At 33.5% G+C, this 144,179-nt stretch overlaps 3 protein-coding genes and 2 long non-coding RNA genes across 13 annotated transcripts; 3 read left to right on the plus strand and 2 right to left on the minus strand.

Moving 5' to 3' along the window:
- Window positions 1–3,526: 3,526 nt before the first annotated feature.
- Window positions 3,527–25,354, plus strand: LOC143238142 (uncharacterized). 3 transcript variants are annotated; one of them, XR_013020427.1, is made up of 5 exons: window positions 3,527–4,866; window positions 16,548–16,637; window positions 20,453–20,544; window positions 22,436–22,535; window positions 25,216–25,354. It is a non-coding gene; the product is annotated as an uncharacterized LOC143238142 (long non-coding RNA). The 3 variants fall into 3 exon arrangements; XR_013020426.1 differs by having other exon boundaries at window positions 25,167–25,297; XR_013020428.1 differs by lacking the exon at window positions 3,527–4,866 and adding an exon at window positions 4,884–7,054 and having other exon boundaries at window positions 25,167–25,297.
- LOC143238141 (uncharacterized) lies at window positions 14,310–81,238 on the minus strand. 3 transcript variants are annotated; one of them, XM_076478110.1, is made up of 19 exons: window positions 80,576–80,714; window positions 79,180–79,298; window positions 62,147–62,253; window positions 61,255–61,328; window positions 54,729–54,851; window positions 46,606–46,756; window positions 44,321–44,413; window positions 38,872–38,930; window positions 36,442–37,185; window positions 28,373–28,692; window positions 25,205–25,353; window positions 24,919–25,030; window positions 22,009–22,049; window positions 19,682–20,493; window positions 18,834–18,921; window positions 17,661–17,760; window positions 17,441–17,564; window positions 17,121–17,250; window positions 14,310–16,631 (listed from the first exon to the last, which is right to left on the minus strand). In XM_076478110.1, the coding sequence occupies exons 2-10, from the start codon at window positions 79,242–79,244 to the stop codon at window positions 28,570–28,572; spliced, it is 1,539 nt and encodes a 512-aa protein (XP_076334225.1). In that variant the 5' UTR covers window positions 79,245–79,298; window positions 80,576–80,714; the 3' UTR covers window positions 14,310–16,631; window positions 17,121–17,250; window positions 17,441–17,564; window positions 17,661–17,760; window positions 18,834–18,921; window positions 19,682–20,493; window positions 22,009–22,049; window positions 24,919–25,030; window positions 25,205–25,353; window positions 28,373–28,569. The 3 variants fall into 3 exon arrangements, with proteins under 3 accessions (XP_076334225.1, XP_076334223.1, XP_076334224.1); XM_076478108.1 differs by lacking the exon at window positions 79,180–79,298 and having other exon boundaries at window positions 80,576–81,237; XM_076478109.1 differs by lacking the exons at window positions 14,310–16,631; window positions 17,121–17,250; window positions 17,441–17,564; ... (4 more) ...; window positions 24,919–25,030; window positions 79,180–79,298 and having other exon boundaries at window positions 25,219–25,353; window positions 28,373–28,668; window positions 80,576–81,238.
- Window positions 81,239–92,082: 10,844 nt separating this feature from the next.
- LOC143238144 (glyoxylate reductase/hydroxypyruvate reductase-like) lies at window positions 92,083–95,049 on the plus strand. The gene has a single exon (XM_076478117.1). It carries the CDS (start codon window positions 92,228–92,230, stop codon window positions 93,206–93,208), a length of 981 nt encoding a protein of 326 aa, XP_076334232.1. The 5' UTR covers window positions 92,083–92,227; the 3' UTR covers window positions 93,209–95,049.
- Window positions 95,050–96,985: 1,936 nt separating this feature from the next.
- LOC143238143 (hydroxyproline dehydrogenase-like) lies at window positions 96,986–140,523 on the plus strand. 5 transcript variants are annotated; one of them, XM_076478114.1, is made up of 11 exons: window positions 97,007–97,141; window positions 112,410–112,462; window positions 118,324–118,514; window positions 129,697–129,820; window positions 133,997–134,092; window positions 135,050–135,130; window positions 136,092–136,238; window positions 137,877–138,052; window positions 138,471–138,572; window positions 139,395–139,483; window positions 139,932–140,523. In XM_076478114.1, the coding sequence occupies exons 2-11, from the start codon at window positions 112,454–112,456 to the stop codon at window positions 140,138–140,140; spliced, it is 1,224 nt and encodes a 407-aa protein (XP_076334229.1). In that variant the 5' UTR covers window positions 97,007–97,141; window positions 112,410–112,453; the 3' UTR covers window positions 140,141–140,523. The 5 variants fall into 5 exon arrangements, with proteins under 5 accessions (XP_076334230.1, XP_076334229.1, XP_076334228.1 ...); XM_076478115.1 differs by lacking the exon at window positions 112,410–112,462 and having other exon boundaries at window positions 96,986–97,141; XM_076478113.1 differs by lacking the exons at window positions 97,007–97,141; window positions 112,410–112,462 and adding an exon at window positions 117,159–117,352.
- On the minus strand, window positions 102,097–111,531 carry LOC143238145 (uncharacterized). The gene is made up of 2 exons (XR_013020429.1): window positions 111,320–111,531; window positions 102,097–104,010 (listed from the first exon to the last, which is right to left on the minus strand). It is a non-coding gene; the product is annotated as an uncharacterized LOC143238145 (long non-coding RNA).
- Window positions 140,524–144,179: the final 3,656 nt, after the last annotated feature.

Here is a 144,179-nt window from a genome sequence, read left to right on the forward strand (position 1 = left end):
TACCGATAGTAAGTACAGACTAGTTATTCATGTATTCAGTAAAAATACATTTTTCAACGTTTTAGAGAAGTTGATTGGATAACTGTTATCACCACACGAAGCTGAATAATTTAAGTTTGTGAGTCACCGTTTCTTTCCTTCGTACTTTTGATGTTTTCAGTGAGTCCAATTGTAGAACCAATAACAAACAGTGTTGTCATTAACTCTATGAATTCCAACAACTGCAGCTGGAAATTGTTCAGACGCGAAAATCGAGTGATTAATTTAAATGGAAAAAAAAGTTAAACGAAGCTTGATAGATTTTATTTGTTCGATTAACGTCATCGCATGTGAATATATTTTTGTACACACAATCCACAAAAGTTCAGTACAGATTTCGTTACTGTTATTGCATCTTCTAAACTAGAGTTTTTCGGCTACTTCGGTAACAGGGGGGAAGCTAGCTGCTTCTCTTAAACGGTGATGGACCACTAAAATGGGAATACAACAAAAAAACAAAACAATGATTTTCATATAAATATTCTGTCAATATTTGCTTGTTTGTTTAAATCCCACGGACCAGGAGGAGTGGTTGTAATGGACCAATTTGTCTGCAAACCGGTAGTTGTGAAACTTCTAAATAAACAGGATGTGTTCAGTTTTGAATTGTTTAATTCTTCACGTATGTTGAGGGAAACTACTACACGTTTCTTTCCTTATGTGTCACCACCATATTCGTTAAGTTTATTACTTTTAAGATCGTTCTGGCTTTGTGATCAGACATGAAATTACAGATACTGGAAGCTTTAAGTTTTCTTGTTATGAATGGAAAGTTGGATAACAATGACAATATGGTATGCTGAAAAACTACACAAGAGAGCTAGAACTTGTCTACTGAATAGATACGAACACAAATGGTTCTTTGCTGGAAAAAACTTGCCATTAGAAATATCTCTTGTGTTAATAAACTAACCTATGAAACATATTTTCTAAAATAAATAAGCAAGGAAAGTTGTTAACCGTGGTAGTTCCTATCATGACTGAAATGCTCAACAATTATTTTTCGCAGTAGGAGATATAAGTAGCTCAGAGCTTTGACTCTTTGAAATCAGCAGTGAAATATATTAACCTTTTTAAAGACCAGGAAATAATTTAAATTGGTAGACTACTTTAAATGTTTCTCTTCACTGAAAACGGGTACTTTTGCTTGTGTATTTTGAATTTGGTTTTATGCTTATTGCCATGTTTTTTATTTATTTCATTTCTCCCTGTTATATCTGTAGTTTCTATTTCCAATTTCAATTTGAGGAATTTTCTAAGTTGATTAGCTAGATGTGACCTAGTGCCTAGAGTGCTCGTTCTATGAAACTTTGTAATTAGTAAAAAAACAATTAAATATGCGTGTGACGTATTCATGACGTCATATTGTAAACAAATAGTACCGCTTCGAGAACATTTTACCAAGTTTTCTCAATTTCTGGCCACAAATGACAGGTTTTTGCTTGAATACTCGATAGATAGTTAAAGCTGATAATACAAAACTGTTTCTGACACTATTCATATATTTATAACACCTTAAACGTCGAATCGGTTTGTGACCACTTCACCTTCGTGTTACTTCATTATGCGCAGCAAATTCAGCTACCTAATGTCTTCTGCACATTCAAATGAAGAAAAATAAAGTTCTACATGATGGGAAACTGAGGCAAGAAGGGTAAATCGTGAACCCTATTGCGAATCTACATGGATTTGTAACTGAACGTACAGTTCAGCGTTGGTTCCAAAGGTTTCGATATTGAGATGAAAGTTTTGAAGACCACGAAGGTCATGGAAGGAAGACATCCTTGGATGAAAACACATTAAGGAAAGTATTTGAGACAGACTCTCGCACAACAGTATGTAAGCTTGTAGAAAAGCTAAGCACAAGCAAATCAAGCATTGACAACCATATGAGTGCGATTGGAAAGATAAAAAGTCGATAAGTGAGTTCCGCGTGAGTTTATTAAAGATCAACAAAATCAGCGTTATGAGACCTGTCAAGGATGACGCTCCAAAAATTGAACAAATTTGGAATAGAGGTGCTACCTCATTCACCTTGTTCCCCAGATCATTCCCCTACAGGTTTTAATTTTTACAAGTACTTTGACAACGTTTTGAACAATAAACGTTTTTAAAACCAGACAGCTGCAGAATAAATGTTTAGGGAATCCACTGACCATAGAAACTCTGATTTCTACACCAGGGGTATAAACAGCATCGTTACGCGTTAGCAAAAGTGTGTTGAAGCAAATGGTGCTTGCTTCGATTAAAGTATGTTTTACAACACTGGTTTATACTTTTTGAAACTTCGCAGTTCAAAAATGACATTTATTTCTGAACAAGCTAATAAATATGAAACAGTTTCTAGTCTCAAAACTAAAATTGTGTATATAAATACTCACTGTTGAAAAAAAATCAACAACTGACAGATTTTAAACATTATACAAGTGTCAAGGAATTTTTCAATTGTTGAAAAACTATTTGTATTTCAGTTATAGCAGTATTATGAATTACAGGACCAATTAGGTGCCATTATTCATGTTCATAACATAATTGCTAGTTTTGCTCTGCATACAAATGACGAGATGTTTTAACTTTAGCGTTTCTATTTCTTCTACCACAAGTTTTGTATGGCTATCAAGTAAGAAACACAACTCAAAAATATAACTAAACACTTCTACACTTCCTTCCGTATGTCTAACGCAAAACTCAAAACCGGCTGACTAATACACCTACTGATTTCGTAATGGATTAAAATTATTTTAATAGACTCATTAATTAACAATCTCGCTCATTACTTCACTGACAAACTTATCACCAAAGCTCTTTCTCATGTTTTCATATTGCTACATTATCTCCACTCTAAGTCTTTAGGAATGTTTAGACGTAATATGTACGTCACTTCAAATTCAGACACTCCTAAAAATTCGAGGCATCACACATCATCAATAGTCATGCCACAAACAATACAGAACGTCCAAGATGAAATAATAGAAATATAGAGTACAACATTGGTGTAACAAATAATTTTCATCTTACCTATCTTCCAGAGAAATCCGTTACAAACATTTTAATACAAATTCGCTTATTTTTTGTACTGCTGATCCTTTATTGGTCGGATTTTAAGTGTATAAAGCAGAATATAATTGTCTGTCATGAGACCTCAGATACCAGGCTTTTCAGTTAACCACCTCACCAAATTTTTAATATTATAGGTTCGTTTACTATATTTAATACTCGCATTGAAGGGCTATTATAGGTGAGTCAGTTACAATCAACCTAATCTTACCTTATCTAAGAAGGATATTAGCGATGAATATAACATATCGATTTCAAGCTATTAATCCATGGTTTCTGTCAAAAATAATTTAATGGATAACTAAATTATTCTGTTTTTTTGTCATATGAACTACAGAAAGCGTTATGTGTAGTGCATTATATCCAGTGGTTGTCAGTAATCACGTGATTATGCACAAGGACTGTCACTTGGGTATTAGTCACACCCACATGACCCTAACGATACTTTGCAATCTGTCGAGGGAACTAAAACTCGTCTTAATTGCTTGTATTGATAGTGACAGTTTGTTGACCCGTCATACCCGCTTGTCGTCTATAAATACGAAACTTTTGAAACTTAATCCACGTAAATGTTTTCGCTCCTCCAAGATTTGCATTTGTTTATAATTGTGGCGAGGACTTCGCCTGACACATTTAAAGACAATGAACCTAGGTAACAGGATACTCGTGGCCGAGAGACAGGGGCGTTGATTGGCCGCAGTACAGTTGGGATTTCGGGATATGGCTGGCTGATCCGTTAATGACAGAAGAAAACTTGTTTAAACGGCTTCTAGACTTCATAATGCGAAGAAAGAGCAACGTCAGTGCGACTTTCTATGACAGTTTTAACAGTCTCAAGGAAACAAAACGACGTTCTCCGAAGGCAGTCTGTCGTTATCCTGTGAAATCAGTGTGTTTCTTTTTATACATGTCTGATAGGTTTGGCAAACGTCAAGAATGAGTTCTCTTTGATAATCTCATTATAAAAGCGTCGTTTCTCTATTCTAAAATCCTAATGTTGGCTTTCGTATTTTTCTTACACAGCGTTTTTATTTCTCTGTTACATATCTCTAACATTGAAAATTTATCTTTTCTAGTGTGTTTATCACATGATCCTGTGTTGGTCATCATGTTCATAATCCTTTTCAACATGATGTGTGTTTGTATGTTCATTTCTTGAAATCCATTTTTCGGTCTTTACATTTTTAAACTTCATTTTACACTTTTCGTTATGTGTTTTTAATTTGTCTTTCCTTAGAAGTCATAGATTGTTTGATTTTTGTTCCACTGTTAATTTATGAATTTTTCAAGCTGAAGTGTCCAAGAGTGTTCTAACAGTAACTGTGCCGCGACTGTTGGACAGCGGGTTATGATCAACTCCCACTACTTGGTCAATAAATAGTTGACGGTGGGTTCCATTTGTCTGCTGCATTTCTTCTAGTCTCTCGTGTCAAAATTAGGGATGGTTATGTTTTGATAGCCATTCGTATTTCTCTGTGCAAAACATTTCAAACAAACAAAGAATAAGCTCAGTTAACAAGTGCAAATTTGCTGTTGTGTTATGGTAGATGAAACATCTGTTTTCTTATCATTCAATGACATAGATAATCAGTAGTTCCTCTTGTTTTCCTATAAAACTCTTCCTTAAAATGAGATGTTGTCCTCATCTGTCTTTCTATTAACTAGATGTCAAATCTGTGACAAAAGGGACGATCTTGTTGAAAAAGAATGCGTTAAAGGAGTGACTGGCCGATCAATGCTGAGACGTTCCTATTATTTCATTAGTTAAAAGTAAGTGCGTATATTAAAATAGCTTAGTTTAGTAAAAGTATATGTTGAAGTACTGTTGGTAATTTCTTTACCTCACTAAAAGTTAAGTTAACTTACTTCTGTGAACCAGATGATGGACTGTAAAATAAGTCCATATCTTTTGTTCAGTTTCTTTTTGTAACTATTGCTTGATATGTGAATTTTCCGTGCTGTTATTGCAGGATGAGTTTTTACTTAAAAGCTAATAATTTCCTTAAACCCTTGTAATTTAGTCACCTGCCTAACACTAGTATTATTATTTTAGTAACAAAGCTAGATTAATGGTTAGTTTATATAGTTTAATTGCTTTTTTTATTCAATGGCTAATTAGATAAACCAATAGATTTTGTTGTTTATATACAAAACTGATTTGGACATCTTAAAGCAGTCGAAGTTATATGGTGTCCCAGTTGATGTCAGTGATAAGTTTATATCCATTTCAATTTATAGCAGTAGTGTTCATTTTAGTAACTCAATTGGCAGTTTTGTTGTTATATAAAAATATAGTTTTGCACTGTAATGGAGTGGATGTTACCATTACTTCCGATAATATTATTTTGAAATCTGTAGTAGTGATATTTTGACATTTTCTTTTGTAATCTATCTGAAGTCAATGGCTTTTATGGTTTCATTTACCAGTAATAATACAAAAATATTAACCTTATGCCCCACGTTATCATAAAAATTTCTAATTTTATTAGCCTCTATGCAGCTAATAAAAATAGTTGATACCTTTATCACAATACTTATTCAAAGTGAATATTTAATATTATTCATATAATTATCATATTTGAAGTGGGTGTAGGTGCAGTTAGTAATAAAGTTTATGGATTAATGTATTTCTAAAGCATTTCTATTGTTATTTATATTAATCGAGTATTTGAGTGCTTGTTTTTGTAAAAGGTTTAGTTAAAACAAAGTTTTTAAATATTTTAACCAAAGTTTCGTCTTTGCGGCTTTTTAGGGTTAATATACACAACTAGTTTTTCTAACAGTATTACTTGAAGATTTTTCATATTGTTACATGACCAGCTGTTGGTGTAAGAAGATATAAAGTTTGTGTTTGACTAATAACAGCTAAAGTAGCCTTCAAGTATAAATAATCATGTTGTATTTCATACCTTTAAGTATAAATAACCACGTTGTATTTCATACCAAGATACCTATATCACTCTTTGTTTTTTTCTTTTTGTAAATTGGCATTGCCATGGTGTAAAACTACTTGACTAATGACAAAGTTAGACTGAATTAATATAGTTTTTGTATTGATAATATTAAAAAATAGAATTCAACTATATATGCTGATAAGTTGTGTTGATATAGTTTTTCGTATTGAGATTGAGTTAATATCATTGTTGATATAAAACTATACTATTAACATCAGTTTAGTGTTAATTGATATTCGACGTATTGGCAATTTTTTATAAAACTGAGTTTTATTGTTGTTATCAATGTTAGGTTTATTACATATAGTATTTAGCATTTGTTTGTTTGTACTTAAGCACAAAATTACACAATGGGCCATCTGTGCTCAGCCCACCACGAGTATCGAAACACGGTTTCTCGCGTTACAAGTGCGCAGACTTATTACCGTTATGCCACTGGGGGTCTAGTAGTTAGTACTGTGAGTTTATGGCAAAATGGTTGATATCGTTGTTAGCTATATTAATAACACGATGAGTATTGATGTTATTTGACGATACGATACGACTTGATTATTAAGATGTAATAACATATTTGATATTTTCTCTCGAAAAAATGAAAATTGATTATACTACTTTTTCAGTTACAAAAAGTAAATAAAAGTGTGGCTATTACGTTATATGTGTTTATTGGTTAAAGTAAGACACGGGTCGTTTGGAGCGCATGACAACGAAGGAAAAGTGAGAACAGATGGTCTTATGACGCCGCATTTGGGTTTCTCATTAATCCGGAGAGAAAACACGGGCTACCAGGGGATGCCCAATAAACAACGCTCCCTCCACACTCCTACCCTCATACTTAGCTTTTCGGACCAGCGAACACAAGTTTACTGAAAACTCTTCGACAAGAAACCAGAGTTAGAACTTTCTGAATTCTTTAAAACTGTATCGTATTTGAGGACCAAACTGTAAGGTCGGCGCTGAAGCCTGTCATACATGTCACCTTGAACTTGAATTACGCCATTCTTGTGAGTAACTAATTTTAGTATAATTTGGGGAAATTGGAAATCTCATTTAATCCTTGTAATGAATGGTCTTATAAACTAGATACTGGAGAGCTCCAAAATCAGACAACTAGTGAAGTATTAAGGTAGTCCTAGATACAGTATGTTGGTGCTTTCACTCTGCACCAAGTAGCTTCGGAATGTAAAGTCGATGAATAATCCCGACATACAGTTCAAGTAAATTAAAATAATGTACTAATTTCTCGTCACCCGCTAGTACAGCGGTAAGGGTACTGATTTACAACGCCAAACTCAGGTATTCGACTCCCCTTGGTAGGCTCAGAAGATAACCCGATGTGGCTTTGCTACAAGAAAACAAGCAATTAATTTCTCCTTCAGAAATCGGCGATTTTTTTTAGTTTATTGCTCAAGAAGTGGACGATGCTTTTACTCCATCACTTTATAGTTTCAACCCACACTTGCCACCCTCTCTCAACTTGGCTGTGGTGTGGGACTTACCCACTCCATCACAACCTCCTTGAGTGAGTGAGGCGAGGTTGGACATTCTTCAGAATGCCTCTTCAATCCCCTTGGAATTAAGAACTAGTATGAAAAACTATAAAGAATGATTCCTGCTTATAACAGAATGGATTAGTGGTTAGGGTACGCGACGCGCTATCCGCCGGTCGTGTAATCAAATCCCATCATCAAAAATGCTTGCTCTTTCATTTTTTGAGGCATTTTAATGTTACGATTAATTGCACTATTTGTTGATAAAAGAGCAGCAGACAAACTGTTGTGCCAGTGTGTGCATGTGGGGGGGGGCATTTTTAGAGTTATTATTTTGTTATTGAAGTTTGTTTCAAGTGTATTATACATATTATTTATAGGTATTTCAGCTTCTTTTGTGTTGTTGGATTATTAGTGTCTTTTGTATAAAAGGTTGTGTTTCATTTAATTTTTTTCTGCTCTTCAATATTTTTATTTTGTACTTCATGATTAGAGGGTTTAAATGACTTTTATTGTTATAGTTAAATGAGTTTCGTTTTTATGTACTTATGCACAGCATATTAGACTATCTCCTAATGAAGTAGTGTATCTTCGTTGAAAGGTTTCGTTTCGTACATTTCATTTGTGTGGTTTATTAAACTGTTCCCTTGCAAGTCGTAAAATATCTTCATTAAAAGGTTTTATTTATTTTTTGTGTGTGTTTTATCTTATTCTATTTAAAGTACATGATCTGTTAACCTACTCCTTCTAGAATTTCGGTTTGTTTTGAATTTCGCGCAAAGCTACACGAGGGCTATCTGCGCTGGCCGTTCCTAATTTAGCAGTGTAAAAGTAGAGAGAAGGCAGCTAGTCATCACTACCCACCGCCTACTCTCTTTTCAATGAATAATGGGATTGACCATCACATATAATGCTGGAAGAGCGAGTATTTTTGGTGTGACGGGGATTCAAACCCGTGAACCTCCCGATTACGAGTCGAACGTCCTAACCATTTGGCCATGCCGGGTAGGGGTGACAAGTACAAGAAGAACCCATCTAAAATACATTTTCAGTAGAGGGGAAATTATAATTTCCTATACGGTACTTCTCCCCCTTACTCATAAAATTAGCAAGAATCATACACTGAATAGGAGATGGTATTAGTAAAAGGGGATGACAGAAGTAACTCCAAAAAGCATCCAACGGATACCCCTAGAAACAAGAGAGTCAGATCCAAAGATCTGATGAAGTGAATTGCACCATTAATGAGACTGGTATAGTCTTTGCCCAACGCGAAATGTGCAGTAGATAAGGGTGGGAAAAGAGAGAAGCACCTCCAAATGGGAGAGAACTGTGTCGGGATAATAGTCCCAATAATGAAATGTGTAGGTAACTCCATCCCACAAAGTATAAAAGTGGGTAAATCAGAAGATGTGCCCCCACGTGAAGAGTGCCTAAAGCGTATTGGACTGTACCCAGTAAATCCGCTACATAAAAAAAAAAAAACAATGCCGCCAGGAATCCTACATTCACTCTGGTAGTTGAATGAGGATCATACTGTCTTCTCCTCAAGTTTAATAGATCAGAGGTAGTCTAGAATCACTCCGATTCCTGAGCATGTGATATCCTTGATTCATCCATCCAGGGGCCTGATATATGGTATTTATAGTGTCTATTTATATTTTATAAACTTCCCCAACACCAAAATTTACTAAGCAATAACATCTTGGGCATAAGATATAATTGAGGGATAACAAAAAGGACAGAATCAGAACAATCCACCTTACCTCCAACTGTAACCCCCAATACAGGAGTACGACTGAGGGAGATATAGACAACCATAAACATCCGTGAGGGCTTTTGTCGGTTGGTTATACTCCGTGGTGACGAGAAAACCCACTTGTTTAAATATATAAGGTTGGCTATACTGAAAATCCAAAACCCAGCCACGAGGTACAGACATATGTGGGAGGAGGATGTAAGATGAGAGCTTCCAATCAAAAGGTGTAAACTGAAACTTGATGTCTCAGTCCCTTGTGATTGTATAATGTATATTGGAGGCTACCACGTCATCTACACCACATCCATTCAGGATGGTACCAATAAACTTTGATAAATACAGTGGCGTAGCTAGGGTTTTCAGCGCCCGGGGACAGTCAGTTTTCGCGCTCCCTCGTGACAAAATGTAAGCCATAAGGGAATCCGTCATGCTTTTCCAAAAATTTATGAGTTTTAGAACATGAAAACCTGCATTTCGTGGCATATTTTTAGGGTATGAAGGAGATGAGAAAAGTGAAATAATTGACGCAACAATGGTACTTTGAAGATATAATTGAATAACAGAGAAGGACAGAATCAGAAACAAAAATTAATGCAGAATTATTTTATAGTAAAATAATAGTCAAATATAACATTGCAAAAACTTAAAACATTACTTTGGATATAGTAACCTGGAAAGTTAACATAAAGTAAAATAAATAGTTTGATATAATGCTTTGGATGTAATTATGTAACTTCAAAGAGAAACTCTTCTTGCCTTTGCTGCTGCAAATTTATCGATTAGTTCCTCAAAATGTATGCTGTCAGTAACCTCTCTCTCCACACTCAGCAAAGCCAAGGCTGACAATCTTTCCTGTCCCATGGATGATCTCAGGTAAGACAGGATAAGTTTTAAGTTACTAAAAGGCCTTTCACAACTGGCAATAGATGTTGAAACAGTCAGTATGATCTGCAGACCAACTCTCAGATTAGGAAACACATCATCCCCATACTGCACAATGAAGCAAAGCAGATCCTCTGGTGTCGAAAGCTTAACATCAGCCCTTGTCTTCAGTAGCATTTGGCAGTCCATTATTTCACTGAACATCTCCAAGCCATCCAAGTCTGCATCATAAGAGTTTCCCATAAAAATGCATCTCTGTTTCAAGCTATTCTCATTAGTTGTGGATATCAGTTCCTTTATGTCTAAAAGAAAGCAAAAACCAGAGTCCAGTTTCTTCAAGCTGATGAATTTGTCTCCCATTTCTGTGTGCATTTTGTCAATCATACTTTTCATCAGTTGTAGCATTTCATTTTCTGCTGTGAGTCCTACATCCTCTGCTGTTTCTCCGGGCATTTTTTCTTCTTCCTTTGCCTTCTTTCAATTTGGACATCACAAGAACTGCACAGTTCCTTTGCTTCTTTAAGAGAATTCTTGCATATGACATCACTTTTTTCTCGGAAATTTCCCTGTAAAGCTTGAATATCTTTAGCAGCATTATGGAAATTCATGGTGTGGTCCTCAAACCTTTTCTGAACCCAGTCAATCTTGGCAGAACCAAAAAAGAACCAAAAACTCAAATGTTAGAATCCAATGTAACAACTGAACTATATCACTTCTCGTATCTGAATTTTCTTCCTGATCATCCTCAATATTTTCCAGTAGTTCTACCAATTGTTCTAGTTGATCATGCATCAGTTTAACAGCATATACTCTGGCACTCCAATGAGTTTCTGACTCTGACTTCACCGATACACCAAGAGCAGTTTTCAGTCTCTCCCATCAAAGAGTTGACCGCGAAAAATAAACGTAGATAGTTTGCACAGTACTGAAAAATGTCACGCCTGCAACCTCATTACTAACAGCATGAACCCCAACTAAATTAAGTATGTGGTTATCACAGTTAACAAATGTAGTCTTTGAGTTGAGTGCAGCAAGTCTTTGTTGCACCCCTGATTTGTGGCCAGACATTAGAGATGCATTGTCGTAACACTGTGATCGACAGTCTTTGAAAGGTAATTTATCCTTCTCCAGTTGTTGCAATATTATGTCTGCAACACTTGCTGCATCTTTTTTATGGGCTTGAATGAATCCTAAGAAAGACTCCTTCACAAGTACAGTTTTTTCCTCGAAGTTTATATCTGCATATCTAATGGTCTCCGACATTTGTTCTTGGTGATCAGCATCAGGAGTTAAATCAAACATTATTCCATAGTATTGGCTCTCTGGATGTCACACGCAAGCTTTTCTATAACTGTAGATGCTGAAAGCTGGATGAACTCATTCTGTATTTCTGGTGAAAGGTACGTCATTGATCCTGAATTTTGCTGCACATACAAAAGGTGGCCCTTCATGACCGGATCGAACTCTGTAATTAGCTTCAGAAGTTCTATAAAATTTCCAGCATTTCTGTGACTCTCCCCTTTTTCAGTTTCAGTGGTGCTTTCTCTGTGGCTTCTTAGGGCGAAATTTTGTTCAGCTAAATATTTTTATGCAGCATAACTCCCTCTTAAGAACTTGTCGCCATTTTTCCTTCTCTTTAGCAATTTGATTTTGAAGCTGTGCATCTATTAAACCTCTTTTTTTTTTTTTATCAGCTTCCTTTCCATTTCCTTCCATGTTGTGAAAGAATCTGATGCCTTTGGGAATTCTCATGTGCAGTGATTTTTTCTGGTTTTTTCCAACTATTTAAACCATTTTTTAGTTTTCAAAGAACAGTTAGTGACTGCATCTTTCGGTGGGAAAAGCAGATGGGAAAATAGATTAAATCTATTTGAAACCAAATCCCCATTACATTTATCCTTAATAGCGAAGTCGTTATGAGTATTTTTGAAATGATATGACCGATACATGAACATTGCAACGAATAAACGAATTATAGATTTAGTAGCAATAATTTTCACCTTGGGCACATAACGGTGCAACCAAAAATCTTATCATAAAATCTGATAAAGGCCTTGCTTGAGCAATTTTGGTCTCCTCTAAATCATTCTTGTCACAAAAGTAGCTACGCACCTGAGATGCACCTATCCACGAATTTCTCATAAAAATTATTCCAAACGAGCGCCACTCATCCACCACCTCGGATGCGACCTGGTCTCTTGATAAGTCAGATTCCAAATCAGCCGTTGGTTCGGTTGCGCGCTCACCCGTTTCAATTTTAAGATCAATTCCGAAAAGGCGCGAAAGGTTTGGACTCATATCTGCTATTCACAATCTAGTCCAGTGTTAGATTTTCTTGGCTTTGCTTAGATACTTCAGTCAGATTTCCTCGGCTTCGTTTCCAGCTTTACCAGACTTGCGTGGGTCTGGTAAAGTCATTTAAACTCCAAATTCAATTATGTGTTATAGCCGTTCGGTTACTCCCGAAGGACAGGGTGCTGAGGCCATGGTGGCATTCCGAAAACTGGATCAAGTAATAGACAATTTACCGACTTTGTTCGGTGAAGAATCCGAGTAATGTGCGTTCTGATTACTGATTTACAGCATATGTTGTTACATTTCACAACGTTCACATAATGTTACATGACAACGTTGATTATTCGCTATGAAGTGACTGCATTTTGACGTTTTCATAACGTTTAGACAACTTAATAGAAAAATGTGACCAATTACGGCGTTGTGGCAACACATGACGTTGCAACTCCCATATATGGGACACTGGGCATTAATTGATTAAGAGGGGAAAACATTTCATTCTGAAATTCATTCCTAATTATGTAACATCAATTTGTTGCCCCCCCATCCCCACCCCCAATGCTGCGCCCCGGGACAGATGCACCCCCTAGCTACGACACTGGATAAATACTCTGCCGGGTTGCCCGCACCTGAGGCCTGTGACACAGCGCTAGTCGTAGGCGTGACTTCTGAAGTGGTAACGTTAACTTCAGAATTCGTAAGTAAGGAGGCAACCAAAAATCGAAAGTATAAATAACAACAACAAATTGGGTTTAAATTAAAGTGAAGAAACATGGAAATACTAGAAATGAAAATTTTTTCACGTAGGTATTAAAGAAAACGTGAAAATTGAAAGAAACAATAAAAATGTCCTAGAACAAGCGCTGCCACACGAGAAGTAACAGTCTCGTAGAGACATAAAGCGGAAGTCACATGTGTTACATTCCTATTGGTGGAAAAGTGATGCATAATAATTTTCATGAGATACGTTGGAATCATTGAGCATACGTAAAGAAAAATTCGCATACAAAGGGCAGTAGTGAACCATATCGCAATTTTACATTTTATATAAAACGAAATACCCTAATAACTTTAGCAGTATTAGTAATTGGAAAGTCAACACAAAGATGAAAATGCTTATATTACACACTAAAAAAGAGAAGGGATAGTGACATTACTCCTATGTAAGTGTTCTCGCACAAACTTCTCATGTGCGTTTATATTCGTATCAGTATTTGAAAAAATAAAAATCTTAATCTTCAATTTTGAGCCTTTGATGTCACTAACAAAAAAACAAAATTATTATGAAATTATTCCATCCATGCTTAATATACAAATTCCTACTTAAAAAATAATATTTCAGAACAACGTCAAGAAAAGTCATATATAAAGTTTTATACGTATATATACAAGTAATGAAACATTTTTGGTTTTGGTTTGAATTTCGTGCAAAACTAGCCGTCCCTAATTTTGCAGTGTAAGACTAGAGGGAAGGCAGAGAGTCATCACTACCCACCGCCAATTCTTGGGCTGCTCTTTTACCAACGAATAGTGGGATTTATCATAATTTCATAAAGCCCCCACGGCTGAAAGGGCTATGCCAGGCCGTTATGAAACAAAACTGTCTAACGAAGAAAAATATTGTTAAATGCCAAAGTGACTATTATATTCCATTCTTCTCGTTTGTTTCCTTTATGAAAGAATATAGCCCAGTTTTGTTAAAATGTTCATAAAGTACTTTGTACAACCTTATATATGCTCTACGCTTATAGAAAACGAAAATTTTAATTTGGTCATACAGTATCAAAGTTTACTTTATATGTTGTGTATTTTATACAGAAATTTAAGATACTGTTGGAAAACATGAATAAAACTTTATTCAAACACAATGAAAATATAACTCAAAATAGCACAAGTTTTAATCATACACTATAATTAAAATGGAAAAAAAAATATTTTATTGTATTTTCTTTTATTATTGACTAAAGAAGTATGGTCAATTTTTAATTTCAAAATGGTATAAAAACACAAATCAATGCAATATGTTTTACCCAGTAGTATAGTTAGTTAAAAAATAAACTTAAAATTATTGTTGCAATAGCAAGAATAAAAAAGGAGAGGAATATTTAAAGATTTACTGATTTAGGGATAACATTAACATGTGTTAATATAAAAGAAAGTTAGACACACAACAATAACTGATATTGAAAGCTTATATAATTTACATATTAGAATACATATTTTAAAGCCTGGCCATTGCATATTTGGAAATTGTTTTTCTCTCTTACACTTCTAGTTGCAAAATCTCTATTACACTGCTATAAAATAAGTGTTGGATACTAGTTTATAAATATATCAGAGCACAAAATAATGCCAACAGAGGCTGACCTGAGACAACAAGATGTACTACTGACTTTTCAGTCATGCTTATTCCTTACATCATACACCTGTAACATAGTATATCATAGTTAACTAATTTATTTATCTTTTAAAGTTGTAGAATACACTCTATAAAAGACCACACATAATGTGTAAATCAAAAGTTTATACTAATGAATATTTAAAGTAAAGTAAATTACTACACTTTAGGCTTTAATTACTTTGTTGGATAAAACATTTACCACTGACCTAGTTGCACTAATAATAATTAGTTCTTTAAAGGATCATTGTCAGATATCTGTAAGCATTTTGAACATATTAGGTCCTTTTAAAAGCTATCTAACTGTAGTAATTTTGAATGTATTTTAACTGAAATTCAAATTAACAACATGATTTTAAAGAAAACTGAAAATCCTGATAAGGTTATGGTATTTATCATTATTCGTTAAAATCCAAAAAGTTTCAAACTTTTAACATCAATGTTTAATGTTATGGACCCATTCACAAAATATAACATATTAACTTTTAGAATATATAATATTATATATTTTTTTGTCTTAGGTAGAAGAAAAATACCTCAGATACAAGAGCTCAGATACAAAAGCATTTAACTGTAGTTTGTAACTAAATGAGAAATGATAATAATACCGTACAAAACCAGACAGTAAAGAAAATGCAACAGGTGAAATAGGGCAGATTCAAGCTTTTTCAAACTATGCAGCATAAAATATTTGATTTTTTAAATAAAATATAGCACATTTTGTTTTTTAATATTACAAATATCCCCTCAATGTGACATTTCATTATCATTAAAACTAGAATTTTAAATTTGATAAGTCAAATAACATCTGATATTATCACAATTAGATTTTCCTAGTTTAAAATAATAAAAACAAAGTCTATAAAAATATAACAGAATTCTAACAAGTCATCAGTTTACAGTAAGTTGTTGATGCTATTATTGCAAAAGTAATATGAAAAATATATGTACACAATATCCCTAATTAAAATAGTAATATTAACATGTACTGTTAACCCAGTTTCATTTTCACTTTTTGAATTTTAATACTCAACTAACATTACCACATTTTTAGTCATATTACAAATATTTTATGTCATAGTTTAAGTTCACACAAGTATGTTAAATGCTATAAAGATCTTTTAGTAGCTACCATATAGATTCATTATATGCAAACATTATCCTATTTTGAATATTTCAACAGATTTACACATCGTTTGATAACACATTTGAAGCTGTTCTAGCAAAGGTTCTTGTGAAGATCATTATGTTAAACAAACAAAAATACATGAGTGAAATGGCTTTTTAGTTGAGCACAATAATATGACTAGAAGGGTCTTAACATTTTATATTTCATCTGCTTTTACGTGATAAATAAATGCTGATAAACATGTATTCAAATTGAAGAACTAATAAACAATTTAATGAAAGTATGTGTCACTAGCTGAAAAATTCTAAATTTGTACTCCAGTTTGTCTTTAAGTAATTCCAATATATATCCACTAAAAACGAATTCAGTTATCTTCTAACTCTGTCAACATTTTATATACATATATTTATATTTTTTTGATGAAGAGCAAGAAATTTAAAACAGTGTTTTATAAATAAAACACTTAAATTGTGCAAACCTTGATAAAAGGTTTTGATGTCACTATATGTAATGAATTATACTTCATTTTCTTTTCTAATAACAGCTCTTGTGGCTTCACCTGGAACTTTAGAGGGATCTGACAAGATGTTGGTAGACACACTGAGCTGGCATAAGGAACTCAGGACACCTAGTGGTAATAAACTTTAACATTAATTCATCATTAAATTGAGTGTGCTTCTGAGATGAACTATGAATACAATCAAATTTAGCAATTTACCCTCAGCTAGAATGAAAATTGTTAACTATTCAACAAACAAATTCAATAAAAAACTAGCATGTAAAGTTTTAAACTACAACAGTTTTACTAATTCATCACTTTAACAGTACTAATACAAAAACAAGAAATTATTCCATGGAATATTAATTCAACATTTTTGTAAGGCTAGAAAACAAAGCTTTACAGTAATTTATCAATCATTTCTTTATTGGAGACACAAACACTACCAATTATTTCAAAATTTACATGGGCCCATTGCGTAAAACACATTAAGTTAAACAGTGAATCCCTGAATTCACAGTTCTAGCATATTAACCAAAATTATTATTGGATTGTTCTTATGAATACCATACAACTACAAAAAGGATAATTACACAAAGTACATAAAATATCACATACTCGGTCTTAAAGCAGAAAGAGAACAGTGTTGTTCTAACCAAACCAAAACAGTTTGACAGAATTCATCCACACTGGCAGTAGAAACCATACTGTTGTAAGTTTCAAGGAGACGTTCCATTATTAAACTAAACTATAAGCTGGTTAAGGTTACTTTCTGCATTAGAAGAAAGAAATTAAAAAAAGAATATCAAACAATATAAATTTTGTTTAACACCACATAGTACAATATACTATTGACTAGATGACCTGAAATACCCAAGAGCAAATCCAATAACGCAATAATTCCAAGATTAATATAAAAAAAAAAAGAAAAAGGATACAATCCAAAACTTCCAGTTTTGAAGTGTACGTTGCCGAACATATTCTTGAAAGAATCCTTTCAATTTGTTTCTTTGAGAGCAGGTTACTGGAGCTCCAGTGTCTGGCAACTGTCTCTGGAATAAACTGAATAAGGAAAACCATTTACATTCAGAAATACAACAGAGCACTAACTTGTAATATTAGAATAACTAATATTGTTGGTTTAAGCAATGTTATTACCTTATGTCGGAATTTAAGCTTTTGATTTCTTTCTGAAGAACATTGATCTCTTTCTGTTGTTTTTGCTTTTGAAATTTTAAAAATCTGATGTAATCAGCACCTATAAAAAAAAAATAAAATTGGTAAAAACCAAAAATGATAAGTCAACTGAAGGGGAAGCTTTCAGTAAGAAATTAAAATTTAATAAACAGAGAATCAAAAAGGAATCTTTGGTTACTAAAGACAACTTTTTAGATTATCACAACACCAAAGGCTAGTAGTTACTTACAAAAACAATAATATAGAATCTGGTTGATTCTGTAAAGTATAGGTTTGTTCTAAATAATAGGGCTGTAATCCTAAAGCTAATATTGGTTACTATCAAGTGTCACTTTCTTATTTGCAGTTTGTTGGTGTGTACTGACGAAAAAGTCATGATACCTAATAAAACACCTTAGGTGTGAAAAAAAAAGTGTGGCAAAAAAAGATCGAGCACACCACTTAAAGGAATGAAATCAAAATTGCTGCATTCATTTATTAGTTAGATAGGCCATGTACTTTGTTTTACCCACAATAATGTCTCATGTTGAACAAAAAATGCAGCCTTGATATTTATTGTAAGAATATTTGCTGTAAAAAGTTTTGTTAGTGCTATAAGAGTAGCTGCAAGTTTTGATTTCATTCCTACAAGTTGCACACTCAATCCATTTTTGTTGCACCTTTTTTTACACTGCAGGTGTTTTGGATTAGATTAGTGTTAGTAAAAAAGACCAAGAAAGAAATCTAGCTAAAAAAACCCATCAAAAGCTCTAAGTAAAATATACTATAATGATGAAAACGTCCCTAAGTTTTAATTTTTTATTAACATATTAAAGTTAAATATACAATAAATCCTCAAGGGTGACACTTATATTTTTTAAAACATATCGCAAAATATATCTTGTTTCAACAATAAAATACTTATGTTGAAGTACTGTATTTTATATGCAAATGAAAACCCATGCACTAAAAGTATGAAATTTTTATCTTATAAACACACAAAGATTAATATAAGAGTAGTTCTGCAAATATAGTAGAATTAGCCCTTACCTATAAATTTAGCATCAAAAAAAATTTTAAATTGCAATTTTTTAAAGAAAACAATAGCTGAAACTAACACTATTAGAAAATTTTCATAAAATTACTTTCCATTACCCTTCTGTAGCATGGTAGCCTTACTAAACTTGATTTGGGAATGATGATTAAGAGATGGAATGAGTTCATGAAGGGTATCAAAACCATACTGAAAAAAATCAATATTTCTATAAACCTGATGATTTAAAATTGATATATTTGAATTTTTCTTTTAGAATAATATAAAATTACCATAGAATAGATACATGACTTCAATTTTAAAATATTTAGAGTGAAGAAAAAAAGATTTATGTAAAGAGGGAAAATCAAAACTTTAAGAACTACATATTTTAAATTAATCTCTAAATCAATATGATCTATTTGAGTTGGTGAATAATAAAAAAAACAATGCAGGATTTCTCCATTTAAAAACTCAGTAAAGAGAGCTTTGGGTTGACTGCAGTAATTATCACCTGGCTAGTAGTATTACTTAAACTTTCAAATTTTCCTTTTAAAATATGGAATTGACATAAAATTTGGACTATAATCAGCACTATATATTTTCTCAACCCAAACGAGCCATTTTTGCATATATATTTTTCTACAAGTGGGTTTGTTCGACATCACTGATTATAATCAACACTGTTATTCCTGAAAATTGTTACTTTAACACAGTAAATAAATTATTGTATTAAAAGCTCTAAGAGCAGGAAGTCCTGTGTTATTCTTTTTATTTTGTTTTTTATATGAAAAAGTAATAGAAATAGATGTGAACAGTCATTAAATTTTTGCTAATTTTATATTTTTCATTCTCTCCTAGAAATAATATGCTACATCTTTCACTAAAAGTGATAATGTTTCTTGAAATTTCCTAAGTCAAATCCAGTACATGATTTGAACTTTTCTGCATACGTAAATAGGTTGCTTACCTTGATATCATATCTCCTTTTTTGTTCTGCATTAATATGGTTAACTTGTCTGTGTTCTCTAGATTTGACTCTGTGGCCCATTAAGTTGGTCCTTGTTTGTAATGACTTGAAACAGAAAAGAGATGAAGCATTATGTTTCATACAGATTTTTTTGCACTGAATATTATGATTCTCTCCCCCTTATCTTTATTAAGCTTAAGAACATGAGAAAGGCTATTTGAACACTGATCTGTACTACATTCTGGGCACACTAATATCCAGGTTAAAGATTATGTCTTGTATATTTCTGCACCAGTCATTAATGTAATGTTTTTGTACTTTTAAGTTTCATAAATAAAACCAGCTTTGAATGGGCAAACATATTCCCTCACAGGATAAGAAGTTTAATGTAGTTTTCAATATTAACTAACTTCTAATTTATTCTGCTCACTTATAAATCACCATCTGCTCAGGGACTCATTCCTTTACTATATGTATTTTCACAAAATTAAGCAAGCCTTAAGTAAACATTACAAGGTGGTTGCATACAAAATACAAGATTTTTTAATAAAGAATATTTTTATTAATATTTGACTATGAATTTCTAAAGTCTTTACTAAGTCAGTCCAAATGAAAGGTGATTTTCACTCTAATAATTAAATAATTCTTTTTATCTTATAGTTGAAAAGTATGAAAAAACATGAACATTAGCTTTTAACTTTGTACCAACTGCAGTGTTGATTAGAAAGTTCCAATTTACTTATCTTAACAGCTTGAACTTTTCCTTTTCAGACCTGCTTCATTTTTAGTCTTATTGCTGCTCTTTATACCTACTGGAGCAGTGATATTTATGTCAAAATCAGAAGCTAACTTGACTGTGAGAGGTAATGTTATAAACAAGTTCTGCTTGTGAAGTTTAGTTTTACTTTATTGAAATTTTATTAGGCTAAGATAGGAAGTTTCTAAATTTTATATATTAGGTACTTTTGTTAAAAAATATTTAATAATGAATAAAATGTACCTATAGAAATGTGGTTTTGTAGTAATTACTGGGTACTTAAGTTTGTATGCATTCAAGCAAAAATTGGAAGACATTCTTCCATAAAGCTTGTCGACTCTCACAAGTTTGGATGTATGAAAAATATTCATGTATTTAAGTATGCATTTTAAGATATTAAAAAAAACCAAAAAACTAATAAATCACTCAACCAGGATGTCTAAAGAGTACTATAATTTATTTGGTTTTAAAGTAAGCTATAAATATGTTAAACAACTCCTTTGTCATTCACAGCAGAAAAATATGATCACTGCAAACCAAACAATTCTGGTAACCAAAGATATACAGAATGAAAACTAAACAATAACTTGCAAGATTTATGAAAAGCAAAATATGTTTTTATATTGTTTATAAGCATGCCCATCAGCCTTATAAATTTGATTAGCAAACAATATCAAAAGTCAGATAGCAAGAGAGAGAGAGAGAAAGGCCTTCTTTGGTGGTTTGAAAACTAATTCTCTCTCTCTGCAAATTAAGAAGGTAAAAAACAGTGTTTGTTCTATGTGATTTTCAGTGGTTGTAAAAGGCAGCAACTAATTTTTGATGCCAGAAACTTCTGAGAAAGGTACATTAGAACTCAGATGTATCATGTGACATGAAAAGTTAACACTGATAATTTTTTGAACTTTTTTAAATTAAGAAGTTAAAACTTGTATACATCTGAATTATAAACTTCACTTTCTTGTCAACTTGAGTGACATATGTTGATAATAAAGTTGTTTAATTAAAGTTTGAATGTAACACTAAAAGCTCATGATGTGATGTGTGCACAAGAGCCAGGCCCAGATGCAAAGCATTTAACAAAATTTTTTTTTGTACCTAATCAGTATTAATATCAAAATAAACAACATTTACTAGAAAATTCAGTAAGCATCAATAAAATTATACCAGATTTTGAAATAGGCTTTAAAGTACTATTGAAAATTAAATTTTAATCATGTTTTAAAGCAAGAACAGGTTTTCCATCACTTAACAAAAACAATGCATTATGTGTGATTTTCTCAATAAAATTTACTTTTAATGTTTTTAATTTACAACATATTACATAATTTGTCATGACTACCTGTTAAAAGAAATGCAATTGAAATTTCACTGTCATATTCATTTGTGAATGCTGAAAGAAAATAGAGGCTGACAAAAATTTTTTTTATTTTCATCACCCAACTATAGGAGTAAAAAAAGATCATATAATCTAATTCTTTGATAATTCATGGCTTTTTAAAAAAGTCACAAGTTGTTTTATGGATAAAAATTATTTTCAAGTAAGCAATAATCAAAAGGTATAGCTTACATTCACATTTGACGAAAGCTTTTTGGCAGAGTTTTTTGAACCTAAAAACAACAACAAAGAAATTGGAAAAAAAATCATTAAAAGTAATCTGAAACTGAAAGCATAAAATAGACATTTGTGTAGAACATGATAAAAGACAGATTTGTATAATTGCACATATGTAGTATGAATACAACTATTCCAGCTGTGAGAATAGAAATTCTATTCTTATACACAAGACAGTGTAAATGCTTTTGATATAATCAAGTCAGTAAAGGTTCTACAGTTATAGCTAGGAATGTAATTTCTACATCACAATAATGCAGGCATCACTTTTGAAACAAAGACAAATGCCTCATTGGAAGTAGCACATATTAATTTACATATACTGCAAAGCCAATTTACATGTAAGAAAAGAAAATATACATCAGTTTTCTTGATCTATTAGTGTCTGTGAAGAAAAAGAACTATTGGGGGGCCTTTTCTGGGCTCAAGAAAACCCTTATGATCCTATTAATGGAATTTTACTCCACAAAGTCGAACTGCTGGTAAGTTTTAAGAATTAAAAGTGTGTATAATAATAGTATTCCAATCACACTATGTCCAACAGAACCATTGACAACAACACAGTTCACTCAATCTAGATATCATCAAGACAACAAGAACAGTAGTAATCACAGCACTATTTTTATAATTCATTTATTACAACAGTATTTGTTATGATGTGAATGTCTTTAACAAGATGAAAAACCATTTAAATGAATTTAAATGATTTTAATGAATTATACTTGTCACACAATATTAGTATTAGACCTGTTATACTTTTTAAAACTACACTCTTTATAACAACCCATAAAGATTTTCAAGAATTAGAAGAGCATATTATAACAGTATTCCAATCACATTCTTTTTGTCTTATTCACAGTAAAGAAATATAATAATGTATTGCTCTTATGCTTAAAGAAGGTTACTGTATTGTTCTATGTTATGTATAAATGAAAATATACGTTAACACTCCTACGAAAAGACGTTTCTAGTCCTGATTTCTCCAAGCCCGTTCCCCTGGCTGTGGTTTCGCTAGATAGTAGATAGGGACAGTGGGAATCTTGTTAATCCATTCATTAATGGATTTAAATGGCAATTTCATTTAAATACAAAATTATTAGCCTAATATTAATAACCTTTCAAGTTGCTCTGGGGCCTATTAGGCCCTACGTTTCATAGGAGTGTTAAAAAAATTTAAGCATCAGTGTGGTAATCTAATGTTTTATACTCAGCTCAAAATTGAACTCAAGACCTCTTGCAGCAAGTGTTCCATTGACTGAGATAGAGTTAACCTATTAGTGCTTGCTAGTAAAACAATTCTTAAAAATTCAAACTACTACATTCTTCCCCTTTCACAAATGAGGCTCATTCATGGCCTTAATTTCAGGGCCATAGGATAAACACTAGATGGGTGTTAATCTTTCTTTTACTTATTTAATTATTTCCATATACATATGTTTGATATCAGTTTGAACCTGAGATCTGTAACATTCCAGGTGATGGATCTAATTACTGAGTTATAGGGTAACCTTCTAACTACTGCTAGACAAGTTCAAATTATCCCATTTTTCCAATACAACTAATAAGGTTATACTTTGGATGGAATTTCTTTTTCATGGTGGTAATTTCAAATATATTTTTACCTTACCTGTGATTTGAACCCGAGAATTTCTCAAACTAGTCTCTAACTGACTAAGCTAAAAAATTAATCCACTAATACTTGCTAGTAAGGCACTTCTTAACTTAAACTACTATACGAGCAATGCATATAAAACATTTGAATATAATATATGGGAAAATAGTAACTGAATAAGGAAGAAACACAAATAACGAAGTTCTGCCTACTTCCACATACAAAGGATTGAATAAATTATTTTAAACAATATTAGAAATTTAGTATGACATTATTTTATGCATTGTCACATCTGATCATACTATATCTGATGAGTGTACATCTTGAAAATAGCCATGCAATGCACTTTCTATTGCAAAAGACTGTTCTAAGACAATCATATTCAGTAACTTGTCTGGTTTAATTTCTTTCTCTAACTGCCTGAGGTTTGCAGTATCCGAATGGACACGTCTTGGAAGCAACTTATGTATCAGCAGCTTTCCCATGCAGAAATTCTTTTTAAATATTTTGTGTATTGATCTTTGTATTTATAGATTCTTATCAGTAGAAGCATGCCCATTACTATAGCTGGGGTACCAACTTGTGGATCTCTTTTAGTGTGGTCCTGGTGCCCCAGTTTATTCTTGTTCCTTTGTTTTGAAGTTAACATCATTTTGTTTTCCAACATCATAAAGTACAAGAGACATCTACACCTTTAATAAGAAAATATTTTTTCAGTGGCTACCTTTGAATGACAAACAAGGTCAAAATGTTGTCCTGATTCATGCCATTGCACCAAAGCTTTATATCAACTGTATTTGTCATGCAACTTGTTGATTAGTATATTAGAAAATTTTTAATATAGGGTGTTTAGAAAGTCATTGTGCACTTATATATTTAGTAACAGACATGTTTTAATATAGAATACAGGAGGTAAATATGAATGACAATTATAAACAATGTTGAAAGTGACCTCCGTTGGCATCAATACAGGCCTAGATCCTTCTTATTTTGTTTCTAAACACCGCTATCAGTTGCTGACGTAAAATAGACTGAATAAAATATGATTACAAAACTGCACAGTGACTTTCCGGAACACCCTGGACATTCAAATCTATATCATAATACAACAAAACGTTACAAAACAAACAAACAAACAATATTATTACCATAACATAGCTTAAAAACTTTTAAAAACTTTATATCATGCAGTAAAATCTGGTACATTTTTAAATGTAGAAAAGAGTTTTTATTAAAGACTACTCCTAACTTACTGTTTATACAAATAGAAGACGGTGGAAGCTTGCTTGTAGATGGTTGACCAATTAAAGCTTGACTAGCTGCTCCCACTAATAAGTTACGTTGAAAATCATTGAGATCTGTTGCCTGAAAAGTATCATAATTTAGCACTTTATCACATCAAATAAACATAAGAAATTCAGTAGAAAAATGTGCTATTACTTAATTAATTATGTTTTTACATAAAATGTACTTTTTTTATTTCTCATCACTACAAATGCAGATACCAATTTAAAAGATACTTAGTGTTTTTGGTTTTACCTTGGTGAAAGCAACTGAGGGCAGAGAAAACGTTTTTGAACTAAGAGCAGTTGAAGATGGCCCTGATGAAAGCAGCATAATATGTGGTTTTGTACTTCCATTTGTCAAGTGCTTTGCTTCTGATTGAGTATTGGACAATTTTTTAGTATCTGAAAACAAAACTGAGATAATAATATAATACTAAAAAATTAACATTATTGGCTAAAAAGTAATAAACAGTAAAAGCCAATTTTAATAAGATGTTCAATTTTGTTTAAAGGTATTGCACAGATGGTGTTTTGCATACAAGAAAAATTGCATTCAACATAACAGGATAAATATTTAGCATAATGTATTCTTCAAAACTGTGGCTAGTTTCTTCCTGAAATCTAGCATAATTCAATGTTTCAACCTTCAACATTGTTTTGTACTTTAATGTTTTAATACCCACACCAGCTATCATGAGAAACATTTTTAATTCAAGTGGGTTTTTCAAATATTCATGATGAACATATTCCTTATGGAAAGAAACAAGTATCTGCAAGTAAAAAAAACAAAAAACAAACAAACCAAGTCAGCTCACAAACTATAACAGATAAAATCATAAAAACATCGTAAATTTAAGAAATTTAAATTGACTAGTGTGACAGGAGACTTAGAAGATTGTAAAATATCAAGAAAGTTAGTAAAACAGAATATCAGGAGATCAAAAAGGATAAGAAAAAGAAAAGGCTGGCTGAAATTGTAAATATTAACACTAAGGATTTCTTTAAGTACATTAAAGATAAACAAAACGTTAGAACGGGAATAGGATCCTTGAGGAGTAATAAAGGATGACTAGTATCTGATAATCATGAGATTGCTGGGTTATCAAATTTTGCTGTTTTTACTGATAGCAGTTGAAGCAGTGTTTTACATCCTGAACAACTGATAAATGGAAACAAGATCACACAGGATGACTGCATTAATTCTAAGGTGGTTAAGAAAAAATTCTGAAGTTTAAAAAAACAATATTTCTCCTGCACCAAATAATATTTCCTCAGGGGTTTTAAAGGATGTTAAAGATTGGATATGTGAGGCACTTACTACTATTATTTTCTCAGTCCTTGAACAGTGTGGGAGATACCAGAGAATTGAAAGTTAGTTAATATATACGTCCTCTTTTAAAGGTAGGTGATGAAGACTGTTCCAGTAATCACAGACTCATTAGACTTACATCATTTGTGGGAAAAGTTTTAGAAAGTCTGTTAAAAGATGCTTTGAATAGTTGTTTAACAAATTTTAGAATTATATTGGATAGTCAACATGGTTTCACTAAGGGAAAATCTTGCCTTAAAAATCTTCTGACATTCTTTGAGAAGGTTATTACTTATATAGATAATGGTAAGAGCGTAGTGATTTGGTGTATCTTGATTTTCAGAAAGTATTTGACAAAGTGCCACATAAAAGGTTTGAAAAGAAACTTCTCTAGGTGTGAGGGATAAGTTAACTAATTGAATAGAAGAGTCGCTTGTTGGAAGAAAGCAGAGGGTTGTTATAAATGAAGATTGTTGCAAATGGCTCAGTCTTAGAAACACTGCTCTTTTTGAGTTACATTAACAACAGAGATGAAGATATGGTTAACAAATTAATTCATTTTGCTGATGATAAAGGTCTTGAGTGTTGCTGGCTATGAAGAGGATGCTGCAGATTTACATCATTTAGTGAGTTGGCTAAATAAATGACAGATGAGTTTTAATTATGATAAATGCATGATTTTGCAAGGGTTATCATAATTTGAACTATAACTATAATTTGGATGGAAATAACCTTAACAATATTATAAATGCAAAAATCTTGGTGTAACGGTTGATTCGTTTCTTAAGCCATCCAAGCACTGTGCTGTTGCTAGTGGTAGGGCAAAAACAATTTTAGGTTGTATCTACAGAAATATTAAGTAAAAGTCTCAGGAGGTTATAATTTCATTGTACAGTTCACTGGTTAGGCCACATCTAAAATATTATGTTCAGTCTTGGGTTCCTCACCTTAGAAAAGACATGACATAGTTGGAACAGGTTACCAGAAGGAAGAGGTTGTCACATGAGGAGAGACTGAAATCTCTTGAACTGTTTGTACTTACAAAATGATGAATTACAGGATACCTCTCATTGTACAATGATATTGATGATGCATCATCTTTATTCATATTTTACAGTGAGAACAGTAGAAATAGGGAACACAAGTATACATTTTGGCAGGAGTAGGAGACCTTTTAAATAGACAGTGTTCGTTTTCTAGTCCTTTGGAAGAGATTGCATTCCGTTGTTGTAGTGGTGATCCCTTTACATCATGCATGCACATGTGGGTGTGTAATTGCATTATATAACAACAGGTGAGACAGACCAATTGCTTCCAATGTATCCCAAATATTATAACAATGACTAAGAGCAAAGACATTTACCTTATGCACAATGAAGTTTAGAAGCTCATGTTACACACAGGTTCATGAACGTTTTGGTGGAACTTTACACTTTTACTAATAAGAACATAACTTGATATCCACAGGTACAGATCACATATTTGTATATTGCATAAATCCTATTCTTTACCCAAACTGTTACTTACTTTTAAAACCTTCATTAAGCTAGCCTGAAAAATGTTGCAGCATGCAGGTAAAAGCTTTATATAAAATACAAAACATTGGCATATTTTAACTTCTTTATTAATCATCCATATCATAAACATGAGGAACATTCTATATATAAAGTGTTGATTAGCACTAGAAACTATGTAATTTTCAATGAAAACAAACATACTCAAATAAATTCACTGCAACATACTTAAAGTTGTATATGAAGTGTTCTTTAGCACCAGGAAGTATAATTCTACAGCTTGCATAACTTTGTGTAGTATATTGATAAATTTCTTGATAAGAACATTTGAAATAATTTTTTTAAAAAACAGCATTTGATAAATCAATTTAAAAACAATAAATACTGCTAAATAGCTACAACAAAGAAAAATGTCTACTACTTTCTGGCACAATTTGTAAATATAACAAACAAAGGCTATCAATTTAAAATTACAGCATATTTTGATAAGAATATTTATTTATTTGTGTGTGTAAACACACACATACATTAGGTACTGTTAATAAGTGAACATAACTAGACAAGTAATAATTTAACAGTGATTTTTTAAGTTACTAACCTGAAGCTAAAAGTTTTGTCAGACACAGATTTTTTGATGCAGAGTTAGTGATGACCCCAGAATTCAAAGCATACGTGGTAAAACAATTATTATTAGGTTTGAAAGCAGAATAAGTTATGGCATTCTTAGGAGGTGTCACATTTGTTGTCAGAAGTACTTTTGGTGACACTATTGAAGATGAGGTAGTATTGTTGTTGTCAGGTAAAAAACATCTCCATATTACTTGATGTGAGAAGTTCATTTTGAGCTGCTATTGGATAACTAAAGGTGACATTTGTTGATACAATGGAAGAAAGCTGAGAAAACAACTGACAATTAGGCTGAAAACAAAAGACATTTATATGTAAAAGTTACAATAATAGAGCCACATTTTGTTAACATTGCAACAAATAATTTTTAATTGTAATGTACGTACACATACATTTAGAAGAAAAGCATTTAAGCAAAACTTCAAGTTTATGCAAAAATAACCTTTTCCGTGATAACTTATTCTTTATATGTCTTTGCTACTAACTGTAGCATACATCAAATTGAAGCAGAAGATAATTAATCACATATGGTTCTGATACAATAATTGATATATTAGAACAGAAATTAACTTCTTATAAAACTTGGATTGTACACAATAAAGCTGCTATATGCTGGTCTATAGAAATAACAGATATCTAGCTACTACTTCAAAGGAAAAAAAAGTATGCTCTTTAAAAAAAAAACATTTTTTGGAGAGTGAAACAAGATAAAGTCACATCTCCAATTTCTTTCTGGTAAGTCTAATCATAATCATCTTTCTAACACAACATCAATACCAGTCAAACTATGATAAAAGATATTTGGCCCATGTTAGGAAGAGGGTCCTCTATGATTCTCCTCAGATATGGAAACTGATAGGGAAGATGAGTCTTCATACAAGGGATTCATATCATCATGTATGCACATCCAACATATCCATCAACATATCTACCAAAAACCAACATCTAGAGGATGGTAGGGACATAGACAGCAAAATGGGGTGTACCTCCAGTCCATCACCAGCAGCACTGGGAATGTATCATCAAGTGTGTGGTAAAAGAAACATATCCAGCCACACACTTCAAAACTTACATGGCTGATGCAGCTTCAACCATCATTAAATCCACCAGCAACCAACATCCAGAGAACAGTAGGAAAGAAGATGCCTTAGCTGGAGTGGGGCTAACTTCATGTTGGCAGAATACGCTGTTCATTAGGTCTGTGGAAGAATGAACAATAATGCCACCTATACCAGAAGAACATCACTGCCCTACTCTGAGTACACTAAGGAGAAAGCCCCCATGGTCCACCACCCCAGCAGCTAGGAACTGGTAAGTGGCAAAGATTCCCAAATTCCACTACAAAAAAAAGGGGTGAAACAACACATTTGAGAGTATTAAAGAACACTGCATCTGAAACAGGGCAATGGGTGACCCCAACACCTTATTTTGAAAAATAGATCAATCAAGTGACTTACAATACATATATCATCAGGAATAAGCAGCAATACCTATCTGCTTTATTCATGTTGGTCCATGAATGTACAGTCTGGGGCAAACACCTTTAAGAAGCAAGATAATCTAAGGAATACCTACAAGTGGTCTTGCAGAAAACCTGATCTCAACAACTGGTGTATTTGACACACAGGTTTTTACAGTGCAAACTTAAGAATAAATATACCTGATTAGACAACACTCATAACAAAGTGAGATTCTAAGATGAGGAAAAGGACTTCTACAGAGATAAAAGTAGGAAAAAGAAACACTTACCCACTCGTAGAGAAATTGTGGAGCACAAAATGGTAATAAGAGGAATATGAAAACTAACAAAACAGAAAACAGCTAGGTGGATCTTTATGATCAGTGAAAGTAAGGTGAGTAGACTAAATACTAGCACAAATGATGTCCTCCAACAGATGACAGTAATAAGTTGCCTAGGACATGTTAAGGTGATAGATTTGATGTGAAAAGACACAGAAAAGACAACAAACATCCAGTAAAACAGAAGAACAAACCAGGTGAATAATCTAGCAACTCCAACCCATAAGGGGAATGAAGCAAGCTCATGAGACTGGGAAAGATTCCAAGGAATAAACAAATTGGAAAAATAATCATAGATGGAAGTAATGTGTACCACATAACAGCAGAGAGCCCTGACCAAGCATAAGAAGTAAGCAGAATTATAATAGTCATAAAGGTGTGATATGGAAGGAATGGAGCTAGGTGTGAAGGTGGAATTATTCTCCCAAGTGGCTAGAGTTCTGGGCAGGAAAGAATGATTGGGGTAAAGGATCATAACAGTGATGAAATAGGATGTGGTGAAAATCAATAGTGATTTGTCTAGGCAATGTAAAGGATCCATGGAAGCAGATGGATTAGAGGGTATGCATACAGGTAGAGGCATGTTTAATTCTGAGATCATCTTCTGCTCAAGTCAATGGATGTAGAATAGGAGATCAAACTGAGGGAGTGGAGAACTAAATTAAGTGGTAAAGGCATCCAGATAGGAAACACCTCACTGGGAACAGAGCCTTCAAAACACCATGTGGGATCAATGACCACTCTGTATAAATACTCCTTTCAGGACAAGATAAGCAATCCATGACTAGATTCAGGACACCCCATCTCATGAACAGAACAGCTATGGGCTCAATATAGGAGGTCTGGGGTCTGAAAACATAGTTCTCTTAACTGAGTGTCCCCCTCCCTGGAGATGAATGAGACCAGAATCAACTTGTTGAAATGCACAATCATCAATGGGCCCTGACTGGTCAGAAAAAGTGAATTAAACATCCAGGTAGACATTCCAAACATATACAGTAGCATTCAAAAAGAGGTAATGTTCCAGAAGAGGAATACTCACAGTAGTGTTGGCTCAGTCCAACCATCAGATGAAATGAGTTTGTAACGAAGAAGAGAGACATACAAGAGATCCTGAATGAGGCTCCACTGGTCCATCAAAACACACTGAAGAGAGATAGAACCTCTAATGCATTGGAGAATGACAGGAGGATAGGTTAAAACTAAAAACTTCAAAGATTGAAAATGAGGGAGAAGACTGGGCCTGACAGAGTAAGGAATTGAACAAGATATCGTGTGCAGTGAGGAAAGATTTCTACATCTTCACCAACTAACCAGCCTGAGTAGCTTTTTTAAGTATAAACTGAGTATGAAGAGCAAAAACAGCCTGCAAAAAAGCTAGAAGTGGCCAGTCTGTCAAGTAATGGTGGAGATAAACGCTGTGGAATGAGGAAGAGAAGCAAATACCATAACTGATAGGAAAGGAAGGAGTATATATAAACTTGAATGATAAAACCTACAACTTGAGCTGGGAGAAGGAGAAACAAAGTATTGTGGTCCAAATCCCACATAGTGACAAGCAACACAAATCATTGCGAGTTGATGTAGCGAAACACAGAACAAAGATATGTACAAGCATGATCGTCTAATGTACATGGGGTCAAACTGCATATTGAATCCACATGTAACTGGTCCTACATCTGATCAGTGTTAGTCCCAATATCCAGCGAGGAAGGAAACAACAGTTCATTGCTGAGAAAAGCAGATGAGAAATCACAAAAAATGGGAGGCAAGGAAAAATTATAAACACACTTCAGTGATGAAGTCAACAAAAGAAGCCTAAACACTTCCCTTAAAACAAAATCTGACTGAGGCAAGGGTAGGAGGAGAAAAAAGGATACCCAAATTCTCATTCTCATGCTCAGGAGCAACAGTACATGGCATGAGAAGGCAATCATCAGGAGACACATAATAATGTATAAAGGTAGCCAATTCTCTTTGAAACAGAGTCGTTACATCTTGAGGCAATAAAGCTTACTCTGATGCCAATGAAGTGGCAGGAAAATCAGTTGTATTACTTACAACAATAATGGTAGTTGTGATGTTTAATTGTGGGATCATGAAAAGTGGATTTAACTAGGAAAAAGAAGAACTGAAGCTATAAAAGTAATTCTCAAACAGTAAGAACTTGAAAAAAATGGTTGAAATAACATACACATACAATACCATGTATAATATTTGGAACTTAAGTACGAAAACTGCCAGAACTATTCAACAAAAACAATTAGTAGGAAAACATGAGTAAAAATATGTTCAACCAGTATGACAGGTGAATCAAGAAGTGATTTCAGGCTGCACAGAAGAGAGGGCACTAGCAACTATAAGAGATGGCTTGCACTTCTATCAGTGGAAGGTTGCTGCATGATCATTTGCATTATACATTCTGACATCTAACATGAATATATGTGAATGTTTGTGGGAGTATTAAGACTGGTGGTGAGCATACTTTTGTAGCTATTAAGTGTAGTTTAAATCAAGAAAAGCTATTTGTGACAAGAGGTAAGGCACAATATTGTATTGGAAATTGCATTAATTTTACTTTATCTTAACCAAGCCTCATCAAAAAAAAAAAGTTTGCTATGAAGCTGTAAGTGTAGATGTCACACTTTAACAGAATTAAAAATAAACATATAAGGCACAAATAAGCTTCATCTGTATAAAGTGCTTCTGAAAAATGTCATTACAACAAAAGTTACAAAACTACAGTATCTGAGAGTGATTCCTTATAATTGTCTAGTGTTTCTAAACTTGAAGTCCTCAAGTCATATCCAAAATTTCATAAAAATATTTTTCAAAATATATTTATGAAATAAAATAGTTAACACTTGTACAGTGAATCTTTATCTAAAAAAAGAAACATCAATAGGTTTGGCAGTCTGCAATATGAAAAAATGAAAAAAGAGAGAGAGAGAGAGATTGGACACACATATAATTTATATCTGTTTTCTACTTCAGTTGAAGTCCAGTATCCTTTACAAATTTATCCTCAGCAGTTTTTTTTTCAAACTCAGTAAACAACAATAAAGGAACATGTGTTTTTAGAAATTTTCCAAGACCTAATACTTTGTGTCTCTAAACATGTGCTTATGGAAACAAGATGCATTTCAATGCACTGCTCTGACAGTTGGCGAGCTGATCAAAACCACTAGTTACGTAGATTTTAAAACAAAATAGCTATTCAATACAGAAAGATAAAAGGCATATGGCAAAGTAAACTTTGTTTTAAAATGTTTAAAATTTACTCCACGTTGCCACTTTTGGCCTGAATCGAAATTTTATCAAATGAACAATTCTAAACTGGTGCCAGTTTGTAAAAACATTACAAAAATTCTTTTCTGAAACAAGGTGATTTCAAGTCTCTTGCTCTCATATAATGCCAAGACAAACAAATTTATTATGACAAGGCATCACTGAACAATATGATTGCATAAGCAGTTCAAGTACACAATTTGTTAACATGAAATTAAAATACTGTTACTTCAGTACCTGAGGCTTTCTAAAATTACTAGAAAATGTCACTGAGAAGGACTTTTCTCAAGTTTAAAATAACAAAGGCTGCAGTGTTTAAAATTTGATAAACACATCTAACATTTTGTAACATAAAATTCATACAGTGTAGTAGCAGGTTAATAATGATTATGAGACTAGCCTAAAGAAAAGTATCATGTTTCGTATGAGGAAATATACTCAGTTGAATAACCATAGTTATGAGGCAATATTCTATATGTGTGGAATAGTTAAATGACATGGTTGTTGGTTCTGGGAAAATGAGAAACCATACACTACATAACAGTAAGTAAGAGAAATGCTGAACACCAATGTTTCATGTGTTGTTTCATAACAAAAGATTAAGGTAACATTTTTAATTCCAAAAGTCACTAGATTCTTGCACCCCATTTTGCACTGATTCTTTCAGAAATTGTAAAATGTCATATTAAACCACTGAATTAGCCAAGCAATACTATTATCCTTGAAAATATGCTCTTGAAAACAAATGCTGCTGGTCTTATGAGAACACACCAAGTGTATTGTTTACATTCCATATTCAGCTATACAGTACTGCCTCATTATAATGTTAACAGGAACCATGTGCATCCAACACCAGTATGGGGGGGAAAGCAGTCAAGAAGACACTCATGTTGAACAAGGCCTTTGAGCTTTGTACTTGGGACTTCACACTGTTTCTTCTTTATTTTGTGACAGAGTCTAATGGCTTTAGCATCTAAAGCCATGATTTTTGCATTTATTCATTAATACAAGGATTTATACAGTATGGTATAAAACCATATAAATAACAGAAATTCTGTTTATATAAATGATATAGAAACATATTTTGGTAAGAAGTAGTATGTATTATAACGTTTTTTTTTTACATATTGACACAACACTTAAAATTTGCAGACTATTTACAAGTTCTGCACAAACAAATGCTTGTAAATATGTCATTATAAAATAAAATAATGTATTAATAATTTCTTATGCATTCTTAAAACAGTGAATAAAACAGATACAAAAATTACTGAAAAGTATAAAACATTGAAACTAAATTAGCAACCAATGAATTTAGTGTCTATATTAAAATACATTTAAAAATACTTTTGATTCAGTTTTATACTCATTGGCAAAATATTATACTCTATAGGTTTTATCTGATTGAGAAACAGTACATATATATATTTTTGTTATGTGTAAATAAAAATTTATACCAAACTAGCCTGTACATTTAAAAGAATAATAAATTGCATTGTGTAACATTCTCTCTTATCAAACTACACAATGTTCTAAATCCTTATCATTATCGCACTTTCCATAAAGTTCTAAATCTATAATAAGGTTACTTTCCTAAAAACATTACAATTAAGGCTGCTTGTGTCATTTTATTCAGAGATGCCAATTATTTCAAATGATTGAGCGTAATAATTGTAGACAGAGCCCTTTATCATTTGCAGCTACTAGGCCTGACCAATGTATCTAAGCTGTTTTTTATTACAACTATTATTATTTATTACTGCTATAGGTTGCTCATTTATGACTGTTTTGGCTAAACTGTAAACACTGTTAGTAAGTATGCTTGAAATCATTTTGTCATCTTTACAACCCAACATTTGTACAATGGCTGTAGTTTTGGTTCTAGCACAGCCACATTTTTTCGCTATATCAAAGTCTGGGAACATTTTTCTGAACAGATATCCTGCATGATCGGCTATAGCTAGGGGTAAATTATAAGCAATGACAAATTGCGTGAACATCACTTCTGCATTTATGGTTTCATATTCTGAATTCTTACTCAAAAATGCCATTATCTGCATCGTTTTTGTCTTTGCCTCAGCCTTGAGCCTCAGCTCAGTTGGCGAGATGCTGATTTTATATGTCTGGAACAATCGTTTATCCCACCAAGTGCCACAGAAAAATCAATGTGACAAACTGTACAAAACGCACGACCGTCACTGACTTTTGATGCAATGACCGGATATTTTGCACTATACTCTTTCCTAAATTTTTGATACACAGTTTTAGTCCTTTTAGATTTGCCAAAAACAAGACAATCTGGTGAACAAGGCCTCTCTTTTTCCATCTTGTAAACGATCTCATTGGTGTTTCTATGCCGCTTAGAAAATGAGAAATACCCATCTACGAGAACGCTGATTGGCTGACAAGCACTGATGATGTAACTATGGATTTCCCCACGTACCCAGTATGGAGAAGCACCGCACTCAAACTACTGGTAGATGTCAGACATAATATATAATATATAATAATTTGGGAGTTGCAACAAGTCGTAATATTTGTCTGTATGAGTGTATAGTCGTAATGTATGCACCAAAATTGTAACAATTACGTTCAATTCGTAATGGTTGGCATCTCTGTTTTATTAGGTCCTAAGGTAATACTGAAACTGCTTTTCACTTAAAGTATTACTATCTTAAAAAAAATACTTCTTTAATTTATATTGTACAAAATTAAGAACCACTTTTCAATCACTCCACTAAAGCCCAAGACCAAAAGATTATAGTTTGAAAAATATACTTTCAAACTTCTCTACGACAATTGATTAAATACCATCTAAAATTTTAAAAAAATATGCTAAGGTAACCCTGTGAAAACAATAATAAAAAATATATCACATTGGTAGTAATGTAAACCATATTAGTTAAAATTACTTACAATAAACTCTTACAATGCTACTTGCAAATCACTTACAAGAGGTTCAGGATTAGCAAATGAAGCTTCTTGGTGAATATTTCCTATAGCTGAAGTGTTCAAGACTTCAGTCTTCATGGATGATTGAGCCTGTGTACAATCACTGTGGTTGGATTTGATTGGCTTTGTTACACATTGATCATCCATCTTGTTAAGCAACTTGGCAATTGGTTTAGTGCTGGAAGACTGGGAATGTAGACTGGTCATTTCAGCAAGTACAACTGTTTTATCATCAAAAGAGTGTTGAGCTAATGATAGCTCTTTTAGTGTTAAAGTAGAAGAAGGTAAACCTAAGTTTTGCAATGATTGTGGTGTGTTATTATATGCTAAACTCTCCACAGAAGGTGTCAAAGTTGTACCCTGTTGACTACACCTAGATGACATGTGTAATGGTGGTACATATGCAGAAGAAACAAGCTGTGGACCATGAGGAAAAGATACTACAGAAGTAAACCCAGGAAGGGGATCTTCTAAATGAGATTTCTGCTCTGTGATTTGATTAATGTCATGGATTAATTCTAAGGCTGAATTAGGTGGATCACTAGAGAAACATGTTGTAGAAGATACAACTGGTATTTGGTAATTCTCTGATGGAAACATTTCCAGGATATTGTGAGCTGCATCATTTGCAACAAACTTGCTGCCAGAGAGTTCAGAATGTGATGAGGTAAGCAGCTGAAATTCACCAAGAGTGAATTGACTCTGGTCTTTATTAGAAGTCAAACTCATAGGAAACTTCTGTGGCTGCAAAGATATGGTTAAAATATTACATAAATAAAGTCAAAACTTATTTTGATTCTCCTCATCACCAATTTTATTAATTAATCTGTCATATTAGAAAATAATACACAGAGTACCTCATAGATAAGCTAGACTTAGGCAATATGTAAATACTCTTCTCTTTTTTAACAAACCTTAGAATAGGCAATGAGTAAATAATATTTTTTCTGTTTTATATTATTAATACAATCACTACTGTACAAAACCCAGCATAGCCAGGTGGGTTAGGACATTTGACTATCAGTCTGGGGGCCACAGTTTCAAATTCCCGTTCCACCAAACATACTTGCTTTTTCAGTTGTGAGGCTATTAAAATGTTATTGTCAATCCCATTGTTCATTGGTAAAAGAGTAACTCAAGGAGACTGAAGAGGAGCTACTTTTCAGTTGTCTTTTATTGCTAAATTAGAGAGAGCTAGTGCATACATCCTTTGGATAAAATTCAAACCAAACTACCACAAAAATGTAATTTTGTTTCTTAGGAATAATCCTATTGGATACAGTAAAACTAAAATATATGTTTTAATATTTCTCAAAGCAAAGTGAAATTGAAGAAGTCAAATATTGATGTGCAGATGATTTTCAATTAATTAATATTTGATACTTTGCCACTAACTTATTAGGAAATACTTGCATATCATATAAAAATAATATATACCTCTCTAAAATTACTGTAATTGTTAAATCTTATCAGGTTCAGTTACAGCATATTTAGTTTATTTTACAGTAATGCCTGGTATAATTTTTATAGAAATATTGAAAGATTTTATGCAGTTGTTATTCATAAAGTAATTGTTCATAGATCACAGATCCTTATTATTACATGTAACAAATATTATTTATATGTCATACTTTAAACTGAATCTCCTATTTCATTATAATATTTATAAACTCTTTGTAATGTAAAATAAATATTTATCTTTAAATGAATGTTGTGCCTTAAATTTCTCTTTGTGTGAACTGCTTATATTGAACGCTACACCACTTCATTTTTTATAACAGTCTGTATACAGTTTTCATCACAAAGTCCAATGTTATTTCGTTAATTGTGATAACTCCTTTTAAAATTAATATTAAAATAACTTTACAGAAAATATACAATTTTTTTTTTATCCTTTCTTACAGTAGCAGTCTTTGGATATTTCTTGCAATAATTATTTCCTATTTGGATTATCACAATGAAAATGGAAATATTATCAAAAGTCAAGGCATCTTAACTGTTATATTTCTTGATATATCCACTGTCAATAAAATAAAGAACAATATTTTAGTATTATTAAGTGCTTTAACTTATACATTTCAATGAACAAATAAATTAGTAATAACAACATATACACAGCCTCTTAATTTTATATTCTTTTAGGGACTGAAGTTCAACTTGAAAATGCATACAAGAAACCAGTTGTTTACACAGAACTGCAGTCTTCATTGTAGAATAAAAAGTATTGACTGTTAACAAACAAACAAAAATACTGCAAACAAGAATATGGAGAAATTCAATTTTAAATGAAACTAACCATCAAGGTTAAAAGTTGTAAATTTATCAATTCAAAACTCAGGAGTAGATAAACACAGAAAAAAAAAATATAAAAACTTAACATGGCTCACATACAGTGTGATTGGTAATATAGAGAACAAGAGTAAAACCAACCTGATTTGTGGAAGAATTATCAGAAGAATTGAGTGAAATGTCGTTGTTCGTAAAAAAATCTAGAAAATATAAATGAACATATAAAACAACTGACAACTGCAAGTGCTTTTATATTTAACCAATATTGGTGTTAATATACAAATAAACTAAGAACTGCTGATTAGTAAACATTTCATTCTGATGTATTAAGCATATCAACTAATAATTACTAGCACTAATCTGCAGATGAAAGTTAGCTTTTTCTTACATTGAAAATGTATTTTTCTGATGGATACTTAACCCTCTCACACAAAGATAGCTTAATCTTCTTTCTGCCCTCCAAGTATTGTTAAAACATTTTCACATTCAGCATGCCAGCTTATTTACACTATCAATTTCATGCTGTTTTCAAATATGTATCATGCGACTACTCTCCACCAATAATATTGCATAATCAATATTGGTGCAGCCAGCACATTCTGCTATTCCCATTCAATCCTCAATTTCAAAAATTGGCAGTTCTAAAGAAAGAACACTAGCTGTAGAGAACAAGGGTGGGAGGTCTGTGAGAAGAGGTAAGCACCTATCAAAAACACATTTTACATTTTCAATGGAAGAAAATGATAACTTCCAATATAATTTTACCTCTTCTCACACAAAGTTAGAATCCTAAATTGCACAGGTGGAGGAGGCCAGTTTAGGCACCCAACATTGAAATCAAGCAGAAAGCAACCACTCAGAGTAAATAGGTGTAATCTGATTCAAAAACAATGCACACTTAGTGTACTATCTTACTTCTGGAACAGGTATGCTCTTTACCCTTGAAGTGCAAGTTTAATCTGATATTGGTAATAAAAAGGATGTGCACAAGTGCAATTTGTTCTGAGAGGTGCAATTCACAGTAAAATAAAAATTAAATCAGGTATGTGTATACATGACCTCAACTGGACAGAGAAGGTTCTGTAACTTGTCCGTGGCATTAGGAAGTTGACAGTTAAAAAAAAGATAAAAACAAAAAACTGTCACATGACTATAGTGGTTGCAGCATGCAGCCTGTATTACATACATTCATCAATCCCAACCTTAAGTGAAAAGAATGCCATAAATTACACAATTGGAATTATGAAAAAGATAATTTGGTTAAAACTAGATAAATTTCCAAAACCACTGTAGTACCAAGAAGTACAACAAACTAAAGCTTGTGTTATGGGGTCACAGTGTTGCCTCAACCACAAAAACAAGGCAATATCTGTAACCAGTATTACAATCAGAAATCGTAACTCACTCAACCTTAAAATGCAGGAAAGAGACATTCTGCATCTGGAATTACAAGGAGATGGAACATTCTTTCAATTGTAGGAACAATATAAGTACATCCTGTTGCCAGTATTACTTGACAGAGGAAGTCTCACAAACTGAAATGTAGGAGCAGGGAAAGAACCTCCTTCAACAAGATATATAAGAAAATGGTCTCTACTGCATAAAACTATAGGTACAGGGGGATGCCATCTTCAATTTGGCATTACAAGGAAGATTCCGCTCTAACTAACAACTGTCCACTTGGAAAATAACATCTTGGGACAATAGAAAGAAGGAATTCACCTTTGCTCTCTTCTTACTGAGTGTATATTCATAAGTATGTATGATAAATTAAATTTCTAAACTCACTCAGGAGGAAGTTTCCATGACCCATCACCTCAGCAAGTGGGAAATTGGAAGTGGTAAGGACTCCAGTGTTCCACTGCAAGAAAAATATAGGATGTACATGTGATGGGGAGAGTCCAGATGACTGGAGAAATGACATACCAGATAAAGTGTACTGGGTGTCTATAACTCCTTGGTTTTTGAAAAGCAGACTAAACTCAATCCCAATTTATTCAATCAAAAAGTTGACAGGGACGGACAGAAATCCTCTTCTGTTTAATTTTGAATTCCATAGAGTGAAACTTAATAATAACTGAAAACACACACATACACACCAGAGGTTATGCCTCCAGTGGTCTTGAGAAGCACCCTTTCTCTACAGTGAGCATTATTGTACAGTTATTAAACTGGTTTGAAGCAAAGCATACTTGACAAAGCAACACCTGCCACAGGTTCTTTATTATTGATAAAGAACAAGGGTTGCTTAAAATAAAAGCATAAATGAAAGAAACCAAAAGTGAACAGATGTGTGCAGAATTGCCACAGGAGAGAAATAATACACATCAAAAGAAGATACAACTAGACCTTGCAGATAATGAATGACAAAATGCACTGAGAGAGGTCCTCATTATTGTTTGAGTGATCTTCTTCAAAGGATGGTGAAGAAAGGCAGCCAAAGACATGGTGATATGACAAATTTGAAGACAAGAAACATGAATATGTCTGAATACACCAGCCTAACAAGCTGATGAACCACAAACTACCATATGGAAACAGGAGGTACCACATAACACCATAAAGACCATACAAGACAAAGAAGCCAATTGGGATTGGAATGTGAGTACAGGTGGAAGGCAAAGAAATGCGTGTGAAAGGCCAAACTATCTTCATGGGTAGCATAAATCTTACAAAAGAAAGACTGGTCATTATAGGAGGACAAAAGAGGAATGAATGAGATGCTGGTAATGTAAACAACATAAATGTGTGAGCAATGATGTCTGTAAACAAGGAGAAGAATGAAATAGGTCTTGAATGAGAGGTGGTAGATGGAGCATGTAGGGAAAGGTTCAAAGGGGAGATGGGGAAAGGTATAAAGAACTAAAATGAAATTCAATCAGGCAAACCAAAGAAAAATGGAGAATGATGACTCAAATGAACTGAAAAGAAGAGAAACAACAGAGGAAGACAAAACCTAAAAAAAAAAATTGGTGAAACAGAAGCTGATCAATAGGTCTCCTGGTAGCTAGAGACAGTAAAAGTAGACAAGCCTTTATTAAAAAATCAGGCAAAGAACTGGAAAAGATAAGGATTGGAACAAAAGTTGGAAATCGTATTGAAAGGATCAAGGGCAGAAAACAAATCATCACCTTTAGTAAATGGACATGGAAAAAGGTCTAACTGATTGGGAAACAAAGGATGTAACATGTGGAGTCAGTTCTTAGGTTGTGACAATGGACCTAAAATATACTTTTATACTGAACAGTTACAACAAATAATAATAAATTAGACAGAACACTGAATATTAACATTTTCTCAAATCAAAAATGTATTTTCAGTAAAACTTCCCACCTCTCACACTACAGCTATTACTTGACTTCCAGGGTTTCTTTCTTTTGCCCATCTAAGCACTGGTCTGAATGTTTTGCACTTCCTCCAGCCTTTTACTCCTCAACTAACTGCCTTTGTGCCATCTCCTGGTACTCAATTCAGATAATATTATCACTTTTTCAAGACTAACCCATCTCACAGTCTTTAACTCTGGTTCTTAGTGGAGAGGAAGGGTAGGAAAGTGAGAGGAGGTAAGTAGTATTGGAAATATATATTCAATTTAACAAAATAATAACTTCCAAAATATACTTCCCTCCCCTCAAACTACACCTAGAATCCCACACTGATAAGGTAGAGGGGCCAGTGATGACATTAGCCATAAAAAAAAAGTGTGTGTGTGTGTGTGTGTACATCAAGAAATGCCAACAGAAGATTAATACCCAAGTGAGGCAACCACACTACATCCAGAACAGGTATGCTCTTCACCTGAAACTTACTTCATGTACTGTGGATGGAATTTTACACGATCTGACATAACTATAGGCCAGGCCCCTATATTCTACATTAGTGGATAGTGCCATTGGAAATTGAGTGTAGTGAGGACTACCAAGCTCCACTAATAGAATCTGTGGAGTTATGCACATTAGGGAGTTGTGAGAAACAGTGCTCTAGAAACAATGCAATAGGTGAACCAAGTTCTTTACATTTTTAATAACAGACCAATCCAACTGCATTCAATGCATTGATTGATACGGGCAGGCAGGATTCATTTATGCTTTACTCATGAAAGTTCATAAATGAAAGTCCAACGTGTACAGTAACACTACCTGGTCAGTATCTAGCTGTTGCAATCTAAAGTATACTGAATTAATTTTGCTATTACAGAACTGGTTTGATAAAGCACACCTGCTTGGAAAGTAAAGAATAGTGGCAACAAAATATTCACACCTCTTTATAATCTAACAGATGTGGTTTAGATTGTAACATTTTCAGGTTGAATAAGGGAAGATATCATCAGCTGAACATAAGAATCTTGGTCCTTGTGAATTAAGGCTTGTCCCTCTCTGCAATTAAGTCAAACCTGAGCCCTGGAAAGTTGTATAAGTAGTGCTGTCAACTGTAACGTGAAACTACCACAGTTGACACACTGAATCACAAATTCACTCAAAATTCTTGTACAATTTAGTAACAAGAAACAAATACAAAAATACAAACACTGCTAAAAGAATTGAATGTAAATACATTAAAACTTCTGAAAAAAACAACTGAAATATGTAAATAAGCACATTCATAAATGGTAGCCACATGCTGGTGAAGACAATTCACATGCTTAAAAATACCATAAACATGATGGGATGTATAGATTGGCGCACTGACAACAAATGGAAGATCAAAATGGCTTTACGTGAGTGGAGTTAAGATCATATGGCAAGTGACAATAACTGATAGTAAATAAAGCCTATAGTAATCTACTTGTCAAACTTAAAACAACACTAGTAATAATTTGCAAATGAAGAATTTGATACCAGTTGAAAGTATGTAATGTCTACAAGAATATATCAACTACAAATATTAGGTAGCACTAACACCAGTCTGGAGATTACAGAAATACATTTACTAGAGTTTCAAGTTACTTACATCTGAATTGATCTATTAAACAAACACTACCCAACTGTTGTGCTAATCTGTGGATCAATAAAATACAACAACTGAATAAAATAATCTAGAAAATAGTCAAAAATAATAAATAAACAAAAAATTAATCAACATCCAGTGCAAATATGGATATCAACAACTGAAGTATAATGAAATCTTTAATGGTTATAAACATTTTTACTCCACTTGGAAAAAATTTATGATCAATTTACATTTGAAAAATATAAATCAATCAAATTTCAAATTATTTTAAAGTAATAAAAGTAAGAGTGACACTTGAAATTACTTTCCAGTTCACAATAAAAAAATAAAAAATATACACATGTATATAAATTTTCTTAATACTATAGACATATAGACATACATGCACATTTTTTTTTTTTTACAAACATGTTTTGTAAAGCTTAATCCCATATATTTAATGTGCATTGTTGTAATTACATGAATGAATACTAGAGTCACTGAAGTTTTCAGTATAAGTTAGAGATTGATGTTATTAATTTTATTTAATAACACAATAAAATGCACAATGCTTAAGAGCTAATAAGCTAATATTATTTTTGAAATCATTTCATCAGTTCATGTAACATGAATAAATGCAAATTTGAAACAAAGAACGTACCAGACAAAGGTTCCAGCGTGTCCATAATGTCATCAATTGATGGACGAAGTTGAGACAAGCCTGGTTGAATAAAGTCAGCATTTCCAGCTTTAACTGTCAAATGAAATTCAATAGAAAAAATTACTTATCTGGTATGGTTCAGAATTTATCACATCTAAAAAACACTGGTTTTAAAATCCAGCAACTTCAGTTAGGTAATCTAAACTGTATTCAGGAGTGTACTTAACATAATTGTAACTAAATTCTAAGGGGAAAAATATCCTTTAAAATGATTTATTATTTAAAATAGTCTTTAAATTACTTGTTTAATACTGATAATACTAAATATTTGCTGCTTCTCTGAATGTTTCACTAGATTATATTAATATATTACATTAATTCTTTCTGTTGTAGCAGAACAATGACTTAATTAAATTCTATTAGTATCATAAAATCCTATTCAATTATGAAAGATTATTAACATGAGTACGGAGATGGGTAATCCAATAGTATTTTTTTTCATTGCAATGAAGAACAAAAACAAAAAAAAGTCTGTATTAATATTAAAGTTGGTTCTATATTGTCCATTTTTTAAGTGAAAAAAATTTGAATCTTTAGGAAATTACATTATTATTCTGATGAATTCAAAAGCAACACTTCTAGTGTAATACATTACTGATTTGACACACCTGCATTAAAACTAGGAAGCAAATTAACAGTCTTTTCTGTTTTAACAGACTATTATCTGGTGGAAATTAGGTAAGTATTACAGTGTATTCTTTCACCAAATCATTCTTTTATAATGGATTACAGGTCTAAAAAATGATCAACGAATACCACAAAGACTATTATAGTATCATATTTGGTTATAAAGGGATCATCATATTCAGAAAACTCCACGTATTCAGTATTTGTGACAGGAATGACAATTTTCCCTTCCTTATTTAAAAAACAAAGCATCCACTATAACAAATTGCATTATAGTCATGGAATATTTAAAAGTTAATTACTCTGTCACAACTGACAAACAATGCAAAGATACCACTTATCTAATTCTTTGGTGCATCAGCCTATCAACTTCTAACAACTTTAGGTAGTTCTATCAGTATAATAATAAACATACAGTCATATGTCTTGTAACAGTCTGACAATATTAGAAAGCTATATTATTACAATGCTGGAAATTACAGTCACACTTTTCTTGTAACAATCTAACAACTTAACAAAGATGTATTAGTATAATAATGGATATTACAGCATACTTCTTGTAACAATCTAAAAACTTTAGAATGCTGTATTAGTATAATGATGAATATTATTTATCACACTTTGTCTTGTAAATTATGTTTGCACAATGGTGGATACTACTGTTGTACTTCATCTCTTATAGCAATCTATCAATTCTAGCATACTGTATTAATACAAAGGTAGGTATTAAATTCACATTTTCTTTTAAGTGTGAATTTTTAGACATTTTAGTAAACAGAAGATATTTCAGATACAACCACTTTCATAACAGATATATCAATTGCATTTATTATAAAATGTGAATATTACTGTTCAAAGCATTTCGTTCCTCATTTACTTTGAGACAACAGATTATCACTTAACACAAGAACAATTTAATGATAAAAGAATAAATATGTTTCATAGTTATTTTCTGAAACCCATAATGATTAATTCTGTTGTATGTTCCTGTTTAAAGAAAATGGTGGTTTTACTTAAGGAAAATACTACAGAGATTTTTATTCCCCTAAAGACATTATTTCTATATTATTCCAATCCATTGTTGATTATACAGGTGAGATATCAATATTAAACAATAAATAACATTGTTTAGAGATCATGAAAATTTTTAACAAAAAAAATTGTTACAATGATAAAAAGTATAAAACGACATACACTTAGAAACAAAACATATATAATGGACAAAGTGTATGCTTACAGTATGGGCCTATCAAAGAATATACCTAAGAAACAATTTTAAATCCAAAGTGCTTTGATTTGCCATCTGAAGATCAATTTCTAAAATTGTTTTTTCCACTGAAATTTATAGTTAACAGCAATTACCATGTAAATAGGTTGTTAACTAGGAGAAAAGAATTACTTGTTAGAAACAATACCTACTGTAACAAATTATATGGCCATAAAGTGGAAAGTAGACTTTGTCTGTATTACATATGTAATCATCTATGGATTATTATTATTATTACTTGAAAATAAGACACCAAAAACAAAGACCTTGCCAAATATATACGAATTAAATAGTTTACAATTCAACATAAATCATTAGTTTCCCCAATTACCAAATTCTTTAGAGTTGGGTAAATCAAACAACTGATTATAATGAAGACTACTGAAAAGAGTATCACTGCATTCCATTAACAAGTTGTCATCAAAAGCAAGTGATTCAAACTTTTCTCCTTCTCTAGAGCAGTCATCTTCACTTTCTAAACACTGAAATACAAAGTAACAAATTTTACTTTTTTATCTAGCATGCTATTTGACAAAATTTTTTAACAAATGTAATAAAACTAATTTTATAAAAGTTGTAATAGAAAGCCTAGTGCATGTAAGGATTATTTGAAAGTCATTTTGATTTCTGTATCTGACTGAACTGTGTGTGTTAAAGAAAGATGTTATATACAACCTTCCCCAGAAGTCAGGAAATTATATACTTCAATTTATAATCATATCGTCTACTTTCAGCTAAAATCAATAAATAGCACATTTTAGTGAAAACCTTACCTCCATTACACAAACAACTAAATATCAAACAAACACATGCGAGGATGAAGGACAAAAATTTTATTGTGTTAAAAGAAAGACATTAAGAACTTTCAGCGAAACCAAATCACATCTTTCATTAAAAAAAAAAAGGTTAAATTCCTAGAAAAAAACTCTTTCCTTAACCCTCTTGTTACAGGCTTAGCTGATTCAACTGAGTTTGTAACCCAAAAATAACCATTAGTTTCTAAACTATAATTTTTAATATCAAACATATCATGAAGAAATTTGGTAAAGTTTCAGTAAACAAGTCTTTTAAACACAAAAATCAGCTCTTTTAATTGAAGAAGTCAATATTCTAACTCCATATATTTACAGACAAATATTTGTAAGAATATTTAATTACAAGTAATTTTTCATGTTAAGATTAAAAATAATTTTCTTCACCTGAAAATTTACAAAATTTTCTTTGCATGATCCATAAAAATGTCTAAATAAAGAAACATTTTATCCAGTAAATCTTTACATTTCATCTGTTATTTTTCTACTCTCACTCTATACACATCCAATCAATATGACTGACCTTGTAACTACAATAAAAAAAATATCTAAATTCCCCTTTTTATTTCCAGAATGACTGAACATTGTAACCAAGCTACAGTTTTACCCTATATAGCTTCAATAGCGTAACAACATACATCTGTTTATATTTAAATTTGTTACTCTCTGACTCTTGTCTAACTAATAATCTTGCCACATAAATTGCAAATCACTTGGAAAATGTGTAGCTCAAGTTATTGTATTGAATTACATAAATGATGAGCTGCTACAAGTATACTTCCTGAAGAATTATTCTTATTTTTTTCAAACCATAACTAACCTATCCCTACAAGTTTCTAAGTTAACATCTCCTTAAATTGAAAATGTATCTCCAATAATACTTACCTCCTCTTGCACTACAGCTATGAAGGGATGGGGCCAGTGAGGGCATTACCCATACCAAAAATATCTGCATAGATCAAGACATGACAACAGAGGATTAGCACCTTAGTGGGGATATTGCACAGCATCTAGAAAAGGTATGCTCTTCAAACAGAACTTAATTCATGTACTGTGGATAGGATTTTACATGGTCTGTCATCACTACTGGCCAGACTCCAAACAGATAAGCCAAGGTTCCACAAGGACCAGAAATAAAACAACTTGGCATTTGGAATTATGAGCAAATAATGAACAATTTTCCTAGAATAATGTACTGAACCAATAATGATCAAAATTAAGGGCCACATTCAACCCAACCAGATATTCAAGTATCAAATCTGAACCAGTGTTATGAATATGCTCTCCTGTAGGGTGGTGCCTCTCCTACCAACATCTAGAAAAAAACACAGAGGTTACTGGGTAGGAGAGTCCCCCAATTTTGCCTTCTTCTCTATGGCAGTCCAGTATAGTATAATGACACCACCCAGTCTGCCTCTTGGTGGTTTTATGGAACAGCTAATTTCTACAGAGCCTGTTGTAACCTAGACAAAGTACGTTGTTCTCGTGATTGCTATGGTAGATTTGGTTTGGTAAAAATAAACTTGACTAAGCAACACTTTACACAGAGAGACATCCTGTGAAAAAGAAGAAATGAACCCTGGAAAGGAAACAAAAAATGAGATTGGTAATGAAATTACTCCTCCCTCTTTATATGCTAGCAGATGTGATTAATACAGCTATAGGGGGTAGTCAAAAACCCTCAGAGAAAGATACTTTCCAGATCATGTAAATAATGCAAAATAAAAGTACTGGGGGAGGTCCACACTCCAGCCCACATATTGTCCTCCAGTGAGCAATTGAACTGGCCACCAAAAGATATAGAAATGTGACAAGTTTAATAAAATGTGACTCCTACGAGTTTGCTTTCCCTCAAAGAGAGCCACAATAACCAATATGGATCAATTTTCATACCCACACAATCAAGGCAGCCAGAGATAAATCTTGGGAAACTGAAAGAGAAAAATAAATGAAAAATCATTGTCTAGCACATCTGAAAGTTTTAGTAAGCAACCTAACACCACAAGGTCCACACTGGACATGAAAAAAAATAAGGTTTTGATTAATCATACTAGTCAGATAAAAATCAGTGTAAGGGATTTATCCCCTTCTCTGGCAGCCAGTACCTTAGGTAGGTAGGATCTGCATGGGTATAGAAAAATATAGGTAAAATGACAGTGTCCTGTGCACATGCAGTGCAAGCATCTCTGACTGGCAATTTTCACAGGGCAACAAAAAATAAACCTTAAGGAAAAGGTTATACATGACACTAAAGGTTCAAACATATGTCAAGAAAGAACATGTAATACCACCTTTTTATCCCAATTAAGTAACCAAAACTGTCATTTGAAACAAAGGACCTAAAATTACTTTAGGAAGCAGAGAGCTCTAGGGAATAAAAGAAATTCCACCTCTTTGAGTATCTAAAAGCCTATAGTACCCATGAATCTACGGTTAAGGTTTTCCACACATCCAAATATTCTTGGAGCCAAACCTCTAAAAACAAAAAGGGCATATGGTAGTCAACTGCCACAATTAGTGGCATTCTGAAAAAGAGGAAGAACCTCGTGCATATGAGCAGAATCTGTTCTTGGTACCAATGAACTAATTGGTTTATGTTGGAGATCAGGACACTGAACTGGGGTGGAGGGGTGTACTAACCACCCAATAGGAGATGAGGAAAGTTAAGAAGTCAATAACAACAGGGACAAATACAGACAGGAAACACCAACCCTTGAAATCCAGACTCTGGAATACCAACAAAAATCAAGATTTGGAGAAAAGGGTCTCATGTAAGGTTGGTTGGTAAGAAAGGTTGGTAGCAGGAAGATGAACATTTATCAACAACTCATTTATATATCCAACAAATCTCAACAGCAAAAGACTAAAGAAAGTGCAAAAGCTGAAAACTGAACTAAGGTGGATGCTAATAATGGAACCAACTCATCATCAACATGATGTGGTGATTACTGAGATGCTTCCAAAAAAAGGTGTAGGAATGATAAATATCTCAGCATCATAGTTAGGGTCAGATGAATCCAAGAAAAATACAATTTATTCAAGTTCACCACAGACCTTTGTTCTGGAACCCCATATTTCCAAGAGTGAATCTATTCTCCGAGAGTCTAAATTTGCTTCCATTTGGCAGTGGTAGGTTATGATACCATGACAAACATGGCAGAAAAGGCATAGCTGCACCTTCACATGACTTAGCAGTAATAAATATCCTTGCATGAGCTGCAATATCATAGGAATGGAGGGAGAACTAAGTAATCAAACACTTCTGCCATCAGGAGAGGCACAAACTCAAAAGCAACTGGAAAGACTGAACACATCCTGCACTGGAGGTACCAACACATAAAAAGGATCTAGAGGTAGGTGGTCCATATAAGCCTTATGAGAACCTGACAGTGTAAAGGAAAGCATTGGAAAAAAAGGAAATCTACATTATCTCTAAAATGTCCAGGATTGTTTGCAAGTGCAACCTTAAAACTCCCTGGAGAAAAAGCCTCAGCTAAGAGTGGCACCTCTCTCAATTCAAGGTGGAACAGGAGATATTTGGTCTGCCTCTTAGACAGATATTTTAATCTTCTATAAATCAGTTTGCCAAATAAAAAGTGGTCGTGTATGTTGAAAGATGCTCAAAAGTAACTCCAATGGTCATACTATAGAGAAACCTATTAGTGAAAGCTTTGTTAAGAAAAGGTTACAATATAATCTGAAAAAGGTGCTAACATACAATACTAAGATAAAGCTCACAGACATTGCCTGGAACAATTAAAGTGGTGAATAAAAGACTGGAGCAAGCAAGAAAAATTCAGACCAAGAGAAAGGTAAAAGAAACCCTAGCAGTCGAGTAATAGTTGTAGTATGAGAGGTGTATTTTGGAATATTTACACCTTAGTCATTTCTGTAATAATAAATAAAAAAATGTACATTAAAAACATGTACTGTGGTACTCACCTGTACCCTCTATTTTTTTTAATATATCAATGGCATTAGTATACTGAATTCTTTTATTTAATTAAATAGTTCACCTAAAAACACTATATAATAACACATACAAGCAAACCTACAGCTATCATAATTTACTTGGTTTGCTAACTATACAATAAGTCTAACATAGACAATATTCTGTACAGAAAATAATGTAATATAATACATCATTGAATATAGTAAAAGTTTGACTTTTTAATGATAATAAATACAGTATAAAATGTCTGAGAAAACTATTGGCAATTTGTGTGAGACAGAACAAGATAGGCAGGCAAAGCAAGTGGGTGTCATTTTCTGTTTATGCCTCTATAAACACACAAGATTGAAAGCTATGAAAATTATGCTTTGCTTAAGTAATATCTATATTGTAATGAGTAATTTACATTAAATTCTGTATTTCCCAGAGAGGTGGTAAATAAGTTAGAAAAGAGGGAAGATTTAGAGAACATTAATGTCATGAATTTCATACTAGTGGAGAATGAGGGTTTTAAAATATTTTCTTATACAATTAACAACTCAAGCTTGTATAATAACTAAACTTGATTTATTAACATTAACTACATTGTGATGCTAAGTTTATTCACATACAATGATAATAAAAGTAGTTTGAGTTTTGAATGTAACTTTCTGAAACATCATCACATTCACATTCTGACCTACCCACAGTGAAAATATAAAAGGAGCAAAACGTCTATTTTATTTTTGTCCTCATAATATGAAAAAAAAAGACCTGAAACTTTTGAAAAACAAGTTAAAAATATTAAAATAGACACTTCAATACAATAAAATTTACAAAATCTACACTTCACTTCTGTAATCAGCAATTTAAAAATAAAGGTAGCCCAACTGTTTCCAGAGCTAAACATAGTGAAGCACAGAAAAATTTGTGAGCCTAAACTCAAAAGAAGATCTAATAGAAGGGCAGTATCATACAGTTGGTTATATGCAAATAAGTCATCTGTCAAGCATTAGCTACAGGACATGATTCACAATGAAAGACTGAAATAGTCTATGAGATGCAAAGGATTAAGTGAACTCACCACAAACGTATGTTACAAAAAACTGTTCCAAAATGTAACAGCTAAAACAAGAATACAAAATGGAAAGTACCACAAGCAGTAGATATTATTTTGCACAAACCATCCTGGAAAGAAAGAATGAAACAAAAGAATAAATTTCACAATGTCACTTCAGATTTCAATAAGTGAGAGCAAAAGCTGAGAGATCAATTGAACTCCCAGAAGCTCTTGAGTTTTTAAAATTACAGTCTGTCTTGGGCACACTTCCTGTGATAAGGTCATATATCACTTACTAACCAATCAAATTATGGAAACTGCAATGGGGGGTACCTTTCCTACCTACCTGGTAGTGATACATAGTTATTGTTTTTACAGGGATTGATACCAAATAACTTTGGTATCTTGATACTTAGTATTCACCTAATACCAGAACACAAATCACAGAAATGCACACTCTTGGGATTAAAATATGATTTGATGTCAAAATGTCAAACAATATTTAGACAGGATGTGATCTTAAAGGTATCCCATAATATGTAAAAACTAAAGCACAGTGTTGTAAAGACACAAGTAGTAATAATGTAGTAAAATTTCAAAAAAAAAGGTAGTTCTGCAACAAAAAATGATTATTACACACATTTTCACATCTGAAACTGTTTCTGCTGTGTGCTAAGCAGAATAGCAGTCATTGCTTCTTAGATGGTAAATAAATCCTCAAGAATGCTGTTGTTACTTTTGAGTATTTCATTTAGCAAAAGTAATATGTCAAAAACCACACAAAAATAAATCTTACCATTATATATAATGTATTAATTTAAAAAATAAAAAATTCTAATAATTTTCTACGTGGTAAGGTAGAGGTGAGATAAACTACTAATGTCTTTGAGCACAATGATTTGTCATTGAAAATTAATCCATTTCTACAATATATACACTACTGGCCAAAATCTTAAGGCCAATGAACATAAATTAAAAATATGCATTTTGCTTTGTTAGACTCAACCACTAATTTTAGAAGAGCTTCAAAAGATGAAAATAAGAAAAGGGAAAATAAAAATAAAAAAACTTTTAGCATTTAATAGGGAAAATGTGAACACTATGAAATTAACCTAAATACTAGCTGGTCAAAAGTTTAAGACCATACTGAAACAAAGCATTAATAGGTAAACACATAATGAACTTTAGTCATTTGTGTTCAGGCATTAGCATTGTAAACATCTCCCACTGATATCTCCTGTGTTACATTGGGTAAAAACATGGCAAAGGCTAAAAAGTTGACCGAGTTTGAATGTGGCAGAATTATGGAGCTGCATAAGCAAGGTCTCTCTCAACGTGCCATTGCTGGCAAGATTGGGTATAGATAAGTGCTGTTGCAAATTTCTTAAAAGACCTTGAGGGATACAGAATGAAAATTTCAAGTGGTTGGCCCACGAAAATTTCACCGGCGTTGAGGAGGAGGATTTAATGGGTTGTCCGGCAAGACACCAGCCGATCATCGAACCAGATTAAAGCCCTTATGGATGCAGAATGCAGCTCACGAAGAATAAGACAGCATCTACGACAGAAAGAGTTTAAAAACTGTAAAAGTCTTCAAAGGCCACACCTCCTTCACAACACAAAACAGCTTGGTTAAACTTTGCTGAGAAGCACCAAACATGGGATGTAGAAAAGTGGAAGAAGGTTTTGTTCTCTGATGAGAAAAAATTTAACCTGGATGGTCCAAATGGCTTCCAATGTTACTGGCACAATAAGGATATCCCACAGGAGACATTTTTTACATGACAGTATAGGAGGTTTCATCATGATCTGGGGTGGTGCTTTCTCCTTCTATGGAACAATGGGGCTTCAAACAGCAGCTGGCTACACTAGCATGTTGGAGAGAGCATCCTTATTGACTGAAGGTTCTCACTTGTGTGGAAATGACTGGATCTTTCAGCAGGACAATACTGCAATCCACAATTTCTGCAGGATGAAGGACTTTTTCATGGCAAATAACATGATTCTTTTGAACCATCCAGCGTGTCGCCCAAACTGAAACCCATTGAAAATGTTTGGAGGTGTTGGCAAGGGAAGTCTATAGAAATGGACGTCAATTACAAACAGTGCATAATCTTCGTGAAGCCATCTTCACCACTTGGAATAGCATTCCAGTCAACCTTCTGCAAATGTTTATATTGACCATGCCAAAGTAAATGTTTGCAGTTGTTAGCAATGACGGCTGGACAACTCATGACTGAGACCTCTTGTTGGGCACTTCCTACCCTGTTTAGGACTTCTTTTTGGTCTGGTCTTAAACTTTTGACCAGCTAGTATTTAGGCTAATTTCATAGTGTTCACATTTTTCCTATTAAATGCTAAAAGTTTTTATTTTTATTTTCCCTTTTCTTTTTTTCATCTTTCATACTCTACTCAAATAAGTGGCCAAGTCTAACAATGCAAAATGCATATTTTTTCTTTATGTTCATTGGCCTTAAGATTTTGGCTAGCAGTGTATACATATCCAGTTGGTAAGAAAACAATTTTGTACCATATCTTAATTAAATTACAAAATAAACATGTAGAGAAGCAATTCAATAATAGTACACATAGCAATCTTTAAAATATTTTATAAATCATTAGTTCAAATCTGTCTCTGTATGTGTACTTACAATGTCATATTTCTCATGTTTTTGAGTTTTATCAATCTGCTTGAAAAACAGCCTCCACTTCATATATTCTGATTTTACACTTGTTAGCTTTCTTCTCCAATACTTCCCTTCCATAACAACTGCCTGAAAAGGAATTCAAAACCAATATGTTCTCAGTAATAAATACAGTAATAAAACTAGAAGCTGCATACATTTTAAAAGGATCTTATATGTTAAATTTCTTGTAGCAGTTATTTCACTATTACTTAGTTTACAACAGAATTTTCTATGCAAATATTTTATAAATACTCAATATACAACCCACAAATGCCATGAACAGTTAAGATGCCCAGCTGATGAAACAATGCTTTCTAATCTTTATAAGCAAGAACATGAAAAAAGTAGAATTAATTAGTTGTTCTCATTACCAGGTAGATCTTTTAGTTATGCTTTATACGTAAGAAGCTTGCTCTGATGAGAAGCTAATATTAACATAAAAAAAAAAAAAGAAATACAATAATGCAATATAGAATACAATGTAGAATACAGTTCTACATTAAGGAGGCATGGTCAAAGGAAAGGTTAACAAACTGAGGAAAATGTTCCCATATCAAATGCCATGGTTTTGAACAACACATATCTGGTAATAATTTCCCAGCAATAGTTTAATAGCCATTTCCATAAACTGCAAGTAAAAGTATTTTTAAAATTAGCTTTGAGAATCAGTTATCAAAACTGATGACCTAATAAAGCAAATTAGTAGGAAAATAACTAGTCTTAACTAAGATCATACATCAAATTATTTGTTAATAAATGTAAGACAAAGATTATCATAAAAGTGAACTGAAATAATAACTTAAGATATTAATTACGTAAATGATGGTTAGTCAAGTGGATGACAGATTAAATAACTTGCAATCAGGATGTTACAATTCCAACTAGGAATGATACTGTAGAGCAACTACCACAAATTCTTTTGAAAAATAACATGGACAACAACCATCTATTATACACCATCTCCTACTAAAAAAGAATTGGATTAATCCAGTTAAATTATGACTTGTTTTATGATAACTACTAATACCACCTAAATTAAGTTAGTAGGTAAGTTGTCATGTTAGTCACAAAGTAGCCATTCACCCACAAGCTTGTTCACCTGGATTACATGGACAAAGAGATTAGTAATGAAGACACCTACAAAAATAGAAATGTACCAAAGTACAAACATATTAAAAACTAAGTCTGTAGGGCAATAGCAAAACATGTTGTAGCAAGAGTAACAAAAAAAAACAAACTTAAGTACTGTTGGGACTAGCAAGATAATTAGTTTTATTCGTTTGTTTTTGAATTTCACACAAAGCTACACTAGAGCTATCTGCACCAGCTGTCCCTAATTTAGCAGTGCAAGACTAGAGGGAAGGCAGCTGGTCATCACCAATCACCATCAACTCTTGAGCTGATCTTTTACCAACAAACAGTGAGATTGACTATAACATTATAATGCTTTCACAGCTGAAAGGGTGAATACAGGGATTCAAATCTGCAACCTTCAGATTGCAAGTAAAGCACTCTAACCACCTGACCATGCCAGACCAAGAGAATTAGTAGTTTTGGAAATAGTTAACAAGTAAAGCTTGTGTAGTATCAATAAGATTTCTCAGTAGTTTGTTTGTTGTTCAACACAAAGCTACACAATATGCTATCAGTGATACATAACAACTAGAGATGGTAATGCTAAAAACATATATTTTGCATATATAAGATATATAGAACATTATTAGGTAATACAAGCACTATATCTTTACTGACAACTGAAACTTAACAAAAAAATCTACTATTTTTGGATAATACATGGAAAGACATACAAAAATGGATATTAAATTATATTACAGGGTATACAGTTAAATATCAATTTGGGTATCACTCAAGTTATGCAATGGAAGCAAAACATTACAGGTTGCAATGTACTACTTTCAGTTTGCCAAATGAAGAAAAAAATTTACAGAAAACCTTATGCCCCAAGAAACCAAGTTTTGAATCATTGATTGAAAAGAAAAAGGTTGAAAGCATTGAAAATTGTTCAAAAAAGTCAAGAAGTGAAAGGTTCATTGAAACTTTTCACTCAGCAAAGACCTTATGTCAACTAGAAATCTTCTTTATTCAGCTAGTAAAACTGAATATAGAAAGCTTAAGTGAAAAGGCCATAATTGTCAATCCAGCCATGGTAAAATTGCTCTCCAATTACAACAGATACCAAGGATAAGAACACAAAACATGATAGATTTAAGGTATAGCTGTCTATTTTCACAAATCCAAAATTGTTTTAAAAGATGTAAAATGCAAAATCAATTAAGCCATAGGTAACATACCAATGACAATTATAAGTATTCTCAGAGAAGATTAAAACAATGGTAGTAACCTACTTCAGAGATAGAAATAGCTACACAAACAGGACACAAAATTTGGGAATCAACACAGATGTGATAAAATTTCATGTGGAGTCACCAAGGTAATTTCAAAACGAACAAACTGTTCAAAAAGCAGCAAAGAGTTGCATAATGAGTCATAAATATTTGAATTGCCTGTACACTCATGTCACAAAGCAACTTGAAAAGTTATGCTACAGAATTAAGACAGTGGCCATTGGCTAACAAAAGGAGTATTAGAGATACATTAGCCAATGTAAGTGCACTAAAGAATATTAAAGAAGGTTAAAAAGAAAAACCTACATCTAATCATAAAATATTTCTTGAATGAAGAAAAAGACACAATAAACAAGCTTCAAAGGGACTTCCCTCAACAGGTTCATTGTGATCAAAAAGAAAAACAAACAATGCATCTCCCACAATTACAGTTTAATCAGTCACTGGAACTCTTTGGTGACATCCAAAAACTGTGATTATAGTGGATATGGCAGATTTTCACTTTTTGAAAATTATTTTTTTGATTACAAGAACTTTTGTTTAAATTCTCAGCTATAGTTTAAATTTTCTGTTTCAAACTTATTGCTGACATATCATATCTATCTATTTGATAAAACCTATCAAATCGAATTGTATCAAAGTATTAATATTAAATACTCCTCACAATTATCTTCTCATCTATGGAAGGTCTTTGTGATAAGATTTCAAAGAACTTAGTAATAAAAATAATGTAAAATTCTACTTAAGTAAAAATAAAGTCACATTAGTAATTCACTATAGACATCTTAACTATTTAGACTTAACCATACATACATTATAACTCAGTATAGCCAAATAACAAGAATTGAAGGCGTTTGATGATAAAAATGTGTCTATTTGTAAAAGCCTAAAGTAGTTCAGTACAATTCTTTTATGAGAGAGTTCAGGAGTGTTTTACATTTTATTAGAACTTTAAACAACAATAACAGATGAAATATTGGACAATACAAATTCAGAGACATGGCTTTATATATTAGAAGTTAAAAAAAATTAAAAAAGAATGAGCAAAAATTAAGCATGATAGAGTGAAGGCAATCCTGAAAAGTCCAGAAACAAGGTAGGGATGAATTCATAAAACCATATAAAATTTATTAGCAATGCAGTAACAAATAGCCAAATCTTTATAAGTTTTACTTAAAATCAAATGATGTATACTTGTCAGTTGCATGAATTCTGGTTTGAATAAAAGCATTTAAACTGAATAGTGCTGTACAATATTACAGTGGCTAATACCTACAAGCTCATATGATTGACTCAGTACTTACTGGTTACTTATGTAAGGATTTTTGTAACTTATTCTTGTTTCTACAGTTTTTTGGAATTGCCATCCTACATCATACTTTTTACTTTTTGTCCCTCCATTATTTGCTCCCTCATTTTATTTTCTTATGGAATTTCATTGATATATGTTGATAAGTGAACATTTATTTTTATAATTTAGTGGTAAAATATATTGTTAATACCACATCAGTTTTGTCAGTTTCTCTAATTTTGGATAATACTGGGGGCCAGTAAAGTAGGAGTGGTTCCTCCAAGACAGTAAAAGTATTGTGAAGCACTGGACTAACACTCTCAAGATATTTACAACACCCATGTTTTCAACTTCATCCTAACTCAAAGCATGTGCACACAATCAACTCCACAACATCCTAGAGTCATGTGGATTAATAGGGAGAACATCATACAGATATCAGACCATGAAGTGAGATACCATACACACAGTTGTCAGACTTGATCCCACTGAAAATTTGAAGAAACGTATATTGTTGAAACTTTGTAGAATGGACAGCAACTGCCTGTTGTGGAGACACAAGTGTGGAGAATGATGTTTCTAAAGTCTTCTGCCTTTCATCTTCGAGTCAGTATACTCTAATTTGGAATCTCTGTTAAGTGAAGGTTTAATAGCATTAATGTAAAATGATTCTTTGATTTTTCTTGTCTTCCAGAATTTATGTGTGTTGATGATTCTAGTTTTCTCCCAGTTTATTCTGTGTCCAGTTGATGTGACATGCTCTGCAATGGCTGAATTTTGTGTTTTCATGAGTCTTGTACTATCTTTATATTCACTTAACAGAGATTCTGGATTAGAGGCGAGTAACCTGTGGCTGCTATTGGTTGAATCTACAGGAAATCTCTCCTCCAATCAGAAAAAGTCATAATCCAACCAATCACAACATGCTCTACATAATCCACCAGGACACTATAAAAGACTGTAAGCACCTACACACACTGACATACACATCTGTGTGAAAGATTATTATTCAATCCACGAAAGGGGACGAAGAGGAACTACAAAGTTCCTGAACACCCCAGTTGGAGAGAGAACTCTTCTGATTTCTCTCTCTCTAAACTGAACCCCTGCCACGGTAGTTTAGTTTTAGTTTAGTTTCACACACTGACTTAAAGATCAAAGGCAAAAGACTTTTGAAAAGTCATCTTCTACATTTGTGTCTCCACAGCAGGCAGTGGTCATCCATTCTACAAAGTTTCATCATGAATACTCTGCCTAAACAATCTATCAAAGAATAAATATATTGCTATATAATATATTATTTTAATGTTTAAAAACTGGTGTTCTTAAACTCAGACATAAATAACATGTACATAGATCTGTTAGTTGCAAAAAATACTCAATCTCCTTGAAACTTTGAATATTAATTCATTTTACACTTCATTTACTTATTTTACTGAAATTGTTTTGGGAATTTGTGCTTACATCAAGTGACCAGAAATGAAACTTATTTATGAAACATGGAAATAATATACAAGTTCAACTCACTGCTATACAGTAATTTTCCTACAAAACTACTGTCACACAAGCTGTGAAACATTTGATAATCTTAATTAGGTGCTCAAAAAAGACGATAAATCTACTTTTAGTAGTTACTTGCAAGCACCACAGTGTAACAGATTGAAAGCAGTGATCTTTATTTTCTTGGTCCATCCCTACATGATACTATTGTGCTTAGGGATAGCCTGTTTCCAAGTGCACTTAAAATGTTTTTCTGTCGTAGTAAAACCATTGTAAAAACTTCCCTCATTTTTTTGCTAGTATATGTGAAGAAGAAGAAGAAAAAAAAAAGCTCTTTGGCTATTCAGCTTGTTCTCAGTATTTCACTTTAGTAACACTTTTCAAAATATATTTGGATTTATTGAAAACTATGAAACACTAAATAATGACAATTAAGCACTCAAATGATGCTACAGTTCAATTTTACCTGTTATTTGCAAGCATCATAGAGTAATGAGGCAGCCAATTTTTGTCTCTGCTAATCTCTACTTACTAAACACTATCATGCTCAGTCGATTATCCGTTTCTTCCTCCTTATAGTGTCACTATACTTAAGTACACATTACTGTGTGTTCATACTCCTTTTTAAAGAAACATAAAAGTAATTACCTGTTTACCTTTCTTTTCACCCAAAAAACCTTCTTTGCTTCAAATTTTATATTTTCAATTTATAGGTCTTTAATTAATGGTGATAAAAACTTATTTACCAAAATCATTTATCTACAAGTTATATATTAGTAAGACTTTAAGATAACTCAATTGAACAGAAATAAATGTCACAGTATATATTTGTTTATCTTTAAAAAAAACTATGTTAGGCTAATAATTATGTGGACCAGCTTTCAAAAAAAGAAAGAACAGTTATGTTTATTTTCAACTAGCTTTCACTAATTTTTTTTTTTTAATTTGACCATGTTTTCATGTTTGACATGTTCAAGTAAAAGTCAGAGATTTACTTTGTTTTTGTTCAATTAGATCCTTTGTTTGACTTGTTTTATACATAATTTTGTTTTGTCTTGCCCTTTGCTTATGAGAATGTGAAGTGCTAAAGAAATGATATGACAAGTAAGCCAAGTAAGCATGGTATTATACAAGATCTGATTTATTTTATTGTTAAGTTCTTTATCATAAAACTTCATTTAAATTGATTATTAAGTTATAAAACCATGTAAGCATACATAAACACAAGTTAAAAGTTTCAGAATTTTGCTAATACAATTATTATTATGAACTAAAACATCTATTTTACATGAAATAACCTATTACAAACACATTTTTTGATGTTTCAACATACCTCAGGTCTATTGTGAGCATCTATTTCTGAATGAGAAGCAAACTGGCAAACAACTGGTTTACATCTCAATATAACTACAAAATAAAAATACCAGCAAGATTATCAAATGACACAAGTTACCTTCTCAAAAGTTCTCAGTTTTTACTGAGAAATAGTTTAACTTTTGAAAAATGATTGAATTTTTACTTTGATTTATAGATTACAAGTGTTTTCAAATAGGTAATAAAACATTGCAACAGCAAAAAAGTAATAGCATGTACTGCCGTCACTAAGACAAAAAATTACAAGTTTTGTGGCACAGTATATAGAAATAAGCTTGAATGTATGTTATACAGGTGGTAGAGAAATTGATATGCTCATTATCTTCTTCAAAACTAATGTAATAATAATGTTCTAATATATTTATGACTGGTAAACATTAGTGGATAAATTGCACCTGATCTATAAAATCCATTATATTTATCATTTATGTATTGTTAAGTAAAATACTAAGTTTTTCTTATAGGCAATAACATTTCATTAAAATTGTCATACTTAGAGAGAAAGCTTGCTGCTTATTCATAAGTAATAGACGTCATTGTCATACTACTGCTTTCATTTTCTGAGTTAGCACCATTTATTTGATCAAAAACTGCACTAACTTGTAATTCTGTTATAAAGTCTTAGTACTTAAAAATCATAATCAGTAGTAATAACAATGTTATAATCATACAAATATAATCATGTAATATAAAAGGAACAAACTATTAAATATTTGAAATACAATGGTCATATCAATACACCTTCACATATATCTTTTTTAATATTCTTTAATATATAATGGTGTTCATTTCAAATTTATGACAAAACTGTTTGTTACCTAAAAGTAATGCTTACATTTGATGATACTTACATTGAATATGCCATGCCCTCCAGATTATATTGTTTAGCCGTATTTTTTCTTTCACTCGGAACTTTGACCCTTTAAAGGTTTTCCATCGAGGTGAAGTCAGCTTACCACTAGAAAAACAGAGCTTTGCATCAGAAGTAAATGGACTGTATTTAAGCATTTACATAATGTGAAGATTTAAAAAAAAATTATACTACAAAACACACGTGTTTAAATTTATGTTAGAGAATAAATTGCACATTTTTTGATTTGGTATAAATGACATTTGTACTGTATCAAAAATTATCAGATACATATTTTGTACAGGTTAAAATACTTAATTTTACAATTCAGAAACTACTAAGCAGTACACTAACAGCCAAGGTCAACTTTAGACTATACTAATTCAGATTACTCAGCAGAGACATATAAACAAACTAATGAAAAAATATTTGATCTTAATTTTCTGAAACTTCTAAGCCACATAAAACAAACAAAACATTTTACTGGTCATGCTTGAATGGTCATAATTTCTCATTATCATTTTCAATTAATTCCAAGTTAATCAGTTACATTGACTAGTGTCACAATTAATGAAAATAATCAACTAAGGTTTCCAATTATTACTATTTTTGATTATTCCAACTATCCAAGCCTCATGTGAAAGTAAGAAAATATTTGAACGTGACATAGTACTGAGCCCAATGATTTATTAATTTAAATATTCCACTGATTGCTCAACTCTAATCAGGAATATGGTTAAGAACCTTCATTTTAATGAAGTATCAAAATAATTTCATTGTGTTTTTAACCCACATTATAAACATAATCAGTTTCCAGTTGAAAGAGATAGAAGACAAAGACACAAAGGTGACAATTAGTACTTAGTACTTAAAAATCATAATCAGTAGTAATAACAATGTTATAATCATACAAATATAATCATTTGTCTTAGAAAATTAATTCCTAAATAAAGGTTAACAGAATCCTAGCTTCCTAACCTGAAAGGCAAAGCCACATCTCATGTCATCAGGATTATAAGAATGATGTGGAGCAAACTAAGTTCAACTAATAGCACAGGGAATGATGCTCTGCATGTGAAGTTATGAGGAGTGAAGGAACTTCTTTCCTAATTCTTGAAATATAGAAAATGACCACAGAGAAAAACTATACACAACTCAACAGGATAGCAGAGAGTCATCTCTGAACAGGTGTTACAAGGAGACTCCTGCATAAGTTTGTCCTGCTCCTCCCGTACAAGCAGGAAAATCATCCAGTGTTATTGGTAGGAGGGCATCAGTTTTGCCCTCTTTTCATTGAGTAGAATAATGAGTACGAGTTCAGTCAGGGAGAATAAACCTCTGTCTACTGCCCCAGCAATTACAAACCTGGAATGGTAAGAACTATCATGCTCCACTATGAGAAATGGGGAGATACTTGCATTAGGGATCCATGAGGAAAAATACTTCTGAGATAGTGCAGTAGGTGAACCATGTTTCCTATTTTGAATAGGAAACCAACCCAGATTTATTCAATTATTCAATCAAGGATTAAAGAGTGAGGGAAAAATCCTTCTTAAACTTCACTCATGATAGTCTATGAGTGGCAGTCCAATAGTATATCTGTCTTTGTGTTATAATTGTGTACCACCCTACAAAGTACATAAGGTGGTCTTATGCAACACCATCTAAACAAAACTCATTAAAATCAGAAAATTTGAGATTGGTCTACTGGTAGGTATTTCATATTTGGAAATAAGCATATCTGACCAAGCAACACCTACCACAGAGTAGGATCCAAAGGAAAGTGATAGAAAGACCCTGACAAATAACAGAAATAAACACAAAATAAATTGAGTTACTCATCTCTTTTACAAATAAACTGGGGTATAGAGAACAGCTATGTGGAGTGGCCTATAACCTTTTGAGGATGCAACTGCCAAAACACGTAAATATTGAGATATAAATATATTATGCATGGTCCACATATCAATCTGTGGATCTCCTCCATGAGTGATGCAACCAATCTGACAGGAACATCAAAATATAGCATAGTTTATCAGATGAAACCCAAAGAAATCTCCATTCCTCCAATAAAATCCCAGAGTACTTACTTATGCACAAACTGGCAAACCCAACTAGTCAAAGTTACAGGGGATAAGTCACATTACACGTTAGGACACTAATTGATAAACAAAGAGTGACAAAGACCTTTATAACATCCAAGAGCCTGAACCAGGCATAATATATGATATAGAGCAGTGTTCATAAAAATGGGAAATGGATGGAAAGCAAATAGGAGAGAAAGCCTTATCTCCTCCTCCAGTTATTAACATTTTAGGGAAAAAGGACCTATTGGAATGTAACAGAATATAAATGAAGCTGTACAATGTCCTGTGAAAATTAATTGCAAACATATCCAAATGTCAAGGTCTGCTACCCAATAATAAAAAAACAAAAGTATTAATCAAACAGAGAACACAATAATAATGTAACAAAGGGTGAATTAAATAAGACATTGAGAAGTACTGATATATCACAATTAGGAAGTGAAAGAGGACAATGAGGATAAATAACCCAAAAAAAGTTTAGAGGTATAGACAAAACTGGATTCAAAACTTTACATTTCCCATAAAGACAAAGTGCATCCAAAGCCACCATATACAGCAAAACAGGCAAAGGTGGCAAACCTTTGTCAAATTATCCATTTAAGAAATAATGAAAGAAAAGTGGCACAGTGGTACGAGTAGGATTAAACCATGTCTTCGAGACCACTTATGATAGGTAGACCATTTCCATTTACAAACATCCAATGAAAAATCCATAATGAACCATAACAATAAAAGGTGCTACCCCAGAGATTGATCCCTGACCTCATCCACTGAACCTCATAAAAGCCAAGATTGAAGCCAGAGAATGGTAACTGTAGAATGAAAAATGTTCAACTGAAGCTGAAGAGGGATGGCCAGAGTGAAACAGATTGATATTTCTGAAGATACTGAAAGAATAGAAATCAATGATGACCCAGCCAAAACAGTACCACCAGAACTCAATAGGAGGAGGAGAGAATCAGTACAAGAACCTTGAATAACAGATGAATCAGAAGAACATATAAAAATTAAAGTATTTCCAATCCTATCTGAGAGCATCCATGCCAAAGACCAAAGGGTGAGAGACAGGAGACCAAAAGAATGAGAGTTGGGCATTCTTTGGAGTGACAAAAGGTCTGATCTGAGGTGCCTGAGCCATGAGCAGATCCAATGAAAAACTTGTGGATGAAGCATTAATTCTATGGGAAGAGCTCTGTTAGAATGAGATAAAAGATTGATGTGGAGAGCAGATTTCTCTTTTGTCCATAGGTTCGCAATTTCCACATCCATGAAAAGATGCATCTCTGGATGTGGGGGGTGGAAGAGGAACACCCACTGTCATGTTAATGCTGTTTAACCATCAGCCAAATTCAAGCAGCCTGAAATCTGATAAGGTCACCATAGAATTTATAGTATGCATACAAATGTTCCATTGATTTTGTAATGACCACAGAAGGTAATCCAAAGAAATGGACGATTCCAAGGATGCTCATGTCTCAAAGAAAGAAAGAACCATCCACACTAGTGGAGTAGGAGATGACTGCATTAGAAGATTTGCTCAATATTTTTGCAATTCAATTAGCAATGCATTAGAACTAAATAGGTATGTAAGCTTGCTCAAGGATAACACACCTGTAGCTCTAAAATGAGCTAATATTGTTGGTAAGGTAGTTCTCACAAGCCCAAGTGACTTAAAGAGAAGATTCTGCATTGAAAATACTTCTTCAGTCCTATGTGAAATATAAACATATAGTAGACACAATGAACATGTATACACTAAACAATTACACAAAAAATCAGATATGCTAACATTATTTCTGTTTAATGACTGAGATTCACATTTCCTATCCAATAAATAGTAATATTATCATTCTGCTAGAAAGACCTTTCTTATTTGCCCAAGATTAAAAATGAAACTTACTTTGGCTTAAAAAGAAAAAAATGTACTAATGTAGGTAAGCAAATATCATGCATCATCCACTAAACAGCAACAGCTTAGAATGCTCACATGATTCTTGTGACTACCTCTACACTTCTTTACCAAACCTTTACTTCAAAGTTTGACAGAAAGTGTGAGCATCAGAGAAATAGTGAAAAAAGGTGGAAAGTGTGAGAGGAAGCAAGTGCCCATCAGATAAACATTTTCAGTGCAGGAAAACTATAGCTTCCAATATAGTACTTACCTCTCTCACAAGATTTAGCTAGAATCAACAATGAGAAGCAAGAGGGACCAGCACAAAGGAATAACAGAAGCACTCCTAAGTGTTGGCAGGACACCCCTGGCAATAAAAGAAATAGATACAAAGCTCAGAAGAGAGGAATTGCACCATTTATGAGCTAGGAATACTTTTTGCCCATGTGTATAATTCATAAAACACAAAGGCAGAAATTGTTAGGTATAAAGTGGCTAGGACACATCGGGCTATATCTGGCTAATCAACTATGTCCAAAAGCTCTTTGTTGGGTCCTGACATCCACTTAGGAGTAGGATGAGGACCTGACCATCTACCTTAAGCCTGAGAATCAGTGATCAAAACCCACACCATTACTTTGCATGACACAAGGATCATCATTGCTACAGTAATCCAGAAATGACCATCCAGCATCAAGAGGAAGAAATCAATTTGTGTGAGAACTTATGTTGATTGGTTCACTTGAATCTGAAGCCTCAATGCTTAGGAACAAATGTTCATGCAAACAGTTAGGTGAATGCTCCTAATCAAAGGGTTGAACTACATTTGTAACAGACCAACTCAGCATGAACTGAATGTGTAACAGGAAACCTTGTCACACAGTAAGGTGATGTATCAACTTTGCTGTTTGTGTAAAATAACAGTAGAAGACCATGTCAACTAGTCAAGTAATGGATCAAATCCATTGTAGTGTAAATGGTATAAGTCATCCATGTCATTGTGTAAATCATATAAAGATATCACATCATCTAGTAAAGTAATACATTATTATCAGTGGTTGTGCAAATAGAATCAAAAGGCCATGTCATCCTGTAAGAATGATATAGAGCAGTGTTCATAAAAATGGGAAATGGATGGAAAGCAAATAGGAGAGAAAGCCTTATCTCCTCCTCCAGTTATTAACATTTTAGGAAAAAAGGACCTATTGGAATATAACAGAATATAAATGAAGCTGTACAATGTCCTGTGAAAATTAATTGCAAACATATCCAAAAATAGTATGATTGTCAATATATAAGAACTATATATATTGTTTATATATATAAACAATAAAAATATTGGAAAAGAAATCCAATATTTCCCAGCTGATTTCTCCAAGCCCGTTCCCTTGGCTGTGGTTTTGCTAGATAGTAGATAGGGACAGTGGGAATCTCGTTAATCCTTTCATGCGCGTCACTAATTAGATGATGAGGCATTTGGCTACCTTAAGAGAGTCATAGTTACTCCCACCATTTACCAGCGCTTGGTTGAATTTCTTCTCTTTGACATTCAGAGCACTGGGCAGAAATCACATTGCGTCAGCACCGTCCGACGGCCATCGCAATGCTTTGTTTTAATTAGGCAGTCGGATTCCCCCGGTCCGACTGCCATTCATTGTAGATGCTTGTTGGATTGAGGCCAACAATCACAGCTTCATGGTGATTGACCCAAGCCTACAATCCTGGATGGGAAGCATCTGTGAACATGTATATTCAGATATGGGAGAGAAGTGGCATGGCAGCAAATATGTGGGCTTTGTCTGACCACAATAGTAAATCAACTTGCAGAGAATGAAGGGAAATGGAGGAAGAAAGAGGATCCAATACAATGGTTCCATCATTCATGAAGTTTCCACTGTAGATATCTCATATAGGCACAACCAAGAGCATTCAATGCAGTCATGGAGGACCACATCCCCAAACACAACATGACTTCATGAGCAGTTACTGGCTAGGCCAAGAGATTACAGTGAACTAAAGTTTTCATAAAACATAGATATAAAGGAGAAAGTAGAATGCAACTGATATTGGTGTTGAAGAAGATAACCAAATGTGCTAGATGTTGGGTGGGTTAAAGAAGTGACATCCCCAATTTAATAAACCAGCCCATTTAAGCTGCCACACAAAGGAGTCGGCGATTGTGAGTGGTTGATTCCTGTTCAGAATGAGGTAGAAGGAGCCAGTCCTCCACATAATGATGAAATACGCTCAGAAAATGAATATAACAAGAAAAGGCCCAAAAGATGTGAGAAAACAAGTATGGAGTCAAAGCAAGTCCTAACAGGAATGCCCAAAATTGGTAAATCACCCCAAAATGAATAAAATGAAGATAAGGTTAAGACTGGTGTATGATAAAGATGTGGAGGTTGGGCAAGAAAAGACTTCAGAGTAAACTTGGAGAATGCAAAAAAGTAGTTGAAGCATGCTAAATCAATGACAAACCTCCAATTTCTGGCTTTCTTGGGTACCATGAAAAGATACAAATAAATAAACCTAGACAGATAGTGAACCAGTTCTTTTGCTCATTGCAAAAGCATCTTCAACAGCCTCTGACAGGATCTCAAAGAGGAGTAAAGAAACTGGGATGAAGAGATATACATGGTGGGGAAAGAAACTTAATAGAAAAATCCTGAGAAGGAATTTGAATCACCTATTTATCATTGACCAAAGGAAGTCACAAAGAAGAAAATCCAACAGTGAATAACTGGTAGACCCAAACCCACTAAGTAGTTACCAGTACTGTAGATGATGGATGTTATGACATTGATGACCTCAATGAAAGGAAGTACCTGGATTTGAAGGAATGGTCAATGGATGTAAAGATGAAGTATAGGAAACAGAAATAGATGGCATGGAAGACTCTGATCAAGACAAGTGGGGCACAAAAGTTAAAAGGGTGGGCTACTGGCAAGTTGATGTTACCCACAGTTCAATACTGTCAGAAATGCTATCAATGACAATATCTAAGAAGAGAAGCAAGATACAAGTCCCTGAGATAAGGGGATGGTAAATTGACATGATAAAAAGCTGAGTCTTTTATAGAGTCCCAACAACAAAGAAACCTCATATGCCATACCAAAACTGAGGAAGATATATGGGCTAATGTGAAGGATATCAGTAGATAAAACCAAAGGAAACAAAGAAATATATCCAAGAAGGGTAGTAAGGGTAAGATAAAGGTGGGAATATTAAGCATGTGTGAGACTTATATTAGATTCAGAAGCCATCTTCCAAAGAGGGAATAAGGAACCTAACAGCCATTGGTTCAAAGAATAGATAGTCTACTTAATGGTAAGAAAGGGTGTACTGATCAGAGGTTTTTTGAGGGGGGGGGTGTATGTTGATCAATTCACTTAAGTGGAAGAGAAAGTAATTCACATGGACCTGAATATCAGGAGAAAAAGGAAATACCAAAAGATGATTGAAAATAATGCTCATGTAACATGGAAAGACAAAGTAAGTAAGTGATAGGGAAAAAAGAAACATCACAAACATGAGATACAAAATCCATGTACGCTGAGGAGAATCTCCAGGTTAGAACTGGGAAGGAATGGCAAACTCAGGAAGATGAAAAAGATGATCGAACTCCTTTTCATTCAAAATAAGTTCAGTAAAACCATGAGAAACCTGTGCAACATCAGGGGAAAAAAAGTTGGCCCATGTAATGTTCAATCTCCCAATGTAATAAAGATAGAAAAATCCACCATTAAGTCACCCTCACCCAAAACAAAACACTGGTCATCAGTGTGATACTCAAAGTGGTAATATTGACTTCAAAATTCATAATTCAAGAAATATGCATAAAATTGTTGTGTAAGAGAGTGAAAATAAAAAACTGAGAGAAAATATTTTAAAAGTATGAAAATAAAGAATCACTTCAACCAAAAATTAAATTATGCATCGCACAGGAAAATGCATAAAAGAAAATATCTGTAGTCAAAAGTTGCCAAATGAGAAGTAAAGGTTCGGCTGAGGAATGTAGTGAGAGTCACATGAGCACACTATGCTACTGTTATTTAATAGATGAAACAAAAGGGGGGAACACATGGCTTGTGGCATGCATATAAAAAAACCATTCACATATAGAAGGCAGCACTGAATGAGCTATTTAATTATGAGATGTCATAAGTACCACATCAGAAAATAACTAATATTTCTCATTATAATTTGAGACATTATAATGTTGCATAATTGACAAAAGTAATGTCATTACAGTAATAAACAAACAACTTAAATGTCTTACCACAGCTCTCTTTATGGGAGGAAGGGATAAATAATATTGTTAAGATTTGGTAAGCAAGCTTTATCATTTTTAGTTTCCTTGCAATACCACCCACTGTTTGCATCATAGTAACTTCCAAGACTAATAATTTTAAAATATTTCCATTTTCACAAAGTAATATTACATTTTAATTTGTCAACTAACTTTGTTATATTTGAAATCTGCTGTAAGTTATCATTTAACCTTAATATCTTGAGCCAAATATACTGCAGCTGCTAAGTTTTGGTGGTAACTTTGGACAAGAGTAAAGAAACTCTGCTAGACAAATTTCTCAAGGAAAGTTTTATATGATTTTATAGTTCAATTTCTTCTTTTGAAAAACACAACAAAACTCCCAAAATGTTTTTTTTTTTTGTTGTTGTTGATCAAAAGTATTCCCATCAAGGTTACTTTTGTTCAAGACCATTCTATCTTGAACTTAAGTTGCACGTTGAGAATGGTTTAAAACAATAATTAACATTCTTCAAATATTTCTTGTGAGTTCTGGTTGAAGTCTGATCAATTTTTTTCTGATCTTGTCAATCACTCAACAATCTATAACAATGAAAGCAAATGGTTACAATGAGAACAAGAATGCATCTTATCTATTCCTTCTACTTTGTTTAATTGTCATCTTTTCATTGAAATGTTAACATTTCCCTTCCTTAAAATGTATTTCAGAGATATACTCATCTCTTTCCACCACAAAGAGCTGTACCACATGCATATTGCCATGTCACGAGCCTTAAATCTTTCATTCTTACATATGCCAATGTATACTGTGCAACACTACAACCCTCCACCAAAAGGATGGCAATGCACCTTCCATGTGTATTTAGATGGGAGGAGTTGTGAATATCAAGTAAAATGATAAATACAGACATTTTACTGGAGTCTTAGCACCACAAAGAGCTAAAATGCCTTAATAAAGAAGGTGAAAGGGTCACTGCATAAAAACCACAAAGATAAGCTCCTTTCTGAAAACAGCATCAGAATGGTAAAACCCAATGAATGCAACAAAGAGTAATCTAATGGGGCAACACTTGGTGGGAAACTGCATACTTCTAAAGCACAGAATATTTTTTGTCCACAAAAGATGATAGGGTAAAAGATATGTTCAGAGAAATCTTTTGATGAATGCTAGTGATAACGTGTCACTAAGAAGCACAGCAGAATAGCATGTTGCTCAGTTGTCCTTTTTCTTAATGGTGGACAGTTTAACATAAGTATATAGGGTGGCTAGGGCTACAAGTCAATTGATGCACTACTAAAACACTTAAATACTCATAGCAAAAAGTGAGCAATACTAAACTTGCATTGTAATGTGATCCCAAGACCCATGGGAAAGACTTAGCTACCAGGAATAGCTTGATTCATAATAAACAGAGGGATATCCTATATAACACTACCAGGTAACATTCAACCCCTACTTCACACTGAGAGGTGCATCCACTCAGTGCTGTACTAGTCAAATTGCACACCCTGAGGAAAAAATACTCTCCATATCAACTTATCCAGCAGTTTGAGAATGCACAAGGAAAGGTTCTCCCCTACTCCACTAGAAGAAATAGAATTGTGAAGAATTTGTTCAAGGATAGCGGTGGAGAAATATATAGGATGTTTTCATCAAACATTCATTTGGAATCACTACCCACACTGAGAGAAAGTGCAATGGGTTACCACAATTAAATACAGCAGGCACAAACCAAGTGTAAGGACAGGCATTTTCTTTTAAGTTCAAAGAAGTCTTGCAGGAATCTCCATTTCAAAAGCAATTATTAAACAGGGATGGATTATCTTAGAATTCTTATTTCCTCTCTTAATTCAAATCCTAAGTAACTATTCCCTGTGAGACAACTCTTAACATTCAATGCATTCCACTGTCTCCATAACATAGTAAAATGACCTGAAAAATAAACAATGTACTGTCAGAGTCAGAGTTAAGAGTTGAAAATGGCAAATGACCGGGAACAAAAACTAAAATGGGTGAAAATTCACCTGTGGAATAAGTAATAGGATATTATTGTATAGGAAGAGTCATTCACATGATTTTACATGGGACATTGACAGCCAGAGGGAGGGAAAATAATCAATGCGATGACAAACCTGAAAAGAAGAGACATGAAAAATAAGAAGTATTCATCCTTCACAGAAGAAGAAACTAGTTGGAATGGGTGTATTATTCAAACAGGTGAAGTTGAAGGAAGTAAATGACTAGGGGAAGAGGAATCATCCAGTAAGTAAAGATATTTGCAAGTTCTCTAAAAAAAGGCAGGACAAGTGAAACAATAATGAACAAGCTATATAGAACAAATGACACAAGTTGAATTTGAATGACAATATAGGGAAGAAAGGATAAATGGAGAAAATATCAGGACATTTTTCCAACTACCTAAAGTTTAAGATAATTAAGGGAAGAAAAATATACCTGTCTCATGAGAAGGTAAAGACAAAAGTAAGTGGTGGCTCCTACAAAGATGAAAAGAGAAAATCAGCTAAAGATAAAATGTGTATAACCACAAACATAGAGCATCTTCAGATAGAGCTGTAGGGTCTGGATTTGTATATTAAATTGTTAGAAGCAAGAAGTGAAGGAAATATAAAAAGAAAGTATTGATACAAAAGTCATAGTGGGTGTAAATCATCTGAAAACACTAGAGTAGGGAGATACCAGTCCTAGGTGAGAGTCTAAGCATTCAAAACATGATAGATCAACAAATAAATGGGTAGTCATGGACTCAAAAGAGAAGGTCCAGAAAGAGGAAGAAGAAATAACAGAAATACCTGAATGGATCATATTAAGAAGACCAGATACATGAGACAGAAGATGACAGCAAGCCTGCACAAGAACTTGAAGAAATAGACAGATAAGTCTTGCCCCTGAAGTCCAGACACCAGTAATAAATTAAACATCCTGCACTGTACCCCTCCAGAACAGATGCATTTAAAAGATGTACTCATAGGATTGCTTGTCGTCAATAACAAAGCTAACGAAAAGTTTCACCTGTGTCACACTCACTATAGATATGAAAACCCACACATGTAAGCTGAAGGAGCCCACATACTGAGTTCCAAGCCTTGGAGGCTCTAAACATATGTAAAGCAGAGTAATATGGGTGAAAGAGAAATTTACAATATTAATGTGGAATCACATAAACCACCACTGCTGTGAGAGCTGAAAAGGACAGTGAATCTCAGTTGATATCTGTATTGACACATTGTAAGCCATTGAATGGGCACATCCAAATGGAATGAGAGACTCAAGAAAAAAGTCACAAAAAAAGAGAAAAAAGTCACAAAAAAAAAAGACTCACACAGGAAATAAAGATAATATAATAACATAACCCCATACCAAAATGTCCAAAAAATAGAGTGAACCTGTCCTGCATACAAAATAAGAGAAACTCCAAGTAAAGAAACATGGTGGGGTTGAGACTTAAATAGAGAACCAAAAATACAGCCCTAAAAAAGTAACTCCTGAAGGAGAAGTTCTAACAAGTTAAGCAATGGTGGAAGAGGCAAGCAGATGCTAAATATCCAAAGAGTAATGAAACAACAGACATAAAGATTGTAACCTATAAATGAAAACCCACCAGCCCAAAGAAAATGAAAAAGTTAAAATCAATTCAAAGAAAAGGATTCAGAATCAATATTTTAGCCATTACAGATGGACTAAAGGAAACAAAAGATGAGCATACAAGCGTGATGAGGACCCTAAATTAAGTCATTCACCATCAGGGAGAAGATCAACCAAGGAGTGAGAAAACTGCTCAACTGCAACCAAGAAAATATTAAAGTTGGGTAAAATGGAATAAATGGATATCTAGCTAGCAATACCCAGTATCTGTGGAAATGTTAAAAACACGGAAGTAAAATCCAAGAGTGAGGTTGAGGAATTGTTCCACGATACTTGAAACAGAGGAAGTGGAGAGTAGAAGTAAAGAGAAAAGAAAAAACCCAAGAAAAAATACCTAAGAAACACAATAGGTTGTAGCAAAGGGAGTTCATCAGTGGACAAAATAGAAGACCATAAATCCCACAGGAAGGAAACTGAGGGATAACTCCAAAAACGTGTCTCAAGATTCCTTAACACCCAGCTGTCAAAGAAGTGTGACACTGGATAGTAATAAGAGGATAAAGAACATAAGAAGGGAATCTCCAAAAGACCATATACAATGAAGAACTTAGTTGAGCCTTCTGGTTCTGATGGTAGACATAACTGTGGAAAAGCTGCCAATGTACAAAATTTATCCCAAAAAAACATCATAAAGAAGATGTGCAAGATAGAGGTCCTGTAAAAGAAATTGTGAGAGGTGAAAGTTAGAAAGCTAGGAAACTTGACAAAGTACATCCCAGAATCAAAGAAACCAAAGTAACTGGAATAAAATAGAAAAAGAAAAGAGGCAGAAGCAAGGCAAAAATGGGTATATGCAAGTTGCCTCAGTAAAGCCGATAGGGTCATTATGAAAAGTCTCTAAACGAATATGAAGTTGACTGAGAGATTAAGATACACAAATAGAAAGAATGCAAAAGAAAGTTAAAATAGGAGGTTCCTGAATAAACTTCAGGCAAAAAGAAAAACAAGTCCAAAAGCCAACCAAAAATTACTAGAGAAAAAGAAAACAAAAGAATCATTCCTGTGGCATCCAAACAGTGAAGTTCAAAAGTGGAACTAGTTGATCTATGTTGGGAATATGGAACAAAAAGAGTTTGGTTTGTTTGTTTTGAATTTTGCACAAAGCTACATGAGGGCTATTTACTCTGGAACAAGAAGTAAAGGTAGGCATGGGAACAACAATGGTGAAACACAAAATGGGATAGGCTTAGCTTAATTAACAGAAGCAAAAATATTAGAAATCTCTAATCTTTGATCCAGGATTTCTGACCTCCAACTACATATTGCAATGTGGCAGTAATATCACTGACCCTCAGTGTTTCAAATCAACATGAATGTACTGGAATTTAGACAACTAAAATAAAAGAAAATTAAAAATTAAGAGATGTCAAAAATGTTGAATACGAATGCATAATTCAGTTTATCTAAAAAGCTTTTGTCATGGTGGAATTTTTTATAAAATACACAAAAGGTAAATTTTATTTTTAAGTTATTAGTTAGAAATATGTAGTAACTTCTGAAAATTATGCATGGTAAAGTCCTGGCTGTTTCCATTTCCATTAGAACTTAGCCTAACATCCATGTTTTATATAAGCACATATCACAAGATGGCAAGTTCACTGGTTGTTTAAACCAACCACCGAAACACTGAATATGAGCTGATTGCTGTACTTGCATGAACTAGAAGCCAGACCAAACTTTACTAAACTAGTAGGAAAAAACTGCAGCAATAACCTGTCATTGATTTTCCTGTGATATTAATCAGAACAAGGATTATTTGGTGTAAACATGTCATACTAATAGATGTGAACATTCTGACATCCACTGAACAAGTAAGATAGTTGAAACAGAGCTCCTTTTTTGTTTTTGCATCTCTGAGAAATTGACTCTGCTGCATAGGCAGTGAAGCCACAGCAAATGAGACTTAAGACCCTATAGTGACAACTGTAACCACAGTAGCTACACTATAATACTTTCTGGCTTCTACTGCAACAGAGATAGTGAAGTCAGAGTTGTCCTTCAACTAAGTCTTCAAGGGCCATCACAAAACATGGTTGTTGTTTTGAAGTAAACTCAGTAGCTGATGTTACAACTGCTGTTTACTTCTTCTATTCCTGGATATAATTCAAACCAGGTCATTGCCTCATCTTTACCATCCTATGATTCTGCACATGCAAGATAATCAGAAGAGGTTAAGTCTCAGTAGCTAAAGTTCTTTTCTAACAACTTTTCAACCTTAAGCAATGATCAAGAACATGGACATAGCTCTCATCATGGTTGATGAAAGATTGTTGTCCAGAGAATGTTCTCTCCTTGCCCTTGCCACATTCTAAGGTTGAGTCTTTATCGTAAAACACAGCATCATCCTTTCCACTGTAAGTTCAAAATGATAACAGGAAGTTCTTTCTAACAATGATGGTTTACAAACTCAACAGAACTAGAGAGTTAAACCACAAAAATAAATGCATTCATAGTAAACTTTACAACACATCATTGGTCATGATATCAAAATGAAATTTAATAAACTTATTTGTGGTATTCAGACTAATTTTTCAGTAGAAAATAAATTATTTGTAATATACAAAAGATTCCAGGATTTTTAAACAGAGAACAAATTGAACACAGACAGCAGAGAAAAAGAAACATGCACATATGAATGAGTAAAAACAAATACCATAGTATCACATTCCACTATCCAACATGGGTGATCATTCAAATGAAATAAACCTTCAACTCATGCTAATTTAAAGGGTCTCTGTACCATACTTTGAAATAAGTACAAAATTTCTCAATAGAAGCACTATATAGAAATAAAGTCAAGTGTTTCAAGCCTAGTTGGACAATTGTAGAGTATACGTTCGCCTAAGCTCAAGGGTCAGTGAAAGTTTACGATATTTCACAACCTGGTTGTGAGGATACCAACTAACTACAAGCAGAATTCCTGCACAAACATTTAGAAAATTTTATCAGAATATAACTAAAAAAAGATATACTTTTTAGTTAAGACTGAATGAGAGTTCTTTTAGCTGTGATGTATACTATTTATTTTATAACAATTTCTGTATCAAATACAATCAATTTTACTTGCTTCAATGAACAAAAAAATAAGTTTGATTGTTATTTAAATATGAATGGGCTAAAGATTTTTCTACAGTAGAGGTCTTTCTTGTTGCCAATAAATTTGACAATAAACAAACAGCAAACACTCCACTTGTTTTAAAATCATATATTTACAACAAGTTAAACATTTGTACAAAAAAACATTTACACTATAGGCATTACAGTTGTATCTCAAATTCTAAATAACTTTTCTTGTCAAAGGTCCACCCAGGCTGATTCAGTTACTTTAGTATTCAACTGACAAGACAAATTATTTTCCTCATCTCCATTAAACTGTGAAACGTGTTTTAAAATATTGCCCATTATGACTAATCATTCACATGCCAGCTAACTTCACATTTTCTTTGACAAACTGATTTCCTGACGAAACTGCACTTTACTTTTTCTCTAGTTTCTACTTCTTCAGTCCTTAATTTGCACTTGCTTGCTCACCTATATTCATACATTGATCACCAAGTTACACAACAAAACTTGTCACAACTATCACTTTTAACTGTCTTGTTATGAAGTGTAGGTTAAATACTAAATTACAAAATAATAACACACTAAAGTACTGCATATCCAACACTGACACAATTCTATGTATTTGCAAAAATACATTCTGAACACTTTTACAACTGCTATGCATCCAACCAACTGCGAGACTTTCAAAAATGTTTGTTTTTTAAATCCTGAGGTTTCACAACAGTAATCATACATATTTTTCACACTAGTACGTTTTATTTTAACTTTTAATAATTAATGTTGGTTTTTGTACTACTGCACAAGATTTAATGACATACTACCCTTCAACAAGTACACACAGCTTTCTGTCATAACACATCTGATCATTAAACAGAAAAGGAGTAATTTACAAAATTCTTTTATGTAAGTTGAATTATAACCAAATACAAAAGTATAAAATATGTTATTCTTAAAAAGAAAATTAAAAATACTTAATATAAGAACATGGCTAGATATAAAAATTGTATGTTGAAAGTATAAATATAATATAATTAATATGAGGTTTAAGTGTAGTTGCAATTTTATCTATCAGCAATATTAGTTTCACTTTGCTGTTTCTGTGCCTTTAAAAATGTACAAACATTAACATGTTTGTTTTTAAATATTCACAGAAAATATCCAAAGGTTATCTGAACTAGTCACTCCTAATCTTGAACCAATAAACAAGAAGGAAGGTGGCTAGTCAGCAGTATCAACTGTCAACTCTTGCCTGAACAAATAGTGGGACTTAGTTAGTCAAACCAAGTAATGAACTCAGGGATCCAAAGTACAGAGTGCATTTTTTTTTCCTTAGCAGTAACAGGATGTAAATGAAGGACCTGAATGCTAACCTCTGTAATTTTACTAATAGTACAGAATGCAAATACTCAATATGTAATTTAAAATATACTTATTTCTACACTCAGTTTCTATGTTTTAAATAACCCATGTAACACTTTTTTTTTCTTATTAGTAGTTGAATAAGGATATAAGTACATCTTATAGTCTTATCTGTCTGACCCTGAACTGCAAGGGAGGTTGAAATAAACTGGAGATTAAGATATCACTTTTTAAGTAATAAAAAATTAGAAAAAATATAAACATTTTTTTCACAGGTCAGCCAAAATATGTATGGTATATTTTCTTTATTGTTTTTGGGTTTAGTTTATCAGGATCTTTACTGATTGACATGATTTCAATCTACACATACTAAAATGGCTTTTCATGAAGTATGCATGTATTTATTCTTAGCTCTACACACACAAATAGATGTAAAACCTATGTGATACAGGCAAACATTTTCCTTTTTATTTTATTTTTACATCAAGCAATAATGACTTTGTTCACTTCAATAAAAACTCTATTGATTATACTTGAAAACCATGAATCATCCAACATAAGAACTATATGCATATTTTTATCATATAAAAAGCATAATTAGAAATAAAATGGTTAACATATTTATCTTGAAAATTTCTGGTTATAGCTCAGGGAAGATTTATTTCCTTATCAATATTCATTTTCCAAGCACATTTACTGGATAATATGCATTACAAATACCAAACAAAAGCTAACTGACTGTAGGTTCATATAAGCTCTCATGCACAATTCATAATGTCAAAGCTCATCAGTCATCTCTACAACTGGTATGATAGTCTATAAATAACAAAAACAACAAAACATTAAAAAAACACACAACTAAATGCAGATGCATTATCAGTGACCTTCTCTTCTTTAACGTGAAAGTTTAATGAAGGAGGTCAAAAATTTTATCAAAAGCCACAGCAAGGTTATGTTATGTTAAAATACATACTATTCAAGGCTAAAGCATGTACATTTTAGTTGCATGGAGCTTGTACATATTTTGGTTTACTAAAGGCTTTCAAGATGTCCAAGTTGTCAAATTCAATAGATATATACATTTATTTCACAATCACAAAATATATCTTCACCATTAGGTTTATATTTGTAGATGTAGTATATCAAATTATATATAAAACATAAAAATTACACACATATGTATGTACCTTACATTAGAAGTCTCCAAAATATTTAAAACAAAAATCATAGTTAACATAGACACAAATGTGCACTTTATAAAAAATGAAATCATAGTCACTCTCTAATAGAACATATCTTTTAATCAGTTTTCTATTACTGTTTTTTTTTTACTTTTATTGTTTTATAGGCACTTTAGATAAATTAATCAGTGCACATAAGTATAATAATAAAACAGCCAGACTCTTCCACTGCTAAACCTTTAGATCAATACTATATTTATAGCAACAATATCAGCCAAAACGCATTCTTCTGAATTTTTTCTTAATAAGGAAAATATAAAAACTGTGGACTCCAATAAACCTTCTTAACTCTTAAAAACATTCAAAACATGTAGTAAACTGCAAATACCTTAAATTATATGGAATACATTCATAAAAAAATATTGAATTTAGATTATAAGTGACAAAATTATACACACATACATCTACAATATCAAATTATGAAGGCTATTGTCTAATTTGTCTAATAATGGTACATTTATTTTTGTTCCAAACATTTTAAAAATAATTTCAAATCTATTTAATTATTAACACAGCAACAAAGAACTAACATAACGTTAACACCATTGCTTTGGGATAGTTTTTAAATCTGTACATTTGTAAAATGTAAAATTTATAAAATATGGAACTTATAAAAAATGAAAAAAAAACTTTTACAAGATCCACATAAAAATAAGTTCAGTCTTAAAACTAGCAGATGTCTAACTTTGCGTGACCTGACTATTTTACACAACACCAGCCAGTGAGCGACTATGTTGTGTTACACTTTACAGTTTATTAAAATCTCGCGTAAACCGATTGTAAGCTACTTAACTAGTTGAAACAAGAAATTTACTAAAATTAAAAAACAAAATACAAAAGTCTGTAGCTCACCAGTACGCTAATGTCATACAATCGAAAAGTTTTGTTAATGATGCGTCAATTTCTATTGAATGAGAGCTTCGAGAAGCGAAACAGTAATTTTTTGAAGTTTCTTTACATGCTTCATTGAAGTTATAACCCCTGACCTTAACCTGCCGGGACGCTACAGAGGCGGTGTTGATATCAGCTGACTCGTAAACAGTAAGGATTGCAGGTGAATCTTCTTCTTCGTCAATCTCGGACACCATAAAATGACCACTATGAATTGATTCTTTGTCCATTTTCTTCTTTAATATATTTGTTACCCTTTTTCGTCAGGAGACATGTTCTGTAAATTAAATACTTAAAAATACATTACCATGCGACAATAGGTACTAACAGCTAATAGCACGGATTTCCCTCTTTCGTTATGCTGAAACTTGTTATATACAAAGGCGACAGCTGAGCGTGCGCATCAGCCATGCCTGAAACGTTTAAAAAGCACAAACGTGTTTAAAAAAAAAGTGTAGCAACTTATACGTGGTTATCCATCAACAGTCATGTTTAAATATTAACTTATAAGTTATTATTAGTCATACACTTTCTATAACAACAACACAAATTGTAATACGTATGCTTCACAAAATTATTAAAACAGAACGTGGATCAAGATATATCGATCTAGAAGAGATTCTTGGAAAACAAAAAGTAGGTAAATAGATCAATTCATTTCTACTTCCGCCTCAAAATAAACTGGGCGTGATATGTAGGGGTTGACGTGTCCATAAAATAATTCCGTAGATTCACAACTTACGACCCGTTTCTCCAAACACACGCTCAATATTAGGAGATAGCCCATGATTACCTTTTGCGAAATTCTGGATTGTTTGGTTTGGTTTGGTTTGAATTTCACGCAAAGCTACACGAGAGCTATATGCGCTAGCTCTCATTAATTTATCAATGTAAAACTGGAGGGATAGCTGCTAATCATCACCACCCACCGCCAACTTTTGGGCTAATATTTTACCAACGAATAGTGGGATTGACCGTAACATTATAACGCCCCCACGGTTGAAAGGGCGAGAATGTTTGGTGTGATGGGAATTCGAGCCCGCGACTCTCAGATTACAAGTCAAGCGCCTTACCCACCTGGTCATGCCGAGTCCTCAAATTCTGGAACAAACGAACAAATGCTTTCGAAGTGCCCAAAGACATTTTACAAGCAAAAATCTGAAACAAAATTTTCCGTCACTCAAAAACATATAAAATGCAATTCGATAGTTTAGGTAATCAAAACTGGGGTCAAGAACATAGTCCCTGGAGTATTCAGCACATATAAAAACGTTCTCTTTAAAGTTTCTCTGATACTGAACTAAAAATTTTTTAGCAGTAATTTTATTTATTACAATAAATACGACTGCAGCATTTTGTTTGTGTTTCATGTTTTGTTTTGTTTTTCGAGGAAGAAATTTCAAAGAAACTAAGGTACTTTAAAACAGCTATTTAAAAAATATATCATTAAATCATTTAAAGTGAGTCCTCAACCAGTGTGTTCTTGAGTCTCCGGAAACTAAAAAGTTTGGGACCTTTAGGATAATATAATTCATATTCTTTATTTTCGGTCTAGCTGAATGTCTAAGATTTTACACAACTTTGAACGGCAGTATTCAGTTGTTCATGATACGGAAATGTTTCTTACGTATCTATGCAAATATATTTAGAATTTCCTATAATGAATACAGTCACCTTTTTTAGAGAATTAACAAAAATATGGAAATATTAATAAGTAATATCTGTTATAATGCAAATACAGTTACATTACTGGAAACCAACAGATAATGGCTTATCAACTGTTTTAATGAATAATATATAAATACTGAATGTACAGTTGAAACTAGAATGTACTACAACCAACAAAAGCCCACAACACCAAAAAAAAAAAAGAATTTTAATAAAAGTATTATCAATATTAACAATACTTTAGTTTTTATTGGTAGACAAATTTCAGGATTGAAAAGATTAGCTTACCATAGTCATATCAGTTTTTGAAATCAGCATTATCTAAAATTAATCGTTTTCATAGATTTCTAATGCTTCGATGAAAATCAGAATGTGATATCTTCTTATAAGTAATTATATAGCTGCTGTTTAATGACGAGTGTCAGGATATAATGTCTAATATGTGTAAGTTATATAGGTGCTACTAATGGAGTATATAAGGATATAAGACTTTTCTATAAATTATAGTGAGCGCTGCCAGGATTTCTTTTAGTAGGTGTCTTTTTCTGAGATCAATATAACACACTGAGGCCTAAGCAAGCCCTAAGTGATTACAATGTTCCACTGGCAACGCTCGTGTCAGATTGAAAAACTCACCAACAAACGAAAAATATCACGAAACTATCATATAACGTCACATTCCGCAGTTTTGTACCACTAGATATGAGTTTCTGACATTCAACACGTAGTTCAGGTTTGAAAAGACGTGTCATTTGTCCTTCCACCCTGCAACGCTCGAGATTGTATACTTGCTGTGGAATGTTTCTTCGTTTTTGTTCGTTTGTTTTTGAATTTCGTCCAAAGCTACACGAGGGCTATCGGCGCTATCCGTTCCTAATTTAACAGTGTAAGACTAGAAGAAAAGCAGCTAGTTATAATCACCCACCGCCAACTCTTGAGCTACTCTTTTACCAACGAATAGTGGGATTGATCGTCACATTAAAACGCACCCACAGCTGAAAGGGTGAGCATGTTTGGTATGATGTGAATTCGAATCTGCGACTTTCAAATTTAGAATCGAGCGCCCTAACCACCTGGCCATGCCAGGGCAGCTGTTGGATGACAACCATATAAGAGTCTGATATAAAGCAAAACAGCTGTTGTCGAATTATATCAAGACACGAGACTTATATACATGTTTAAGTTATCGATTTGCCATCGTCAAGATAGAAGAGCTAGATACAAGATTGTAAGTCTGCGATCTTCTTACGTCCTTGCTCACATCAGAAGCTCTTTCCTTCTACACATGTATGTATGTCTACACATTTATACATGTCTGTACAATCACTTTATGCATAACTTATGAGTTTTAATGTCATTACTATTACTAGGTGAACTCGGGCATGTATAAACTGTGTACATTATTAGGTAGAGATAATTTAAAGAAACAACCGTGTAGATGTAGTTTTCTTTTTGTATAAGCCTTTTAACAAGACATGCAGAGTTGCTGGCTCAAGAATTTACTACTATAAGTTTCGAAGTTTAGATATGTACACCGAATCCCAGATTTCAAGTTAAAATAATAAGAAATGCAACCTGCATCCTTGGTAAGTAAAAATCTAAGTAAATAAAATATGATGAAGAAAATAAATACTTACTTACTACGATAACAAAAATTACATATAAAATGATACAAAAGTTATTAAAATATCAATTCTGTGAATCATATTTTCAGAACTAATATTTTATAAATTGTATTAAGTATACCTAAAATGAGCTATGATAACAAACTGTATTATTTTATCAGGAAAATAGTGTCTTAAGAGAGAAAAAATAACAAAATTTCCTGGATATTTGTTAATAATAAGCAAGTGGAAGTAGTAGAATAGAATTATCAAATTTTAAAAGTCCTGAAATTTATTATCACTACTACTACTACTACATTAGCTATGAAACTGGAAATTCGTAAACTTTACGCGTCATTTAACAAAGAAGAATGTAAAATCACCGACAAGTATTCCAATGTTTCACTCGCACTTACACCTTGTCTTCACTTTGGATTGACATATGTTCAGCAAATTTAATGATAGACTTACACACTGCTGGTCAAAATTTTAAGGCCAATGAACATAAAGAAAAAAATATATATTTTACAATATCTTCTCAATTCGACAAAAAGGCATTTTTAAAAATTATGCAACTAAACTAGTAATGATCACTTTTGTTGGGTCCTCAGTAGCACAAAGGTATGTCTGCAAACTCACATCGCTCGAAACAGGGTTTTAACACCTGTAGTGGAAAGAGCAAATACATTTCATCTGTGTGACTTTGTGCTCAATTCCAATTCATCAATCAATCATTTTTGTTGCATGAATTTAGGAATTGTATTTGAGGTGTTTTTTTTAAATTATTATTATGATTATCGTCACCATTACTCGCAAGAAAACGGATATGTATGAACGTAAATAAATTAACATCCGAAAGCCAAATTCCAAAAATTATTATTGTTAAACAAATGCCTTAAATAACTGTATTTGAAGGAATAATTACCAGAACAAAACCATTTAAAAGGAAGAGGGAAAATACATAATTCCAATCCTCTCATAAAGAAGGAACATGCTTCCTCTTTCAGCCGTGGGGTTTTATGACGTAACGGTCAATTCCACTATTTACTGATAAAATCGGTCCGAGAGCTAGTGGTGAGTGCTACCAGCTAATTGCCTTCCCTTTATCGGTAGTTTAGAAATATGGAACGACGACAAGTAGAATTAGTAACTTTGTCATAAAACAATTAAGAATAAATAAATAAATTGAGCAGAAAAACTGCAAACGCACAGTTATATTTCTCGACATCAAATTCCTCTTTGAAAAGATACAGTGGATGTGTAAAAAGCAGCTATTTTTCTCTATATCAAATGTCTCTTTGAAAACATTCAGTAAATATGTAAAAGCAGAAGTTGTAATTGTTGCTCAGATGAATAATAATGAATGATTATTGTCATAAAGTTTGTTGAACTTTCTGATTGAAGATTAGTTTTCTTTTTCATCATTTTTCAACACATAAACTCGTAAATTGATATTACACAAGATGAGGAATGAGGTCCTCCAGACTATATCCCCTATATTAAAATTGTCATGAGTTAAAGCCTAGCCTAACCACAGGGCTGAGAAATATACACAAAAGAACTGAGCTCATTTGATATTTTTTAATCTGAGCATAGTGTGATTTTAATTTAAAATATTTGCTTATTTACAATGACTTTTTATATATTCTTGCAAAAAAGGACGTAGTGTATTTATGTATATGTGTATATATCCAAAACTACACGAACAGTTCTGCCATCTATTGAATGGCACGATAAAGAAACGTCCATACAAAAAAAATTCATGATTTAGGTGTTTAAGATTCAGTCAATTTGAAAAATAACTATGGTATGCGCAACAACCATTTCTTTATACCCAAACACAATTTTAAATAAACTACTCTCCTCATAAGAAAAACACGACTTTCACCAGGATTGCACGTGAAGGTTTTATTATGTTTGTGTTTTCTTATGGCAAAGCAACATGAGACTATCTGCTGTGTCCACCAAGAAGAGGCGAACATCTGATTTTAGCATTGTAAATCCATACACTCACCACTGTAGCAGCGGAGGACAAACATTTGATTGTATCTTTATCACTGTATTTTTTAAACATAGTGCTAAAAAGATATTAATTTTTCGATAAAATATAAGACTTTTAATTTATGTCAAAAACGTTAGTTTATATCAGTAAAATTTATGGAAATTGTGAGCTTTATACATTGAACAGTTAACGATGCAATAAGTTTCACATTACTAAAGAGCACAATCCTAACACTTTTCCTGTGCAGTACTTCCCAGAAAAAAAAAAAAACTTTTTTAGAAAATGTTTAGCTGTTTTTGTTTAATTTTTTTCTTTTAGGGTTAGATATGAACATTATGATTAGTAAATATTAGTGCAAACAAGGCAGCGTTTCTGCTAGTATTACTAGTCGTTCAAAGGATATTCAACATTTGAATACAGCCAGTAGTTCACTCCAGTTGATTATTAAAAAAAATTCCAGTGAACTTGGGCATTGGCACGATACTGTTCTTATTTCATTAGTTATTTAAAATGTCATTCAGAAACAATTACCAACTGTATGTAGATCAATATAAGATGCAAAAGTTTGAGGCATAACAGAATTGAAATATATATATTCTTAAAGGTTTTTTTGACATTTAAGCGCATATTCCGAAATAAAGCAAACTAATTTCACATTGTTTTGTCAGTTACAACAATATTACTATGAGCTGAACTCTAATATATAACATTTCAATGATTTCGTAGTGTAAAAGTCAACGGTGTTTTATGAGATAATAAACAACTAAATTCATATTACTACTTATTCAACAAGTATACAATTATCTATGTATTTTAATGTTAATATATGAAAATGAAAGATATTATACGAGGACAGGACAAACCTTAGGTGCAATGATCGTACAGTAATACTTACTAGAATTAATGTTGATAAGGTGGGGCATTTATAGCTCATTACCTCCTTAAGCGGAACAATTTTGCGTCTCCTAAAGTTTCTGGAGAACAGTGGGACAGAAGTCTCGAAAAGGGATTGTCCCGTCGAAACTGCGAGTCTGGTCACATTAAATAATTTTGACATCAAATACATAACACCATGTTCAATAGCCCTTCTGTAAAAGATCGTGGTTGGCGTATTTGGACCCCTGAGAGTGCACACAGGGTTAAATATAATGATCAAACTATATTACATATAATGGTTGGAACAATGGTTCTTAACCTGGGTTCAATCAAACCCCAAGGGTTCGGTGAGTCAGTCTCAGAGGTTCGGCGGAGGTCAAGACACACGCATTGTGTGTGTGTCCGTTCCGTTCACCCTACTCGTATGATTCGTGACGTCATGCTCCACTTGGCCATCACTGGCTGCGGCTGATCACGTCACATCACTTGGCCTTAATATCTGTGGTGCAGGGAACTTCGTGCGCTTAGCAGTCGACTTGTGACTGTAGTAATCGTGCGTCATTTGTGATTTTTTCTCCTAATCTTTCAATCCCTTCATACCAACTATGTCGAGCAAAAACAGAAAGTGGTCGGACGAATATGTATAATATGAATACACGTGTATAACGGAACATGATGGGAGTCAGCGTCCTCAATGCATGACTTGCAATGCCAAATTAAGCAATTCTACTCTAGCACCGACAAAACTAAGAGAACACTCCCTAAAGCTGCATGGAGATGGGAAATACAAGAATACAACGCTTGCTGAATTCAAGGTAAAGAGAGCCAGGTTCGATTAAAAGGCTACTTTGCCTGTTCCCGGCTTTGTACCCATCGACAAACCTTTCCTCACAGCATCGTACGAAGTTGCGTACTTGATCACAAAGCAAGACAAACCACACACCATTGGTGAAGCACTCGTAAAACCAGCTGCATTGAAGATGGCGAATATCATGCTGGGAAAAGCTGCTGAAAATAAGTTATCCCAAATTCCTCTTTCAAATGACACCATCAGCAGCAGAATAGATGACATGAGCGATGACATCTTGGCTCAAGTAGTTGCAGGTCTAATTTCAAGCCCAGCAAAATTCAGCCTTCAACTCGACGAGACCATCGACGTTTCCAATCTAAGCCAGCTTGTTGTATTCGTGCGCTATGTGAAGAACGACGAGATAAAAGAAGATATTTTATTTTGTAGGCATCTTACAACAACAACTAAGGCAGCTGACGTGAAGAAACCTGTGGATGACTTCTTTAGAGACAACGATCATTCGTGGGATATGGTTTCTGCGGTTTGTTTGGACGGAGCTCCAGTCATGCTAGGACGAAACTCTGGTTTTAGTGCGCTGGTGAAAGCTGACGCACCACACATCATTGTGACGCACTGTGTTCTGCACAGGCATGCGTTGCCAACAAAAACCTTGCCTTCAAAACTGGCAGGAGTATTAAAAATTGTAGTGGAATGTGTGAACTTTGTGCAAAATAATGCCCTGAAGCACCGCATCTTCAGAGAACTGTGTAATGAAATGGGCTCTGAATTTGAGGTACTTCTGTACCATTCTAACGTTCGGTGGTTATCCCGGGGAAAGGTGCTGAATCGTGTTTTTGCCATGCGTGTGGAATTAGCCCTGTTTTTGCGAGAGCACCAACATTGTCGTGCAGATTGCTTCGAAAAATCTGAGTTCATTCTCATTTTGGCGTACATGGCCGATATCTTCAATGCTCTATATCATCTCAATCAACAGATGCAGGGCGGTGAAGTCAACATCATCGAAGCGGAAGAAAATCTTTAGGCTTTTCAAAAAAAGCTACCGTTATGGAAACGACGAACAGAGAATGATAACTTCGAAAACTTTTCCCTGCTGGACGACTGTGTAAGTAAGATTGAAGATGTGTCTGAAATCGGAGACATTTCTGTACCCGGAGAACTGAAGCAAGCAATTGCCATGCATTTAGATGAGCTCGCAAAGTCTCTCGACGGATACTTCCCCACCAGAGAGTCATATCCAGCATGGGTGAGACAGCCGTTCACGTTTGGTGTTGCGACAGCAGATGTCAATGATGACTACCTCGACAAAAGCATTGAACTTCAGCAGAGCCAAGTTCAACAGCAACTTTTCAGAACAACAACACTTTCAACGTTTTGGTGTCACCAAATCGTAGCGTACCCTCTTGTTATAACGTATCTTTGCGAGCAATCCTTTTCGAGGATGGTAGATGTAAAAACGAAGAAAAGGAACAGACTTTGTTGTGAAAATTATATGAAAGTGGCACTTGTCAAGGTGAAGCAGCGCGTTTTCTGAACTTGTCTCTGAAAGACAACACCAAAAGTCTCATTGATTTGCAGTAAATATTCATTGAGTTATGTTTTTGTGTGAAATTCATGTTTTGTTGGTTTTGTTCTTTGAACACAGTAATATTGGGTGCAACTGATGCACGGTTCATTTTGTGCACTAATAAAATATCTACTTATGTTTTAAATTTGAAAAAAAATCATATTTTATTTTTCCAATTTCGAAGGGTTCATTGAATGTAAGTATGAAACTTCCGGGGTTCAGTACCTCCAACAAGGTTAAGAACCACTGGGTTAGAATAAATTATTTCATCAGATATATATGCTTACTGCTTATGATTTGTTATTTATTATGCAGCTGTTGCTGCCTGATTTGGCCTCAGGAAAGTTTAGGGAATTGTAGGGATCGATAATCATTTAGGTCAATGTACAGGTTTATGTCCAGAGTAAATTTGTTCATAATTGATTTTTATGAATTCAGAAAACTTAATAAAGTTACAAAATTTGGTCTTACCTAGAAAAAAAAATGGGTGAAAATAAAACATGGTAATAATTTGGAATTTTTCATTACCACTTAAGACATTGTCTTTAACTTATGCTCACTTCTATATCCGCCTTGTTTAGTCTACACTGTGGCTAGAGTTCCAGAAAAACAAACAAAAATCCCAGTTATTACTTTTTAAAATATCACAACTTGTCTCTTATATATACCATTAATTTATTTTTAATTGAACATGGTACGTAGGTGTGACTCAATGTGAATTTCAGAGCCCGAATCGATTTTCTTTTTTAGTTAAACTGTTAACACTATACTTTATATATATATACCAATATCTGCTGAAAACATAATTTGACGAATAACCTTATATGACATATATATATATATATATATATATATACACACACACATACGCACAGCTAAGAACATGCATGATATTAAAATATTAATCAACTCTTAGTAAGTCGAAATAGAATATGTTTGTGTTTTTACGTGGGAGTTGTGTGTTACTCATAACTTTTTTGTACAATCTACTCATACGGATCACTTGTATCCATGGCCTCAATACATGTGGCATAACGAACTTGCTGGACATCTTCCAGTAATATATTTTCAACAGGAAAAGAGGAAAAAACAAAACATTATATCTGCGTTACCTCGTAAGTCAAAAATCCTTCAACTTGCTTCACCTTTCCAGTGGTATAACGGTTTGTCTGTGAAGTTGCAATGTTATAAACCAGGTTTCGATACCCGTGATGGGCAGAGCATAGATAGTCCATTGTGTGGCTTTGTACATAAAATACAAACAAAAACCGCAATAGTTGTTTTCAAATAAGGAAAATCGAAACTTAATTCTTAGTTTCATAATAAATTTTAAAAGATTAATTTCATTTCAAACGAACAAACTTTCAGTTTGATAAAAATATTTACGTTTACTTTCAAGTAACATACAACAATATAATAGCTTTTACATCACCCAAGCCACCTAAATACTCTTTAGCTGATTAATCACACACAATAGTTAGAGAGGCACTTAGCAGTAGCGTAGTTAGTAGAGGAGAGGAGAGGAGAGGAGGGGGGAAGGGGTACATCTGTCCCCGGGCGCAGCATCGGGGGGACGCCAAATTGATGTTATATAATTAGGAATGATGACTTACATTTTGTCACGAGGGGGCGCGAAAACTGACTTTGTCCCCGGGCGCTGAAAACCCCTCTGGCATTCAGTAAAGTACTTACCCTTGCTACACAGAGTTGATGATATTCGACTCTGATAAATTATGAAATACCCCTATATCCGTATTTATAAAGAAACACTAACCGTTTTTGGCAAGACAATGAGGAATAATATTCTACATTAGTCCGATTATGTTTGACTGAGTTATAAAGCAAAAACTGTGTGAAAAATAATTCCTCGTGTTAACAGATAGCGATTTTATATATTTTCGTTACTTTGACCTACCAAAACCTAATCAATTCTACGTTTAGTCAGAAGCAACTTTCATCCAAATGCATTGAGCCGTTTTCAAAAAATCTTGCTTACAAACAAGCACACAAACAGGGGCGGGTACATAACCTACATCTACCTTCGATAGTAGAGGTTATTACAAGATTTTGGCAATATTATCTATTCCATGTATTACTCATAAAATAGTATCACACCCAAAGTGATAGTAACTACAATATAACTATCCTATCAAATAGTAAAAACCAAAGAAGTTGATAACTAGCATAGTTCTGCGACAGAGAGTGTGATCTAGGGTTACGCCAGCACTTAACTTGAATATTTCTTTCTTTCTATTCTGTAATTTTAGTAAAAGTTAAATGAAACTATTATAGTAAAGGTATGAAATATAAAAAAAAGGTGGTATTTTCATACCACTTAGAAACTACTAATTTGTTTGTTGTTTAGCACAAAATTGCACAATCGTCTATGAGTAATATACTAACCGCATGGACTTACCCATGAATTTTACCTTTAAAAGGTACGAGGCTAACCCCCGATTGCCCGAAGGATTGGCCCATAGTTATCAGAACTTTACTTGTATCTTCTATAAAACAACAACAAAAAACTTGCGTTATTATTTTTTTTAAGAAAATGGTTGAGTAGTTAGCAAATTGTAGAAAAAATATTGTATGAAGTTAAGTTCCATGCTTAGGAATATCTAATAGAATTAAAAACTAATGTTATTCAACACTTCAGCAAACATGAAAATTACTTAGGACAAGTTCATGTTCGTGGAAACTAACTTACGTCGATGGTTGGTTTGTCACGTCCGCAGTCATTGTGTCTCCCTGTGCATTAATCTTTGCTTTATTTTGTTTTCTATTACAATACAAAATTATTGCTGATTTTATATCTAAGATTACTTCTTCTAAGATTTTATACGCACGTTTTAGAATGTCGAAACAAAACCTACTTTATTTCATTAAATTAATCTTAAAAAATTTCTGGAGGATAAAAAAAAAATTAATAATACAAAACAAACTCTAGAGGGCGAAGTGTCACTATCACGTGGGACCGGCCCCGCTTGACATTGCGCAAGGTCGCAACGATCAGTTCAGATTTCATCAGACGTGTTGGGTGTGAGGTTTTGCTTTATCTCTTTCTCCCTTTGTTTGAAAATTTTGAAAAATGAGTAAACCAAAAGTATTTGTAACCAGACCAGACGTTCCTCAAGCAGGAATTGATCTTTTAAAGGAAAAATGTGATGTGGAAATTTATGATCAACCGATGCCAATTCCACGAGATGCCTTAATCAAGGGAGTTCAAGGTAAGGATGCTCTTTATTGTCTTCTCACGGACAAAATTGACAAGGGTGTCATGGATGCAGCAGGACCGCAGCTAAAGGTAATAGCGACTATGTCTGTTGGATTTGACCATATTGACCTTAACGAATGTAAGGCAAGAAATATTGTGGTTAGCAACACCCCCGATGTTTCCACAGACTCGGTAGCTGAGTTGACTGTCACACTATTGTTGGTTTGTGGCAGAAGAATCATGGATTCTGCGAATGCTATTAAAAAAGGAGAGTGGATCTACTCTTGGAGCCCACTGTGGCTGTGTGGAAGAGGATTAACCAACAGCACAATAGGAATTGTAGGAATGGGTAGAATTGGCCAAGCTGTTATGAAGCGCCTGTTACCGTTTGGTGTAAAGAAGGTTTTATATTATGATGTATTTCATCCAATCAAACCCGCTGAAGATATGGGAGCTCAGTTTGTTGAGTTTGAACAGCTGCTGAAGGAGTCGGACTTTGTAGTAGCAATGTGTAATTTATCAGAACACACCAAGGAATTGTTTAATGCCAAAGCTTTCAGCCTCATGAAGCCTACTGCAGTTTTCATAAACACCAGTCGCGGAGGAGTTGTTCAACAAGATGACCTCTATGATGCTCTCAAGAATGGAAAGATCCGAGCCGCAGGGCTTGACGTAATGATTCCTGAGCCTCTTCCTAGTGATCACAAGCTTACTACCTTACCAAATATAGTTCTTCTTCCACATGTTGGTAGTGCTGAGGAATCGGCAAGAATAGAAATGGCAACTTTGGCAGCCAAGAACGTCTTGTCCGTTTTAGATGGAAAGCCTCTTGTAACCCCTGTTCCCATGCCATAAGAAAAACCTCAAGGCAAAATTCATTAATATTCTGTAATCTGATGCATTTAGTATTTCACTGTTCTTGTATCTTAACTACATTGGTTTTGCTTTTTATTTTTGCCTGAAAATATAGTAATTTAAGGTTAATGAATTATATAATAATTAATATTGATAGGTTAGTTTATGCTAGTAGTAGTAGTAGAAGTTAGAATTTAAAAGTAATATTTTCTTACCTCTCTCTTTGTTTTAATGCGCTTTTTGATTGATTTTGTTTTGAAATTTTAACTTTATAAGAAGAAATTAATTAATATTGCTTTTTTAATCTGTATTTGTAGATTAGTATCAACAATTTATGCCAACAGTCTATTGCAGCAACTGTCGAACTAAAACTGAAAGTTTATCTGTAACTAGTAATAGTAAATCAATAAGTGACAGAACAATTTCTTCAAACATTTTAATTTTTATAAATGCAGTAAAGATTTTCTTCTTCGTTTTAGTATTAGTACTATTTGTTTTACTGTGAAGGTTCTAAGTGGTGATTTGGTAATTAATGCATTGTGGACCACCACTGATTTTGAAAATTATGTAAATCCATGAAAACATGGATAAAATATATTTTCACTAAGAATAGTACTATGAAAGAATAATAATAGTAGGACTACTTTTATGATGCGTAAGTTTTTTTATTTCTCGCTAAAATGCTACTCACTGTTTCACAATATAGTTTACGAAACGATACACTCTACACTACAATGAATAATTGATCCAATTTATATGTTATTCAAGATTTTTGGTTTTTCTACAGTGTTTTAACCGTAACTCTGTGTATCAAATTTGACTTGGTGGATTTTGTTCATCACTTAAGGCTCAGCTTCGTAATATTAATCATTTTGTTTTTTTACAATAAGATAATGAATAAGTGATTTAGCTTAGGCTTAGTGAAGATAGTGGGATAGCGGTTAGTCTACTCCGCTGGCGTACTAAGTTAAGATACGATGCTTCAATCTCCACGATGAACAGAGTTTATTATGTGGCCATTCTCTATAAAGAAAACAAGCTAATGTAGAAAATGTATTGACGAGCGTAATTAAAGTATTCTATTTGGAATATTACTAAAGCTTTATTTTCTTGTATTAATGTAGTACATGTAAAAAAAAAAAAAAAGGTAACTAATCATCTAAAAGTTAGTAGTAAAGAGGGTTTTGCTGTACCGTCGAACGACACTGTTACCTAACAGAATTTTTAGGTGTTTAATTTTTTATAATTAGAGAAGGAGAAACAAAAGTGATTATTAACTTTAATTTTTGTAAGAAATATCTCAAATTATTTACTGGGTTTTTGTTAATTGAGTAATCATGTAATAAGGTGATAATGCTAGCACGGTAGTTTTGTAATCCACATTAATTTAATATTATTCATGTCATTTGAGTTTTACATAAGTTAGTCTGCAAGAACTTGCAACATTTATTCTTTTCTTTTGAAACTATGATGCATGCTTTTTGGAATATTATTTAGTTATATGAAAATTTAGCTCTCGGTGATATTCGTGTAATGATTTATGTACGAATTGAGTAATGGTTAATTATCTTATTTTTTGACATACTTTCAACAGATTTAGTCAAAGACCAGGTTCATTTGCTCTCTTTATTTTTTTCCGCATTGTTTCTTTGTAGTATTATGTTACGACCAGCATTGCCATTGTGTTCATAATATCAGTCTAATCAGAATTCTGATTTTGATTTACGAAACATATTTGTAAGACATGGTATTATGTTGTTTTTTTTTCAAGTCATATTCTGTAATCTACAAAGTATTGTAACCGTTGTGTATGAGTATGAGAAATAAAGTTTATCCACTTATTATTGTCAATCGTGTTTTTAAAAATCTTGCTTTAAATCAAACGCCAGTGAACACTTAAAACGTAATATGGATAACTTAGACGTTTGCTATGGCACATTATATTTATAAAATAATGTTTATTTATCGTGTTTTAACTTTATAGAGGTTTTTACATTTGTTGAATTTTAATTGTCGCTTCATTCTTAATGTGTGTTAATCCACATCTATTAAGTTAGGCTGTTACTTTTACTTGTAATGGAACTCGCATGATATACATTTGCAATGACCAGGTGTGTTAAGGCGTTCGACTCGTAATCCGAGGGTCGCGGGTTCGAATCCCCATCGCACCAAACATGTTCCCCCTGTGACGGTCAATCCCACTATTCGTTGATAAGAGTAGCCCAAGAGTTGGCGGTGGGGGGTGACTAGTTGCCTTCCATGTAGTAATAGATTGCTAAATTAGGGACAGCTAGCGCAGATGATAGCCCTCATGTATCTTTTCGCGAAATTAAAAAAAAACAACATGCATTTGTAACAATGAACTTACTGTTACATCTTTATTTTCCCTGTGAATATTGAATCCTTTATAATTATACTTGTCTAAGACACTAATATTTAGTCTATTGTATTTTTAAACACTCATTCTTTAACTCTAGTCCTGAAAAAAAAATAGGGATTTTCTATAATTAGAATAGCGTAGAATAATAGTATTACAGTCGTCCTGTGCTGTAGTCGCGTCGTTTCTGTCAATTTCGAACTGATAAAGCAAACGGAAATGAACAAAGTGGACCCAATCCTAATATTTTATGACAAATTTTATTATAATCACGCTTCACTAACTTGTAAATGACTTTCACAAAATAATTGTTTCCGGTTCCTTTACTTGGTCAACTTGCTCAAGTTGAGGAAACTTTTCCGATTGTAAACGTTTTGTTTTAGGTGCCGTCTTTAAGCAATTTATACATCACGGGGCTTATCATTGTTAGATCAGGTAAACATTTAATGAAATTATAGACATGATAGGTATGTTTCATATTACGATTTAAAATAGCGATTTAAATTGTGATTTGAATTTATGTTAAATAAATGTCGACATGTTTCAAATTTATATTTGCCAACGCGATTAATACACACGTCTTTCTTAACACAAATATATTTTAATATACAGACAATAATACAATTTGTAATAATAGTTATTATATATTTTATATAATAATTGAAACAGCCATCGCTATTAAAATACAGTATATTTTCTCATAAAATAATGTGCTTGAGTATAGAGGTCCATTTTCTGTTATATTTACAAGTTTAAACGTTTTGTAATAAAAATGTTTGTTTTTGAATTTCGCGCAAAGCTACACAAGGGCTATCTGCGCTGGCCGTCCCTAATTTAGCGGAGTAAGACTAGAGGGAAGGCAGCTATTCATCACCACCCGCCGCCAACTCTTGGGCTACTCTTTTACTAACGAATAGTGGGATTGACCGTAACATTACAAAGCTGAAATGGCGAGCATGTTTGGTGTGACAGGGATTCGAACCCGCGACCCTCAGGTTACGAGTCGAGTGCCCTGCAGGGCCTAATAAGAATGTAAACATGAAAAAAAGTGTGGTCATAATGAAATAAATTCTCAGGACTACGTAACTGTGAATTGGGGAAATACCTTAAATAACAGAAGAAAATTCCTGTTAAAATTATGAGGTTTATCAAATCTCTTAAAGAATGTGATCCCCTTCTTAATGATAGTGAAAAGTTGATACAAACTTCATTCCTCTGTCGCATCTTTCCAGTTGCATTCTCGAGAAAATCAGAATTACAAACCATAAGTGTTTAAGGATGAAAATTAGGTTAGTGAGCAATATTCATTTCAAGTGTGTCACCTGATCAAAACGTAGTTTACTGACGTAATACTTTAAGTGCTATACTAGGTATTTGTTATGCACGATATTGTCGTCCTCGCTGGAACTCAGTGTTGCAAAAGTTTACGTGAACAGGAAGTACTTGTGTTCGATTCTGTTTAGTACTATTTGAAAAGATAAAACATCATACCAATGATAACAGAACAGATGTGACTAACTTTTAAGGTTACGCACTTGCAACAGCAAAGAGATCAGGTAAAACAAGTTGATTGGCAGTGAATGCTTTGATATGGCTGCATTGTGACGAAGTCTTAGTTTGATTATATATTTTCAGTGATTTCATTTTGGAGAAACGCTACTGTGTAAAAACGTTTTTTAGGATTATCCTTATAAGTTCTATACTAACTTATTTAAGATAATTTTGTCCACAATTCTTGGTTTGGATATATGTAATATCAAGAATTTATATATGTTTGCCCTTTTCTATGGAATTCTTTTTATGGTACCATCCTTGTTCTCGATGGCATAAGTGTACGCTCAAAAGGCAAAGTTTCGGTACAAACAAACAGTGATGCATGGTAGACTGTTTGGCTATGGCCCATATCTAATTCATGGGTGAAACAGTGATGCAGTAATTACTTATCACGTACTCTGGAATAATGTTAAGTATTTATGTTCGAATACAGCCAAATGAAATTCTTACTGTGGACAAAAGATTTAGGGATGCATTCTGTGTTCAAGAGCTGGGTGTGAAAACATGGATGCCATTTTTTTCTCTGCATAAATAATATATAGCCACATAAAACAATATCCGCTGTATATTGTATATGGCAGCTACAACTTGCACATTCTTTTTATAAGGAAGCATATGAGAATGCTAGTGCTTTTCATAATTGCTATTAACTGATCTTATATAAGACAAATAATGGTGCTATCGCACAGCACAAGTAGGTGTGGAAGCTATTTTTGTGAATTTGTATTCCTTGAGTCATTTATGTAGACAGCACACAATCGTTTTAAAATATGTTTAAACCAAGTAATATACAAGCGTACAAAAAATTCTTTACACTATTGTTTATCACAGCTGAATCTAGAGTTTGAATATTTTTTGTTAAAAGTCGACACATGCTTGTTCATTTATTTCAGAACCCAACTGACAAAAAATATTTCTTCTCTGTTATCACACTGCAATTAATGAGTTATAAGAATCATATCCTTTGATTTAAATAATTTATTTTATGTCAAAAGTCCACGCAGACTGGTTCAGCGTTAGAACCCAACTCACAACACGTATATATCTTTCTTTGTTACTACAATACAATCTGAAATTATTATACTCTGTAATCGCCACTTCATCTGTTGGTTACTTGCTACAGTTGTATTCAAAGCTTTAAATAACTGCTTTTCGTTCAAGTCTAAACAGGCTGGTTCAATTATTCTGTGACAAGACAAAGTATTCTCTGCTACTTTATTTGTACATCGTGAGCTGTGAAACTAACTTCAAGAAGTGCCCATTATATCTAAACTAACAATTAGTTTAACTTAACTTTTACTTTCAGTAATTTAACTTCTTTCACCTGCACGCATTTATCACACGTGACAGGAAAATATAGCTCTCTCGCAACGACAAAATTAGATTCAACAAGAAAAATGTAGAAGCTTCTAGTAACATGACATCACCAATATTACAATAGACTAGAACAAGTTAAACTCCATATGTAACTCTGTACGACTTGTACAAAATTATGTAATGAAAATTGTCATATATATATCAATTTTAAAATAATTAACACTTTTAACACTTGTTAAGAAAACTAAATAATTATTAAACATTAGATCACTAAATAATAACTCCTAAACCGAACAGTCTTGCATATGCAACAACAAAATAAATCAAATCACTGATGTTACAGGTACACACCTTAATATTCTTGTTTGCATGATACGTGCAATTCCAGGATAATTTACATGATTTATTCGAACTGCCATGATGAATCTAAGCAGAGTATATATCCCAGGAAGCATTGTAAGACGGAAACTTTAAATGGAGAATGTCATATATTTTGCTTCTGACCTACATACCATATAATCCACTGTAAACTAGATTTTTTTTGTGTTTATGATATTGTATGCTTCAGTGTTACAATAGATTTTACCTGTTGAGAAACCTATACTTATTCACAAAGTTATAAATCACAATAAGAATAATTTTACAGTGACAATATTTACACAATTATGAAGCGATATTGACGCAATCACAAAAATACTAAAAATTAACTGATCTAGTCATGTTCGAGAGTTACGTAATACAATATGTCTTAGTTAGTTAGTTAGTTATCACCATTAAATTCCATCTAGGAACATAGGGCCGCAATCGCTTGCGGATTCTTCAACAAGTATATAAATGAGTAGGTTGTTAGCCCACTGCACCGAGCCGTCCTTAATTTAGCAGTGTAAGACTAGAGGGAAGGCAGCTAGTCATCACCACCCACCGCCAACTCTAGGGCTACTCTTTTATCAACGAATAGTGGGATTGACCGTCACATTATAATGACCCCACGGCTGGGAGGGCGAGCATGTTTGGCGCGACGCGGGCGCGAACCTCGGATTACGAGTCGCACGCCTTACGCGCTTGGCCATGCCAGGCCACAATATGTCTTAACAAGCCCAATTTCACCGTCAAATACGCTTCCAACGTTTTTTTTTTTAAACCATCACACACAATTCTAAGTTTTCTAAAAGCTCGACAGTCGGTTAGGCCTCTGCAGAAGGTATTAATTAGCGCCAATTTTAGAGACATTTATATATTGTCATATAACTGTAGAAGCTTCTAGACAATAAAACTTCTGGTTCCACGCTGGCACAGCGGTAAATCTACGGACTTACAACGCCAAAATCAGGGGTTCGATTTCCCTCGGTGGACTCAACAGATAGCCCGATGTGGCTTTGCTAAAAGAAAACAAATAAAACTTCTGCACTTCAGTTTGATCACATCTGTTTTTAAAAGTTGGATCCTGGTAAGTTCGCTGATCTCCAATGTGCATTCCAGAAAGTTTTGGCAGTTTATAGATTCCAATGCCGAAATCACAAGCTTTCCATGATATTCAAATTTTCTGTACTTCACGAATATTTGATGATAATCAATCATATTAATCATGCTACGGATTCTGACCACGTCGTCACCGGCTGGAACAGCGATAAGCCTTCAGATTTTCAACGCTAAAATCAGGGGCTCGATTCCCCTCGGTGGATACAGCAGATAATCGGCTGTGGCCTTGCAATAAGAAAACACACACACTGATCAGGTTTTAAATTCAGTATTAAGACTCCATGCATCGTCACTTATTCAATACCTCCAATAAATAGCAAATGTATTTGTTGTTAGATATGCAAACTAGATTTGTTACTTTTTTTTTCTGTTTTCGTATGAAGCAGTGGTTAAGAAAGTGCAAAACTGTATTCAAATCCTGTTATTATAAAACATATGATGATAAAATAACCAGTTACCTTTGTTAAAATAAGTCAACAAGCTGAGAACTCTGTGACATATTTAAAGTAACGTCATGATAAAGTTTAATTTACTGGTGAAGTGAGAATAAAGAACATATGTTAACTATACCTTCTTCTCGTAAACGTACGTTAACAGGAATATGCATTTATTTCTATGTCATTGCACCCCTGTCTTACATAGAAAACAGGATTAAAATTTTAGTTAAGTGTAATTATAGATTAGTGAGTAATAATGAGCTATTTCACACTGATTTGAATAATATTAAACACTTTCTTACGATAATTTGTAATTGTGCCTTTTCTGCTCATGCTATTAAAGTAACGTTTCCCAACTATTCACTCTCTTTTACCATTTCTTTTGTCAGCACTAGACTAATTTTTTTTTGGCCCGGCATGGTCAGGTAGTTAAGGCACTCGATTCGCAATCTGAAGGTCATGGATTCGAATTCCCGTCACACCAAAGATGCTCGCCCTTTCATCCGTGGGGCCGTTATATGTGACGGTCAATCCCACTGTGTGTTGGTAAAAGAGTAGTGGCGATGAGTGGCTGCCTTCCCTCTAGTCTGACACCGCAAAATTAGGAACAGCTAGCACAGATAGCCCTCGTGTGGCTCTGCGCGAAATTCAAAAACAAATTTAATCTTAAGTTTTCATACCGTTTGTAAATATCTTAAGAAATCGACTGTTCTTTTAGTGAGATCAGTGTATGTCAGCAAAACATGATCCAAAAACTTTTATTTTGTAAAAGTTACTTTATTTTCACAAACCATTTACATTCCAGTGTGAGTTTCATGAACGTAAGAGTGATTGCGTAAGCAATCTTATCGTTGTATAAATAAATATGGATATGATCATAATAAAATAACCGACTGAAAAGCTGTGATTCCGTAAAGACTAAACCAAGATGTGTTCAAAGGAAAAATAAAAAAGGACAACAGTATTTAATATACAGTTTAGTATTGTTTTATTTATAACAGAAGGGGACACAGATATGCATTTTGGACTGCACATTTGAAAATGTGTAATTCAAATAAAGATTGCATGTTACTTGGTGTTGGCGAAAGTTGTTCGATGTAGAGAGTCTATTTAATTAGTAATTCCAGATCTGTGTTGGTCTTTCATAGAATATTGAAATTTGATAAGCTTGTGTTCTGTTTCTTCACTATGATGGTGTGTAGAGGAAATACATGGGTTGCTCGACTCTTTTATTACTATTTTCTCTTCTATTACAAATAAGCAATTTTGTTTATATCAAGTATGATTAAACTAAATTAACTGTATTTTTGAGTTACGTGATTGGAATCTTGGAACACATGTTGCGTTAGCGTGTGTGGGTGTGTTTTTCTTATAGTAAAGCCACATTGGGCTATCTGCTGAGTTCACCGACAGGAATCGAATCGTTGATTTTATCGTTGTAAGTCCGTAGACTTAACGCTGTACCAGCGGGGAATGATGATGCGTTAGCTTAAAATAAGTCGTAAAAAACTAGCAATTACCGTTTTAAATGTTCCCCACTGTAGAGCGGTAAGTCTACGGACTTATAAAGCTAAAATGAGGGGTTCGATTCCCATCGGTTAATTCAACAGATAGCCTGACGTGGCTTTGATTTTAAGAGTAAAAACACACACACACCATTTTAAATAAAATATTTAATTTATTAAGGAATAAACTTTTCACTTCTATTAAAGAGAAACCAATACTTTGCGTAAAAAAACTTTATAGACTATATGACTTTGTATACAAAAGGTTTCCAAAACAAAACTTACAAGAGCAAGTACAACTATAAATTCTCAAGTGAATTTATAGTTTTAACTGGATTACTTATTTTAAAAATTAACAAAAACTGTGATGTTTGAACTTAATATATACCATATCCTTCTCCAACAGTGTTAATATAAATAACGAAACAACTTTCAAAGAAGCGTAGTGTTCAAGACACTCGACACGCGGGCCCCCCAGTGGCTTAGCGGTATGTCTGAGGACTTACAATGCTAAAAACCGGGTTTCGATACCCGTGGTGGGCAGAGCACAGATAGCCCATTGTGTAGCTTTGTGCTTAATTCAAAACAACAAAACCAATCACCACCACCATCAACAACAACAAAACACTTAGAGCCATTATATGAGCCGCTCATTCGCGGTTAAAAATGCGGAAATCGTTTGAATTGTGAGGTAGGCATAGTGCTACGTCAGTGGTAGTTTTGCGCGTGCGCATAATAAAGGTTTTGTAACAAGTTCTAGAAGCTTACAGTATTTTATGCCTTGTAAGACGCACTCTTTTCTTTAGAAATACCTTGAAAAATCCCCATAAGTCTTCCAAGACAAAAGTGATGGTCTAAGGCAGGAGGTTAGCTTAGGGTTTACTTGAAACGGCCTTTCATACAGATCGTAATCTAATTACTTCTCAATTACAAGTATTTTTGCAAGAGTATAAAACATTCAATTTAACGTATTAGTTAAATATACTTTGATATATTGTGAAGAATATGAAGTATTTGACTGTATTTATTCAGTACGTTGGAAAAAAGTCAAGGCTGCATCAAGGTGCTGGTTGCTGAGTCAAAAATATTTTTTCCTTAGAATTGTCTTTCCAAAATTAGGGTGCGTCTTCCACGATGTAACGTCTTACAAGGCTTAAAATACAGTGTACGAATACAGTGTTGGATAGGAAGTTTTTCTGGTTTTTCTTATCAACAACACTGCGTTTTTAGTGTTTTGAGTTCAGATTTAGAGGAAGCACACAATACACGGTCACGAGCCACGTGCAACTAAATCAGAAATATTTATGGCCACAGGAGTGAGCCTTTTTTGGGGGGAAGAGGGTAGAATTGGATCTTTTATTATAAATTTTATGCTAGTCCAGTGGCTGAGAGATTCCCGTGTATATTTTGTGCACTTTATGTTTATTTCAAGAATGTTGTAGTCTACCACCGTTCGTCTTATTATAATGGAACTTACAATGCATAAGTTCAAAACTCGGATCTCGGAAATTACCGCACTAATCATTACCAGTCGCAGTTAGGTAGTGTTTTTATAGCTAGTCTGATTAGTAAATTAAGGCCCGGCATGATCAGATGGGTTAAGGCGTGCGACTCGTAATTCGAGGGTCGCGGGTTCGAATCCCCGTCACACCAAACATACTCGCCATTTCAGCCGGTATAATGTGACGGTCAATCCCACTATTCGTTGGTAAAAGAGTAGCCCAAGAGTTGACGGTGGGTGGTGATGATTAGCTAGCTGCCTTCCCTCTAGTCTTACACTACTAAATTAGGGACGGCTAGTGCAGATAGCCCTCTAGTAGCTTTGATCGAAATTAAAAACAAACTAATAAATTAAACAATTGAAATTTCCATAAAAATGATACATTTGAGTTTTAAAAAGTAGAAGTTTCAAATATGAAACAATCAAAAACAAATTTACAAAAAAAAGTATTTGTTTTTCTACAGTGAAAATCTTTTGAGTGTTGCAACAGAAAACAAGGCGCTTTTATTTATAAGTACGTCTACAAAGAAATGCCCCCCGCTAGTACAGCGGTATGTCTCCGGATTGACAACGTTACAATCAGGGGTCCGACTTCCCTCGTTGGGCTGAGCAGATGGCCCGATGTGGCTTTGCTATAAGAAAACACACACACACACTACAAAGAAATACTTGAATAAAATTTACTCTGTGATGACACTTATTTTAAAATAAAAATTTCAATAAAATTATTTTTCTCATAGATGGTGAACATAATTAAATCTTGTGAATACGTTTTACTTATCCAGTCTTCAACAGTTAAAAGAAAGTGTTTTTTTTTCATTTTTTAACTGTAGTAATTTATTATCAGTACAATAATATTGATAAATATTTGTACAAAACTAATAATCTGTTTTATGTTACATAGTATTCAACAGAATTACATGTTTCATCATTAATAACTTGAACGCCAAAAGCTGGCTAAGCATTAGAAACTAACAAATTTCAAAGCATTATGTGAAAAAAAAAATAAAGTACATCGCACAAAATCAAGATTGCTTACGACTCCACTTTAAATATTAGAATATTGTGCTACGTATATAAACAGCGATTCAGAGAGTGTTTTGCTAATCATTGTTCAGCCCAATTGAGACTGAAGTAAACCGTTTTGGTAGTGAGTGGCCTGCGGGAAAAGAAGACAGATCTGAAGCGTTATTTTTAGGTGCCGCTGATTTTAAATAAGAAATGGACAGGTGGAAAAGAATGTGGTTAGGCCTGAATATAATCTAACACTTCCAAGTCGTACAACGACCAAACATATATCTAGAGATATATGGTAAAACAATACATACAGTTAGCATGATTTTCATCTTAAAATTTGGAACTATTAAACATCTAGCGCTAGAGTACTTTTTTGCGATTTTTAATAAAATACTATTCAATACTTTTAGTATTTGTAGTCCGTTTTAATACTATTCAATACTTTTGGCATTTGTAGTTCGTTTTAATACTATTTAATACTTGTGGCATTTGTAGTTCGTTTTAATACTATTCAATACTTGTGGTGTTTGTAGTCCGTTTTAATACCATTCAATACTTGTGATATTTGTAGTCTGTTTTAATACCATTCAATACTTGTGGTATTTATAGTCAGTGTTAATACTATTCAATACTTGTGGTATTTGTAGTCTGTTTTAATACCATTCAATATTTGTGGTATTTGTAGTCTGTTTTAATACCATTCAATACTTGTGGTATTTGTAGTCCGTTTTGCTTCACCGTGAAGATCGCGAGAGGAAAGAAGCAAGACACCAAAGTGTAAACATAAATAACTAATGTTTAACGTGAGAAAAACACAAATTATAATGCAATACAATTCACTGAAAGACAGTACAACTGGGCTCATGATCTGTGTATGTGTCTTGAACTGACAAGAGTAATGAAGGATTTAAGTTGAAGATAAATCAGAACAAAAGCAAAATTTAAATCACTTCAAGGAAAATAGAAACAGAAGCAAATGAAAGTTAAATACTCATTTGTGAAAGACAAACGCCTAACACTAAGTGAATACTTTTAAAAGTTTTCCTAGGAACAGAAAACTAAGCAAAGATGATTCAACAGAAACCAACAGGTCTTTTTGAATACTTACAGAGATTGGTAATCGCACAAAAACTTTTAATCAAAAGCTACAACAGAATTTGATGAAAACGAGAACACAAGTGATATTACACACGAAATCTGAGCCACAAAATGAACTTAAGTATAACACTAAACCTCAGCTTCCGAGCACATAAAAGCCCATAATTTACGTAGTTACTTTTATAAATAGCGAGAGATGTACAGTCTAAGAGTGTAACTGTCTGCAGTTATTGTCTGACTTGCCAGCAGTAATACTGTATTGGGATGATTATAAGGTGTTGTTTTTGGATTATCAGGTTGTAGTATTCGTGGTCGTCTTATAATCACAGCCGACCAAACACTCCTTGCCCATACTCTAGCACAGTGGTTCCCAAACTGGGGGTAAATTACCCCCTTGGGGTAATTTAACAATTTATCGGGGGTAATGGAGGGGTGACAGAAAAAAAGTTAAAATTCTGAAAATCAAGAAAACATTGAGGTAGCTGGTATTAGGATTAATGTTAACTTAGTCTTAGTATGTAAAGTTGTAAATTAAACCTATTTTAAGTATGTAATAAAGTTAAACCAAATAACAATAAACATCAAAAACTAATATACAGTAGTAGAAAAGAAAAAATCTGTGTCTAAGTGTGTGGTAACCTAAAAGTATTTTGACAAGTATGCTTCAGAACACAAGTCACTCAGTAACCCTGATGACTCATCGACGTGTCCAGTACGCGTCACTCACTGCCTGAGGTTGCCTCTATTTCACACTGTCAGTTTCTATGTGAGCATCAGCCGAGGTAGACAAAACCTGGTATGTATGTGTACTGCCCTGTGCAGTATAGTTAGTATTTAACTACTATTACATCATTCCTATGCTGAATAAGCTCTTTTAATGCTATCTAGAATGCCATGAAAAAATAAATAATAAGTTCACATTGTTCACACTTTTTTATGCAGTTTTTCTTTTTCCTTTTCTGCAGATTAAAGAATAAAATGTCTAAAAAGCGCACCTACTCTGACGCCTTTCTTCGCTATGGCTTTGTGAATGTACCTTCTGGTGGAGAGGATCGGCCACAATGTGTAGTATGTCACAAAGTGTTGACAAATGAAAGCCTCAAGCCATCAAAACTCTCAGCTCACCTCCAGAAGTGCCATCCAAATCTTCAAAATGAAGATCAGGCTTATTTTCAGCGCCGGGCTGTAGCACTGAAGAATATCCAGTTCGGTCCATCTGGAATTCAAGCCCAAAAGCTTCAAGCTGCGGTCGAAGCATCTTACTTTGTTGCATATAAAGTTGCCGAACAACAAAAATGCCACACCATTGCAGAGAATCTGATTATGCCTTGTGCATACGAGATGGTAAGCAAGGTATGTGGGGAGGATCAAGCGAAGAAACTGAGTGTCATATCTCTATCAAACAACACAATCCGCCGACGAGTCGATGACATGGCATCAGATATTCTGTCCCAAGTTACAACAGAGATCAAGGAAAGCTCATATAGCAAATTCTTCTTGGAATTTGATGAATCGTGTGACGTAACCAGTTGTGCTGTTCTCCTTGGGTTCGTTCGTTACGTCCACCAGGACAAGATCAAAGAAGAGTTCCTATTATGCGAAGATCTGCTGACAACCACGAAGGGAGAAGATATCTTCAATATCATCAACAGTTTCTTTACCACGAATGGATTTGATTGGAACAGCGTTCAACAGGTAGGGAGAGATGTTTATATAAAGTCTAGATTAGTATAAATACAATGAATTACATGGCATATAGTCATATAGTTTTATTTATTGTGCAAGCAGCTGTAGTGTAGCTAATATTTTATACATAATTCACAAAAAAGTATCGTGCCTGTCGTACTGAAATACTAAAGTACCAAAATAAATTAAATTAAATTAAAACCATATAATTATAACGCAAAAGATAAGTAAGAATGACTAACTGACGCAATCTATAATAGTTTTTCTTTTTTAATCTAGGTCTCCGTCGATGGAGCACCGTCGATGATGGGTCGTAATCGTGGATTACTGGGCCTCATACAAGCTGTGAATCCAGAAATTTCTGTAGATCATTGCATCATTCATCGGTACTCTCTTGGATCAAAAAGCCTGCCTGGTAATCTGAAATTAGTGTTTGAAGACGTGTTGAAAATCGTCAATTTTATCAAGTCCAGGGATGTGAATTCGCGCATATTCAGGGAGCTGTGCAAGGAAATGGGAGAGCAGTATCAAGTTCTGCTCTACCATACCGATGTTCGCTGGTTGTCACGAGGCAAGGTTGTACGTCGAGTCATTGAGCTCCGAACGGCTCTTCAGAAATTTCTGAAACAAGAAGAATCTCCTTTTGCTACCAAGTTCACTGATAAGGAGTGGCTTGCTCGACTTTGTTACTTGGATGACATATTTGCGGAGCTGAACAGTGATAATCTGCAACTCCAGGGCCAAAACACGACTGTCATTGATGCCCATCACACTGTGACTGCATTTCTGGGAAAACTGAGACTCTGGATTCGACGCTTGGAGAAAGGAGTGATCGCTCAGTTTCCACCCTAGACCAGTTTGTTGAGGAGAATAGTTATGATACTGGATCACTTTTACAGACCATCAACAAAGAGATGAGCGACCATTTGAAGGGGCTTGAAACAAGCATGCAGCACTACTTTCCAGAGAGTGACCTAAAAACAGCCAGTCTTCAGTGGATCATTCATCCCTTTTCTGTACCTGATGAGGCCATTCATGATGATGATTTCCCTGCAAAGGAGGAGTGGATCACAATGATAGCAAATGAAGCCTTGAAAGTGAAATTCCAAAACCAAAATGCAGATTCCTTTTGGATTTCACAACTAGCTGACTCGCCAACTCTGTCCAAGAGAGCCTTGAAGTTGTTGGTATCATTCTCAACAACGTATCTGTGCGAGAAGGGGTTCTCAACCGTGCTGGGGATGAAAACAAAAAAGAGGACTTGCTTGAATGTTGCAAACGATGCCAGGCTGGCACTTTCAACCACAAAGCCAAGAATTCCTAAACTAGCTTCAAGTATGCAACTCCATCCATCCCACTGATGTTCTTGACATCTTTGGCAATATTCATTAGAAATGCACAATGATCAAATACAATAATTAAAAGTGTAATTCAGTGTAAATAAATTATATAAATAATTTGTAAATAAATAAAGTGTAATAAATAAAGTGCAATATATCTCTAGTTTAATTTAGCCATATATATCAATGTTGAAAACATTTTGTGAAAGGGGTAACATGCTTAATGTGGCATGTTAAATTGGGTAACAAGCTGAAAAAGTTTAGGAACCACTGCTCTAGCACGTCGCATTCTTAGATGTTTACACAACGTACGTCTTCGCGTGTGCGCATATGTTTGCTCAAGGTCATTTCTAATTGTTGCAACTAATCGAACTGCAGGCTGTTCATTTATAGTATTGGGTTTCTTGCGTACTTATGAAAAAGACATTTTCATAGACAGAAGACTGAATATTGTTTGTGAGTTTGTAAAATTTGTGTATATAAATAATTATTTGTATTAACTCTTTGTAATAACTGTTATTATAAATTCTACTGTCTGTATATTAAAATAAGTTTGTGTCAAGAAAGAAAATTTTGTGTATCAATCTTGTTGGTTAATATAAATTTGTTACATATCGAAATTCAATTAATGTCAAAATTCAAATTTTCGGCTACTTGAAATTTTATTTCATAATATAATAAATCGGAGACTTATCCGAGATTACTTATAATACGTAACAGTGAGTAATAACGTATGGCTTCACACTAATTTTAATAACATTAAAGAAAGCCATTGTAAAATGTGCTTTTCCTATAACTATGTGAAATGGTTACCAAAAAGGCCTGTATCTAAAAGTAAGTTAGCCAGATCAAACGTTATTTACCTGGTGCCTTCCCACGCAAAATTATCTACTCAGCAATTCTGAACTAAACAAGACAAAGACATCAGAGTAAGTAGTAAATCAAAACGTAATATAATTCCTCTATACTACCTCTAGAAATGATAAACCCTCTTAGGAGGGGGGGTCTAAAATACGCATAGAATAACCAGTACATAAATAAAATATTCTAACAGTAAGTTTTGCAGACATGAAATACAACTTTTCAAAAACCTTAATCTAGATATATTTACAGTGTATCAAATGTAAACCTTAACCCTATACATGATGAAAACACTTGTATATACACTGCAGATATGTTCAAATATCTAAAACCTTAATCTAGATATATTTACAGTGTATCAAATGTAAACCTTAACCCTATACATGATGAAAACACTTGTATATACACTGCAGATATGTTCAAATATCTAAAACATTAATCTAGATATACTTACAGTGTATCAAATGTAAACCTTAACCCTATACATGATGAAAACACTTGTATATACACTGCAGATATGTTCAAATATCTAAAACATTAATCTTAAACATAGATATGTCGTAATAAAATAAACCAAGTTTTGAAAGGTAACTACACACAGTAACTTATATAAGACTGTTATAATCGTTTTAAGGTGGTATTTAATATTTCTATGTAAGTCTAAAATTATATTTGCCTTGCCACTAGCAGTAGTACATTGCTTGGATAGCTTGTAATGGATTTAATATTATATATTTATTTTAATATATATATATGTTTGTTTCAGTTTAATATATATTTAAAAAGTATCTAACTCGTATTGTTAAATGTTTATTGCAAAAGTCCCGCCTGTTCTCTAAATTTGTAGAAGATTCTCAAGTGTAAGAATCAACCGTATATGTTTTACATTGTTGTCATCTGATCTTTCGAGAACCTTATAAAAATAGTTTTCACAACATGCGGATAATGAGTATAATGCTTATTAATCGGGAAGGTGCAGATACTTGATGAGGAACGTTAATAGATTTCGAACATTACAAATCGCTTAACTTCAGTGAATTAACTTTGGATGTGTGAGGTTAGTGCGCATCTTTTCTGTGAAAAATGAACTTACCGACATCAACATAGAATTAATTTGTTCGTCGTGAACCGTCGATATAATATTCAGTTCCAGACAAGATAGAAGACTCAATAAAAGTTTTGTATATTAATCGTTATTTGTAATAGCCGTTATTATACATTTGTATTGTTGTTTGTATATTAAACAAAATTAAGAAGGAAAACTGTGTCTATCAATTTTGTTGGCAAATATAATAAATTTAATACATATCAACATTTAATTAACTTCTAAATTAATATTACAATTTAACTCAGATCAGACTGTTTGAAATCGTAATATGTAATAAATCCGAGGCTTGTCGTACGAAACAAATGTAACTAAAAAAGAAACGAAGGTACTAATACTAAGCCCTGAGGTGTGCCACTCGTGACATTAATCCAGTTTGATAGTCATTTATAATAACACCATGCTTTTTATATCCAGATAATTTCTTATCCAATTGTTCAAACAGTTGTCCAATAAATATACACATACATATACGCGCGTCTACAGAGACAACTTTTAGGTGGTACTATGTCAGATGTATTCTGAAAGTCCAGACAAATTCAGTGACGTAGTGCTGAATATTATATTTTCGAAACCCTGCCAGATTTTGTCAGATATACGATCTCACCATCAGGATAAAGATTTCATTCTGAAAACCTAATTTCTTAAGAAATTGAACCAGTCAGTGTGAACTTTTGACAAATATAAAGATACATATTTAAAGTTATGGATACAACTGTGGTAACCAACAAATGTTAAATGAGAAAAAGTTAAGTTAACGAAAGTGGAGTTAGAATGCGTGACTGTTAGTTTGGCCGAAACGGACAAGATTTTGAAGTGAGTTTTATGGTTTACCAGAGATAATAAGAAGAATCTGTCTTCTCAAACGACGTCCTACAGTAACTGAACCCATCTGTATGGACTTTGAGGAATAGGTGACAATTGTTCAAAGTTGATACAATTGTAGTAACACACGTGGTAACGTAAGAGCAATTATCGCAAACTGTAGAGTGAGAGACAAAGTAGCGAACAGTCATTCTTCTTGTCAGTTGAGTTCTAAAGTGACTGAATCAGCCTGTGTGGATAAGAAAGTCGTTTAATTTCGGGTGAAAACAAATAAACTATTTTTATACACATATTTTTAGCTTTTGAAGTGTGTGGACTCAGCTCCAATTTCAGGAGCCAAAGTTGTGCTCTGGTGTGATCTAGCAGCACTCCAGCCCTGGATACACCACATCCATAGCTGTATACTCATCTACATATAGAGTAACTAAAAACATGTAAAATAGGATAGGAATGCACCATTTAAAAACAACTAATCACCACTGTTAAGGAGGCATCAACTGATATTCAGCATACTTGTAAAATATCACAAACATATACATCTTCATTCTTACTATAATTAATTCAGAAACTTAAATAACTTGTAGCAACTGATGAAGAATGCAAAAACAATAAAAACAAACAAACAGAAAAACTACTATATAAACATTTATAGATGTGTTCCAGCATACTTAAATCAAGGTTATTTCTTTAAATATAATTTGAAACCCTGCCAAGTAAACGGCACACACACACGAAAAAATATTTTAATCAGGTTTGTGAACCTGAAGATGACCGAAAAAGGTCGAAACATTGTTCGCTCCACTACCTTAAAAATTTTTTTCTCAACCCAAACGAGCCGTTTTTACATATAAAAAAATATTTTCTTATTTTGTATTTTTTATTACCAAAATATTTATTCTTATTATAAATTAAACAAATAAGAAATAAAGTGGAAAAATGCAATCAGTTTTATTTACATGAGGTATTTCACCCTCCAGTGCGGACTTACAACGCTAAAAACCGGCTTTCGATACCCGTTGTGGGCAGAGCACAGATAGCCCATTGTGTAGCTTTGTGCTTAGTTCAAAACAACATGAGTTATTTTATTTTTTATATGTAGAATCCGAATGTGTCGTTTCCTTTTCTTCTGTGATAACGAAAACTATGTCACAGGTAAGTTTCGGGTGTGTTATAAATTTGTCATACCATCCAAAGTTTTTAAATTATTATTTGGAACTCTAATTCTGATATGAACTAAGACGTTTTTATATTTATGATGATGTTTAAGTGCCTAAAACTATTCATTACATTTTGAATATTCCTGATAATGATTGACTATTTAACTTGATAAAACTAGTTCAGATTCCAGTTACTGACTTATACCGAGCTATCAAGAGTAATCAATGACCTCAATACCTATTACATGTTTGACAATGAAAGCTAAATTAATGTAACTAATTTAATAAATAAATAATTCCCTTTTAAGTTCTCATTATATCAAACATATGTAGAAATTTTAATTTGCCGCAATGATTTGACGAAAAATGAACGTTGTGTTCAGTATTTATTGTTAAGAATATTAAGATAAGTGCTGCCACCTGTAGTTAGGATTTTTTTTTGTACGTCTTTATCACAAGTGCTGAGTGATTCGTTCCTTTGTCTGGAAGCCATTGTGAAATCTTTCAGTAAAATATTGATTGACACTCTATTTTCTCAAGTCATATAAAAGGAGAAATAGATCTAAATCAAAGAAAGGAATATTACAGTTGCGGTTGAAATAGTTTGACAATGGAAGATAAAATATTAATTGATAAGTTGGGAGAAAATAATTGGGCCACGTGAAAATTTCAAATGGAACATTTATTGAGAAGAAAAGGCCTATGGGGTCATGTGACTGAAACAGAGGTATTGGCAGAGACAGCCAATGATCAAACAAGGGCAGATTTCAACAGGAAAAAGGAAAGAACATTTTCAACAATTGTTCTGAATATTCAAGGTGCACAACTCTATCTTGTCACCTCATGCACAACTCCTAAGGAAGCATGGAATGTACTGCGTGCTCACTTTGATAAGAACACACTAGCCAATAAACTATTCCTGAAAAAGAAGTATTTTCGATGTGAGATGAAAGAAAGCATGACGGTCCAGGAACATTTGAAACAAATGAAGGAATTAACTGATCAGCTTGCTGCGGTTGGGGCGGAAATTGCAGAAGAGGATCAGATTGTTACCTTACTTGGTAGTCTGCCAGCAAGCTATAATACAATTGTAACAGTCCTGGAAACCAAAACTGATAACTCATTAGAATTTGTGCAACATGCACTGATTAATGAAGAACAAAAGAAGAAAAAGACCACATCGAATGAAACATCATCATCTTCATTAGCCACTTGTAGCAACTTCAAACCACATGAAACACAAGAAACAAAGAAAGGGGTAACAGCTTCAAGTGTTACGAGTGTGGCAGAGAGGGACATATAAAACGCAATTCTCCAACACTGAAGGAAATGGTCCACAAAGCTAAGAATGTGGATATTAATGTGGCGGAAGATTATACTGATGGAAACAATGGTATTGTCTTTGTAACGAACCAGGATAAAAAAATAGGAAATGGGGAATGGTTGGTGGATTCTGGTGCGTCTAGGCATATGACACACCAGAGGAACATATTATCAAATTATCACAAGTTTACCACACCTCAGCAAGTTAGGAGTGGTGATAGAAGAACTGTTGAAGCACTTGGAGTTGGAAACTGTAAACTAGAAATGACACTTAAAGCCAGTAATTCAAAGCATGTCACAATGCAGACTGTTTTTCATATACCAAAATTAGCTAACAATCTATTTTCAGTAGGAGCTGGTACTGAAAAAGGAAATATTGTGTAGTTTGGAGTTAATCGCTGTTACATCCGAGGTAAATCAGGACAACTCCATGGCATGGGTACAAGAAAGGATGATGGTCTATACCAACTGGACTGTAAGACCAGTGTTATTGAGAATGCCTCAGTAGCCTCAAACAGCAGCATGAATGGCTTGGATATATGGCATCAACGACTAGTGCATGTCAGTGTTTCACAGTTACAGAGGCATGTAAGGAGTGGAAATGTAAGTGGAATCAAATTCCAGAAGTCTTATGAAGCCAGTTTCTGTGAGGAATGCACTGAAGATAAATGTACAGGAAGCCATTTAAGTCAGTGGGAGAAATCAGATCAAAGAGAAAACTGCAACTGGTACACAGTGATGTCTGTGGTCCTATGCAAACTCCATCTATTGGAGGTAGCAAGTACTTTGTTAAATTTATTGATGATTACTCAAGATGCTGCAGAGTGTATTTCTTGAAACAGAAGTAAGAAGTATTTGAGAAATTCAAGGAATTTGAGAAGTTGTACTCAAATGAATCTGGAAAGCGCATAAAAACCCTGTGCACAGATAATGGCGGAGAATATACGTCAAATGAGTTCCAGCAATATTTGAAGTCAAGAGGCATTCATCATGAGATGTCAGTAGCATATTGTTCAGAACAAAATGGTGTTGCTGAGAGAAGAAACAGAACTTGTGTGGAATCAGCAAGAAGCATGCTGTCACATGCTAAGTAACCAAGAATGTACTTGGCGGAAGCTGTATCTACTGCAGTGTATGTGGGTAACAGAGTATCCACATCGGCAATAAAAGATGGTAGTATGCCATATGAGAGATGGTATAGGAAGAAACCAGATGTAGAACACATGAAAGTGTTCGGATGTCTTGCACATGTGCCAGATGCGTCAAGACAGAAATTAGACATGAAGTCTATGAAGATACGTTTAATTGGATATGATAATTGCACCAAGGGATATCGACTGTATGATGAAAAATCCAGGAAGATTTTCATACGACGAGATGTTATCTTTAATGAAACAGAATTTGGTTAAGAGCCTGTGACAAATGAGTATATCTCATCAAGTGAACAGATAGTGGACCAAGAAACAGAAGTTAAAGCTAAAGATAAAGCTGAACGACCAGTAAGAAACAGGAAACCTACCATCCGCTATGGATATGATGAGTATGCTGATATGGCAGCAGCAAATGAATCAGTTTGTCACACTGCAAACTTATGCAGTATGTTAGAGCCAAGCACATTAAGTGAAGCAATGTCAAGTGACAATGCAAAGGAGTGGAAGACAGTCACAGATCTGGAATTTGAGTCTTTGCAATAAAATTACACCTGGGATCTGGTGGAATTACCAAATGGAAGAAAACCTACAGGTTGTAAGTGGGTATTCAAAGTTAAGTATGGAAATACTGGAAACGTAGAGAGGTTCAAGAGTAGGCTGGTGGCCAAAGGTTACTCGCAGAATTATGGTCTGGATTACGAGGAAACCTTCTCCCCAGTGGTGCGCTGTGCATCATTTCGCTCCTTGGTTGCATTTGCTGTGCAGAACAACTTGAAAATTCACCAGATGAATGTCATAACTGCATTTCTGGATGGAAATCTGGATGAAGAGATATACATGGAACAACCGGAAGGCTACGCTGTTCCAGGGAAGGAAAACCTTGTGTGTAAACTGAAAAAAATCACTGTATGGATTAAAACAGTCACCACGCTGTTGGAACAAATCATTTCATGCACAGATGATGGAACTGGAATTTGTTCAGAGTTCAGCAGATCCATGTGTTTACATACGGAAGGGTGAAAATCTAGCAATAGTTGCAGTATATGTGGATGATATTATTTTGGTTGCTGATAGCGATGATGAAATAATCACTATAAAGGAAGCACTGAAGGAAAAATTCCGCATGAAAAACTTTGGAAAGCTCCATTACATCCTTGGACTCAGTGTTGTTCAGAATGAAAAGAATGGTTGTGTATGGTTAAATAAAACACAGTATATCCAAACTATGCTGGTGAAATTTGGAATGACTGAGTGTAAACGTGAAACGTTTAAAAGGATGATGGTGTTAGCACTCAGGTTGACCATAGTTTGTACCAGTCGTTGGTAGGCAGCCTTCTGTATGTTGCAATGGGAACAAGATCAGATATTGCATATGCAGTGGGAGTAATATTGAAATATTGTGCTCAGCCCAACACAGCACATTTGACAGCAGCAAAGAGAATCCTACATTACTTGAAAGGAACAGCTGATCTTTGTCTTAAGTTTGAAAAGGTACCAGGAGACGTCATTACTGGTTACTCAGATGCAGATTTTGCTGGATACCTGGATGATAGGAAGTTCACATCAGGAAATATCTTCATTCAAGCAGGAGCAGCTGTAAGTTGGATTAGCAAAAAGTAATCCACGGTGGCCCTGTCCACCTCAGAGGCAGAGTATATAGCCTTGAGTCTTGCAGCACAGGAAGCAGTATGGTTGAAAAGACTACTGCAGGAAATAGGTTCCGAAGTTGATGACCCTGTTCGTATCATGGAAGATAACCAAGGAACAATCGCCATGGCACAGAATCCAGTGGGTCATGCAAGAACAAAACACATTGATATTCGTTACCACTTCATTCGCCAATGTGTGGAGAACGGATCAGTAAAACTGGAATATTGTCCCACAAACAGTATGACTGCTGACATTCTTACAAAGCCACTTGCTAGAAATGCATTTGAAAGGTTCAGAGATAATGTTGTACTGGCACCAATGGATAAATGAACCAGATAAAGTGACGATTATAATAACAGATTGACAGTATTTGTAACTTTGTGTAAAACTTAAAATTAAGTGAAAGTGTTAAGAACATTGAGATATGTGCTGCCACCTGTAGTTAGGAATATTTTTTTTCTGTACGTGCTCTCAATGAATAAACACGAATCAACATTTATAAAAGTAACGTTTATTCACTAAACTATAAGATAAACTTGTACGTGTTTTTCGTACAGTTTACTAGTAAAAGCGTCGCTTACTAAACTGTTCATCTTTCATCCAAACGTGATATTACATTCATTTCTTGCGTGAATTGAAAAATGCTGTCACTAGCAACTTTTAACATCAAATTCGATTGGATGAAGCAAAGACACACCACTTCTCAGCAGAACCGGATCGAACCAGTTAAACTACGACTGAAACCTTATCAAATTAAGCAGGTACAAGGATATGTAGTCAGACACATGACAAATTACTGCTCAATCTGATGACTAGTTAGTGAATTAATCCATTTAACGTTTAATATGTAATGGAGTGGCCTTATCTACTTTGTGAGCGATATATTGTAATCTTTTTATCACATTTTAAATATTTTTATACGCTTTAATAAAATCAGATATTGAACCTTTGAATATGCGGGCTTTGAATATGTTAAATGTGTTCGCTCGAAAGCAAGCTACCAGTACTTTTGGGATTCAACAATCCCACTTATCCTTAAAATATCAACGACTAACGGCTACAGGGACATCAATTTTCTCTCAGTTCGAATCTCATGAAACAAGTAGACAACATTCGAGATTTATTCGGTTTCAAAAAACAGATATCTCACCTGAGCATACAGCAAATACTACCCCATCTTGTTGCTCTACAAACGCAATACAGTTGCCAGATTTCAGCAATCATGCCGTTGCATTCCAAAACAAATCAACGTGGGAGTTAATTCGTGCTTTATGTGTTTTAAGATTATGTGGATTTCAGAAATTAGTGGACAACAGTTTGCAGGTTTGTAGAAAGGAAAACTTTGTAAAAAGTTACTGTTGATCAAATTTTCTCTCTTGAGTTACAATTAACAGAATGAGATTTTGAGATCTGCTTGAAAACTGTAAAATCGTTTTAAATTAATTTTCGTGAATACTTCTGTTAAATACATTCTTGAGTTTCGTGAAATAAAATTTTCTGATATATGCAAGAGTTGTTAAACAACTCCAGTTACGTGTGTATATTTTCAAACTTGTTTTCGTTTCCGGATATCTACATTTATTATCTTGATATAGAGCTGTACACAGTTAACATGTTTTGTAGGTTGTTGTTTTTTTTGCTCTTTTTCTAATGTGATGCATTTGTCACTGCTTTTTAATAGCATGTTACGACGCAGGATATTTGATTAATGTACATTACATGAATTTTTCAGATCATGAACGTTATGCAGAAAATGTGTGGACCCATTCTATTGAAAGTCTTTGTTAAGCCAACACTCTACAATCAGTTTGTTGCGGGAGAGACTCCTGGGGAGTTTCGAAATTGTGTTAACCGACTGAAATCCGCCAACCTGCGTCCTTTTCTAGGCGTCACAATCGAGTCGGATGTTGGAGAAGAAACAAGGTGCGTGTGATGTAAAAAAACAACAAAAATCAAAACAAAACAGAACTGACATGTTTTTATGCTACGATATTAATATCGTCGGTATTTTAGTTCCATTCATTATTTCAGTAATTCTCACACTGTTCTTACTTTGTACTTGACCCAAAAACTGATTCTTACTTGCAAAAGTAATAGTTATATCTAGTGCACTAAATTATGAATAAACAAAAGAAGTTTGGAAAGTAAATATAAGTTTGCCTCAGTAATCATAAAGTTAGGATAAACTCTAACGGTAGAGAAAAGTGTTTATAATATTCTTCGTCTAGGTCCTTATGTAATAAAACTTCATCTCTGGCTGAGTCTTCTAGTGTGAGCAAATAATATTGAAAATACAACGCATTTAGCTAATAAAATCTGCTCACACAAAAGTTAGAAGACAGATTATTTAATATTTGAGAAGAGGAAGATAAGAATTAAAAAGACAAAGATGGACGAATAGTGTTAAAATAGTCACAAATATTTCTAGTTATATAGAAATTAACGAAGTTTTATACAATTTGGCACTATCCGTCATCTTTACATAATGATTATTAATACAAGAACAGTGAGTTTTTTTGTTTTTTGTATGATAATTTGAAGTTTTGTTGTTCAGCGTAAAGTTCACAGTAGGCTAACAATGCTCTTTCCAGCGTAGTTGTGTGTGTTTTTTATAGCAAAGCCGTTACGAGCTATGTGATGAGTTCGTAGACTTGCCGCTGTACCAGCGGGGGCACCAGCGTAGCAATTGAAGACAAATTTTTAGCTTTTCAAAACCCACATACCTTTGAGCCACGGAAGGTTTGGTATGAAAGAAGATATTAAAACTCTTTATTTGCAGTTAAGCACAAAGCTACGAAAGGGACTATCTGTGCTCTGCGCAGTAAGGGTATCGAAAGCCGGTTTCTAGCGTTTAAGTCCGCAGAATGCCACTTTGCCACTAGGGTAGTAAAAGCGAAACCCAATTGTTACGTAAATATGAAGGCGTATTATACAAAGTAAAGTAGTAGAAATATTTAATCTTTTTAATGTTTTACAAACGGATACCTTGAAAGGTGACACCTTCTAATTATGATTAATACACGATACACTGTCATATGTGAGTCTCTCTCTCTGAAATTTGGGTATATACAATTTTTATACCCAGGAGGGTCAGGTACATCGAGACCTCTTTCTCCAATGTGAGTCTTATTTGTTTTGAATTTCGCGCAAAGCTATTCGAGGGCTATCTGCGTTAACCGTCCCTAATTTAGCAGTGTAAGACTAGAGGGAAGGCAGCTAGTCATCACCACCCACCACCAATTCTTGGGTTACTCTTTTACCAACGAATAGTGGGATTGACCGTCACATTATAACGCCCCCACGGCTAAAAGGGCGAGCATGTTTGGCGCAACAGGGATGCGAACCCGCGACCCTCGGATTACGAGTCGCACGCCTTAACCCACCTGGCCATCATATGTGAGTCAATAAAAGAAATTGAGATTATTCGTATAAAAATAACACAGCTTTCATATGTAAGAAAATGATAAAAAGGGAACTTCAGATTCACAGCTGAAACTAGAAGTTCCTATAATTTTTGAGCCAATACTTTGTAAATATTAATGATGTCAATACCAAGCATACAAGAGAAATAATTTATAATACATGCATTAAAGACTGTGAAAACGTTATTATTTTAATTTATCGCTATACATAATAATTTAAAATAAAACTGATAAACTTTTTTATTAAAAGAAATAACCACATATACGTATATAAATATTGACAAAAAAACAACACATTAAAAATATATTATTCTTAAGTTAACATGTATTTTAACCTTTAACTAGGTCTTTATATTTTCAACATGCCTTGCTATTTATGGTCTGTTACTAGTGCATTGCCCCCCAGGGACATCGCAGCATGTCTTCGGGCTTACATCGCTAGAAACCGGTTTTCGATACCCATTGTAGGTAGACCACAGACAGCCCATTGTGTTATATTATGCTTAATTATCAACGAACAATATCAGTGCACCATCAGCAAGAAACGTGCGATACCTAAAACATATAACCACGTTTAACTTTCAGCACTTTTAGACCAATAGCTTTTTGCATTCTTTTTCATCTAATAGTGTTATGAACTTTCATTTCAGTACATTTTCCATAAAATAACAACATTTTAATTCATTGCAACTTATTAAACTTATAGAAAATAAAATGTAATTAAACTTATTTCCTTTGTGTAAACATAACCTATCAAATTAATAACTATAAACATCCTTCTGATAGCCACAGTGGGCAGAGCACAGATAGCTGACTAACTAACTTTGTGCTTATTACACATTTATATTCTTCAAGATGTAGACCACACTTACAAATGGTAAAGGTACAGTTTTGAACGATGTTTAGGTGTAAGCATATGTTTCCAGTTTAATAATTATTGCTTGAGAAAATTAATTGTTCTCTTCTATGTAAGTAAACTTCACCATCACACGATGATATAATACTATGTAACATAAATTTTGTTATTGAATAGAATGTGTTATTTCTTAATTGCCTATGTTGTAAAAGTACAGAAAATGGCCATTATTCCCTTCAACCTTTGCTTTTGTGACCTGGATAATAAAATTTAGAAATTAACCTATTTTCTATGTAAAAACGGGCAAATTTGCACATTTCCATTCACACAAGGTCTGAATAAAACAACATATGAATCAAAAATTACATGTATTTATACTAAACTTGTATACAAATGTTTACAAGTGAGTAGGTTTTTGAGATTTGCGACTGTAATATAAATCACTTTCACGTATCAGCTCCTTAATGTAGTCTCCCATCATGTTTTCGTTATACGCTCCTTGTCAGGGGCATTCAAAGTCCAGTATATCTTGGGCAAAGCTGCCCCAAGCTTTTTTCTTTCTTACTGAGTTTCTTGGGGAATTCTGTGCACTCCAGGATATTCTTTATTTGTGGTCCAACGAAGACATCAGCTTTGACCTTTGCCTCAGACAGCTTAGGGAAGAAGTCTCGAAGATACTTGATGGCTGCAAACTCCTTGTCAAGAGCTGTGACAAATTGTTTCATAAGATCCAATTTTATGTGCAATGGTGGGAACAACACCTTCTGGAGGTCCACTAGTGGCTCACACTTGACATTGTGCCTCCCCACAGAGAACTCGATCCATTGTGTTCAGTACTTCCTGTTGTAGTACGCTGCGGTGTCCCTGTAGTCCCAAAGGCAAAAATAACAGGGAAACTTGGTAAATGCTCCTTGGAGACCCATCAGGAATGTCACCATTTTGAAGTATCTGATAACCTCCCAGCCATATTCATTATACTTCAAGGCTTCTAGCAAGGTCTTGATGCTGTTGTATTTCTCTTTGAAGTGCACCGAATAAGCCAGGGGAAGAGACGGATACTTATTCCCGTTATGGAGCAGCTCAGCTTTGAGGCTTCTGGATGAGTTCAATGACGAGTCTCCACTCGTCCGGGTTACAGGCTATTTCAATTGCTTCAGCACTCAATTCACCTGAAATGTTCTGAAAAATGGGTAAAATTGAAAATTTCTTTACCGAGGTGACAAAAGCAATGTTTGAAGAAAAATATAGGTCTTTTGTTTTTTACTTTAGGCATAAACAATTGGGAAATAACACTTTCTGCCCAGGAACAAGAAAGAGTAAAAATTTTGATACATAGTGTAATTAATAATTCAGTGCAGGTAGTTGAAGACAAGAATGTTGATTGAAATATTTTTATAAGAACCTGTTTCAAGGTGATCATGTGGCCGTCGAAGGTCTTCAAGAGTTGATGAATTTTCGATTTTCTTTAACCAGATTTGTGTATTCTGGTGCTAATACAATATGTCATGTTAAAAAGAAAGCCAGTATATTTGATGCCGCTTTCTATACACACACACACATATATATATAAAGTTGGAATTCACAGTGGGGCCCGGCATGGCCAGGTGGTTAAGGCACTCGACTCGTAATTTGAGGGTCGCGGGTTAAAATCCCAGTCACACTAAACATGCTCGCTCTTTCAATCATAGGTGCGTTATAATGTTACGGTCAATCCCACTATTCGTTGGTAAAAAAAAGTAGCCCAAGAGTTGGCTGTGGGTGGTGAATACTAGCTACCTTCCCTCTAGTCTTACACTGCTAAATTAGAGACGATGAGCGCAGATAACCTCCGTGTAACTTTGCGTGAAATTCAAAACAAACAAAAAATCCTTGCAGTGGACGAGTAGCTGGTGTCCCTCAAGTAGGGGTGGTTAGCCCTATCCTATTCGACATGTACGTGAATTGTATGCCTCTAAAAGAACCAAATAATGGATACTCCCGACAGTTCGCAGACGATGTGGCAGTTTGGTAAAGTGCACCGACACCAGCAATAGCAGCCACTAACATACAACCGCAACTAAATAGAATAAGCGAATGTTGTCAAAAGTATAGAATCAAAATAAACACAACGAGTAGTGTTCACAAAGTTAACTAAACATAAAAAAGCACAACCTCAAATCTATATGAATAGAGCATTCCTTCAGATTGCTACATCTGCAAAATTTTTAGGACTACATTTGACTCAAAGCTAACGTGGGTAAACCACATAAATAATATTAAAACAAAAATATGGTGAAGAACAAACTATGCTAGGAGTCTAACTGGTAAAAATAGTGGAGCAACGGCAGATAACATCATAAAAATATATAAAACATACATTAGACCCGTCATTTACTATGCAGCCCCTGCATGGATAAATGTAAGTAAAAAAACTACTACAAACAGCACAAAATACATTACTTACAACAGTTTATAAAGTACCCAAAACTTCATCATCATAATTTATACATAAATACGCACACATAGAAACAATATAAAAAACTTTTGTATTTACATATACAAAATTCACCGTATCAGATGACTATTTGAGAAATATATTAATATTATGGCTAGTTTTCTAGAGAATGAATTAAGGTATATACGTTTCGGTTTTTTAATGAACGTGTGTTGAGTCATCGTTTGGTAAGTGCATGATTATGAAAGATCTTTTTTCTTGTAATCTGTTCAAATACATTTGTAACCTAGGCTAGGCATAACCAGACGATTAGCACTATTCATTTTTATAACCGCTGTTTTGTAAGCAAGCATTTTGCTAAATTTACATTTATCAAAATGCCTGATTTTTAATTATATCATGTAGTTGGACAAACTTCTCTTATTACCATACATTTAATCTCAGGATGGCGGGTTCGAGTCTCCGTCGCACCAAACGTGAGGGCATTATAATGTCACAGTGAGTCCCACTCTTTATTGGTAAAAGAGTAGCCCAAGAGTTGGCGGTGGATGGTGATGACTAGTTGCCTTCCCTCTAGTCTTACAATGCTAAATTAGGGACGGCTTTGCCCGAAGTTCAAAACAAACAAACAAACAAACATTTATTACTATGGTATGTTAAAAGCCAAAAGAGAAAAAAATATGTGCTACTGCTATGTTTGTTTGTTTGAATTTCGCGCAAAGCTACCCGAGGGCTATCTGCGTTAGCCGTCCCTAATTTAGCAGTGTAAGACTAGAGGGAAGTCACCACCACCCACCGCCAACTCTTGGGCTACTCTTTTACCAAGGAATAGTGGGATTGACCTCACATTATAAGCGTGTTAAGGCGTGCGGCTCGTAATCCGAGGGTCGCGGGTTCGCATCCCCGTCGCACCAAACATGCTCGCCCATGCCGGGCCCGCTACTGCTATGAAAACTTGTGACCACCAATTAATAATGACTACAATGGGAAATGTAACCGACTGGTCAAGGTTGTGAAGTGCAACAAATTTTATCTAATCTGATCATATCGAACTATACTAGGCAAATGACATTACAAAAACATTTGCATAGCAGATAACAACCAAACATTAACCATTCATCACATGTACTAACGAAACCAATTCCGTTAACTCAAGGTGTTTTATTTACTTTATCTTCTCCCCTATAAAGTAGAACCTGGAAATAAGGGCAAAAAGTACTTCATCCCCCTCTCATTTGTTCTTGTCCTGTTGTAGGTGGAAATGGGACAAATGTGTGTAATACTTTATATGGCTGAGGTTTGGGTTATTTGATTAATTTATAAAGAAAAATAAGTTACACAGTTTACACTTAAACGTTGTGGCCAATCGTTTGCATTCCATAATGTTTCATTGATTATTTGGTGAACAAGAGGTCTTCAAAGAGCGTAACTGTGACTTTTGTTATAATTTTTGATGAACACAATCAACTTTTCTCATTCTAATCAAGCAATCTGAGTATTACATTTATTATTTGTGAACCAGCTGCGAGATATACTCCTCGAAGAATCGAATATCTTGAAAAATGTATGTCAATCTCGAAAAATAGTCCAATTTATATAAGCAGAGGATCCTTGGAAAAATATCATGTTTACTTTCGTTCTTAGCTTAAAAAGGTAAAATGTTTACTTTATCAACATTTCAAAATGTGGTTTATATGCAGTTTGAAAATGCTTACAAAATTTATACATTAGAAATCTCTTTTATGCAATACTGATCTTGTTTCGTGTGCTAATTACACATGGTTAAGGCACGTGCCCTACTTAGGAATTTGAAGTTAAATATATATCATGATGTTAGAGCATATGGCAAGGTCTAGATGTTTGCCTTATTCCAGTTCTACAAAGAGCCATATCTACAATTTTGATCTGAAAAAAGGAAAATTCATACTGAGATAATCACAGCTTCAGAATACAGAGAACTCAGATAACTGAGAATCAATGTGGTGGAGGTCCTGAGACTGAGTAGAGAACCTATAAATGATACCCAGACTGTCATAGATCATAACAGCTTTACCTAAAATGTGAATGTTATCACCTAAGACAAATAAAAAGGATACTATAGGTGACACTAATGAAGGAAGTCTGTCAATAGTTTTTTCTTAAAACCAAGAACGCTAGCAAGTACTTATTTAATAGTAAAGTCGGTGACCTGTGGAACAAGTAGTAGTTTATAGAAGATGAAAAGCATACTGCTAGAATCACAATAGGTCATGAAGAACCTTGGAGTTGTAAAAAAGTGGATACGACTTTTCTATGGTTAATCATTACTCTAATACTTAGGAGTAAAGATCAGACATGCATCAAAATATAGGGGTCTCTGGGCATGAATCATACTCTCTGAACCTGGTTTTGCAGCCTGGTGTTGGCTAAGATGCCACGAGAGATGTCTTGCAACTGGAGCCACAGATCACTATCAAAGACATGAAGCAGAATTTTCTACCAGTGTTCAAAAATGCAGCTAAGTTTCATCTTTCAACTGGATTACTGCTTAAAACAGTTTGACTCAAAAACAGGTTAAATCTTGAAAATTCAGCCTTAGGTTTGATAAGTACTTGGACAAGAATTAGCTCTGTGATCCAGTGGTGAAGTATCAGAAGTGTAGCTATCAAAGTTATAACTCAGAACAGAACTGATGTTACCATTGTTACATGTAAATTCTGAAACAACTTGCCTAATATTATATTCATATATAATTCGTTGTTGGTATATATATGCGTGTGTGTGTGTGTGTTTATAGTTACAGTTATATATATGGCTATCAAGATTATAAGTCATGAAAGTAAGAAATGACCTCATTATTGCTACTACATTTAAGTCCTGAGACATCTTGTCAAACATTATGAGTATATGTGATTAAATTTTCTGTTGATATATATATATATATATAAATATATATATTTCTGTGTGTGTGTAGTGTGTCAAACATATATGAACATTACATTATGATAATCTTACATGTTGTATTTAACACATGTAAAAATTACACAAATAACACTACTGTCAAGGAACCAATGAATAAAACAAAGCATATAATTTGAATGTTAAGAGTGCAATATACGAAGAGAATCAGTGATTACTGGCATTTGAGGCATCATTGAAAGACACCTAATTTTAATAGTTAATATTAGTTAAGTAGTGTAATATTTAATAAAAGAGATAAAAGAAACTGGTCAACTCTTATTACGTTTGAAAGAAAACACGGTTCTTACTGGATGTTTTTGGCAATGTTAATAAAGGATATTTTTTGTTATTCAAAATTGGAATTGCTATGAATTTTTTACTGAACATTTCTATTTTGGCAGAAAATTGCAGTTAAAGCATGCTCCGATAGACTGAGTGTATGCTTGAGAAAGAAAATAACTCATATACAGAAGTAAAATGTGGTTATTTAGAATTATACTTCATTTTCAAGACAGAGACTTGCGGAAACAAAATGTTTGAGTTAATGGAATATCGATGTCAGAATTTGAGAACAGTGCTGACCCAAATTGATCCAAATTTACTTATATTTATAAAGCCCAGTATTTATAGTTTTACACTTCCTTTCTCGAACGAACACGAACTTTGTTGCTTCCTCAACTAGAAAATTGTAAAAGGCTCACTTGCATGTAGAGAGTAGATATAACAGTTTGGTAGTGGTGCAGTGAGAAGCCCAGCTATGGGCTGGTCAAGAGTGTACCCAAGAAGAGACTTGGTAGAAAAAGTTCATAGGTGCTTGGAATACACCAAGTATTCACATATTAACATATGAATGTAGAAATTTTGCTTGACCAGGAAATAGATTTAACATTTGTATTTCAAAACGTGTTTTATGAACAAATTCTAGTTGCAACTAAACCATTATAACTTTGAAACCTAAACTTTTAACTGAACTTCTGATTATTCAGAAAATAGCTTGACCAAGCCTTTTTATTCTGACTTTTTCATATAAGATTAATTTATCAACATTACAGGCTATTTTATTTCTTCAACTATCCAGAAGTAGTAGCTATTCATTCATTGTTACACATACCATGCTGTTTTCTTTCATATTCTTTAGTGATTCCGAAGTATGTTTAAAGTATCCAAGACTCCAGAAGTGAATTTAACGACTGCCGATATTCCTTCATTGCAATTAGATGAGGATATTTGAGCCAATCACCCGATGTCCACGCTATTTCAATTGATACCAATGTACTAGCTTTTGAGCTTTAGGAGATAGTTGTGTCTCCAGCAACCACTATTTTACTGTCAGACGTACCGCAAATGCCAAAAATACCACCATTTATTTCAATAAACATCTTAATTAACAAAACAATCCCAACTTTCAAATAATTTATTTATAACATATTATTACAGATTTCGTTATTACCTTATCAAAGCTTTTGTATAAACTTTAAGAACTCACTATGTATATGCTTAAAACATGGTACATACTGTGTGATGGTCAAAGTAACTTTGAAGGAAGAGGTAGCGGCGAAAGTAGTGACGGTGAGTGTGCTTCCTGTTACCCACTTTTAGCACCCATTTTGTAATGTCCTTCCACAACGTTTCACATGATTAATTAATTGACAGTCTGACCCCAGAAGTGATTTACAGGTCGAAGTTGAAAAGTCACGCGTTAAAGTAAGAAGTAAATATAATATAAGAAATGGCTCTTCATATCAATCTTATTGTGACTGTTGGAGTAGAACCTACAGTTAAATTTATATATTAGTGGAAAAGTGACGGCCATTTTTATTGCTTTCCTCCATAGAGAGTGGTAGTGCGTCTTCTAAGACATTTAAGATGTTTGTGTGCTCTCACCATCATTGTGGGTTATAGAAAACCTAATAAACTTTTTGTGTAAAGATGTGGAACCATTTATTAATGTTGTTATCATTAACTAACATTAAAGAAAATAAATGCTCAGTAACGAAAATAATGGAATGAGGGGGATTGTGAACCCATTATCATGCCCCTAGTTTAAAAATATCATCCCACAAAGTTTGGTTGAGAGTGGCTTAATGACCAAGAAATAGTTAGAAAACAGACAAACACGCAGAGTTATTATAGTATTTTATGCATACAAATATTGATTATGATGTTTTTAGATTCTTCAGCATTTCCATAAAAGAGTACATTAAGAGATTGTTGTGGTTCTCTCAAAAGTTGTATTTTAACTTTGCCATTACCAAAACACGGTTATGGCTTTCCATTGGGATACCTTTTTTTTGCCCTGCAAATCTCACATTATATAGACCTTCTTTTAACATCAAAAGTAGAATCTGATTCGCAATCATAGTTGGGATCATAATCATAAGCTGTTTAAAAACACATTCTAGATTTCCATTCAATTTGTTTTTTTTTGCAATTTCGCGCAAAGCTACTCGAGGACTATCTGCGCTAGCCGTCCCTAATTTAGCAGTGTAAAACTACAGGGAAGGCAGTCATCACAACCTACCGTCGACCTTTGGGCTGCTCTTCTACCAACGAATAGCGGGAATAACCGTCATATTATAACGCCCCTACGGTTGAAATGGCGAGCATGTTTGGCGTAACAGCGATTCGAACCGTGACTCTCACTTTACGAGTCGAGCGCCCCAACCACCTGGTCATGCAAAGGCATTTTCATTTAGAAACAGTAACTATTCTTTGATCTTGATATTCCCTGTCTTGATTCCATTAGCAACAATTTCTGCAACTGATTCTTTCGTTCTTCTTGTCATTTTGCAAATATTTTCTTTTTGTGTGTCAGCACTTTCATCAGCTGGCACTTGTACGTTTCTTCCAACTATCCTTTCCCTATCTCGATCTTGTGTTGTAGCATTTTCGTCAGGTGTTTCTTGTTCTCTTCTTCAAGTTATCCTTTCTTCATCTAGAGCTTGTCTTGCAACAGTTTCATTTGTTATTTCTTGCGATTTCCTTCCTTCCACGCTCTGAGCTATCTTTGGTTTCCATGAATACAACGACATCAAAACTCGTTTGGACGTCTTGACATACTTGGGTGTGGATGTAGTTTGCGTGTGCACTTCATAAAGCCAACTGTTCTGGAAACTTCAAACAACCACTACTTACATACATATAGATATATATTATAACATTTACTTCCAATTATTATCGAGGCAGGAAGCAGCATGCGACCTCTTTGAGGTAATGGTGAAATATTTGTTTTCACTCGCTTAATTAATTGACGGCAATTAGCCGCGTTAGAGAAAATCTAATAATTGTTTTTGTGGTGTAAGTTCGTGGCATAATCTATGAATATAGTCAACATTAACTTACGCTAAAAATAATAAACGCTGAATAATATAACATAAAGAACTTGTAAGAACAGAGAAGTTACTAACATGACAATTTAAAGCATAACTGTTTTTTGTTGTTGTTTTTTTTCAGGGAAAGTACGTTTGACAAAAACACCCAGAAAATACTGCAATGTTTTGACTTGTCGGAAAGCCTTGGTGTTGAAGGTCCGTTTCTTCAGTTAAAAATTACCGGGGTGACGTCTGCTGACCTTATTGTAGGTTAATGTGCCAGTTTTGTAGTATGTGGAGTTGTTTTGTTTTGTTTTTCATCACCGTTTAAGCCCTTAAGACCGAGATTAATTAAATAACTTAATAGACATTTTATATTTTGTCATTATTGTTTCCATTTTTCGCGTATCCTAAAATATGTGAAAGACATACGTTATTAAATTAACAGATCAACTGTACAATTTACGAAAAGAAATACAATTGTACTTTTCACAAATGTTTCAAATATACACTGTAGTTTCATTAGTAAAAATATCAATCATCAAGTACAAAAACAGTGAAGCGATAAGGGACTGTTGAATATTTTACTATCCCTTCTTCCTGCCACAATAAAAAAAGTCAAAAGGATTTTACCACAATTAATATCAATAATTCACCATATTAATAATAGAGGCAGTTATACTTAAGACTGCAGGGAGATGCATACACAATCTAACAAGAGTTTATATATGTAAATGCCATTTTTTACATACATAATTACTCTACAATTAATCACGGATTAATAGGAGTTTAATGATATATTGGAACTTTGTGAGTTTTCCATCATTTTTGTATACTCTCAACAAAATATGTCACTATCCTTTACTATTTCTATGTTCAAAATCAAGGAAAACTGTTACTGTCCAAAAAAAACAAAAAACTGTGAGCATGGTACGTTAAATGTAATCTAGGTAATACACTTAGAAATAGTAGAAACCAAAAGGGCCCAGCATGACCAGGTGGTTAAGGCAATCGACTCGTAATCTAAGGGTCGCGGGTTCGAATCTCTGTCACACCAAACGTGCTTGCCCTTTCAGCCGTGAAAGCGTTATTAGGTGACAGTCAATCTCATTGTCTGCTGGCAAAAGAGTAACCCAAGAGTTGACGGTGGGTGGTGATGACTAGATGCCTTCCCTCTAGTCTTACATTTCTAAATTAGGGACGGCTAGCGCAGATAGCCCTCGTGTAGCTTTGCATGAAATTCAAAACAAACAAACCAAAAGTAAGGTAAAAATGAATAAACAAAACCAATCAAGAAAGATTAGAAAAATGTAAAATTGACCTCAGTTTCTGTAGTTATTTGACGAGATAAATCACAGTATCATTATCACATTTAAAACTAACACAGAGCAACTTCCTAAAATATTGAGGTGAAAAGATATTGTTAATACATGTATTGCGTCTTTTTCTTCCATCGCAAACTCCCCAGTGACCCAGCGGTATGTATGTATACTCATACCACTAAAAACCACGTTTTAATACTCCTGATGGAGAGAAGATAGACAGCCCATTGTGTAGATTTGTGCTCAATTGCGAACAAACAATCCACCGTAAAAAAAAAAAAAAAAAAATCGAGATTTTTTACAGTAGTCCGTAATAATAATTCACTCACATATATTTATATCTATGTTGTGGAGAAGTGATGTCCCTGACATATACACAGCCTAATATAAAATTAAATAAAATATACGAAACGAATGATCATAGTTTACCATTAGTAACTAGTGGGTCTGCCCTTTACAATAACCGAGACAGAAAAGCGATCAAAGGTCCCACGTGCTAAACCTGAAATATACGACTAAGAAAATGGATGAGGTGTTGATAGACATTGTTTATTCAGGGAATAAAACATTCGGATTCGTATTGGAATTTTCGAATCAAAGCAATTTCAATTGTGAATCATTTTTTTCTTTGTTTAGCGTAACTACAATACAGTGAAAGTGCTGTAATATTTCACTTTAATAGACTAAAGCTAGAGGTGATGTTTATTTTACGGAAGTTCCATGTAAACGGCACATACAGGGTGGCCATAAGTCCCTACCCATCCATATATCTTATGTATCCAGTGTATCTGTGTGCTGTCCCTCATTCTCGCTACATAATATTATGCGACGTCATGTTCTGTGAGACATTTTCCTCAACATAGCAGGGGTTATTGTTCCAAATGCCGCGGTAACAGCTGCCTTCAACTCATTATTAGTATTATAACGTTTAAACACAACATATGGATGGGTAGGAATGTACGGGCCACTCTGTACAGTGTCATCACACTTTGCCAATTCATACATATACATTTTGTAGTAGTTTGTAGTAAGCTCGGCCCGCGTCCGTAGCCTGGCTAGCTAGATTAGACATGTACGTGCTGTACGTACACTACATTTAGCCATTTATTTTGCAACAGCTGGGGTGTTTGTAATCTCTTGCAATTTTCAGGTTTTATTTATAAAACTAGAAACTATTTTGTTCATGAAATGCAATGTATGCTGTAATTAAATATTAAGGTTTGAAGCTGAATAAAAATGTTGTAAGAATAAAAACAAATCCTTCATTTCTTTTCATTAGTGAATGTTTTACGAATAGTTAAAACTTTTAGTGCTGGAAATTTAGTCGCTATAAAGTGTTAAAATGATGAATGTTAAAAAGATGCTGAGCAATATTTGCTAATTGCTAATGAAATTCAATATTTATTAGAACTCAGAATTTGGTGCAAATCAGAAGTACCAAACTATATTTCCCCTGTTCTTTGTGATGCTTTCACAAACAACAATCAAGAATGAAGTATATATATATTTGATATGGTTTATATTTTTCATTGACCTTCTCTTGGAACAGAACGAGTTGTCATTCCAGACAATGTTTTGTGACTTGAATGGATTATCAAAAGCCCAATCTTGTATGAAAACATTACCTTGTCAAATAAATTGGTCAATGATGTTGACAGTTAGAGGGCTTTGCACAAGAAATGTGATAAATTGAGCAGCATTCATCACCTCTTTGCATACCAGCAGCTGCCTATATAGTATTCTTACATCGTAACACTTTATTTTGTTGTGGTCATGGCTTGTAGATAGTTCTATGAAAATGCCAAAAAGGTAATAGCCATAAAATTGCAGCTGAATTTACTATCAGAGAATTGTGTACATATGGATTCAGTGTGATAGCACATACTGTTTGGTATGACATCTGTTTAAACTTATTTCTATATATTCTGCCATTACATACCCCATGCTATGAGATAACATCCAATAATATTGGTACACATTTGTCACGGCAGTGACCATTTGACGTGGGTTATTCCACACATTTATCTTAAAAACACAAAGAGTGCTTTATATTAGTTTTAGATTTCCTGGCCATGCAGTAATTGTTGTTTTCAGATATAAACGAAAATGGCAGTATCACTGTATCCACTATGAACAGTGGTAGTGTGATTGATCTGGCAATTATTCACTGATGTTGAGCAATTTTCCCTTTATGTGACCTCAAGTAAATATGGTTAATTCCCAGGATCTTTTCATTTGTGGCATAGCTGTTTTTATTTGGTGGTATTTACCAAACTATATGATGTATCATAGAAATTGTAAATTTGTATTCTTGAGGATTTCTTTCTATTTACTGGTAAGTTGTGTATTTTGTTTGCTTTGCAAAAATAAACATAACGATTTACATTTTACTGCTAGTATGTGTATATGTTAGATATAAGTTGCTTTTGTGTCACAGAAACAATACATTTAATTTATACACGAAATCTTTTGATGCTCACAAATAAAACAAATGGTGCATGTAAGAGAGTTAGTTGTTTTTTTTTTCCAAAACTGTTTTTGACCTTTGGTGTAATTTACAATACCAATACAGTGAGTTGGATTTTGAAGCAATACATTATTCTATTTACTTAAAACGTATATAGTTCAATTACATTTAACACATGCAGTACATGTTAGGGAATATTTAAAATACTTACAAATACTGAGGTTTACCAAACATTGTAAAGTTCTCTTATGTCAGGTCGACTTTTAAAATTGATTGGAAAAAAACTTTTGTACAGTATTTTACTATACACACATTTTTTTCCTTAATGAATACTTTTTGTCTAATTTTTAACTTTTTAGTTTGAAATGAAAATACTCTGACTGGATAATTTTACATGTGAATGAAAGCCTTAGGCACTAAAAAGGTGCAAAGACTGGGTAAATGAATTAGATATAACAGTTTCTAAAGGAATGGATTAAGACTTAAAGTTCATAAGAAAAATCATATGATGCCATTTTCACATTACAGCAAATATATTCCAGTGTTTTTCCTTGTTTTAGCAGCAGTATGTTGTTTAGCAAAGTACGTGGTTATAAATTGTATTGCGAAGCTTTCAGCAGTGATTGCACTTACACAATTATGTATCCCTGCAGGCTCGTTTGAGTGATATATACAATCAAAGCAGCACTGCTACTCGACAGATATTGGTGAAGAATATAGCAGCTTGTATAAGTGGACAAGAAATGTCTGTAAGTAGATTTTTTCTAATCATAAAAACTAGGCTGCTGGTTTTATTTTAAGAAAACATGCCTTGGACTTATTCTCAAAGAATGCAAAATACAGGTTAAACTATATAAAGGCAAATAAAATGCAAAATACAAAATTGCAACATTCACTTATTTTTTAACACATCAGAAAAAAACTATACACGTTAAAGACATATAGAAATAGGTGAATGTTGTAATTTCCTGTTTTCCCATTTGGTTTTTATACAGTTAACATATATTTTGTTTTCTTTGAGGATAAATTCTTTGCATATCAGACAAAAACATTTTAGTTTTGGAGATGTGTTATACAGAAGGTCAAACCTAGATATATGAAAACAACTTCAAATCAGAACTACTGCTAATTACATGTGTCAGCTCCAGTGATTTGCATGCATGATGTTCAAAAATGAAAAAGTATCTGTTCCATATCTAGTAAAAATGCACTTAAATTTCTAGAAAAGTAGTCTTATATTAACTTATGAATTTATTTTGTTCTGGCTCCTTATATCTGCCGTATTTTAAGTTATAACAAGTACAGTAAACTAAAGTCATTTGATTTCAAACACTTATTTCACAGTTACTCAAATCATCCATAATAGGTAACATTTCAAAAATATCTGTTTCTTATATATTCAAAATAATAAAATTACAGAGAGCAAATGTTTTTTGTATTACAAAATAACTGAAAACAACCTTTAAATACAAAAAAATTGTGATTATCTGAGGCTTTTGTCAAGATTACTAACATTAATAGCCTTTTTTTGGTTAATTAGAATAACATTTGAAAAAGTTACCAGATGTGATCATGATTTTCAGAACAACTTTACAAAATCAAGATATGTGAATGGTTTTTTTGTTATATTTTTTATTCTCCAGTTTGGAATAATTTCTATGAAACTTTAATAATATAAAAATTTCCTTACTATATTTTCTGTTTAGATGCAACCATTTGATCAGCTGGAACCTGAAGAAAGAGAGTCGTTGATGTTGGCAGTCCAACGACTGAAAGAAATTGGACAGGTTTGTAATCATATGAGATAACATAATTCACACTACTTCAAAATGATGAGCAACTGAATGTAAAACTAACTTAAAAAAACATTTTCCATATTCAACTCAAATTTGAAATTTGATGTTTTGAGAAAAAACAAAATCCTCTTTGTTATGTTCACTTTTATGTTATTTGTTTTATGTAAACCAAAGGTGGTATCTTATTACTCTGTTGTCAGCAGAAAGGATTTTAATATCATATATGACTGAGAATTACACTACTGCAAATGTTGGTGATTTCAGCAATATCCATTGCTATCAGTTACATTACTGAATGTAAAACTGAATAGATTTGAAAATTCATACATTTTTCAGTTAGACTGAGTTCAAAGAAATTAAAAAAAACATCTTTCTTGGAAAAATAATGTGTATTATAAAACAAAATGTTTGGAAAAGACGAGACAGTCAATATCTTTCACTTCTATGGTAAAACACTTGTATGATATACTGTGATTAAGTAGTGCGAGTTCAATTTTATTCATAACAGCTGATGGAAGAAACTGGATTCAGTTACGTGTTAACATGAACTGTATCAATGTTTGAAAGCCTTTTTGAATAATGTTAGTGGAAGACAATTTATTTGAAAATTTAAATTTCTTTAGTTAATTCTCTACCTGCTGGAATGTCCCTTCAAGTGTGTAAAAGTATGCACAGAATACTAAACCATACAAGTGTTTTACCATAGATTAAAATATATTTACTCTCCAGTTTAGTCTTTTCCAAACATTAATCAGTTACTGTTTTATAATACACATTATTCTTCCAAGGAAGATATTTTTCTTCAGTGATCCTACTTATACAAGAAAATGTAAACAAAGGAGCCATTTCATAACTTGACAGAAAAAAAATACACTATATGTAATTTGATTAACTGACTAATTCTAAGCATTATACATCCCAAATGATTTGTATTATCATACTATCTTAATAGTGTGCCAGCAAGAAAATGGTGAGAGTTCTGGTTGATGCTGAATATACCTATATAAATCCTGGCCTCAGTCTATTTACTCTGGCCATGATGGTGGCATTCAATCAGCAATTTCCACTGATCTGGAATACCTACCAGTGTTATCTGAAAGTAAGTGGTTTTGAAATATGTATTAGGAAAATGATTTGAACTATACTTGAAGGTCATCAAAGCAAGCACTGGAAAACAAAATATGAAATGTATCTACATTATTGTTAAAGATGTTGGTTTTACTTTTTGTGGTGCTCTAGATCAGAGAAGTGGAATGAAACAGAAAATAAAGTACTTTGTTTTTTTTGCTCACTATTAATTTGTGGTGTAAATATCAACTAATTAAAATTTTATTAATAAACTTATTATAGTCTGTTTGTTTGTTTTTTTGGAATTTCGCACAAAGCTACTCGAGGGCTATCTGTGCTAGCCGTCCCTAATTTAGCAGTGTAAGACTAGAGGGAAGGCAGCTAGTCATCACCACCCACCGCCAACTCTTGGGCTACTCTTTTACCAACGAATAGTGGGATTGACCGTAACATTATACACCCCCACGGCTGGGAGGGTGAGCATGTTTAGCGCGACGCGGGCGCGAACCCGCGACCCTCGGATAACGAGTCGTACGCCTTACGCGCTTGTCCATGCCAGGCCTCTTATTATAGTCACAAAGGTTACCTGCTTCATCTCTTACTACTTTGAATACGATGTTTTTTTACTTTTTTCAAATAGTTGCTTTTATAAGAGGACTTATTTAACTCATAAAGCCAAAGTAGTAAAGTTTAATATTATTTGTATACTCTGTAGGTTACATATGATGTAGAACTCTTTGAAACCAGTATAATTCAGTGAAAAATATTAAATGAAATGGTAGATTTAGCTTGAATTTTTTTTAGTGTTTTAAACACCTTATTAACTGAATAATTCAAGGAATAAATTAGTAGCATCAATGCTGTGTATTCTTGAAACTTATGTACAAATGTGGGACCACTGTGTGAGTAAAAATACCACACATGTAATACACTTTTCACTACCACATAAAACCTAATGTTATTTAATTGATTTGCTCTTGTCCAGGGTTACTAGTGGGATCACATGAAACTGAATGATGGAATGGGCTTCAGAGTTTACTTTATCTTGTAATGGATAATAAACTGTACCTATTTTTATTTTTAAGAACATGTATTTGTTTTACTGGAACCACTTTATTTGGTCATCCTTAACATTTAAGTCGCAACACTGTGACCATATATACAGTCAGGATTGGTTTACCTAATTTATGCAAATCTGGTGATTGGTTTAGTTATGAGGGTAGTGTAGCATTATATTAGCATATTAAGGATGAGGCATTAAAACTGATTTAAAAAAAACAGCACTGTTTCTTTTAAAAATTATGTAAGTTCAAAGATGTATTACATCCCTATAACAGCTATGGGACTGATATGTACTGAAACCAAATCAGAGTACACAGAAAATTGTAATTAATGCTGTAAATACAGTTTCTAGCTTAGAGGATGCATTTGTAGTTTTTCAACAGTGGAAAAAATTCATACTTTGGCAGTGGTCCTAATATTAGGTTTTGTATTATAGTGAATAATAACAATTCTCACTGCATCCACTTCATTTCATAATTGACATAAAATTTGTTGGTTTGAGGTTAAGTATTTTCTTCTGATAGATCCACTTGAACATGTTTAAAAAATGTCATTTATTTTACTATAAAATTTCGTTGGTAATTCATAAATATATTATCTCTGTCAGAAAACCTTTGAAACTGCCTCAACTGAATTAGGAATTGTAGAAAACTTGGGAGGATGTTTTGGTGCAAAAGTTGTAAGAGGCGCGTACTTTACTCAAGAACGTCTACGGGCAGTTAATCTGGGTTATCCAAGCCCTATTTGTGATACATATGAACATACAAACCAGAATTACAACAGGTAATTTTGCTGTTAATCAGTTTCTGAGGTGTACACATGCAGTGTAAATAATGTTATGTGGATTATAATACTAAATTGTTTTTTGTTCATATGATTTACTATAAGATAATGTGTTAAGCTAAAGTTTCAGTTAAGTCAGAAAACTAAATGAATCTAAGTAAACATTCCAGTTATAATATTGTTGTCTTGATTTATGATTGAACTTTCTTATAAGTTTATGCAATTTAATTAAAGCTTGTTTCATTGATTTAAATTAATATGAAACAGAAAAATACAAAACTTTATGAACTAAATTTTGAGTGTTGCTCATTTTATGAACTAAAGTCCAAATGGTAAAATAATATATTCCTACTTATTTCTGCTGGTATTACTATGCAATCTGTAGCATTCTAAATGTATCATGTTTTCTTTTCTCTAGGGTGGTTAAATATTTCTTGGAGCATATTAATCTGGTAGGACCAAGATGTAACATTATTGTTGCAACTCATAATGAGGAAAGTGTTCAACTTGCTATAGAAAGGCAAGAGATAATGTGAATTTTAAGAAATTATTTATTTTATATTAATAATCTTTGAATATACTTCTTTCCTAATTTATAATCACATTTGGTATTTTCTACAGTTCACTGTTTGTTTATAAATAATCAAATACTTAAACATTGTGTAGCCAGTTACAAATTATTAAATTCATAGCAAGTGTATTTTATAATATTCATAGATTATCATGTTGTATAGTGGTAATTCAGAAATTTAGAAACAGAAAAGATTTTCACATAATTTAATTTGAACTGATTGAACACTTTTTACAAATATAAAATTTACAAAAGAACCTGTAGTAACTATTTGTTTATATAAATGTGTATTTTTTAATTTTTTAGATTTATAACTTAGTCTTTTTAATTAAAATATATATTTTGTAAGAACATAATTAGTTTTCAAATTAGAGATTGATTTATTACAAAACAGTAATTCAAATAATTACTTTAATGTTGGTTAAAATTTGTTGAAAAGTATATTAACATTACTATTTTATTTTAATTGTCAAGACCAAGTTACTAAATAGACTTCATCATTCACTTATTTGTATTATGAATCTGAACAAAAAAAAAAAAATGATAAAAGAGCAAAACATAATTAGAAAATGTATTATTAATATTTAGGCTAAAAGTATAATATCAGCTTTATAGAGAATACTCTTACTCTAATAAGTATTCTGTTGGATTTTTTTATAGACTTAAAATGATTAGCTTTTCAAAGGAATGATAAAACTATAAGATTGTAATTATAAGATTTAATAACATCTAAGAAAACACAGAACTGATTTCTGTTTGAAATACTTTCAGAATGAGAGAAATGAACATTGATCCACTCAATGGAGGGGTTCATTTTGGACAGTTGTATGGAATGTGTGATCAGATCTCTTTTCCATTAGGTAGGTAGTGTTACAATGAGTTATAATGCATCAATGATTTATTACAAAATATGTCTGTGTTAATACATTATTGTATGTAAGTAAAAATTGCTTATGTAGTACAGTTGTGTCACATTTGAAGCTGTCATTTCAGTAAAACTGTACTTTAACGAGTTCAACTTGAAACCTCAACAGGCAAGTGTACCAATCGTGAATATTCTGCCTAAACAATCTATTTATGAAACTCCAAACATTTTGTAAATTTCTGTTTGTTTTACAAAAAACAACTTATCTTGCATGCATTCAAAATGTTTATCTACATGTATATTTTTAAATTTAACAAGCAGAAAAAGACTAAAAATATTGATTTTTAATGAAATTTAAGAGTTAAAAAACTTTTCACACTTTTAGTTGATATTAGGTTAGAATATAGCATGTATAAGTTATTTTTGCCACTCTTAACTCTTAGCTTCAGCTGGTTATGCTGTTTACAAATGTGTTCCATATGGACCTCTGCTTGAAGTACTGCCTTTTCTGGCAAGAAGAGCTATGGAAAACAAAGGAGTCTTGACAGGATCTCGAAAAGAAAAGACGCTGCTGTGGCAAGAATTAAAGAGGAGGATGAAAAACATGATGAGACTGAAGACTAAACATGATCTAAAAGTAGAGACTGTCTGAATAATATTTTTGTAATGGTTTTATAACACATTTTAATGAACCTTAAGATATTTGGTTGAATTATATCATTTTAGATAATTGATTACTTTCTAAATGAAGGTTTAAAATAGAAAATAATGCTAAAATATGCCTTGATAACGAGAAAACCCACTTGTAGAGGAAAATATATATGTAAAAACAGCTGGTATGGTTGAGAAACGTTGTTCGCTCCTCTACATAGAATTTTCTCAACCCATACCAGTCGTTTTTACATGTATAATGCTAATATATGCACTTTTTGGGGATTCCACCACTAATTAATGTATGTTTCCTTTTTCTCTGTCTTTTGTTGTAATTAATAAATACTTTTAGTAACGTACAATAAAATTTGATTATAAATAAAACAACCATGTAGTTCTTACTTTTATATATACATATGAGATTACAACACCTTGTTTTGTAATATTTAAAGCTACTATTTAGAAAATTGGGTACTTACAAGTAATGAGAACATTAGACACCCATGTACTTCACCTCAGTAACAAAAGAACAAAAACCAATCCTTTATGTGCCACAGAAAACATTTGTTTTCAACACTTGTTTAAAATATATTCTGCTCACTTTCAAGAAAAATGTATTGGTATTTAACATTTGATAAAGAAGTTATAGGCACATCCAAAATTAAGGAAAAATCCCAATACATCAGGTTACATCAATACGTCACTATCCATTCTGTAGAAAGTCTGAGATATATAATGGTGAAAAAATTTATTGCATGACCCAATTTTTCCATACCTTTCTTTAGAATCATCACCTGTTGAGGTCCTATTGCATGTAGATGCAAATGTGTTTCACAGAAGATGCAATACTGCTTAACTAATACATCAGCCTTTTTTTTTTCATAAATAGAGGTTTTTACTTAAAATCAGTTTACAACTCTGTCTGTTATATCTTACATGTGATGTTATTATGAAAACTAATTCCATGTAAAAAAAAAAAAACACCATTGTATTTTGAGTAAAAATGGACTTTTGATAAGGAAGGCTACTTGAATAATTAAATTTAATGAGTTTACTATGAGCCACAAGGTTTGGAAATATAGAGAGACTGGCAGTGTGAAAAAGTAGAAGTGAAGAGGTAGGAAGAAAGTTTCCACAATAGCTAATGATCATGTTCTGAAACATATAAGCTTACAGAACTGTCAAATGTATTGTCCACAGTTCTCAAAAGAGCATGGCAGGAAACTTTAGGGGCCACTACTACTACTTACTCTGTTTGGTTTTTGCCTATGTTCAGCTAGTCTTCCAGAAAGACAGCCAAGAAAAAAAAAAACAGAAAAAAACTCTATTCATCAATAAGATGAGAAAAATGATGCTCAAATGGTAAAAAGAGCATGCTGACTGGACTGAAGCAATTTTAAATGCACTGTCAGTACTGACAAGCATGTTAATTCAGGACAACTTTGATGGAGCTGACCAGTGTACATTCTAGGATGACTCTGCTCCATACCCCAGAGCTAAAAAGGTTGATAATAATCATGCACTCTATGCAGTACTGTAGAGACAACTTATAATTTATTCACTGTTTCAGTTGAAGGACTATTTTCAAAGAAAGAGGATGAAAACACTATGCTGGCCAGGTAACAGCCCAGATCTCAAACATATCAAAATTTATAGAAAGTGAGGATAACAAAGTGCAAGAGAAAAGGTAGAGAAACATTAGGAACAGTAGAAAGTCCTAATCTGTCTGTGGAACCATTAACTCACACCTACTTTCAGTCCCTCTTGCACTCTGTGCCACAGAATGTCAAGCAGTTATCAAGATCACATAGGCACAATCAAATCTTAAAACAGGAGCATACTTTATGTCCACTTATTTTGTCAATTACATTAGTGGTGTTATATTTAAATATAGGTTTTCTTACTCAAAAAATACTTTCACATTTGTCAGATGTTTGCTTATCATCTCTGTAATATATTTTTGAAGATTGGTTTCTTGATGCAGATATGTATATATGTTTGGATAATTGAAAGGCGATTCAGCTTACACCACACAATGTCTAAAATAATTTTACAATACTTGTGACACTTCCACAATGCACAATCTCTTTAAGCATCATAGGAGTCAAGACAACTGAAAAAAATTAGGTAATGCAATGATCTTTCTCATAATTGCATGTTAAAATTCGCATGGCCCTTTCATATCTAGTTATTTCTCTGCTTGTTGAGCATACTATAAAACCTTCATAGTGTGCCAATAAGGTAAACATTGATTGATCAGTTGCGACAATGGGGCAGATAAGTAAAGACAACTGATACTAGTTTTGTGACTAAAGATTGTAGAGTAATGTCTAACTGAACAATGAAAAGTTTCAGCCACATAATATAGAAGAACCATTATCAAGTTACCAGCCATGTTTGCTTTTTAACTGAAAGGATAAACAGTTGATATTTTAAAATAATATTAACATTTTTCTGACATTTTAGGAAAATAAATTGCCTGGCCAAAGAACGTTCTAAAGCAGTTGAACCTGCCTGTGTGGATTTTGACAAAAACAGACAATTATTTCTAAGTAGATCTAAATACGAAAGAGCAGATGAATATCGGAAGTTCAAAATACAACTGCAGTAACTCAACGACAGGGTAAAGGTAAAAACTTGACATGTATTTTGGCTTGAAAATATAACAAGCCCTGCAGCGGCTTGAGAAATAACTAGGGTCGTTCAAAAACAGCACTTCCTCTTTACCCAACACGCGCCATTGTAGCTTAAATTATATGTCATAGTGTGTTAAACTAGGACTTTGGGTTTGAGGTAATTATGATAATACTGGGTTGTAGATTATTGTTATTAGCAGAATAAGTTTGTTGAGCGTTGGTTGAGGTTAGAGTGTAAGTTAAGCAATTTAATGTACATCGTCGCAATGCATATCGGAAAGTCAAGCTGAGATATAGTAAGACAAGAAAGAAGGAATAGAAAAGGAGAGTCGACTTGACTGATGCTTTGAATTAAGCGGAGCGGTACGACGGGAGTGCGCGAAATGCGGGTGAAGTTGATGTTGGCTCGGCGATCCTTGGTTAGTTGTAGAGGCCAAGGCTGGGTAAGGCAGAGAGTTCTTGAATTAAGAGTGTACAAAGTTAAAAATACTATACTATAGCAAAATGTGTTTAACTAAAAACTTGACCTTAGATTTAACTATTTACTTTGTCTTTTCGTGAGATAACACCTTTCCAGGGTTGGTATCACAGGATCCAAAAATTCAAGGATAACATAGTTGCTGTGGGGGAAAATGCGAAAACCCTGAGAAAACCCACTTTCATGGCCAGCACGTTAAATAAAATACACTGACCGTGCTCGACGGCAACTGAGAGAGAAGAAAAACAAAGATTATTAATACAATTAGTTTCATAAAAAAACAGGAAGCTTTAATACATTTTATGGAACTAATGGACTACAGAAATTCGTGATGACGAGAAAACCGACATGTTCCACCAATCATGTTGTGTCCAGGAGGTTGAGTATAGGGATCTATATATGTAAAAACGGCTCGTTTAGGTTGAGAAAATATTTTACGTAGAGGAGCGAAACAACGTTTCGACCTTCTTCATAACCCAAACATATACTTTTCTCTACAAGTGGGTTTTCTCGACATCACTGAGTGTTGGGATCTATTGTAATCACCAGTTGTTATTCATTATTCTGAACATCATAATTTCAAATACTGATAGAAACATATGCAGCAGTTCTAACGAAGGGATAATAATTAATAATAAATAAGATTAACAAAAAAATGGTTAGTAAGAAAGTCTGTATTATGATAAAACAGTAAAATATGTACGAATTTTCATGATACATGTATAATAATCATGAAGGAAGGAAGGCCTAGGTGTACTTGTAATAAGAAACATCAATGTGCCAATGACAAGAAAGCAATAAGGACGTTCATTATCTTAAGTGTCCAATTTAATGTCACCTGTGTTCTGGGGCTTATTTCTCTGAGTATGTACCTTACATAAATGTATAATGATTTCTGAATAATAGACAATGGACAGAGCTTTCCA

This window comes from Tachypleus tridentatus, chromosome 13 (genome assembly GCF_004210375.1).
Source record: "Tachypleus tridentatus isolate NWPU-2018 chromosome 13, ASM421037v1, whole genome shotgun sequence".
NCBI lineage: Eukaryota > Metazoa > Arthropoda > Merostomata > Xiphosura > Limulidae > Tachypleus > Tachypleus tridentatus.

What these genes read in the sequence shown, in the direction of transcription:
- LOC143238144 (XM_076478117.1), top strand. Translation starts at nt 92,228, where the DNA reads ATGAGTAAACCAAAAGTATTTGTAACCAGACCAGACGTTCCTCAAGCA.
- LOC143238143 (XM_076478112.1), top strand. Translation starts at nt 117,546, where the DNA reads ATGCGGGCTTTGAATATGTTAAATGTGTTCGCTCGAAAGCAAGCTACC. An exon ending in TAGTGGACAACAGTTTGCAG is followed by an intron (nt 117,915 to 118,323) that starts GTTTGTAGAAAG and finishes TGAATTTTTCAG; the next exon opens with ATCATGAACGTTATGCAGAA. An exon ending in TAAGTGGACAAGAAATGTCT is followed by an intron (nt 134,093 to 135,049) that starts GTAAGTAGATTT and finishes TTTTCTGTTTAG; the next exon opens with ATGCAACCATTTGATCAGCT.
- LOC143238141 (XM_076478108.1), bottom strand. Translation starts at nt 80,844, where the DNA reads ATGGACAAAGAATCAATTCATAGTGGTCATTTTATGGTGTCCGAGATT. An exon ending in GAGGGCATGGCATATTCAAT is followed by an intron (nt 61,329 to 62,146) that starts GTAAGTATCATC and finishes TTTATTTTGTAG; the next exon opens with TTATATTGAGATGTAAACCA. An exon ending in CACGCTGGAACCTTTGTCTG is followed by an intron (nt 38,931 to 44,320) that starts GTACGTTCTTTG and finishes TATATTTTCTAG; the next exon opens with ATTTTTTTACGAACAACGAC.